Here is a 116,550-nt window from a genome sequence, read left to right as displayed (position 1 = left end):
CTTTTTATTCAATTCTCTGTCTGTGTTATGTATTTCTTATTATTTTTAAGCTACTTAATAGGCTTCTTTCTTCACATAAGTGAATCAAATGCTGAGATATAGGCCTACTGTGTGTGTGTATATATCTGGACACAGACAAATTAGTTTTATTTGATTATAGGGATTGAAAGTGTAGCCATTAAACCAGGATATTTCCTAGGAGCTGTTCCAAATATGGGTTTTCCTTTAATACTCTGTATTTCTGTGCTTGTAATATAGTAACACTGAATCACCTTTCAGCTTTCTTTCTTATTCATATCAGGTAGACTGCAGATTGAACAGCATCGTACTCAGGCCCCTGAGGATATGTACATTTCCATTTTTGTATTATTGCTATTTCCACAAAGGCTATATTTTATGCAGACTGAATGTCCTTTCAGATAAATGTAATTTGATCTCATCTTTTTTAGGCTTCTTTCACAAAAGACATTTTAACATGTCACACTAGGAAAAACACAGGTGTAAAGTTAATGATGGTCAAATTCTAATTAGCTTCTTTAGTTTCAGGGTGCTGGTATTGTGCATGCAGGATCACTGTCGCACTGTCACTGGTTTACTGGGACACATCTATAATACTATTTTTTTTATCTTTTACACACCAAAATATAGGGTTAACCATCTGAGCAGTTTGGGTTTCACTACCTGACTGCCACCTTGCAGGAGCACAGCGAGGGACAGAGGAACCGACTTATTCAATACACCATCAGCCAAAGTGGGTGCAGTCAGTGCCAAAACTAGATTTTTATATCAATGACCCCTGAAAATGATTTTGTGTCGGACTGCATTACAGAGCTCTTAATTTGTTATACAATATGTTACTGACTCCTTGTGGACTCCTCTTTGGTACAGAGCAACGCTGGCCTAACTACAACGTGGTGTAATGTAACAATAATACTTTGTTGTAGTATTTTTTGGGGGAATATCTGAGATTTCATGTTTTTGTCAACTTTCACTTTCACTCTGCATTTCCTAAATGAAATGTACTTTTCCTGTAAGCGTCTTTGTTACTATAAAACAAAATAGGAAGGACATTTTTTAGCTTAAGCAGATTTGGTGAATCAGAGTGGTTCTGATCATAGACAGGCAGGTCGGCTTATTACAAGCCTGTGACTGCTAGAGATACCACTCTTCCTCCCCCAGAGCATTTGATTTAATGATTTCTGTCGGGATATAAAAAGAATTTCAGCAGATATAACAAAAAATGCTTCTGAAATACATTAACTACCCTAGCTTTAAGGACAGTAAATGTGAGATGCTTTAAGTCTTTTACTTAAAAATAATATTCTAATAGGTGACTTTAGTCCCATTCTGGTTAGATATCTCTGTACTGTACTTCATCCACCACCGAGAGCAACTAAATATTCCCAAAACATAAATAACAACTGTCAGTGTCGTCCTCAAGGGCCACATTAGAGTACACTGCAGTTGTTGTAGATTATTACTTTAGACAGAATTATGCATTGTCTGTATTATTATAAGCTGTGTCAGGGAACATAAAGATGGAGGGTGAAACATACAGTGATATTATGCATCCTTATGCTCACTGTCATTGTACATTACAGGAAATAACTCCTGTTAAATACGGCCTGTTGGTAAGGATGCAGTGGGCATTGAATCAGTGCGTGTAAGCAGAGCTAAGGTGGCAAGTTTTGACCGAATTATGTGGAAATGGTGGGATCAACCTACAACTGAACCCTAAAAACTGAGAAAAAAAACTGTTTAACTAAGAATGTGTTGCAGTGATGAACTGTATTACTCTTTGCTTGGTACCAGAAACTCAGATTTTGAAATAGACAAACAATAAGTAGTGAGGAAAACCAATATACATACATACAAAATACATGAATTGTCTCTCTCTATCTCACCACACACACACACACACACATATATATATATATATATATATATATAGTATAAATGGTATAGCTGGTATGAGGCACGCCATCCTCCCAGCATCCTCTGGTATAAATAGAAAGATCAGTTGAGATGGCGAAAATGGGCTTTATTAATACACTCAACAAGCCACAGGATATATCTGGAGTTGATAGAAATCAGGCAGGAGTCTTGCAGTGAAAGTACAGAGCCTGCAATGAGAGACGACTGTGGAGGCCTCCTCTGCTTTCCCCCACACATCCACAACTCAATTAAATCTTCTCACATTGAGTCATACAGTGATCAGTTATTATACATACATGGCTGACTCAAAGTGCAGAAAAATGGGAAAAGTAACTAAGTACATTTACCCAAGTTCTGTACTTATAATTATGTATAACTTTGAGGTATGTATACTTGTACATGTGTATCATTCAGTGCTACTTTGTACTTCTACTCCACTACAAAGGGAAATATTGTACATTTTACTCCAAAACATACAACTCTAGTTACTAGTTACTTTGCAGATTCATATTTTATATATAAACAAAACATGACCAATTTATATAAAACATGTTGTTGAAGATTACAATTAGTTCCTCCAAAGAGACATGTCCAACCTTTTCACATAGTTTAATTTATATAGAACTGATCATGGCTCAAAGATGTAAAATGATCTAATATTTCAGAAAAAAAGCAAAGCTCAGAAACAATATATAATTTTAATAGCAGAACTTTTTATCCTTGTTTGGGAGTCATTGAGTGAATCTACAAACTGTAGTAGTTCAAACCAGCTCCACCTTGAACAGCTGTGCATGAGTTTCAGTATCAACAATCCAGTCATATCATATGTTATATTAGTACCATTGTTCTGAAGAACGACTTTATTTAGCTCATAAAACTTCCGTACTTTAACTTTAAGTCGGCTTTGGAATGCAGGACTTTTAACATATTTTAACAATTCATATATCAGTAGTTTTATTTGGTAAAGGATCTGAATGCTTCATTTTAATGCCCACTTTGTGAGGGTTGCACCCATGGCTGGGTCCTATAGGTGACCCCTATCCCTACTTCACCACTAGGAGAGCAGCCAGGTCCAACTGTACAAGAAGTTCCCTTAAACTGCCTGACCACCAGGTGGTGCATGTGACAGGGGTTGAGTGAATAAATTACTGTATGACATTTGCCCTGATGACAGCCAAGAAAACAAAAATCTCATTATATTATTACAGCAAATATGTTTAATCTTCTGCCTCAGCATTATCTGCTTCTTAAACTTGTTTTGCACTTGAAGTTATAAGCACACAGGTACATCAGCAGTCTCAGGACCCTTGCCCCTTTCCATTCATTTACTTTGACATTAACTTTCTCACAGCCTGAGATGTTTAAAGAGAGTTTGAAGGAGTTGCAAAATGAATAGGAAAACTTGCCACCATTGTGATAATTAGCACAAAATGTACGAATGTACAAACATATGATGCTGAACAGTCTTATCTCCCGCCACCAATATTTTATCGGAGTAAAACCGATGTTCTTTTGGGACCTCGGTTTTAACATTTAAAAATGTTAACCAATCTTTAAGTTCTCACATTTTTAAAAATAGACTAACTGCAGCTCTGACAGGCAGACTTAGCAAAGTGAGATGTGAAGATAACAAAAAACATGATTAATATCTGCACTGAGTCATCCTTGTCTGACTTGAGCAATACATAAAGAAAGAGGAACTTAGTTGTTTGGTGGGATAGGGCCCGAAGCCTTATATGGGTGTATATGGGTAAATGTGCGTGTTTGTGTGTGCGCAGTTTGGGAATGAACATATTCACAAAAGTTAAACTTTTGTAAATTATTACAGAGACTGAGACAGCACGCCTTCTCCTGCAGAGTTGTACTCTAATGTGTCATGTATAAAAGAGGAGAAAAAAGTTCCTTACCACTGCAAATGGTTTCGTGTGTGTGTGTGAGTTTGTGAGTTTGAGTGTATGCGCGTGTCCATGTGCCTTGTGATTCACCCTTGTCTAATAATACCCACACAGCCTTGTCTGATAGTTGAATCTTGTGGAGTCCAGAGAAAATGAGGAATCAGGAATAAGAAGTGAGAGGGCTGGATGTCCCCTTGCATGCATGTCAAGCGACCGTTCCATGTCATTGTGAAACACATGATGGCCACTGAAACCTCTGCTGACTATCAGCCAGGAAACATAGGCCTTCTCTGCGGACTGTCCACCCACAGAACTGAAATTTTCGATGTAATATCCTCCTGTTCTTTCAGAAGACTTCAGAAGAAACAGAATGTATTTTGTTAAAAACCCACACTTGCGGATCCAACACATAAACTGGGCCCCACGTTTGGAGGCGAATACCACCCTGTATATGCTTCCTGGCTTGCCCTTCGACCCCACTGATGATGTTCCAACTGTTGAAAGCTCAGATCAGGCTGTACAAAACTGTGACAATTTTGTCAGTCCGCTCGGCATTTGCGGCTCACAGTGTCATGAGGCCTGTAAAGGTGTCAACACAATAAATCATCTAACACATGTACTTCTGTTTTAAAAAAAACAACTAAAAACTAAATTTGCTGTCATTTGTGTGCTTGGACTTTGCTTATTTTCTAGCTGGCCAACATTTATATGCATATGCAGTAGAGCTTTTTTCAAATAAACAAATAAGATATAATTGCAAGATGCAGTATCTTCTAAAAACGCAATTTAACATAAAACTGACTTAAAAACTGTATTTGCAGGTTGTAACTCTGTACCTCCTGCAGCTGGGAGGTGGCTTTCCTATAATGTAAGGTCTGGATACTCTTCACCATGGTAGCAGCTGCTCTGTTTTTTAAATGAGCTCCTCTCATTCATTCATTGAGAACAAATGAAAACAAATGAGCTGAGTTGAATGCTTGTTATTTATTCCAGCTCTGCATGTCCCAGGGCTGCCAGCACTAACACTCACTGCTCACAAATTATTAAAAAATAAAATAAAATTTGCATCCAAATGCATTCCTTGTTTCACAGCAATAGTTCTATAAAAACATACAGATCTTTTTAAATATTCTAACACTCTGCTTTTCGAAATATAGTTGGTCTTAGTGTTTTTCATTGAAATGAGTTAAATAAAGGGGAAGCATTTATTTTTACAGATAAAAAAGCGCATGTTGAATTCTAATTATTTCAAACTTCTCTAAAACCTCTAATATGTTAACACGCAACTCGGATCACTTCAAACTGTAAATATATTTTAAGCATTGATGGAAGTACAACAGCTTATCCTCTTTACCAAAACCGTGAAAACTAAAGACAAAGATGGCACTAAAAATAGATTCTTAGTGCAGTGTTAACAAAACGGGGTCTCTTTCATTGTGTCATTGTGTGCTGGTAATTAATCTAAATTGCAAAATAACAATAAAGTTTAGTCACTAATGGAGGCTTCAAACTCGAGATGTCAAGATTTGATTGAATGAACTGAATGTATCGGTAGGAGTTCACATTGGATTCACAGCTGTAAAAACTTGTTTAGTAGGAAGAGTTTGTCACCTTCTTGTTTTAATAAGGAAGAAGAAGAAGGAGAAGAAGAAGAAGAAGAAGAAGCCTTATGGCACAAACCTAAATTGGTAGAATTAAGGAAGTTTTTAGTTCCCCTGCTAATTCACAGATATATAGAAAGCCTGCATTTTTCAACCACCTTTGGCAATTTGCTTCCAGTAGTTCAACAACTCCCCTGTGGACACCTTTACAGCTCATCGCTGGATGTTGTACAGAGGGCGACGGTAAGATGTCTGTGGGCGTATCCTGACTTTTCCTTATACGAGCATTCTGATATGAGATGGGGTTTTAGTAGTACTTTGTGTATTGTTGGTATAGCATAATGTGTCGAGTTTATGAGCTGATAAATCTGTTAAACTGTATCTTACCTCCAGTATTTACTCATATTTTATTATTTCCAGAATTTTTGTGTTGTGTTTTTTGTTTTAATTTTTGAAAGAATTCATGCAAGTTTTGAATTACTTTAGTTTATTACTTATGTACTGCTCAAACAATGTTTGACCTTACAGATGGGAATTTAAATGCTTTACATTTGTGGATGGCTGAAACATAAAATTAACAAATCAACAAGAGATATAGTTAAGTTTGTTTCAGTTAATTACTGGTGATTTTTAATGTATTAAATTATTATATATTATTTTTTGTGTTTTTATAAAAATGTACTAAATACTAACAAAATGCTGTCTTGGATGATTCACTGTTTTTTGCCATACACAATTTACAAAAGTACATATTTTCATGCATCCAATATAAAGAATAGTACAGCCTGCCTGGGTTTTTTCTTTCTTTCTTTCTTTCTTTCTTTTTTTGGACAAAACCCTTTTTTTTTATTAAACTGAATTACTCAACTAGCTCAGAAGAAATGGTGAGCGAAGACGATTACGAAATCTGAATACTGCCACAGGAGTTACAGAGTGTGGACATCAACCTGCAGTCATTCTGGTCAAACTGATGTTCGGCAGAGGAGGAGTGCAACACTTCCTGTTGCGACGTACTCTGTATCCTGTTTTCCACAGTCAGTGGTCATGCGTGTCATTCCCCTTCTGCAAGGCTGTGAGGGCACAATCTCATGACCTTAGGCTACGAATCTTCTGAGACTGAATAGAGGGAGACTCCAAAAAAACTCTGAATGTCAGCAAAACAATATGTAAAATAGCAAAATAAATGCATCAAGGTCTGTTGGGAAATGTCTATGACTTCAGTTGAGCTTGCTAAAAGTTAATTGGACCAAACTACAGTGAAGAATGAATGTATTTCACTGTGTAATCCCTGTGTTTTGAAGTGTTGAGTAAGCTGTCACAGTACCAGTAACAGTACAATTTGATAACTATCAGGCTGCTTCCTTCAAAATATATCTGGCCTCTTAAAATAAGTAAATACAAAGATAGTGATGAGAACATTGACACCTCCACACGACAAGGCCAAAAACTCCAGGGGCCAAACTATGTGACTGAGAATTAAGAGGTGCCAATGTAACTGTTTGTGTGCTTGTGTGAGCTTTAACCATCAGAGATATGTATCTTGTGACTGCATTCAGACGGAAAACTGTGAAGTACTCAGTTACACCCTACAAACCAGAAAGCAGCATTCGGTCAGAGCTACTGCAGGTCACAAGTATGTAACTTCACAGTCACTTACACTAGAAAATAAATATGACAATGTTCTCAACTTTAGTTTATACAGTACCTATATCTCACTGGACAGGTTTATATAGAGTGAAAGTAGCCCATTCACTTACAACTGGTGGACACAATAACATAACAGAACACGTGTGCAGTGTAAGGAAATCCAATGCATTTGCCCTTTAATAGTTTGTCAGGCCATAGTTTGTGTTTTTTTGTATTGGCTTATTATTATTTTGCATTGGTTAGCTTAGCTTAGCACAAAGACTTGAAATAGGGGAAACAGCTTGCCTGTTCAAAGGTGACAAAATTTGTCCACCAGCACCTCCAAACCTCACTATATCTTGTTTTGTGCCTGGCCAAGAAATAGTCTTGCACATAACCCCCTGTAAAACCACAATGGGCTGTTTTTACACTTCAAATTGAACAAATGAGATATAACATGTTGATTAGTGAGCTTCAGAGGTGTTGGTAGGTGGATTTTTTCTACCTTTAGACAGAGCCAGGCTCGCTATTTCCTCCCTGTGTCCAGTCTTTGTGCTAATCTAAGCTAACCATCTGCTAACTGTAGCTTCTGTACTGAAATGAGATTGGTATCAGTCTTCCCATCTCAACTCTTGGCAAGAAAGTGGAGTATATTTTCAGAAATGTCAAACTATTCCTTTAAAGGTCCAAATCCTACACGCTGGTCCTTAAGGAAATGTACCGTATGTATTATTAGCAAAATGTAGTTAAATTATCAAAACTAAAAGTACTCAAAGCAGAAAAATGGCCATTACTGATTACTAATGCTTTAATGTGTACAGTGACTAGCATTGTAGTTGATCAAAGCAGAGCCAGTAATAATCAGTATTCTATATATTCTTGTTATCTATATTGCAATGCATCATATTTTACAAGCTCATTTTGTTTCTAAAATGTTAATTTGTAAAGAACCCTGTAAAACTGAAGACTAAATGTAGAGTACAGTATTACCCTCTGAATTGTTGTGAAGTACAAAGACATCTAATGGAAAATATGCAAGTAGCTAAGTAAGTAAAGTACCTCAGACTTGTATCTAAGTGCAGTGCTAGAGTAAATGTACCTAGACTTAATGTTAAAACTGCACAGCTTATTTTATATTGTGAGCTGTGAACCACTGAGGGTGAACAAATAACAGAGTTGATATGAATCAGCACATTTCTGACAAAGACTTAGCTAAAACTGGACAATGAGTAAGTGTCACATGCTCTGAATGGCTTTTGTATGGGCATTCAATACATTTGACATGTTTTTATTATGTCCACCACTGTATTATGAATGCAAAAGTGTAGTCCTTCTTCCATGGCTGAAGGAGTCTGAAAATCTGCCAGTGGTGCTTACATTACACTCCCAGGCCAATTCCTTGGGTCCACCTATAAACTCTAATACGAGCCAACCTATCAGCCAGAATTTCTTCCTTTATGATGTTATAATGCTGTTTTATTTCTCAGAAAGGTGTTAACTCAATCATATGTTTATGACTGAGATCCCAGTTTGCAGTGGCATCGGATTGGACTGTATTATGTTAAAATGTGTCTTTAGAAACACCTCTCATGGGGCGCCCTATAGCTCCCCTAAAGCTGGCGCCCCTCATTGAATACCAGTATGTTGGTACTGAATGGCAGATCTGCTGAACTCAGATCAGTTTGAGATTTTTATCTAAAAAAGGCAAAAAGCTCAAAGAAATATTTTTAAAAAAGACCACTGCCAGCTACAATCTCAATAATAAACATAAAGTTGAACATTATCTTTGTCAAAATAGATTGCATTAGGTTTTAGAGAAATAACAGTAATATAGTCACTGTAAAATTATACACATGACTAATGGAAAACTTTGGGAAAAACAATGAAGGGCATGTGATCATGGTAATGGTGTTTATGGTCTTTTTACAATGTTGCAATCTGCCTGCAGAATGTGAAAAAAGTCAAAGGCTTAACTAAACATACTTCTGGGTTAAAGTGAACCAGTTGCATTTATTTAATTATTTGTCAATAAGAAATAAAAAAACAAGATGGTTAATGAGTTTGTAGTACTTGTAGTTGATTTGTATTCTAGAACTGTTTGAGGAAATGATTTTGGTGTAAGTTTTATTACGTCAAGTGAATACACAACTATGTTTTATATTGTACAGTTAAACTAACAATATCTCTTTATCTTCTTCTTGTATGATCTAGTTGGTTGTTCTTTCCCTAAGACGATGACACACTACAGCATCTGGAGGTGGTACAGAGTCAACGTCTGGCTAAAGGCCATTTCAGTAGGCTATATATATAGATAGTAGGAGAAAGGCTTGGCATGGAGATTGAAGAGCAGTGGATTAAACCACTAGGTCATTATGTCACACACAAATGAAAAGAAAATGCGCTAACAAGGTAACCAACACTTACAGAGTTCTGGATCATCCTTACCATATAACACGTAAATGGATTCATTTAAAGGCAGCATTCAAGGAACTGAATCTGAAAGACAAGTTCCCATTTCCTCATTTGATAATATGTCACTTTTGGTGAGCATGTATGCTGCATGTTTAACTCCCAGGCCACAAGGAAGACAAAGAGACCAGTACAATTCTGTGTATAAAAACAGACTTCATGGCATCTTAAAAGTCCATCACAGAAACAAGGTAGAGGACAAAACCAGACATCATTGTTATTTTGGATTAAAATAGTCAGTGTCAATGGTGGGGAGAGAGAGCGAGAAAGAGAGGGAGAGAGGGTGATGCACAAAGGGCCACAGGTCAGATTCAAACCCAATGCCCCTGCAGCAAGGACTCAGTCTTGGTACATGAGGCAGCGGCCCTACCAGGTGAGCAATAGGGTGCCCCAAAAACATTCTGATTAGTGAACAACCTGCTCTACCTCCTGAGCTACAGCCGCCCCACAGTAACTACTACAACACAACTGGACATCACTTGAATTAAATACACTTTTAACTTACACTTATAAATAAAATCAATATTTTAAATCCATTTTATTTTGGCAATCTCTGGAGTCAATACTTCTACTGACACACATCAGGTAAACTAATGCATTTTATCAAACAAATCATTATTTTAAGCTCTTGTGAAAGATTTATTGCTTTTCTCAAATAAAGTATGACACACAATGATGTTATGGTTCTTCTAGACAGATTCTGATTAAAATGAATAAACCAACACCAGTTTTATTGATATTCCTACAGTGCACACAGTAACCCCGAATGAACCTAGTACTGCTGTTACTGACACTGATTTTAAGAGTGAAAACAGGTCCATTCTTGTGATATGATAGTATTGTTTGATTAATTAATTTGTTTGTTTTATTTTAGTTTAGTTAGTTCTTGCACTCCTTAAGGACTGGTGAGTTGGATCATAAACTCTGACTGTGAAAGAACCCAAAAGTCCTGCACACTTGTGCCAGTGCTGTTTGTCTGTATGAAGTTTACCTGCAAAAATGTTAAACATAATTAATAAAATGAATACAAATGATCAGGACTGTGCAGGGTTGCAGAACGGGAAGTGACAGAACATAAACAACAAAACACCGGAGAAAAATATTAACTAACCACAACATTTGTCTTAACTCTTGACTCATCAGACGGCTTTACGTAATTACTTTTCTTTAATATAAAGGGTTTCATATAAAAAATGATGAGTGGAAAGACTAGTAGAAAACTAAAGTACTATACTAAAGTACAGTATTGAGGTATATGTATTTAACTTGAGTATTTCGATTGTATGTAACTTAATATGTCTATTCCACTTTTTTCTCCATTTATTTTAAAGATTCAGTCACTGGTTACATTGCACATTTGAATTATTAACACAAAACATAATCAACAAATAAACTGTATGTGTCTGGCAGTATATAGAATAATTCAACTTAACTAACTGCAACATTAACGTGATGCTTATACCCAAATAAATGTGTTTTAAACAGTCACTTTTCACTCATTTTCCTGCTCAAATGAACAAAAAGTCACCATAAAAAAGGTAAAAAAACCATTATCTTTTGGTTTCACTGAAAATAGTTGCGATAGAAATAGTGCCTGGCTTGCTGCAGCTCACTCTGTGTATTAATACTCTCGGAAAATGCTACTGTATATGTCATCAGTTCACCCAGCTGTGATTAAGATGGGGCCAGTCGGGGCTGGCCACAGTCTGTGTGGTTTTAACAGCTTCTGAAACAGACACTGTTATGGTCCTCCATCAGTTAACAAGGAAAACATTGATCGAAAAAGCCCTTGAAATGACAACAGACATGAAGAAAGAATGATCTCAATTATCCGTTTTACAGTTTAACCCAACGTGTAAAAGTAGATAAATGTTATAGCTAAATCTGCAATCACAGTACAACTATTTTATTTATATGAATATTTCTAGTGACAATCACAATCTGCTACAGCTTCATCTTCCTGTAGATTAATGTGCCTGACCATGTTGCTTAAGCATGAAAGCAGTATTTTGATGTTTTTCATGTGTAGCTGAGATCCCAGCACCCATAGAAATTGACCGCTGTTAGAAGTTAAACATAACCTCAGTATTTTGATCGTACAGAAAGTAATATTTTCAGCACATTGCCTTATCACAAGGCTGCAGTCTTCCTCTTAAACAGGCAGTGCTAACAATATACACTCAGATTTGTGCTACACAGTTACTGTACTATTCAACTGTTATCTCGGCATCTGAGAAATATCTTCAATTGTTACAGTTGCCATGATATGTTCTGGTAACCAACACATTTAACATATTCATTAGCATACAGTAGACCAAATTATTAGCCACAGTATATTGCATAACAGTGCATTACTGAATTGAACAAACTTTTGTAGTTATTTTGCAGCTTAAGGACTCAAACCCCCCCCAGGAACTGGTCTAACAGTATCTCCTCTTTGTGATAATCATAATCTCCATTTACCTCCAGTGACAATAGATGCTGTACCTTCATCTTATCTTCCAGCTGTGTGTGTGTGTGTGTGTGTGTGTGTGTGTGTGTGTGTGTGTGTGTGTGTGTGTGTGTGTGTGTGTGTGTGTGTGTGTGCGCGTGTGTGTGCGTGTGTGCGTGCGTGCTTGTGTGGGTGGGTGTGGGCATGCTCGTGTGTCGACATTTTTTCCTCAACAAACTTCTGTTTACATCACCAAACAACATGTTTTAGTCATTTAGCTACAAGCGTAAACTTTCAGTCCATCAGTTTCAGGTCTTCAGAACCAGACACATGGTTGTTTACAATGTGACACTTTGACTTCACACAAAGAGGACTGACAACTAAAAATAATATACATTATCATCACAGCAAATGCCGTCTTTGTTTTGCATGTGAACTGTAAACAGTAGCGTACCTTTCGAATGAACATGTTTAAAAAATAAGAACTTATAGGGTCATCTTAATGCTTCATAATGCGTTTTATTTATGTGGATGTACATTAAAAGTTACTGGAAATAAGAGTCAATATTATATATTATATATATATATATATTATATGATTAAACATACACAGTCAATTAAGCTTACTTTGATTCTGATTCCTATTATTACTGGTTTTAAAGCACAGTGAGTTATACATTTACAACATCAGTTTTTTAATTAACACACTTGAAACTTGTCAATTTGTAACTTATAAACCTTATACAACCATAACATAAATGATTGATTACACAATGTAATGTAGTTGTATGCATACATAAAGTGCTTATTAATATGCAATATTTTTCAACAATTATAACTTCCTCCAATGAAAACATATTTATATAATATATATCATGTTTTACTGTAATGTCATGCTTTATATTTATGCACCAGCTCTGCAGAAATACATTCATAAACACTTCAATATTTCCTTATTCCTGTGCACAGCTAGTATGTAATAAACCATTCATATGCTGGTTATAAATGCTACCCATTATGGCCACAATATGAATCCACTGCTGTTGAGACCAACGCATGCCATAATTCAAATGAAAAATATCTTAAAAGCCCAGGCAAAGAATAAAATCCTCCAAACTTTAAATATTAAATATTAAACACTCCACTGGACCCTGTGTTTATCACATTTTTGAGGGGGGGAAACAGAGAGTGAGGAAAAACCTTCATGGTGATTGGCTGATAAGAGGAGGGGACAGTATATAGACCCTGATAAATGTGGAGTTTCATGGTCTCCCCTGACAAATCATCAATGGCCAGGAACCTTTAGCAGACACACTCTATTGCTCCCACCCACAGACATTTTACAGAAGCCAAAAGTTCCTTTTTCATTTTACAGTCAAACAGCGGGCCTTGTTTATTTCATTTTATTTGACACAGTGGAAGGCCTTCGAGAGTAGCTAAGTTCATTTGACTGTGCTATACAATAAGAGAGAGAGAGAGAGACATTTTTTGGGCTTCGTTGAGTGAGAGGAAATTTTGAAACATTGTGCAATGGTGCCGCAAAAGTTTTGAAAGGTTGTGAGAGTGTTTTGCCAGCAAAGTGTCTGAGAGCCGGTCCGTTGGAGAAGAGGTCTCCATGTTGCATCCATACAGAATGGAGAGCTACCTCATCCCGCCTGTAAGTATCATTTATTTTATTATTATCTAAACTCTCAGGAGACTCTCCAGCATCTGAGACCTAAAAAGAGCTCTGTTTGCTTTCATCGTAGCATGAAAGAGAAACACATTTCATTGGATGGACATTTATTATTTTAAATTAGATTACTTAATGTGAGTCTACTTCAATTTGAATACAGTACAAAAACTCTAAGAGTCTTTTATACTACAGGCGACATGAAAATGAAACTCAAAAGTTCTTGAGAGTTTCAGAACAGCAGTGGTAAGAAGAAAGAAAAAAAAAAAGCATTATTATAACACAAACATTACTAATGCCTCTTCTGATTTACAAAGTTAATCATACTCAGAGATAATGTGAACATTTTATAAAAGGTAGATGGTGATTATTATTATATCCTTTTAAGAATTAGATGAGTAATGATATAATGTATGTTTGTCTGCATCATATCCATCATCCAAAAGATTTTCCTCTCACAGTATTTTGTGGCTGAAACTGTTTCTATTTGCTCTTGCAGCACTCAGAAGAAATGTACGATCCTGAGATCTACAGACATCAAATTGCAGAATATTATAATAATCCGTATGTCCTAGATTCAGATATCCAGGCAGGTGAGTTTTACATCAACATCCTTTTTTAATCTCATGTGAACAGTGTTTGAATTTAAATTGCCACCTGTTCTATATTATTCTACATTACAGTGACTGATATTTAATTAAAAAAACTTTTTTGAAAAAAGCTAAATCAATGATGAGGTTCTTAGGGCTGAATGTTAATGACCTGAACTAAAACCACTGACATGAATCTTGTTGTCCTCTCAGTTTTCATTGAAAAAAATAAATCAAATAAATACTTCCATTTTAGTACTTTATCATTTTATTCTTTAAATTAATCACCATGACCTGATGTGGTGACACTGACATTTCTGGTCTAGCTATTGTACATAAAAAGCCTGCAGCTTGTGCAGCTGGAGCGCACCACATTAGGGTGTATGGAACACAGGAAACAGATGCCTTTTCTTTCGGCTGCTTCAACTACAGACATAGAACAACTTTCGCCCCATGGGGTTTTGTTGATACAAGAAAGGTGCTTTACTTTCTCTTGTAATCAACTGTTTTGAATATTGCACCAACATAATCTAAATCGGGGAGGTGGGGGGATGCTTTTCCTGACCTTATAGCCCACTGAGAAAGCTTCAGTTTGTCGTTGTGATAAAAATATCTAATGCCCAATATTTAAATATCTATATCTACAATCCTTTAAAAATAAAAATTAAGACACTGTAGAAATAATGATGTTCCAGTGTTAAAGTGTTTTTTTATCCTGTTGCATTTATGCTTTTTTAAGAATATACACTGTTCTTTGCAATAGTTTGCATGTGAAATACTTCTATTTGGCTCTCCTCTATTTCCATGGTTACACTTAAAAGATGTCAAACTTGCACTTAAGAGCTGGATTGTTTAACTTTCCTGCTTGAGTCTTAAATACATTCTGAAAGAAACAGTCAAGGACAACATGAGAAAGAATGAAAATTCAAAGCCAACGGCTGTGGCGACACTGCAAATGTGGCAACAAACAGGAAAGAGCTTCATGCTGAACTCTCTATTATTCTCCTCATTTCACCAGCTTCATGCAAACTCAAGCAATATGAGTAAGCGGCCCGCTTCAGTTGCATGTGACTTTGTAGTTTTAGATGATTTTTCATTGACAGTTTGGCTTTTTCCATGAGTCATCTCTAACCATTTAAATGTGCATTTTCTGCTATATGAAATCATTTTAAAGACACGTTCGTTACTTTTGCATCAAACTGTGTGTTCGAGTTAACCTTACAGGGGTTCATTGTCTTAGTAACAACAAAACGCTGTGGCCATTATGCTGTTTCTCACCTTCTCTATTTAGATCACTGGGACTATCACCCTCACGCTCACGTACACCCTGTAGAGTTTGAAAACCTCCAAGAGACCAACTTCACAGAGTTGCAGAGTGTGCAGGCTCTCCACCCGCCCGGCCTCATACGACACGAGCCCATACGATACGATGCAGAAAATCTGCTTGATCCAAATCTCGGGGCACATCAACATGTGTTACAGCAACCAGTAAGTCCTTCTGTCACCCAACAAAAAAATACATTTATTAGCCAACTAAATGCAGTACATCAACACACACACACACACACACACACACACACACACACACACACACACACACACACACAGCTTAATGTATTCAAATATACTGAAAATATAAATCTAATTAAAATGCAAACAATTTATAACAAAAACTAGCTGTTGTGTTATAATAATATCTAGTATTAAGTTTTTACTACCTTAGAGTTACTGGTGAGTTATGTAATACAGTGATGGCTGTGATGATGACCGAAAGCTTTCCTGAACGTAGTATTAATTCCTACTAACAGTACAGCTAGCTAGCTCACTGCAGTTGCCTTCAAACTAAACATAATTCACAGTTTTGTTTCAAATCAGAGAGGACATTCAGGGAGCTGGAGGCCTTTTGTGTTCCAGTGACAAAAATCAGGAAGTGAATCTTTGAGCTACAAGAAAAACTTTAATTTTAGGGTTATTCTTTTTTTCCCCTGTTTTTTTTTTTTAATTTTCAGTGTTAAAAGAACATTTTCTTTGAATAGGATCTGAAGACTCAGCTAAGCTCTCTCAGTGTCACAACTGCATGCTTCACCCCTTCAGTTGTTAACCAGTGAACTAGAACAGAGATCTCATTAAAGTACAGCATGTTTAACCAAGTTCCACGTACCATTTGTTGTCATTACAAGCTTGTGTGGCCAAGCAGAGACGGAAATATATTTATATAGCACAATCTATATATTTAATATTTAAGTGTGTAGGATTCAGTGGCATCTAGCAATGAAGTTGCAGATACATATATATTGGGCTGCTGTAGAAGAAGAACTTGAATCAGCAACCCCCCGGCTCCCAAGCAAAGAAATATGGCGGTTCAACATGGCGGACTCCATGGAAGGTGACCTGCTCCCTTGTAGATAAAAACAACAAATTTTTAGGTAATGAAAACACAACAGTTCTTATATTCAGATGATTAAACACAGGACACTGAACACAATATCAAACAACTTAACATGTATTTGAAATAAAAAACAAATGGACTTCAAAAGGGTGAATCTAAAAGAAAATGTATATACATATTTTATTGATTGTTCTATTATTTATTATGTGAGACTGTAGTCTAGATCACAGGCTGAATGTCCATACACTTCCTCTATTTGAGGTAATTGTGAGGCCAAAGGTGTGATGGATTTACATTTTTAACTGTGTGTGATGTGGTGTCAGTAAAGTGGTCAAATATTACACATAAAGTATATTCCATATGGTAAAAAAAATAATATTTTAAAAGATTTTAAACATTGGCAATACTGGGGAACCTTTGTGTTTGTACCAAAATAAACCCGTTGCTGTTTCCGGGAATAGATGACTTTTAAATAATAATGTCAAACAAAACTGAATTTGTCATTTTCTTATGTGCATCTAGCACTGCTCATATCCATTTTCAATATATAGTTATTATCCTTTCTCAAAGCATGGGACACTGATATATACATTAGCATAAACAACAACCCACTAAAACACAAGAAATGTTTCATTTCAGCTACACAGCTTGTGTTTTTGCTGTTGCATCCTTTACAAAGAAGCCACAAGGCACGCATGCTTTTAGGTCACATGAAGGTTTTCACTTGTGAGCCATTGAAATTTCTCTTTTAGAAAATAGAACTGCAATTTTTTTACAATTGGAGAATGTGTTTGTATGTGAAAAAAGGTGTTAATGCGTCAATTCAAATGTGGTACCAGAATACAATGTGAAAAACCACTGTTCGACACAGAATTCACATGTAGGTTTCCACCAGAGACTGTTTTTTGTAAAAAGGATGCTATGAATACGTTGACAAGTGTTGCCCACCCAGGCATACAGCTTAAACAGCATCCACACATCACAGCTCATGCAGAGAGAGATGTTGTCTTACTCTTTCACTTGCAGTGAAAAGATTTCACTGCAAAGCTACACGTCAGAATATGTGTCTGATGTTAGGTACAGTATAAGTAAGCAACATTATCTCTCTAACTATGGTTTAAAAGTGTAGTTTTAAAAATGCCTAAAAAGATATTTGTTTGAAAATGCAAGTTGGTGGATGACATATAAATAGCATCACTGTTATAAGTAGTATTCAGTGGATTCACCTAAAGGATCAATTGGCAGAGATGGAATATAATATGTGTAACTATGGTTTCAGTAGTGAATAATCACCTGAAAATAAGAATATTTATTTTGTTATCTTAGAATCAGCCTTTTACATTTACAGATACTGTGGGTCACCTTCCGTGGAGGTTGCCATGTTGAATTGACATGTTTCTCCCATTACACAGTTTATTTAAGGTTTCTACAGTAATCCCACCCAGTGGCAGGCATTAGGAATTACTCTATAGAAATAACCAGTCTTCTTGCTGATGGTCTTGTTTGTTTATATATGTCATATAGAGGCAGTATCATTGCCTCTGAAGCTCAAGGGAAGTTTTTGAAAACAACAACTGCACTCTTTATCCATTCAGTCCTACAAGAAATACATGTCCATCCATCATGACAAGTGCATGTTTTACAGCCAAACACTGTTTGCTTTATATTCCAAATCATATCCCAAAATTTCCAAACATTTTATTTTTTTTTGCTTTTTGTGTAATTGTGTAACGAAAAAGAATAAAGGCATATTGACTTCACAAAACAAATATATTCTCATGTGGAAAAGTAAATTTTTTGTTAAAAACATGGAGCGACGTCAGCAAGCTCCAAGCCAAATCAATCGCAAATGTTTAGAATTTTAATTAATTTTGACTTCTGTGTTGTAGGTAGCGTTCTTCTCTCGCCCTGTGTATCCAACGCACATGTCCCAACGCAGCTCTGATGATGAGGAACACGGAGGGCGAAGTCCCCCGCTGGAGGTGTCTGATGAGGAATGTCTGAGAGATCGAGTCCCTTATGTTACACCAGGAGATCTGGGTAAGGAACCAGATTTACAAGCCCTTTTATACTGTACTATACATGCAGTGAGCACTGTAGTGCTCAGCTGAGCAGTTAACACAGATACTTTAAGACACACCAACTATGCTGATAATGTAAAGACTCTTAGTAATCCAGGTCATGATATATCTGGAAATGCTAAGTCACTGGACTTGCTTTAGATTCTTGAATGTCAAGATGTGTGCAGTTGCTGTGAAATTATCTGCTAAGTGGTGTAATGTGTAAGTTTCCATTCCTTAGAATGAGAAATATGGGCTGGTGTTTTCCTTGCAGTGGGATCGGGTAGATGGAGTCATGTCAGCTTTGTGTTCTGCTGACAATTTAAGATGCACTTGTAGGGTGAGTTACAAGTTGCACAATTAGGTTTTATATTGCTGGTCATGCGTCTTCAAGGGAAGTGAGCTGACTAAAAGAGTGATTGTTTGTTATAAACTATAATGTCCTTGGTCTCAAAGGCTGGACATTTACATTGGATTGTTGAAATAAGCCAGTGGGTGTATGAGGAGAATGGCAGACTATCCCCCAGTTGGCTACCATTTGGGTCTTCTGATGAAGATCTGTTGTGTGATCTTTTGGTCCTCTCCGTCTACTTTAACCAAGTTCAGCTGCATAAATCAGCATGTCAATCATGTGTCAGTGGCTTTGTAGGTAACTGTAGTTTGCTGGCTTACTAAAGACCCTCTACACAAAGGGTGAACTCTTTAGTCAGACATTGTAGGATGGAGATTGGTGGAGATAAGCGCTAATGGCTAATGGTTAATGGTTAATGCTCTTTAGTATTAACTCATTAACTCAGCAGCTACATGTTGAATGTTTAGTAAGACACAGAACACACACATCGCATCAGTGGTAAGGCCTGTGCACCACGGACAATGCACACCCTGTGTGCAACGAAATACATGCGCCTGCTCTACTTCCTCTTTTGCGCAGCTTAGGATCTGACAGGACCAGCGGAGCCTAAGAAGTGTCTAGTATACAGTGCATGTATAACAGACTGTATCGAGGCGAGCACTTTTCAGTGGCGGGGAAGTTACATGTGCAAGAACTGGCTAAGCACCAATATTAAAAAAAAATAATAAAATTGTTGTTATTAGGTATATTTACAGTACATTTTGTTTTTGCTATTTATATTACGTAACAGGTTTCTTTCTGAAGTTCAGCACTCAACCATTGAGCTTGATCTATTCTGCTGTATTGGTACAGGCAATGTGTGAAGTGCGTGAAAACACGTAGATAGCCTACCATTAAACCAATTGATATTACTATTTCAACAGTTTAACAGTTAATATGTCACCATCTACGTTTATCACATAGCACCATGACAATGTGGAAAACACTAAAAAGATGACTCACGGAGGATTACTATACATGTACTTCTTTTGGTTACTACTCTGATGTCTAATCTAACGTCTAGATTAGACCATTTATAGTGATCCAAGACTAATAAACTGGTTAGAGTGAGATATAATTACAATTACATGTTAGTTAAAAAATTTTAATTGTGCAACTCTCTGATGTTTCCAAAAGGCAATAAAAAGAAGATCCGCTTGTACCAGTTCCTGTTGGACCTTTTAAGAAACGGCGATATGAAGGACAGTATCTGGTGGGTGGACAGAGACAAAGGGACATTTCAGTTTTCTTCCAAACACAAGGAGGCTCTTGCACATCGCTGGGGAATCCAGAAGGGAAACCGTAAAAAAATGACCTATCAGAAGATGGCTCGTGCGTTGCGCAACTATGGCAAAACTGGAGAGGTGAAAAAGATAAAGAAGAAGCTGACCTACCAGTTCAGTGACGAGGTGCTGGGGAAGACTCATCTGGAGAGAAAATCATATGCATAGGCAGGAAGGATACTGAAATGTCAAGTGTTGGCAGTGGAGGTGCAGTTTCTACTGTTAGATGCTTTATCAACCTTGCTGATCTGGTAAATAGCATTTTTTGTGAATAGCCATGTAACTGTAGAGTGGGATCAATCCTTTGAAGATACTAGCTAATGCAGCATAGAAGAAACGAGAGACACAATCCCTGAAAACAGATGTCTGAATGTCGAAATGATAATTTGCAAATGTGTACAGAGAATTGTGAATGGATGCTCAGATTTAAAAAAAGGTTATACGTCTCCTCTGTTTGTCCCTTTTGGCTGTCTCAGATTTGCCCTGAGAAATGTAAAATCTGCCCCGAAAACCTGCCCACTATGAGGTTGGTGGTGGTGAGCTGCTTTTTAATGCAGCAATTTTGCCGTGGTGACCGAAGTTGTTTACTGCGAGTCATGTGATGGTAAAGAGAATGCAGAAAATAAAATAAGAACAGCATTAAAGCTATAAAGAATACTCACACACATATAAACACATCAAATCCTTAGGTCAAACACACTTCAATTGCCAGTTTTTTTAGTACACTGAGTTTAAAGAAGAACAGTCTAATAAATTCAGTCTAATTTATATCAATGAGCACCGATCACGTGAGTGCTCCCACCGTAAAGGCTGACCACCCATATGTGTAGGTGTTTTTTGCTTAGTTATGTATTGCAATTGTTTGTACAATGTTATGTTTTGGTGTAGCCTGTCTGTCGTCTGTCTACGTCCGACAGACGACAGTATCCTACATCACAGTAATTACAAAAGCGAGCGCAGTAAAAGTGATTTTGTGACGATCATCACCTCGGTGGTATTCACTTAATTTGGACACCCATGGGCAAAACATGAATCAGCGCCTTTGTCAATGAGGGTAAACATTGTACAATGCAATTGAGTTCAACAGCAAAAACTACATCATCCAAAATGAACATTATTATTTTTTTATTCCTTTTAATTCTGTTTATGTTAGTACATGAATGTATAATAATGTATGTATATATGGATAGTTATAGATATACACACTTTGTTTAGCTGCAACTGTATTGGTACTTACCTTATTGTTTATGTATGTGCTGTATAAAGGAAAAAGCAAAAAGGTTAATAATTGTGTCAAGATGTTTAAAAAACTGGAAATGTATCATTATCATGTATTGACACAATAAAATATATAAAAATAACATAAAGCTTAATCAACACCTCTCAAAAACAGTTTCAACATGGAGGTATGTTTTATTGCTGTATGACTGCTGTATTAGACTGCATTAGTTTTAGGTGGGTGTACCTAATAAATTGGCCACTAAAAGCAGCTGGCCTCAGCAAGAGAAAAACACTTTCATTGAAATGAATTAGCCATATCCTTTAGAATACCTCATCTGAAGTTTGATGTATACAAGGTGCTAATCTATTAATGCATACAGTGCAGCTTTAAAACAGCAATGCTTGTGTAAACTAAATAAGATCATATTATTGTATTGGAATCAAATACAGTTAATAATTAGATCAACATTTTACAAATCAGGAAAATTAGACTCCAGTTTTCAAATCTATTTGATGTTAAATGTTAATCACATAACATTTTGGGGAAGTACATAAACTGGCTTTATCAAGATGAGAAGATTGATACCAGTCGGTACAGTAAATATGCAGCTATTGCCAGCAGGGGTTTTATCTTAGCTTAGCATTAAGACTGGAAGTCAGCCAGGCTCCAAATTTAAACCTAAATGTAAAGACAAGGGTTGGTGGTTTATCTGTTGGACTGCTAAATGTCTGGGAGCATTGGGTTCCCGCACTCTTGCTGTCACTGTGAGGTTCCCAGTACACCATCTTCTCATTTAACTCCTGGCATGAATGTGAATAACTGTACTTCCCAAAGAGTGTCGAACTATTCCTTTAATAATTGACTATAAGTGATACAGTCAAAAGGCAAAAGGGGAAAGAGAGGGGTGATGCAGTTACATGGCATTTATCTTAGACCCTGGGTCACTGAGACGGCTAGTACGCTATGCATTTTTTAAATGTGGGCGCACACACACATATGAGTGCATATTTTATTTGGAAATGTCTTTTTACACATTTTCAATGTTAAAGTCCAAACATGTAACAACAATATGCCCTGCATTGAAATGTCTTTCTTCCTACTGTGTTTGAAGCTCTATGGACGTGCTTAAGTTCTCTTTAATTGTGTATATATATATATCAAGATTATTTACATGACAAGAAATTATTTTTTTTTACAAATACATGAAAATGAATATGTTATGATCAACAATTGCTTGTAAAGGAAAATAAATTATCGTGTACTTGTATCGTGTACTTGTAAGTGTTAGTAAAGATCTTTGGTAAGTGATAACATCTCACATCAGAGGTGAAACACAACACAAGAAGAAGAAAAAATGAGGAATAAGAGTTAAATATTGTATAAAGTTGTATAGTGTGTTAGGTTTTCAGATGAGGTCTCTCACCTTTCATCACGGCTATAAAGATAACTAGTAAGTTTGAGGAACTATGAGGTTAATACAAGGCGGAGGGGTGAAGTGGCTTGTCACCCACTTCTTACATATATCTGCCTGTGTATCCTGACATACTGCAGGCACCAGCTCTCTACTTATAGAGTCTGCAACCAAGCCAAAAGAGACACATCTGGGATTTTCAGGTCTATACAAGTATGCAATGCTGTTGTGTATCCAGATGTTCTTCTCTGCATTGAATACTGCAGATTTTCTTGAATGCCTTTATCGTGTAATAACAGCGTATCTCTGTGTTTTTGTGCAGTGATCATAGTTTGTTTCCTGCTGATGAAGTATTTAATTCATCCTTTTTAGCTGTGTAATATACAGAGATGCTTTGGTCAACTTCAGTACCATCACACCTCCCTTTTAGAAGACTAGAAAGTACAGTACCAATGACCATTTACCATTTTAATAGAATAAGAATTAAACAAGGAAGTAAGTCATTTATTTTCTACATTAACCCTTAGATGCATGAGTGACTGGACCCTACACTCTTCCATAAGTGGGTCAAAAATTACCCGTATTAGAATCAATGGGTTTTTATGCCATTTTTGTCATTTTAGTTAAGAATAATCATTTGTATTATACTTTGTATTATATTTTGGTCCACACAAAAATGATTACACGTGTGAAATATTTTCATTTTTCACTTTTTCAAAATTTTTTACATTTTGAAAACATTTTGAAAATTGGAAAAGAATCAACATTACAAAATTACACAACAGCAATAGACCAATGTCAATATCCATTTTGTGTGTGTGTGTGTGCACGCGTGTGCGGGCATGTGTGTGTGTGTGTGTGTGTGTGTGTGTATTTCAGGTTCACGCACAGACACGTAACATAGAGTAATGTTAGTTAGCTTGGTTAGATAGCTAGTTTCGCAAACAATAAAAGAGACATATTTGATGATAGATGATAAGAAACACATACTCTTTCACACAGTAGTCATGAATGACACGCACACACATTTCTGAGGTAAAAAAAGAAGACAATACTTACCTGTATCAGATCTTGCTGTGTAAAATAATCTTCTTAAGGGGTGACACTTATGATATAGTCTGTGTGGTCCACAAAATACATATTCCTGACAGTCACAGTTGATAAGAATCAAAGATTCCCATGAAATCCCATAAGAAATGAATGCGGGTCATTTTTGACCCACTTATGGAGGCTTGGGGTAGTAATACAAAAACTACAATTTCGAAAAATGTATAAAAGGTAAGTTAAAAATTTAAAGGGCATTTTATCAATAACATGTTTTTTGAGCTATACCTGGAATATGAAACGATAACAACTTTTCATTGGTAAATGGTAAATGGACCTGTACTTGTATAGCGCCTTTCTAGTCTTCCGACCACTCAAAGCGCTTTTACACTATGTGCCCTTTCACACACATTCACTCAGTGATGGCAAAGTCCATCAAACAGAAACTAACATTCATACACATTCACACACTAATGCCCCGCATCAGGAGCAATTTGGGGTTCAGTATCTTGCTCAAGGATACTTCGACATGTGGCACCAGGAGCTGGGGATCGATCCCACAACATTCCGATTAAGGAACAACCTGCTCTGCCTCTGAGCCACAGCCACCATTACAAAGATATTGCAAGAAAACGACCTCACCGGTTCATTTTAGACCCACTTATGCATTTGAGGGTTAAAAAAACCTTATCAGATGAAATTCGGTTCAATAAAATATAGAAAAAACACTAAAAACCTCAAATGCAATGAAATAACAAATATAATTAAGAAAAAACTGTAATGCAAAGGAGTAATAACTTGTATGTAATGCAGTGCTGTGTGTAAATATACAAACTGCACCTGGTGTCCCAAGAGCCAACAGCTCCCCTCAATGGTCAAGCTGTAATTGATATCCATAACTAACAGGTGAGAAGATGAAATAAAGTGGCCTTGAACAGAATGGAACAGAATAAAATACAATACAATCTGTGATGTGAAAAATAATTTTGAATTTGTTTTATTGTTATTACTTTTATTACATTTTCTGCTGTATTTATGTGTACAAACAGTGAATTTTTTTTTTTTAACCTTGAGCTGAGGTAATATTCTGAGTGATTATCACTGATTATTTGTTTTGTACATTTGTTTAAGCAACCCTGTCATTTGACTTGTATTTGAAGTTCCTGGCAGCTTTTATACATTGTTAGAAGTACAATATGTGGTTGTGGCTATAGGGGCGTCTCTCACATCAGAGAAACAACAAAAGAAAAAGACTAATGTTGTGAAATAGCGTGGGATCAGTTGAGTGGTTGTCTTCATCTTCATTGTTGTCATTACAGTCAGTTAGGATTCCTGCATTGTTAATTGATCATGGGGTTTTTACTGGAAGCCAAATTATCCACAAAAGTCTCCGACCGATGACTAAAATCCTTCATCTATTTGCATCTAAAAAGTGTATCGTAAATATGTGAACTTCTGACAGACACCCACAACACTTACAAAAGGAACATGACAGTCAGTCCATTGACAGTCAACTAGTGTAATCCACCTTTACCTGAATAAAATTATAGATTTCTCTGGGTTTGAACACTGTTGGAAACATTTAATCACAGATCAGCAAAAATATAAAATAGGTCTCGTGTTTATAGACATTTTAATGTGAAAATGTTACATATTATATCTTTAAATTGAAACAATTATAAGTCAGTCTTAGTGAGTGATGTAAAAAAAAAGGATACGATGTGACAGACGGACAGTTTTTAAAGGTGCTGTACGAAAACAAGCAAAAACGTATTAAAATTAACCTGGACTCCAGAGGGTTAGTAAGTCTGCAAAGGAGGTTTCCTTTAAGACCCTGTCCATCAAGACACATTCATCCCTGACAACAGACAGAACAAAGCCGTGTGGCTCTCTTATCCTCAACCATGCTCTCATATTAACTCTTAAATTTACAGGGTGACTGGGTGCAGCACAGATGTGAAGAGAGCAAACTTTTTTTTGGATTCAAAGTTCTAAATTTAGCCCTACATCCTTTCCCCTCCCTCCCAAAGCCTATCAGTCAGCCGAGGTGTTGGAGGAAAGGATGGTTGAAATAGACTTAACTGGGGGTGGGCTGGGGGCAGAGTTGCTGCTGGAATGGAATGAACTTTGATGAGGAGTACAAGGGGGTGGTTGTTGTTTTTTGGGCATTGCATTGGACCTGGAAAAAAAAAAGTGGCAGGAGTGGTGGGATGGTTCATGAAAGGAGGGGGCGCACCACTATTAAAGGCATTGGGGGTTGAGATAGACAGCAGACTGTTTAGGAACAGTGATTCACGCTGTGGAGGATAGAGGAGACCATTCAGGATGCCAGAGCCAGTCAAAAAAGCAGGTAAGTGCGCTCATTCAGCTGCTTTTGACAATTGACGTTGTAACATTTCCTTAAAACATGGAACTGTACATTGTCATTACAGTAGATTGTCTAAAAACCTAAACTTTTTGATGTTAGCATAAGTCATTTGTTAAACCATGTATGTGAAAAAGCTGACTGTACATATGCCCTATGCACACTCATTATTGTGTAGGCATGCAATGTAAGATCTTGTGGTATATTTTACTTCCTTTGTGCAATATTCTCCTTGAACAGAAACTTTAACATTTAACCAAATGTGTGAGAACATACTCTTAAGCAACTATAAACCACAACCATACTGCTTACTAGAAACCCGTACTTGCATTCAGTGATACACTGTTTGACATCATAATTGCTTAAAAAAAATGTAAGTTTGTATCATGTTTTTGGTTTAATTATGCAACGTCAGCAGTTCTTTGCCATTTTGTCACAATTAAAAGCAAATATTTTATATAAAATGTATGCAACAATGGTATAAAACTGTCGTAAATGTACAGGTTAATTATTTCCAGAAAATAACATCTGTAAAAAAAAAAGATAAATTATCATTTTTATAACAAAATAAAATAATAAGTAAGAATGCTATATACATGTATAACATTTACAATGTTATACATGTATATAACAAATGTAATATAAAAGGTGAAAAATGTTATAAATACCAATGTATTGTAAATATTAACTATGAATGAAGTGAATTGAGACAAAAATAAAACTGGGTGGTGGGTCTGCAGATAGTAGTAGCTTAAAATAAAGTCAGTGCAGTCCGGTAAAGTAACTACCTCTGCTCCCAACATATATAAATAAAATATATTCCATGGCTTAATAAGGCGGCACAAGTTGATGGGTAATGTGACGTGCCGATACTCAAGTAGCCAGTAGCCAAAAATCACAACATACTACGTGCTATTATCCATCCTTAGTTCAAAGTGTTTCCAGTGGTGTGACAGTTAGTCTAATCCCTTTTGGCTATGTCAGGATGTCAGTTAGGCGTCACACGGTCCAGGTGGAAAACATCGTCTGACGTGAAATCGACACTGTCGCATTTCCAGCATCACTGCATTCACAAAGTACACCACTGATCCAAAAATGCCCTGTGGGATTTCATCTGGACAAATTACTTTCCACTGTTTTATTTTGTCCTCCATTCGGTGGGAATGGATTGTTGTTTGCGGAGTGAGAAGCCTGACACAGCGCGTATCAGATGTCCCAGTGCAACCCAAATGGCCAGCCTGTGTGCGCCAAGACAGTTAGTGTCATTTGTTGAGGATAATAACAGTTATGATCATCTTAAGCTTGTAGCATTACTATTAATTAATATCAGTACGCTGCAATTAACAGGATGTTTTTTAGAGTTTTTGAGTGTTTCAATAAACACGGTCGCTTTGTCAACTTGCTAGTTAATAAAAATATGTATATTAAAGGGTCTTTAATCGATATTTTTATGTTAACAATGTATCAAATGACAATATGAAAACTATGTGACAATGTGAAAGGGTCCCTTGATGAAACCACAGAGAATTATCACTTGAATCTGCAGTTCCCCCTCGGCTCTACAGAGCTTCAGGGTGATTTTCAGCTCATCGTTTGTCCGGCCCTCAACTTAACTGCTGGATGTGTGAATAAACAGCTGCTCGCTAAGAAGTTCATAAAGAGGATGATATGTCCATGTTGTGTTCAGACCCTGTTTCCGCTGCCAGATGGCCAAAAAAAAAAATCAGTTGGGGTTTAAGCAGATAAAAGATAAATTGTAATAAAAGGTGCTTTCAGGTGTGCATTATACAAACAATAGGGACCTACTAAGGAAAGTACCCTATAGTGCTAATAATGGTCACAGGGCATCTTTAAAACAAGCAACTAACTAAAATTCTCCAATAAGAAATGATTATATTCAAATGAAAAATGTGTGCATAAATCAAATTAAATAGTAGAAAAAAAAACCATTACATATGAGAAAGTCTAAAACTCCACCTAACAAACAAAAAAAATAATATGAACAGTAATTTTTTAATACAAATTGATGAAGAATTTATGTTTTCATCAATTAGAGAACATCTGTTCTGTCTGCCATGTTTATTTTATGGCTATAATAAACTTTACCAAAACAAACCTTTACAAATGCTAATTTCTATGTTCTTAAATTAACCTTACATTACCATGTAGATTATTTGTATTGTTTACCACCATGTCGTTACTACCAACAATTCATGCATTTTATATAATAACTCATATCAGGAGAGTCATTTTACTTTAAGAGTGATCAAGGTGTATAGATAAAGCAGCATGAATGACTGACAACTTGACATGAGATTGTCGTAACAGAACGCCGGCTGCAGACAGACAGAGGACACATCAATCTTTCTGTGCCTCCAGAGTCACAAAAATAGAGTCAACTTAATCCCCCAACTATGATACCTGGGTCCCTGTTGCAGCTGAAGCCTGCCAGTCTCATTTATTCGGCCAGTACATATGTATCCTATATTTAAACCCATAAGGTCATCTTGTAACACATGTAAGTTTTTGGTTCTGTGTGTTTTTTTAATGCTACGCTGAACCTGGAAACCTGGAAACCTGGAAATAATGTGAATTACGCCTACATACATTTCATGATTGCAAACACCTGGTGTTACTGTGAAACACATGTCTACTCTCAGGGCTATCAGTTGCAATCCCTATTTTTAGGTTCCTTTTTTAAAGATGACAAGTGTTTGAGAATCACATTGCTGTACACATTTTATAACTTTTCCAACAAATAAAAAAAAAGACCCCACACAGCAACAAAGACAACAGCTGGCGTTTTTCACAATGAGTGTAAAACTTACTATAAATAGTTTTTGGACAGATGGCAGACATCATGTATTGATTTCCCCCCACATTTAGGATTACTACCCATGCCTGTTACTGAGCTATGGTGTGCTGATGTTCAGTTTGTTATAGATGTTCCAGATGTATCTTTTACCATATTTGGTTTGGCTTTAGGCTGATGCATTCATTTTTATCAGACACTACAATCAAAAATGATATGTTTTTATTGAATTAATGAGATTAAATGGACTTTAATTTGACACCAGATTAACAGGACAGGAGTGACGGATATAATGTGTACTGCAGATTTTCTTATCTTTTTTGTACTTCACTCCATTTATCTGACAGCTGTAGTTAATAGTTAGTTCACAGAATAATATTTAACATACATATTCAACATATGATCAGGTTGTGAGGTATAAACTGTTAATGATTACAACTGCCCTGTAATATATAAATTACTTTAGTTCCACACCAGTTCATATTTGCATGTACAATAATAATATAATATTAAAATAGAAAGACAGTGTTTTTGTACTCTTTTGATACTTAAAGTTCATTTAGCTGCTACTTCTCTACTTACTGAAGTAAAAGTAAAGTAAGTGTTTTACTTTATTTTTACATTGTGGTATTACTAAATTTAGTTATGTGAATACATAATCCACGGCTGTTCTCAAGTATCTCAATAGCCTTTTAACACAATTACAATTTGAATGGGTTCCAGAGGCCACATTATCATCACAAGGACAGTATTGTTGAGTTGCCATTCAAATTTAGTTTTTCATGACTCTAATAAATTGGTGTTTATGTTGAATAACCCTCTGTGTTTCCAGTGCTTTTAACTTCTGTTCTTTTGAACGAGGCCATCTATTAACTCATGTAATGTTTATATTTACTCATCTGTCATCACTCCCAGTATTCTTTTGTAAACACAAAAACAATGCAAAGACAATACCAAGACAACACAAATATGACTCGTTACAAAGCCAGATGTTCATGCTTTCACATTCTGCGTTGAGTGAAAAAAAAAAAAGGCAAATTCACTGGTTTTCAGTTAGCCCCACCCAGTGTGCTGGAGACTGTACAACACTGTATTTTTTCAACATGAGTAGCTCCACTCAGGGCATGAGCTTTCTACCTCTTCTTCTTTTGCTGAAATATGAATTGCCCCACCCCACTTCCTCTCTCTCTCTCTCTCTCTCTCTCTCTCTCTCTCTCTCTCTCCTTTTTTATCTTTCTATTTTTCTGCAAGTTGTGACAGTATATGTGTTGTTCTTTCTTCCAAGATTAGGTTTCAATAAAACAAAGACAACACAAACAGTATTTTGGGTCTGTTTATTTCATTCAACAAAACCTGTTATTAGTTTTTGTCACAATGTAACATCAGTGGCCACTCATCCAGACCATTATAGTACCTGTGTTTCCTCCTCTTGGCAATTTTATTATACCCGACACCCTCGAATTTACACTCCAAAAAACTTACTTTTTATTATGAACTCACCCTCCCTCTTCAGTTTCAGCATTTTCCAAGAAACCAAAGACTCAGGAGGCTGAAGAGGGGTCCTCTGTGGTATTTGAAGCAGAGACAGAGAAGCCTGATGCTAAAGTAAAATGGCAGTGCAACTCAAAGGACATTGCCAGTGGCAACAAATACGCGATCACAGCTGACGGAAACAAGCACTCCCTCGCTATAAAAGCTATTACCAAGGAAGATGCCAATGTCTATGCAGTGATTGCTGGGGGGTCAAAGGTCAAGTTTGAGCTGAAGGTCACATCAAAGCCAGGTGGGAGACTTTGATGCTGCAGCTGTACATTTGAGGTCTCTGCTTGCTCACCTGAAGGCTGTGTAGTCGACACAGAGCACAAAGCATAATGGAGCACTCAATGCAAAAAAAACACTGAGGCTGTAAATACTTGATGCACTTGCATGCACTTGATGTTTCTGCACATGGACTCACATTCTGCACCGTCTGACAGCTGCTCACAAACACGTCTCTGAAACAGGTTTGTGTGGCCTGTCTTTAAAAATGGAATAGTTTGACTTTATGGGAAATACGCCTATTAGCTTTCTTGCAGAGAGTTAGATGAGAAGATCAATACCACTCTTATTGTCGCCCCTTAAATGTAAAGGTGAGCCACCCTTTAAAGGTCACTAATTAACACCTTATATCTCGAATCAAGCTCGTCACTTTGACCAGAAGAGACTCTAGAAAGCCACTGTCAGGAAATAGTCCAATACATAATCTGTGGATGTATTAAAGCTCCAGTTTGACATATTTAGGAAGATCTATTGGCATAAATTGGATATAACATTCATAGGTGTGTTCTCATAAGTGTATAATCACCTGAATATAAGAATAAGAGAAGAATAAGATTACCTTTTTTTTTATCTACAGAGGGAGCGGCTCCTCTTCTATGGAAACGACCATGTTAAACTGCCATGTTTCTACAGTAGCCCAAACCAAACACTGGCTCTAGATAGGACCTTCTGTGCTTTTCAAGATTTTTGCGGCATCCATAGTTTCTCCTTCGCACTTGGTTGAGTGAAGGGGTTTCAGTTGGTTGCACTCTGTCATCTCACCACTAGATGCCACTAAATCCTACACACAGGTCACAACTGGATACAGGTGCTTATGGCTTTTTTCATTCAAAGGAATGGGTGCCACAATCGAGTCTTGTATACAGTTTTTAATAATATATCCATGACAACCAGGACTTGACATTTTACACTAAACAAACAAGATATAACAAGTTAATTTAATACTCAGTTTCCTCATGCTTCCAGTCTTTATGCTTCATATTTACTGTACAGACATGAAAGTGGTATCAATCTTTTCTTTTGACTGTCAGAAAAAGAGTGAATTAGCCTATTCTCCAAAATGTCAAACTATTCCTTTAAGGATCTGGATATATGCAATCATTGGCTCAATCAAAGTCATTTTGATCAAATCTCTACGGCACTGCACTGTATGCTGGAATGACTAAGTGTGCTAAGCGTGTCACAGAGCAACATTTGTGCCATTAGTCTGTCAGCTTGATCCCCTGAGGTCGTTTGTTTGGATTTGATAAGGTGGAAACAAATCTCAAAGAAAAGCAGCAGACTAATGGGCCCAGTGTGCTACAAGAGAGTCTGTGGCTCGTATCATAGCCAGCCTTACTCCGTCTGTATGCCGACCTTGACCCTCACACCAACACATTATTTCCTCATGAGTAACCACCACTTGTCTGGCGCTTAGGATAGGCATGAGAGGCAGCTGATAACACATGGAAAACCAGTTGGCCATTTGAAGATGATAAGACATAAGAAATATTTGGGTGATAAATGTTCGCCGGAGAATATTTTCACTCTGTCAGAACAGAGTTTAAAAGAATATTAACTTTTTACTGATTATGTGTCTTGGTACACAAAATATAGGCTCTGTTTTTCACAATATGTGTTAAGTCTTTCTTAAAATGTCACTTAAACAAACAAAAAAATCTGCCTTTTACACATATTTTACTAGACAAATACTGACACAGACACTGGCTGTTTGGAGCAGATTACTTGTTAATAGCAGTACAGTGTATGGACCCAGTGTTTTTCTATTGTACGTCTTACTTGTGACTTTCATTATCTCTGTGGGGACGGTAACACAGAAGTTCCAGTTGAGGCCCCTGCTGATGGACCCAAGGAGTCCATTGTGGAACCAGAAGCCCCCCCTCTGCCTGTAGCAGCACCCACAGAGGCTCAGACTGCTGCCCCAGCACCTGATGCTCCTCCAGCTGAGGGTGAGTTACTCAGTTCCCACATTCATTCATTCAGTGAGTCACTCATTCACTCATTAACGTACATAATACTGTCCAGTCTATCAAGATCTTTGAGCGTTTCCTGAAAATGTCTGAAATGCTACATGCACAGTACATGCTTACATACAATGTGTTGGGACTAGCGGCCATTAATCTGCCAAAGCATTGCATTTTTACACCAACTAAAATAAACAAATCACCTAACAGTTCAGTAAATATTATATATGCAATATTCTGCTTTTAATACTTTGATTGAGCTCCACATATTTTGGAATGTCCTGCTGATGATCTGCTTGAAAAAATTATTGGCAGTAAATGCAATTTTTTAATCCATGTTCAGAAGATCAAATGATTTTTATACTGTACCCAAAGTGTCTTGAAATATCTTAAAATGTCACTGGTGTAGCTGAAACCTTTATACGCGATATGCTTCAACAACAGAATGAAGATGATTTCATTTCCTGCTCTGACTTTTTTTACTTTTGAAATAAACATTGTTTCATTTTGATCCCTCAACTTCATGTTGTGGCATTCGGCTCTGATCCTGTTGGATTTTCAGACGGTCAGCCTCCTGACACTAGACAGGACCTTACTGGACTATTCACAGAGAAACCGCAGAGTGGAGAGGTCACTGTCGGTGAGTGGTTCAAATACAGGAATTCTTCTAATATATGGGAAATTATCTAAAATATGAGTCAGTTGCCCCCTTAGAGGAAGTCGCACTGAGTTGGGCAAGGTATTGGGAAATCTATGGAAATAATAATAAGCTGGTGCTTTTAATTGAAAACTGTCATTTTTAACAAATTATACATTTTAGTCTTATTTTTAACTTTGCCAAACAGATAATGTACATCCTAGATCTATGTGATGAAATAATGTATACTGATGTTTATATGCACAGAGATATAACATGACATCGTAGTATGCTGATCATTTGAGTAAGACACAACCAAAAAGCTGCACTGGATGTCAGAACCTGGAGCATAATGTGTTGTGATCACATGACAAACTATTCCTTTGCATAGGTGAAAACATCACGTTTGTGGCTAAAGTGAATGCTGAGTCATTGCTGAAGAAACCCACCGTCAAATGGTTCAAAGGGAAGTGGATGGACCTCGCCAGCAAGTCTGGGAAACACCTGCAGCTGAAGGAATCGTATGACCGCAACAATAAGGTAGCCTAATACTGCAGACATGAAGACTAAAATGTAGACATTAGCAGACAAAAACCGTCACACTTTGATTTCATACACATCCCAACACGTATCTGTAGGATTGTGAGCTCTTAAAAACGGCTCATCATATGTCATTTTATTATTATTAGTTAAAAACTGCAATATGTATCATTTTACTTTGAGGTAACAGAGGTGTTTCGCAAGTCTTAAACTTCTCACCCTCAGTTTTGCAAGCTCTTGCCTCAGTCACTCATCCTGATAACGTGATGAACCGCATGCACGCTATCTTAAAGGTAATGTTATTGGGAGACTGGAGGACATGTTGGCCCCAACAGATTTCATTTCAGATGGTGAGGGAAACATTTACAAGGAAAAGAAAGTATAGCAGTATAATCAGTGGCACGAAGATCCCAAATCTGAAACTAACTAATAATAAAATGCTATAGAATCAAAATCAGAATCACTTTCATTAGCGGTATTTACACGTACAAGGAATTTGACTGGTTTTATGTTCAATTCAATTCAATTCAATTTTATTTGTATAGCGCCAATTCATAACAGAAGTTATCTCAGGACACTTTTCAAATAGAGCAGGTCTAGACCGAACTCTTTAAAACATTAATTACAGAGACCCAACAGTATCACCATGAGCAAGCACTTGGCGACAAGGGCAAGGAAAAACTGCCTGTTAAAAGGCAGAAACCTAGGACAGATCCTCCGGCTCTAGGTGGGTGGTCGTCTGTCTCGACCAGTTGGGGTGAGAGAGAGAGAGAGAGAGAGAGAGAGAGAGAGCGAGAGACAGACAGACAGACAGGTGCACTGCAACAACAGTATTGGCAATGGCAATCTAGCAGGACCATGGCAGGAGGCTCCACCAGGATCGACAAGAACCTGCGAGACGAGACAGCACAAGAACTCCAGGGAAGAAGTGAAGTTAGTAACATGCATTAATGGAACATGAATGAGTGCAGAAAGAGAGAGGAAGGGAGGAGCTCAGTGCACCATGGGAAATCCCCTGATAGTCTAGGCCTATAGCAGCATAACTAAGGGATGGTTCAGGACTCACCTGATCCAGCCCTAACTATAAGCTTTATCAAAGAGGAATGTCTTAAGCCTACTCTCGATGTTGCTCTCAATGTTCATACACAGAATAGGCAGAAATAAACAGGACAAGAAGCTCAACAAAATAGACATAAGCTTTTCACATCTCTCCTCATGTATGTGGTTGCAGATCTATACGTTTGAGATGCAAATCATCTCAGCCAAGCCTAACTTTGCCGGAGGTTACAGATGTGAGGTTTCATCTAGGGACAAGTTTGACAGCTGTAACTTTGAATTGGCTGTACATGGTGAGTGGGCTTATTGTTGGAATATTGTTTTACTTTTGTATGTGCTAGTTTGTTTGTTGCACTCATTAATGTTTGTAATACCATCATTTCAGTCACTAATTGGATTCTCTTGTATCACAACGACTTTGGTGCTTGCTCTATGTTTCAGAGGCTCGTGCTGTTGAAGGTTTTGACATAAGAGCCGCTTTTCGGCGCACGTAAGTTTCATGAGACTTTTTTACTTTGTACAAAACACAAAAATGCCATTGGTCACATCATATTTGTTTACATGCTGATCAATTAGTTTCCTTTTTTCCATGTCAGTTTCTCATTGAAGGTTTGACTGGTGGTCCCCTGACACATTTCATTAATAGAGTTACACGACTATAAAAGTCAGTCTGTATTTATTTTCTTTGCAGGGCTTCAGAAAAGTTACATTAGATACTGAAATCAGTTACAAAGATAACTCACTTTTAACTAATACAATAATATAAATGTTGATTCACATTCATACATATACATTCATTCAGTCAGTTAAATGCTCATTTCATATATTGTTAAAAACTCTAAGTAAAAAAAAAACCTATTATCTTTTTTAAACAAAGAATAATATTGCAAAGGACGATTCCAGCTTGAATTGTTTCTGAAAGCAATATAGTTTATACTGGACATTTTTAACATCATGTTTTCTTATGATAGAAAAACCACAAAGCTTTAAGTAACATTAAATAAATTACACAAATCACTCAATCGAGAATAAAACTAAACTGATACAATTATGCATTAAATTAATGTCAATGTTTCCATTTCAGTGTTTTTTATTTTATTTTAAATTCTGCCAAATCTAAAGTTAATTTAAAAAATAAGTTTATTTTTCCATGAGACAGTTATCATGTGATAAAGTTACAGTAAAACATATTCACTGCAGTGATCTATTTATGGTTTGTTCCAGGTCAGGTGTATTTAATATTTAACATATAAATACATATATTTATAAATATGAATATGAATATTTTATGCACCCTCCAGTGCACTTTACTCTGAAAAGGCATTCTGACAGTAATTAGTGTCCAAAAGAGCTTGAGTACTGAAAACTCATTAGTTTCAATAGTCTAACTAGAAACCAAAAATGTATACCATCAGTTGATCAGGAGCAAAACTGTAGCCATTTATATGTTGCCAGAATTAATTAACCCAGATTTTATATGAATCATTATATTGACTAAATGAGGAGGTTAAAAGGAGTTTAGAGACACAGTTGCCAAACTTCAGTGGAGTATTTTCTGTGTAACAATAACTGTGGAAATGCTAACCTATTAGGAGTGAAGCCGGTAAGAAGAGAAGTGGACCACAAACAAGGTAGTAAAGGGGTTTGTTGCAACAACGGAGGCTCGTATTCAAACTCTGAGGACTTGTTTAAAGAACAGAGAAATCAGGACCAGGATCAGAGACTCTTTCTCTCTCCTGTGGCCTGTTTCTTCTCTGCCTTCAAGTCAAACAGAACCAGTGTTGTGGATGGTGCACCCTCCAATCTGCTGAATTTTAAGTGAACGACCACAGAACGAAGACCACGAGAGAGCTGACAGGATTCAAATTCTAAATCCTGGATGTTGTCGCCAGTAGCCAGGTCTTGATTTGGTGAGATTTGGTTATTAAACTATTAGGTAACAGGCGCTGGTTGCAGTCATGAGCTCTCTCTGATCTACTCCTGGGTCTCACTCAAAACAGCAGAGCCAGCTGCACAAACAGCTACCCGGCAGAGTGAGCTTTGACGGTGGTTTGATCATGCTGAAAGTGCAGGATGTGCTAAGACACACAGGCTTTTCAGTTGTTCGTGCTCTTCCACAGGGTTGCCACATAGAGGAAGCGCAGCTATGGTGTGTTGTAACTCACCGCATAAACCAGATACTCAGCTTCTAATCCTACTGTTGGATCAGACGCAGGAGACAAGCACACAGTCAAACCTATGCCCTTGTCTTTATCTTTCATCCCACTGATTAGAGACAAGCGGACCCTGTGGTGACCATTGTTTTCCTTTAACCTTGAGTGTTTTGTATTGTCCTTGCTTGGATGACTGTCGCTGCTCATGGCTTTAAAGGAATAGTTCGACATTTTGGGAAATGTGCTGGGTTTTTTTGAGAGTTACATAAGAATATTGCGGCCACTCTTATTTCTGTATGTTTGAAGCTATAAAGCCAGGAGGTAATTAGCTTAGCTTGGCAGGAGTGGAAGCAGGGAAGCAGCTACCTCCTGGGCTGAAGTGGCAAAAACTGCAGTTTCTTGCTGCTAAATCTAATTAGCTTTTCTAATTGTAGTTAGCAGTGCACTTTTGCACTTATTGTGGACAAGACGTGTTCATATTTGTAAGAAAGATAAGACGTATACTATAGCATGAAAGCTAATGTAGGCTGTTGTCTGGCTGTTAGTTCATGTAAAGTTTCTGGTTTTATTTTACGTTTTTAATCAGAAGGAAACACAGGTCATGAGATTTGCACAGCAGCATGATGTAGAAAAAAATTTGATTCGACTTGGAGTTAAACAAAAGTTCAGACACCTCTGAAGTAGTATAAGTACTGTAAATAGGTGAATTTCCCAAAATGTCAAACTGTTCCTTTAAACATGGCAACACCTTTCTCTCCAACAAACCATCTGCTTGTACATTCACTTCTTTAAAGGTCTTGTGTGTAATATTTAGGAGACTCTATTGGCAGACATTTAATATTATAATAGTATGTTTTCATTAGTGGATAATCACCTAAAAATAAGACATTTTTATTGCGTTCGTTTCATTAGAATGAGCTGAAGCAGCGGGTCCTCTTCTAGAGAGGCCGCCATGTCGAACCACCATGTTTCAACAGAAGCACAGTATGGACAAACCCAACACTGGATGTAGATAGGCCCTTTTCACAAGATTTCACATGGACTTTAGTTTCTCCTACTCCGCTTCCCGTTCCGGGAGGTTGAGGCAAGGGTGGTGCAATCACCAACTACACAGCTAGATGCCACTAAATCCTACGCACTTAGACCTTTAAATGCACTTATTTCCTTTCAGTCTTAAAGAGTGATACTGTGCAATCCAATTTCTCTTCTTTGTGTTGAGCAGTATCATACTATTATATATATATATATATAGTATTATATTATATATAGTATAGTACTCTAGCATATTGGAGCAAGGGTAAACAGGATTGTGTCAAGGCCTAGAAATGTGCATTGTTTTATTTAAAACAAACCATGTCTTTGAAGCATTTATCTTTGCTTTTGGAGAAATCAAGTAGCGTACTGTGCTGTTAATGTTGATGTTTTGTTGCTGGTGACTGATATTTTTGCAGTAGCACAGATGGAAAAGATGACTCAGGAGAGCTGGACTTCAGTACCTTATTAAAAAAGAGGTGGGCAATTACAAATAATTTAGACAATAATTTAGTTTCTTTACTTTCAGGATAATACTTTTTTTTTTGTCACTTTGTATAATCTAACTGTGTCTCATTTTCACTTTTTCTGGACCGCCCTGCATCTTCAGAGAGTAAGCTACTTCTAAGTTTGCACACTAAAAGCTGGAATAACCTTATAACACTTACCTGCATGAAAACAGGCCTAAACATTAACTCACGAGACACAATTATAAATTAGCACAACATGATGTGTCCAATGTCTCAGGATTTTAACTTTTGAGTTTGCAAAATCTTCTTCAAATCATTAAATTTGTATGCCAGTAGAAATACCATGTACAATCATATTGAAACAGAACAAAGTCCTGGTTTCCACCCATATGTGATCCTGATAATATAGTTTCCCTACCTTATCTCACTTTTATCATCACACTCATCATATTCTACATTAATCCTGTGATCACTAATATTGTATTTTCTGTCTTGAAGGCCTTCTCACTCATACTAGAAGAATAACACATATTGTTTATGGTCAATGAGATTCTCTATGCGAGCCCTCTTTGAGTAAAGAAAGACTTTTACTCAAAAACAAAAGTCCCTTTCCCAACACATGGAAAATCTCTTCTGTGTATCATAAACTGTTACCAGATATTTATTGTCCCCTGTGCTCAAGAAGATTGGACACCATGTCAAATTCCAAACAAATAATTATGTTAACATGTGATTTTAACTGACTGGTGTTGTTGATATTGTGCAGGCTTGCTTCACTGATTAACTACTGGTATAATATTTAAGGTGTGATTCGTTTTAAAGGCATATTTCTAATATGCTGATTGCGTTGCTTTTGAAATGCTGTGTTTTAACTTGTCTGGTTTGTTTTGCCATATTTGCCTCTTGGGTTCAACCTCTGAATGAGCAGCAGTTTCTTAAAATCCTCCAATCGGTAAGAAACTGCTGACGTGCTGTCTGGGTATTGCTGGAAAACATTGTTGTGCATGCTTTGTCGTCTGTCAGCATTCAGTTTTTTAAAGACTTGCATTTATTTATTAGATAACAATTAACATTTTACTGTATTATCACATTATAATGATAATAGGTATGGTAATTATTGTTTAATAATGAATCTATATAATGAGAATACAAAGAAATACAATGTTAACTAATCTATATCATAAATTATATAGTGTAAATTATTTAATCATACGTGCACAATCAACCCTGAGTGTTAATCACAGTAGTTTCAACAGTGGTGGAAAGTATTTAAGTACATTTACTCTTTACTTTCTAATTCTGAGGGACTCGTACTTTACCTAGGTTTATGCTACTTCGTACTATAATTCCAGCTCATACACAGGTTGTACTTTTTACTTGTTACTTTGCATTAAAAGATTCTCCATCCAAAATATCATCTTATAAAATATGATACATTGTTGTAGATTAAACTATCCAAAATTATTTAAAGTAGTTAAATTTAGCTCCAACTTGATCAGCTGGCAACAGCAAAAAGTTACTCACACATTAATAATAATTATCACAATTAAATCCGTGACACTAAGCAGGCCATTTCCTGGATAATGAGTACTTTTACTTTTTATACTTTAAGTTTTTTATGTACTTTACTTATTTAAGATTTTAATATGAAAAGTATTTTTGTACTGAGGTATTGCTGTAGTACATTGAATACTTCCACTACTGATAAACAGTTAAGAAATACTTACACATGCAGTGATACACAGATAATAGACTCAGAAGACTGAACAAGGCAGGTGATGTGGAAAAGCCTTTTACCCACTTGGTCAATCAAGCTTAGAGCGAGCAACAACAACAACAAAGAGACACAGACAGCTTGAACACGAGGCAGCTTAGGCAGGATGATCTGAACACTGCTGCCTGTGTACACTGCACTGGTGAAGTGATGAGTTGATGGAAGGAAGCTGCACACAAAGCCTGTCAGGTGATTGGCGGAGGTAGATAAGTTGCTGGGGGCACCTAGTGGACAGGTGTGGTAAAAACAGACAGAGGGAGGGAGATGTAGAGAGAGAGAGGAGAGAGGAGGAGGGGGAAGACAGTGCAGCTATCACTAGCTATCACAAAGCATTTAAGACTAAATGGGGATGATACTGACTAGTAAAATCTAAGTCATTTACCTTAAACCTTAAATTTATCTCATTGTTTTATCAGAGAAGTTATTCACATCAGATGTGGTGAGGGAGGTGGGCTGTTTACAGCTGGGCAGTACAAAAATCTTTAATATAATATTTGTTTAAATTAATTAACACAAGGCCTTAAACATACATAAACATTATCTTGTGTATATTTGGGCACACAAAACAACAAATGGTTGTGAAAGGGAAGTGGTATAATAATTAGCAATATCAAATCAAACAAACACTTTGTGATCATGGAGGAAATTATCATTTTTGTATAGAAACCACTGTAATACAATGTAATATATACCATTATCAAACCACTGATCATTTTATATGTTATCAGTTAGTAAACAATGTATGACTAATCATCTGCTGCTTGTTAGTTTTCATTAATAGTGAATTTTGAATAGTAATAGTAATCTGTGAGGTATTACAGTAGCTCTGTTACATCCCTGTAATCTCTGTGCTTAGTGACTGGTTTTAACATCTTCCTTCCTCTGGTTGGCTTACGTGTATTAGAAACGTGCAGATGAGCTCAGAGCCGGATGTGGACGTGTGGGAGATTCTCAGAGATGCTCCTTCCTCAGAATATCAGAAGATTGCTTTTCAGTATGGCATTACTGACCTGAGAGGCATGCTTAAGAGACTCAAGAAGATGAAGAAAGAAGAGAAGAAAAGTGCAGGTTTGTGCAGAGTTTTATAATAGGACGATTCTGACGAGATGTTATATATAGACCTAATTGTAAATGATTATTTATGTCTAACTTCTCCAAAACTTAGCTTTCCTCAAAAAGTTGGATCCTGCTTACCAAGTGACAAAGGGACATAAAATAAAACTGGCCATTGAGGTCGCCAATCCAGATGTTGACGTGAAATGGCTGAAGAACGGACAGGAAATCCATCCAACTGGAAGGTTAGAATTTAGAGGGGAGAAGGAAACTATTCACCTCAGCTCTATAAAACATGCGGTGCCTGTACATCGTTAAAGCATTCAACAAATATCCATGATTTTACATTTCTCTATTTCTCTATTTTTCCTCTGCTTTCATCAACATGTGGATGAATTCCATACCTTGTTCTTTCATTACGTCCCTAGCAAGTAAGTGTCCAAGAGTATATAAAAAGCTCTTTCCACAACACATTTACGTTTCATCATCAATTTTATGTCTTCAACTTAATTTGCTTTGTAAAATGTTGTCAGCAAATACTGCATTAAAAAGTTTTATCCCTTAAAAAAGTATTTACAGTGTATAAAAACTCTTCCCCTCTTTTGTCAAGGTACATCTTTGAGAGCGTTGGCAACATGCGCTACCTCACCATCAACCACTGCTCCTTGTCAGATGATGCAGCGTATTGCTGTGTGGTGGGAGATGAGAAATGCACCACTGAGCTCTTTGTAAAAGGTATTTAAGTTTTAGAGTAAAAACTACAACATAACAAATCCAGAAAAAATACACATTTGCAAGAGCTTTAAGTTCTCATTCTTGTCTGTTACCTTTCAGAGCCTCCTGTCATGATTGTGAAGAATCTGGAGGATCAGATGGTCATGAAGGGTGAGCGGGTGGAGTTAGAGTGTGAAGTCTCAGAGGAAGGAGCCAATGTTAAATGGTGAGATATTCTTCTTTACACTCACAAATCTACTCACTGTTAGGAGTTACATTTTTATGATGTTGGATCATAATTCCCAAATGTCGGATTGCCAGGTCACTAAATCAAATCAAAACAGGTGCAATTAATCCTTTCTTTGAATTAAAAGCTAATTTTCAGTCCCTCTTACACATTGTTCATTGCTGAGACACCCAGCAGATGGCATTTGAGTTTGTCATGTCCACAGACAGAGCAATGTCTCTGTGACAGACTGAAGTATCGCTGCAAGCCATAAATTATCACCTCAGCGGAAAGGTCACGTCAGCATTTTAGTATGCCCCATGTGACCTTTATCTGAAGGAGAAAGTTACTGCAAATGCATAAAGGGCTTTTATTTTAGTCCAAAATAATTATCTTGGAAAAGAGGCCAAAGATCAATATCTGGGGGGGAAAGTCACGTGATTAATGGTAAAGACAAATTTAACATTACAAAAGGTAAGACGTATCATGATCTAAAGTCGACAAACATCAGTGATAAATAATAATGTACTAACCTTCAAATTATGTTTCTAGTCTGGTTTCCCGAACTTTCAATTAAATCTCACTATCTTCATTCAATAAATGGAGCTAGCTTAGTTGTCATCACAAGACCTAGACGCCTTACGTCTTATAAAAACCAGTCATATACTGTAGGAGCAGGAGAGATTATAACGTGTGGTTAAGAGCTCCAAATACAGCAAGAAGTCCTTTGAGCACATATTCACTTCATCATATGATATGTTTGATATTTACTGAATTATTAATCAAGTGTTCACTCTTAAAGACCTGCCCATAAGTTTTAATTATGACATGTTTTAATCATGAATTTTGGTTGCTGCAGGGAGAAAGACGGTGTGGAATTGACAAGAGACGAGTCTTTCAAGTATCGCTTCAAGAAAGATGGCTGCAAACATGTCCTGATCATTAATGAGGCCACGAAGGAAGACTGCGGCCACTACACGGTTAAAACGAATGGCGGCGAGTCTATGGCTGAACTCCTGGTGCAGGGTGAGTGCCTGTCATGCTCAGTACAGTATGAACCACTTTTGTCGCTCCAAGTGCACATTCTCATACCCTCGCAAGAGTTGTGCGGCCTTGCCACTCCCGGCATGCTGTCTATCTTTGGGATATAGTGCCATTGCCTGCATCATTCTGCCAAGGTTACCGCGGCGACGTAAGTCCACATACCAGCTAAAGTTAGAAGACGTGGACCATATTTCACCTGAAGGGCACAGGTGTGCACAAGTGACCTGGTTTGTCTCTCTACTCTTTGTTTCCCTTGTCTCAGTCGCCTGTGTTGTTGTTGTTTTGTTGTATCTTTTACATTCAATAGTTGGCATCATATGTAACTAAAAGCAGAATAAAGCCTGACATTTTAATAGTTTATAACAAAAGCAATACTATAAACTCACTCTTGACACTCACACTTGAGAGTAAAAAAATCAAGTCTTTACAAAAAATAAGTTGTTTGAAAGTATTTTTTTTTATTATAGATGATTCCTCTACTGAGGTGAGATTTTTAGATATAAGATCATTCAGTTATCTTTGCTTTAATATGGTGTTTTGAGTATATTTAAACCTACTACAAGGAGTTTTTAACTGGTTATGAAACAGTCTCAATTAAATACTAATGCCTCTATATGACCTACATAAGCACACCAGACGATCTACAAGGAGACTGGTTATTTCTATATAGTTATTCTTAATGCCTGCCTGTCATATTCTCCTTGAAATCAATTAAATGAGGCGGTGGAAACACTACCACTTTTGTCCACAGGGGCCGCCAGAATCAACAACATGAAAGTTCCTTGGTGCTGCTTTAAGACATGCCATGTTTTGCAGTTTAAGGTGGTTAAATATGCTTAGAAGTCTTAATTTCAATCCACAGGTGATCTAAAAGCGATGGATGGGGACGATTCAAACTCATCCGCACATGGACGTAGGCACAATAAAAACCCCAGCTAGTTTGACCCTCTTTATCACCCAGTAACCATTTCATCTCAGTACCATTAGTATCAAGTATTCATTAAGATCCCAAAAAAACTTGAAACCATCACATGACAGCCATCAATGTTTATAATTTGACCTTTCCTTCCTGTGTTTTCCTGTAGAGGCTATACTTTAGTCCTGGCTAAATACTGAATATATACCTTCACTTTTGCATGTATGTGGGATATGGAAATAGGTGTGTGTGTGTGTGTGTGTGTGTGTGTGTGTGTGTGTGTGTGTGTGTGTGTGTCTCTGTGTGTGTTCTAGGGGTTGTTGTGTCTAGATTTATACCCAATGTTTGTTCCTGCTCTTAGTCCAGTTAAGTTTATCTGGCCTGTTAATCGAACACCGAGCCTGCCAAGAATTACCAGCTGCCATCGTGCAGCAGGGATCAACACCTCGGTCCACAGCAGAACTCCCATTATAATGCCATTCCCACCTTATTTGCCCTCCCTGGCAATGAGCTGAAACTCCTGTAACCTTTACAGGGAGCGTAGTGTGAGTTATCTCATCCAGACAACAATTTCTTTGGGATAACTTTAATAACTCCCAAGTACATTATTTTCTTGTGATATACAGTAATAGCCTTAAGCTCCTGCATCTGGTCTTAATATCCTCCCACTTTATTTTCTACCATAAATCCAATTAACTATTCCCCTTGTGTCTGTTGCTAAGATACAACACACAAAGGCCGCACAAAGATAATGAACACCTCATGCTCAAACAGATTATTACCATATTATCCTCACATACAATAGCTGCATCTAATTTTTTATCATATTATCCTCACACATCATCATCTTATTGCATCTTATTCCACCGTCTCCCGCAGTAGCACCTCCTCTTAAGTCTGAAGGCCTCGAGAGTTTCTATTATCTGCACTCTGAGCCTATGTTTTTCTGACTGTGTAGAGAAAGAACTGGAGGTCTACCAGAGCATCGCAGACCTCACAGTGAAGGCAAAGGATCAGGCGGTTTTTAAGTGTGAGGTGTCGGATGAGACCGTGAGGGGAACCTGGTACAAGAATGGCGTAGAAGTCAAGTCTGACGCCAGAGTAAACATCACACACATTGGCCGGTGAGGACACTTTTACACTAAATATGCTGCATATATCCACCATGACACTATGAACTTCACCTAAAATTTTGACCGTTTTAGGATCCACAAACTGACCATTGATGAAGTCAAACCTGAGGATGAAGGAGACTACACTTTTGTTCCAGATGGACACGCTTTTAACCTTTCTGCCAAACTCAATTTCTTGGGTAATATTGATGCTTTTAGTTTTAACACATCAAAATTAACCTCACTCATAGCCTCACAAGCCACATTTTACTATTACTATTTCTCACTCTTTTCTTTATTTGTTTTCCTAGAGGTGAAGATTGATTATGTGCCGCGTCAAGGTACCACAAACTTACTCTCTTGTAGCATAGAGCAGTATAAATGAAACTGTTTGTTCATTTTAACTGTTTCTCTCACTTCCTAAGATCCTCCAAAGATCCACCTGGACTGTATGGGTCGCACTCCTGAGTCAACCATCGTGGTGGTGGCCGGCAACAAACTGCGTCTGGATGTCCCTATCACTGGAGACCCTGCTCCCACAGTGGTCTGGACCAAAGGAGAGAAGGTAAAACAGACAAACAGACTTCTGTTAATAATCAGCCTCTCACCCATCGACTGACATCCACCATCTGTCCAGAGCACCGTCGGTAAGGTCTGAAATCTGAAACTTGCTTCGTTCACTATCAAACATATACTTAAAAGCCTTACTAATGTTGTTAAATCCCCCAAAATGTTGGCACATTTAAACAATATTTAGTAAATTTCTAATATAACACAAGCTGAGGAGATTACACTCTTACCAACTAACTATTTTGAGCCTGAAAATAACTGAATTAAGTAGAAAAGATTTGCTCTGTAGACACACTGATGTTCTCTCTCTGGTAATAAACTTGGCTGGGATACTGAGGTCTTTTAACCAAGCTGAATAAGTACAATGCTACTTACAGCTTAATTCAATGATGCTTACTAGCGTGCTGATCCTTGAGTTGATGAGAAAGAGAGGTTACATGCCCTCTCTGTTCTCTTCAGCTTTTACCGCTTTGCTCTGCTCAAATGTAGGCTAGTTCTGTAAAACCCGATGGAGAGGAGAAAGGAGGGCCGGCGTCCTCTTGGACCCTGAAGGATGGGGAAGTAAGTGTGCATGGCCCGTACGAATATATATGCCTGTTTGTAGTTAATTGACTCTGAAAGCCAAGTCAGTATGTTGACAACATTGCCATCATGTTTTTCAATGAAGACTGAAAACACTAAGCTCACCTGTAGTGCATTGGATGTACAAATACAGCCAGTGGAGAAGCTGCAATTTACATGCATTTGACCCATTGTAAACTTGGAATTGTGTTACTGCTTGAGTTGTGAAAAGATAATTCATGCAGCCATCAAAACACAAAAAGAATTGATCTTGTAAATACTTGACTGAAAAGGTAGTGTGTGTTTGTATTGATTTACTGCTTCACAACCCCAGAGAAAGAACAGGCTGCAGCAGTAACAAGAGATACAGACAAATACATGAATATCAGCTTCTCCAGTGGCTGTCACTCTAACCGTGTGTTTTGCTTATATGTCTCAGTTTTTACAAAGAGCAAGGTGAAAAAAATAAAATACTGCATGTGGTGTTCGTCAATGTCGATAAGGTAAGAGCATGTTCCATGTTTCTTCCTGCAGACAACAGACACAGTTCAGAGGAAACTGGGCAGTAAGTATGTTTTTGTACGGTAACTCTATAAAGTGGGGAATCTTGGAATCAATGCTTAAATACAATAAAGTAATGTGAATGTATATTCTGAAGTTGTGCTGAAATGCTTCACATTTTCAGATGGTAAAGTCGGACTAAACTCAAACTAAGGCCCTTGGAACTATCTGCCTTTTTACTACACTGAAACAAAAGTCCACCATTTCTTTATTGTCATATTCAATAGAAGACACCTCTTTAAGTAAGTAGTAAGAGGACCTTGAGTTAAGTTTTTTTTTTTGTCAAACTTCTAGGTATTTTATGTTCCCCTTACATACTTTTCTCTTGAGGTTATTTTAGTTATTGTCAACCAGATCAATATATGTCAAAATAACCATACTTGCATAACTACAAGAAATCAATACATGGACTCAACTGCCTTGGTGTCTTTTCAGAAGCTGTCCAGCACCAGTCCTGCATTTTGCATGCTGACATCTTGGGTTGTGTGTTCAATTCAAACATGTAAAAATGCATGAGTTGCTCAAATACTTCAAGAAACTTTATGTTGGTGTTAACCTTTGTCATCTCTCCAAAAGTTGCATGATATTAATATGCCTCGATTAAATCTACTGTACCGCTGTCTTTGTCTAAGGTTTGTGCAACAGAACCATCGATCAGACTTCACTCAGGCACAGTCCAGTAACTCATTTTCTAATTGTATAGGTCATCACCGAGGGAGACGGTAGGGTCCACGTCGAAACCAGCAAAGGACACTGTGTCTTCACCATCGAGGGCGCAGATAGACAGGACGAGGGAATCTACTCTGTTGTGGTTCGAAACCCTGCTGGGGAGGACACTGCAGACATCAATGTGAAAGTTGTCGGTGAGACAGAGCTCCCCTGTTAATTTTATTTGTTTATTTTTGGGGGGAGGCTTTTTATGTCTTTGTTGGATAGTGAAAGACGAAGTTAGACAGGAAAGGAAGGAGAGAGAGAGGAGTGATGACATGCAGCGAAAGGCCACAGGCTGGACTCTAAGTTCACTACCTGTAAATGTAAATTTACATGTTTTTTTATTTTCCCCCAGATGTTCCAGATCCTCCCCAGGCAATCAAAATCCTCAGCGTGGGAGAGGACTCCTGTGTTGTCCAGTGGGATCCCCCTCAGTTTGATGGTGGACAGCCAATTATTGGTAAAAAAAACAAACATATTAATCTTATTGTTTATATTATTTTGAAACTACTCAGGCATCCTGCTTTATTCTGCTGATGAGCCCAAGTTTGTAACAACAACATAATTTGCTCCCATTTTATTTCTCAGGTTATGTGCTGGAGAGAAAGAAGACAAAGAGCTACAGGTGGATGAGACTGAACTTTGACCCTTACCCTGACACAACTTATGAAGCCAAGCGGATGATCGAAGGAATGGCGTACGAGATGAGAGTCTATGCAGTCAACAGCATTGGCATGTCTCGTCACAGTCCGGCCTCACAGCCTTTCGTGCCAGTCGGTGAGTCTTTACCAACAGGTTTAAATCACCTCCTCTCCCACTTGTTGTGTTCAATTAATCATTTTCAGAAATGTGCTCTACGGCATATTCATGTGACAGTTGATGGTGAGGAAGTTGACGTGTCCGTCTTTGGATGACTCTGAGGTTGTGTAATGTTTACATTGGTTGGTCTAAGGTTTCACTTGGGTCATGTGGTCTGGTTGAGAAATGTGGGACAGGGTCATGTTTGCGGTATGTTTGTTGTAATCCAAAGTGTTTGTGGATTGTGTGTAACAAAAATACAGGTTGCACATACATGATCCACAGGTCATTTGTGAGTAATGTCAGTGAGGGTGTGTGTGTGTGCCTGTTACACCACTACATGGACCAGATAGATTAGCACTGTACAGTACAATGCTAAATTATGTTTTGTTTTGTTATGTTACTTGTTAAAGAAGGGCCACACTGGCTCAGGTAGAGCATGGTTGGGGATTCCTCTTGTCTATATATCAAAGTGTCCTTGAGCAAGACACTGAACCCTAATAGGCCCTGATGGTTAAAATAGAACTCCACCAATTTAGTATTGCTCCCAACATTGTTGGACTCTCAATGACATTTTTTTTTTAAAGCAGCACAACCAGAGATATAGTTTTTTTTCATCTTAGTACAGGCTAATGTAATCTTGAGCCTCCAGCCTCAAGCAGAGGTGAGAAGTGGGCTACAGAGCTCATATATACTGTCAATGCTACAGAGCTCACTTTTTCCAACTTCAGACCCAAAGATTTTTCTCTTTTTTGAACTTGTAGTCTTCAGACCCAGCTGATGCTGACATCACTTGTGACAGAATTGTTTTTCACAAATGCAGTAGGACTCCCAAAGACCAAACCACACCCACACAGTCCTAAAGAAGTAATTTTCGAAGAGGAGTTTACGTATTTGTCCTGTCTTGATTACTTACTTAAGCCCTACTGCACTTCCCTAAGGAGTTTACTTTCTTGTTTAGGATGCTCTTTTGTAAATTCCTTGTGTAAATCTTTACTTTAGATACAGTACGTCAAGGAAATGCAGCAGGCCCTGATAAATATACAACAACACCTGGACATTCTGGTGTTTGGCAGTCAGTTTATAATATAGAAACATGAGGGGAAAAAGTTAGCTTGATAATCAGACTGAACTTTCTTCTGTGTGAACTGATCAAATCAGAGATGTGTGAGGTAGTCCAAAGGTCCAGAACAATATCCAATAAGGCAGGGGCTCAAGTTTGGATTGTCTCTTAGTCTATCACTCTTTTTTTTTTACTACCATCTCATGCTCCACTTGTTGATTTAAGAGGGAACATCATTGTATCCAGATGGCCAATGGCTTGTAAGACAGCTGATTAGGAAACTATCCATGGCATCCCTCTCTATAAATAATTGCATGGAAGCGCTCGGCCCTACTGGGACCAGCTGCTTAACACAGAGGGTTTCACGCTACTGTGGAGGCTGCTCCAGAGGAAGCATTGTTGTCACCACAGCAAAGACAAGAGTAAAGACAACGAGAGACTGTATGTGTGTGCAAGAGACAATGAGAGCATAGGTTAGAGCAAGGCATTTGTCAAAAGAGGCGGACACGTGCAACCACCAGCTTTAATCAGCAGCAGCAGGACTGCTATTCACTGAGAAAGGATGACAAAGCCTAAACTTCCAAAGACAGCCGAGAAGAAGCCAGTGGAAGAGGATAAACCTGTGGAAACAGCAGAAGAGACACCAGTTGATACTCCAGTGGAGGCACCAGCAGAGGTGCAAGACAACAAGCCTGATACTGAGACAGCTCCACCTCCTGAGGCAGAACAGGAACCAGAAGCCAGTAGTGAACCGCCAGCAGATGCCCCTGCAGAGGCAGGCCCCAGCGGGGAAGTGGGAGCTGCTCCAGCTGAGAATGAGACACCACCAGCAGAGGGTGTCCCCTCAACTGAAAGCAGTCCCCCTGCAGAGGAAACCTCTGTGGAGCCTGTTCCTGCTGCTGAACCAGAACCAGAGCCGCAACCTGTTTGTAGTAGGCATTATTCATTTTGAGATGTTGGATTGCCATGTCGGTTTTAGAGATAGAGATTAAACTTAATTTTGTTTATATGCAAATTACTTTAATGGGAAAATTGGCTGCATATTCCAGCCCCTCATTTTTCACTGGTGTACATGTTTGAAAGTGTTAAGCATGGTAAGGTAATCGTACTGTTGATGTTGCAAGTGAAAGCACATTTCTAGTTTTAACCTTAAAAACACATCTGAATGAGATTTTTTTTGTCCTGACTACCCTGAGCTACTTTTTATACAATCTAAGCAGCGATGACACAAGGAAACCCTTGACCTCTGGCAGGCATTCCTATCATTTGCCTGCACTGTATACATAGCCTGTGTCCTATGACACAGAGTCTTGGCCTTAGTGACAAAGCCAGACTAAAACTCAACACCTCTTAGTCTATTCTCATGTTGTCAGCAAGTCGTTGCAGCAACATGATAATATATGGTTGACTTAATATTACCTCAGAACAATGATGAGATGTTCTTTTCTCAGAAAGCAGTAGTATTTCACTGAATGATTTAGTGTGTGTAAATCCATCACCACGCTGGCTGCAGTTTCCACCATACTTCACTTGTTTTAAGCCAAGCTAAGCTGATTGCTCAACTATTAAGACATACAAATGTTTGAATGTACCTGCTTAAACTTTTCAAAATGAAAAATGAATCATTAGTGCTCTATTAAGTAATCCATGACCATTATTACTATTAGCAGTCATTTAAACCTCTCTTCTCCCCTCCATAATTCCTCCTGACCCCTTCAGTTTTACAGTAGACACAAGTAAGCTTGTAAATGAGAGTAGAGGTCTTAAATCATAACACTAAATGCTGTAATAATAAAAAATGCTCCATCATTTTTTTTTACTTGAAAACCTTTTAGTGTATGCAGTTAAAATGTGTTTGTTCTGACATTGCTTGTTTGCTTTTGGCCCTTCTGTGGTGAAAGCAATGCGTGGGAAGAAGCTGACGAACCAAACTCTTTTAATGCAAACTTAAATCGTGTCATTTCATCCCTGCGGGGCAGAAAGTACAGCAGGCACTTAGACTTCAGTCCAGCTGTGAACTCCAGGTCAGTCAGACAGCTCATCTTTCCTGGGATGACATAAGCAGGTTTACAACAGGCTAATAGATTGTTTTGATAACTGATAACACAACCACAAATATTTGATATCGCTAGGATCAGCTGTTGTTATTACATTCACAATCACATCTGCATCACTCTTAGTAAATTAAATGTTAACTTTGACTGGTTTCTTGGATGGTTAACATTGTTATATGTTAAACATTGAGCATAGCGTTAGTTCAGGCAGGGCACGAAGTCAGGCTTAGCTTTCAGTTACAGCTATATCGTACGAGCACAGCTAGTCATAAACATACATCAGCTGATTTCTCTAAGCTTCCCATTGGATACCATACACAGTCAGCTGACAGCTCACCTGATTTTCTCAAGCATCCAATTGGCAAACATCATGCAGGGCGCCTTATTTAAGCTGCTTTAGCCTGCCTGCCTATCTCTGCTGCTCCCTCTACAAGCCTTTTGCACCCACCTCCACCCCAGCTCCTCCTTTTTATGTTGTTTCTAATTAATCAATGTCATTTTCTGATTGCCATTGATGCTTGCTCTGTTCTGTACCCTGGGGTCTCTGCTGCCGCTCTCCTTGTCTTAAACTTTTCCATGTATGCACATGGAAGGGCAGGGAGGTGTGCTCTCCCTGCCTTAAGGTTTTCCACGTAGGCACGCGGAAGGACAAGGAGGTCCCAGAACAGAGCCATACCGCCAAATGTAATTCTGCTTGGAATATAAGATATTTTGACGAAAGTGGTCCTGACTGAAATACAGTTACACCAGCTGTGGTTGATGTTTTTCCTTAACATTAAATATGATACTTCACAACATACATACATACATACATATATATATATATATATATTTGGACAAGACAACAGGCCAATATGGCCACATCAACAAGCTTTTGTGCAGCACTGACATTTCACTTTGACTGGCTAAAAGAACAGACAAATTAACAAACTCACTGCCTTGGTAGCCTGGTTAATTTGTCTTGATAGCGTTTCTGTTGTCTGTAGGTCAGAAAAAATGTAAAAAAAAATGCACGTTTATACTGCTCATTTTACCTTAAAACATCGTTCTAATCGTTGTGTATTATATGAAAGAGTAGCCTGGTCCTCACTATCGACAAAAAGAGAACCACACAGTCAGTTTATAAAGGTCCATGTCTGCCTCAGTTTATCACTTCTTTTAAAACTAACTCATCAGAACAGATCCCAGGACTGACTAACTAACTCTTAATGCACCACCAGTAAATACTGAATTTGAGCAGTACTTTGCACCATATGACTTTAAAAACTCACAATAACTTGACTTTTAGTCCAAATGTCTGTGATTGTTTCTGATGCTGTTTGTATGTGCATGTTATTTTGTTTTATTTCTGTTTTATGTCTTCTGCTGTACACGCTCATTCGTCATTTGATGGTGGTTTATGAAGATACTGTACGTATGAAATGAAACGTTGTGAATAGATAATACTGCTGCTATGGAACAGGGGATAACAAAAGTAATAGCACTGAAGCACTGTTTGCTGTTACAAAGCTCTGGGAGGCTTTTTGTTACATTACATAATTTGTTAATTCCCGATCAGGTTCATCCACTAGTCCATTAATTAATTCTGAATTTATTTCGGTAATGCTTTAACTGACTAACAGAGCCCATTTATCTGCCCTCTGCCTCACTCTCAGCTCCCACAAGTGCGCCCATCGGACTGTGCGTCGACGACATCAGTGACACTTCGATCTCACTGAAGTGGCGGCGGCCTGAGAGGATCGGCGCAGCTGAACTCGAGGGTTATGGGGTTGAGTACTGCAAGGAGGGCAGTAAGTGTTGGAGCCACATGCCTGCATGCTTTTGATAAGGAAGGTTTTTTATAGCATATACCATCAAAGACATCAGTTAATCGCAGTGAAGCACAGCAACTCATTTAGGCACACGGGGGCAGTCAGATTACTAAAAGTTATTGTTAGTTGGGAAGAGAATGAAAACATTTCTACCCAGGTAGCTGAATGGTTAAAATACCATGTAAACACAACATCCCTGGCTGCATATGTCACACACGTCTTTCCCACTCTATCCAATAAAGTCAAATCAAAATACAGTATATGCCCCAAATATGTGTGCCACACTCACTATGTGGTCACTCTGTGTTTTATTAATACAAAATGAACATGAACAATAGGACATACATCGATTTCACAATGAATCTTTAACCCCAGAGGCTATCAGCTATGCAGGTCAGGGCAAAATAAATACAAGAAGCATAAAAGTTTAGTGTTTTCATGGTTCTTTCAACATGTCAGTTTAGATAAATACCTGAGCCATCTTTCCTGTATTCTTTTGCTCTAGGGGTGCGTCTGGGCCATCAGTATGATCACATTAACCTTTGTAATTATCTACTTCAGATATCTTAACTTGCTGATCTGCTAACAAAATAGAGGCTCAGATGAACTTCTATCTCTATATTTAACTTTTGTTCCAATTGCAGTCAAGTGAATTATGTTATTGTAATTTGTTGCTGTGTGTTTTCTGGTCGCAGCAGATGAATGGATACCAGCCATTGAGGGTCTGACTGACAGGACATCGTTGATCATCAGAGATCTCACCACCGGAGACAAGCTGCAGTTCCGTGTCCGAGCTTACAACATGGCAGGACCCAGTGCTCCCACCACTCTGGCTCAACATGTCACCATCAGAGAGATAATGCGTTAGTATTTATTCATCTGCTCCTGCTCCCTAAGTTTCAACATCTGCAACTGGGCCTTATTGTCTCATTTAAACTCCCTTCTCTTTTTCATAACCTGTCATGCCTTTTATTTTGTGCTTTTTCTTTCACAGAACGACCTAAAATTTGGGTCCCAAGAAATCTCCGCCAGACTCTGATGAAGAAAGTTGGAGACACTGTCAACCTTGTGATCCCATTCCAGGTGCAGTAACCATTAGGATAAATCAATCAGACACCTTCTTGAAATCATCATAAAACACCATGGTGCTTTATTCTGAATACAGTATAAACACCAGAGACTGAGTTACTATTCCCACACAAAACATTAAAATCAACCAGTAACTTGGGTAAAGCTGAGAAATGCAGAAAGGTACGAGGTAATTTGTTTTGTCATTATACAACACAAGGTTCCACAATGAAGAGAAGGTTGTAGACCCTTCATGGTACACAAACATAGAAGACAACAGACAATTAAGTTCGAATAACATCAATTAGAATTTGCGTCTGTTGTAATGTAAAGAGCAGCAACCACATACCGAAGAAATTGTGTCCATCCACTTTGACTGCGTTTGAGCACCAACCATCATCAATGTAAACATAGTCTGCCTCCCCTTGTCCTGCTGAAGATTGACTTCAAAGTCATCAAAAATGGACAGTAAGATTGTCTTTTTAAAGTTATGAAACAGTGACAGAGAGAGGCTCTGACAGCAAACCATAAAACAAAATGTGGGTGCTTAATCCAGCTCGATACCGAAAATGTGAAGTTTGTTGAAGGTGGTGGCAGAGGAAAGACCATGTTTTTACCTAGAATGCTAACATAATCATACATACCTTTATTTTGACATAACATAACTTTCAATAATTAAGTCAAATGTTCAGGGGAAATCTTGACCTGTTGGTGGCATCAGGTCATGCGGGTTCATCCTTTGAGGACCATGAATGTTTGTTGTTTTACACTCTGGAGCAAAGTGGTGTAGTGACAGACTGACCAACATACTACAGCCAGATTTGGCAAGGTTTCCTTAAAAAAAGAATAATGTTTTTGAAGATAGATTATCAGTGGATTTTGTTTAAAGCTCACTTTTGTTCATGTATTATTTGTAAATGGAAACATAGCATTTTTAATGAATATCTTTGTCGTCTTGTCTTTACTTGTCACACAGGGTAAGCCCAGGCCAAAGGTTACATGGAGCAAAGATGGGGAGCCCCTACTCCCCACATTCGCATGTGTCCGGAACAGCGATGTGGATACGATCCTCTTCATCCGCAAGACAGACAGAAAACACTCGGGGAAATATGATCTTCAGGTGCAGATTGAGAATGTGGAAGACACAGCAAGTGTCACACTGCAGGTTGTTGGTAAGCAGGAGCGAACACACATAGCATATTAGCTGTGGGTATTAACAACAACGAAAACAATCTCTAGCATTCATCGACCATGCAGTGGTTTTGCCAGTGGAAAGTTCAAATCATATTTCTCCACTGTAGATCTCCCAGGGCCCCCTGAGGCTCTAAAGATCATTGATGTCTGGGGTTTCAATGTGGCACTCGAGTGGAAGCCGCCAAAGGACAACGGTAACTGTGAAATAACTGGTTACACCATTCAGAAAGCTGACAAGAAGACCATGGTGAGACTCTACACCCTTGAGGGCCTTGCAACAAAGCTTACATCTGTTTTAATATTACATTCAATTGAAGCTTAAAACAAGATTCTTATGTTGATGGTGGGCAATTATCTTCAAATTAAATCACTTTTACCGCAATTAGCCAGATGTAAACCTTCTTGAACCAAATGTAGATAAACTAATTTTCCAAGAAAAGAGACCAAATCTGAATGGGCCCAGAAGACTGTCAGACAGATTCAAACACTGGCTGCCACTGTTGGTGGTAACATCTGGTCTTGATTATTTGGTACCACTATGATCCATCTTGGGTCCGAATCTGAATACATTTCAGCATCTTCTTTCCAAGTTAATTTGTTGACTTTGTCTCCATCCTTCTGGTGGTCACATACTAAATCTTTTTAGTTTACTTTTTGACCACCTGCTCTCGCCCGCAACAAAGTTAAAACCACTCTGCTCCCGCGAGATTTGCCCTGGGTCTTGTGGGAACTGATCCCAGTGCAGTCCTCTACTACCCATACCAATGAAATTGAAAGTCATTTGGGCCAGGCCGAACTCCGGTCTCGAGTCCAGAGGTCTTCTTAGAGGACAGCGATGGTCGCCATGTCATTATAGCTCATAGCTTCTTGTTCACTGAAACTGATCCATTGCAGGCATTTAGTCTCTATTAGCATGAATGAGTGTCTGGGTACATGTGGTAGGATGAATGCTGCATGGACACAGAGGGATATTTTAGCGTCCCTTGTGACACATATATGCTGTAATCAGCCAATGCTGAGCACGCAGTCTCTTCTGTGGGCCAGGAGTGATGCATTATGGGCCTGTTGGCAAGAACTCCAACTGGCACCATCCTCCACCTCGAGCTGCCAGGAACAATGTCGGCCAGGAATGTCCTAATCTGATCCTCGTAGCCTTGACCTGGTCCGGATTGTCTGCACAGTGACGCAGGGCCATTGTTCTCCTGCCCAGCTCGGCTGATGGTTCATGTTTCACTGTAGTCATTATTAGATCAAATTAATTTCACATGCATCTCTTTATAGCAAGCACGGGGATGTTGATTATCATGTTACCAATAACAATATACTGTGTACCTGATAGATGTCAGACATAAAAGTGGATAAATATAAAAGTGCTGAGGGCACATGTAGTTTAAATCTACCCATATCCTATTTCATTCTTGTACCTTGATAAATACATTTAACCTAAGAGCAATCACACACACAGCTCCTTTAGTTTCACGTGGATTACGATGGTATTTTGAAATCAAATCAGTTATATCTCATTATTGTAGGAATTTATTTGCCATATTTGAATGAATAAATATAATTTTTCTGAGTACAAACAATATCAATTTATCAGGGTGTCCACAGTTCAATAAACTGAATTTCAGGCCTTTAATTGTTTTAAATATGAAGTTAAACATGTATTGGATTAATTAGGTTAAAAATACATGTATAAAGTAGCATTTTCCAGTCTCGCTTTAAATGTGTTTTTGGAATTTTTTTAAAAATGTTGTATTGATCATTTCTGAAACTCTACCGGAGGGATGAACACGAAAATATTCCCTCATTTGGTGTTTTGATGACACAGAGTGCTGCTAAACACATCAATATAAAATCTATTACTTACAGACAGACCCTTTGACAACATCTGGAAGCCTATCTGGATAAGGCTACCATCCATTTAGAGGACATGGGAATGTGGGTGGGAGGGGTTAATGGATGTGGGATTGGCTAGGAGTTAAGAGAAGCGAAGGTGGGTTTGTGTTCTTGTTCTAGTTCAGGTGTCAGGTTTCTTCAGGTCTGTCAAATCAGAGACCAGTCCAATCCGATATCCTAGATATTGCCACTGTTTACTGCTCACAATACTGGTGTAAAACCAATAAAACGATTTATAAAGAAAGACAAAAATAAGTTGGGTTGAGATCAACTTTGAAGACCACAGCACAGGATTCACATCAAGTCATTGAGTGACCCCCTCATGTCCTGTATGGAAGCATTCATTATGTATTTTGTTTTAATTTAACTGTCTACTTGTACAACATAAATTATATATTGAATTGGAAAAACTAAATCTGAAACATTTTTGTGTGATTCATGTGAAGGAGTGGTATACAGTCTACGAACAGTACAGGCGAACCCACAGCGTCGTGTCTGACCTCATCATGGGGAATGAGTACATCTTCAGAGTCTTTGCCATCAATCTGGTGGGCCTCAGCCCCGAGCCCTGCACCACGAAAGACAGCGCTTACATCCAGAAAACAGGTGGGTCCCGACTGCACATACACATTTAGTACCACACAGTTATGATGTCCTGCAAGTATAGATGTTGGATGTGAAATTGGAGTAGTCGTCATAAATGCAGAAGAAAATTGTGCCTGTCTCCTCAGGTATTGCGTACAAGCCGCCCTCCCACAAGGAACATGACTTCTCAGAGGCTCCGAAGTTCACGCATCCTTTGGTGAACCGGTCGGTCATAGCGGGATACAACGCCACCTTGAGCTGCTCAGTCAGAGGAATACCGAAGGTCAGTTTAGGTCATTACATGAAAATGTGCATGAGAAGGTATTTGTGATCAAATTCAATCACAGAAACAAAAAAAATGGATGTGATCAATTGTCAATTTATTATTTTTTTTAATCATTTTTATTGTAAAAAAATTTATTTAGGGGGAGATATTTTGACCAAGCTACTCAAGGTCCATCTTATAGTTTTTTTCCAGAGCTTTCAACCATAAATAAACTTCACTCTTGACATTTGGAATAGCAGAACAATCCAAACTAAAGATCCACTCACTGAGTTTTCAACCATACAGTTTCATGCAGACATTTGGGAGATTAGTAGCAAGTAATAAACTCTCCATCCTCAGTGAAACAGCATCCACTGCATAAATCTAGGGATTATTATTATTGCAGATTGTGTAAAATATCACCTGACATACTGTAACACTCTGTCCCGCCTTGTTAGCCCAAAGTGACCTGGTACAAAAACAAGATGGACATCTCAAATGAAGCAAAGTACCGTATGCTCAGTAAGCAAGGTGTTCTGACGCTGGAGATCCGTAAGCCTTGTCTGTTCGATGGGGGAGTGTATACGTGCAAAGCAGTCAACGACAGCGGAGAAGACGTAGTAGAGTGTAAACTGGAGGTTCGCCGTAAGTATCCGAGAGGGTGTCTTTTAGGTCATTGTTTTGTTTTTTGAGTGTTTTGATTCACTGTCACTGCTCTCATAGCTCAGCACCAAACGGCAGACACAGTTAACAACTAGCTGATGAACATAATGGAGCATTTAGCAGCTAAAGAGCCAGATATTCCCCTCAGGAGTTGGAGGAGACCCAAAACAGAGCTGAAAGAGAGTGAATATTGCTCTATGGCAGCTGGATGTGTAAATAGGTTTGCTAACGTGTTTTAGAAAAGCAGATGATAATATGTCACACCTTGTTTCTGCTGCCCCCAAGTGGAAAAAAAATCAGTTCTATCTGTTGCAGGTTTAAGTCAAAATACAAAATAGTGACACTATGTAGTTTGTATTTGCTTTTGAAAAATGTTAAACTAATTTAATTCTTATCTTCCTGGCTTACAGCTCAGATTTTTAAAGAAGAAAAGAAAGAGGAAAAGAAAGAAAAGAAGTGAGAAGTTCGAGCTGCTGACCGAAGAGAAGATCGATTTCTCTCCAGTGGCTCCTGCATGTTGACTGTTTGTGTCATGATAAACTCTTCACCTGCATCACAAACTGTGTTTAGCTTTTTTTCTCTTTTGTTTTTGCACCTCTCTCCTCTCCTGCAACCATCTTACATCTGTTCATCCTCACTGCTACGTTTAGTATCATGTAACACCGATTACTGAACCGACTGGGTCTCATGCTTGCATTTGCTGTTATGTGTTATTTAATATGTAATAATTCATGGTTTGTCTCTCTATTCTACAGTCAAAAGAAAGTAGCAATATTTATGAAAATGACTTACCTCTCCTAATCAGCCGATAGACAGGAAATGGGTTAAAGTGTTTGGATTTGTTTGAGTGCTTACAAAGTTCAATATAAATGCTTCAACAACACAAGAGTGAGTGATTTCATTCATTTATATTATCAAGTAATGCCATTATGCCAAAGTAAAAGTAATGGCGCGCAGGTGGAGGCCAGTTTCCCAAATTGCCATCATGGTAGCTATAACTGTCGTGGTATTCAGAAAACGCAAAAAGCATGCCACTGATACTGAGAAGTCCAGTGGAATGGACAAGAGTTGTCGGGGGCTTAGTTTTATTGTAACAAAGCCTCGCTAAAGCCAGAGGTGTAAGGCATGTGCCTAATGTGCACGCCACAGAGGGATGTGTATGAAGGGCTGGAATAGCTGAGATGTCCTTTTACACTGAGGACAAGTGTCAGTGAAGTGGAACACATGGCGGGGTTCGTCAAGTGGGAGCTGCTGTAACATCACTCGACAGTTATTCCTTTGATGCCTCGAATGTAAATTCCGTGTTTGCCAGGTGTTTTGACGTGGGGTTTTCACCAAAATCCACAAATTACAAGTGAAAAGGCTACACGGTTCAAAGCCAAACAGGACGCATCAAATTTCACGTCTGTTTCTTTATACAGTCCCAGAGGTTATTTTTCGCTCATCACCAAGTAACAGCTCACTACTCGAGTGACGGGAGCCAGCAGTGGTGGACAACGTGACTTGTAGCTGGAGGCGAAGGGAAAGTCCACTGAATGGCAGAAATTGCCTCATACATGTTGACTGACTCGGAAATGTCTACATTTAGACAATTTCACCCCTAAATTGTGTTTGCATGGGCAACTTCAACTGGTAAACAAGACCAAGTCTATAGCTAGCTCTGTGAGCAATGGTGGGGGAAGTACTCGGATCTTTTACTTAAGTAACAATGTAGAAATACTCTGTTACGAGTTAAAGTCATGTAGTCGTAATGTTACTTATACATTACACTTTATTATTTTCAATAGTGTTCAATTAGCACTGAACACAAAGTGCAGCTGAGGCTGTTGGGAATGTCATTAGTTTTGTAGCTATTTTATCATCCACCCAAGTGTTTTGTCCTTATGATGGCGCTAGATGCAAAGTTAAGGAATCACCAACGTTATTAGAATTTCTCCTGGAGGTGGCATGAAGGTGTGTACCAAATTTCATGGCAACCAACCCAATTGTTGAGATAGTTAATTCAAAACCACGAATGTCAACTTCCTGATGGTGCAAAAGGAAAAGTTATGGGTTCACCAAAGTCATTAGGATACATCGTCTGGGAACCATGAATGTCTGTGCCAATTTTCCGCCCAATCTCTCTGGTGTATGTTGAGATATTTCATGGGATAATGTTAAACTTTGACTTCATGGTGGCGCTAGAGGGAAAGCCAGGATTATTGGTTCATCCTCTGGGGACCATAATGTCTGTGCAAAGGTTTATAGCAATTCATCCAATAGTTGTTGAGATATTCAGTTTGGACCAAAGTAATGGGCCGACCGACATTGATATCTGTTATGCCTAAAAATTACTTCTTGGGACATTTTTCTGAGCAGAAATGAGACATTTTGTTGTCTTTACTGCCAACTGAGTTCGCACAATCTCTCTTTAGTGGCTGGACTACTTGATGGTACTTAGTTTGGAGTATGAATCACACATTTGGCAAGAAGACTGTTAGTCGTGACGGAGTTCAAACGAGGATTCAAACAGTGCTGGAAGACACTTCCAGCACTGTGCAAACATGATCACATAGGGTCTGTCAGACTGATCCGTCAGAGTTCAATGAGGAACCCGTCTGGGAGAAAAAAATGTAGGATTAGAGTCGATATTTCCATTTTCAGGGGATCTTACCTTTCTATGACACATTGCACTGAACATCATTTTCTTTAGTCTCAAAAATCAATCTACGCAGCAACTTAAAACAAAGCAAAGCTGCATTTGAAAGACAGGTGTGGTATACAATGGTCACTGCAGTGTTTTAATTTTTAACACAAAGGTAAATAAAAAGGCTTGTGTTCTTCCAATTTTATTCATTCACAATTTATAGAATTATTTTTCTACTTGAACAGAATAAAACAACTTGGGGAGATCTCACATAAGAAAAACAAAAAGCAAACTACAAATAAGATTTAATCTGAACTGAAATTAAGTGAGATTCTTTTATTATCTGTATTATTTTGCAAGTTTGTATCTATAAAAGATAGAACAAAAATTTCATAGTTTATAGTTTGGTTAAAAATAAAAAATAAAAATCACAGTATACAGTACATAGATTCCTCCCACAAATTTGCACGTATCTAAAATGATATACAACCACGTGTGTCAACATGAAGCCAAGAAGGCAAAGAATAACAAACGAAAACAGACTTTTCTTTTACAAAGCACTGCTGGCAGCCACTACAGTCGAGGAGGTAGCTTCCTTAGTTAGCATTCCATTCTTGATTACTTGTTTACTTTTCAAATAATTTACATACAAATACAAAAAACCAATAACCAAACTACTAAAAGATTTGTACATTTTCACCAGATGGGACATTAGACACCTCAAACAATCAACGGACATTTTGGTTAGTGTAAAAATGTTCACACCCGGTCAAGACGACGTCTACATGAAAACAGAAAATATAGTCCAGAAGATTAAAATTAAATGGCGCATTATTATAAAGGACACGAGTGTTTTGTTGGTGGAAGAAAACATTTCCCTACATTGCCTAAATTCCTGAGCACTCACATGACGTGCACTTGTGGATACATGCTCCGAGGGTGTATCCACCTTAATGTGTACAGTCATGCTCCAGCACACCAAACATCAGTCAATCCCTCGTCACACTCAGTCTCACTCGGGTCAGCTCTCAGGGTGAAACGAGATCTACGTTAATATACTTTACAATATAATAATGCTCTGATTACCTTTTACAACAGGACTGGGTTGTACAGACTGAAGTGAGTGTTTGAGTCACTGGCTGATAATGTAACTGGATTGAAAAGACACTGGAGGCAGTGAATTAGTTTAAAGATAATTCCTCTTATTTTCAACACAGGACTTATTTTCCGACTTTTTGTACCATCACGTCCATTTATATTCTGGTCAAAACTTTGCCAATGACTTCGCTGTAGAGCTCCAAGTACCTCAACAGGTACACAGACTGCTCATGTGCATGCACACGTACACACACAGAGAAAAAGAAAATCCTTTAATTTCAAAAACACACTGCAGATACTTGTCTTTAAGTATCTGTTGTTGAATAATGATCACCCACATTTCAATTACAATGGTCCATTTCATACATTTTGGCACCGCTTATACAAGTTCTTGTTGACTCAGCTGGCTGCCAGTCTTGTGCTGCGTTTACATCATGTTGGAATAAGTGGAAGAGTGGGATTACGTTCACGTGTTTAACTTGGACGGTATTCATGTGTTTAACCTGTTGCTCACAAGCCAAATTATGTTTAATGGCGATTAAATCAACCGGAAACGTACGTCGGCCATCACTCTAGTCCTCAAGTCCAAATAGTGTGAATATAATTGATTTACAGTTTTTGTATTTCCAGTTATTAAAACTACAGTTATTTACATTTGTGGGGCAAAATAGAACCAAAGTTTACCGCTGTCATATCTGTACGCAGATTATGGTGCTACAGCCAGCAGCCACTTAACGTAGCTTAGCATGAGGTCTGGAAACATGAAACAGCCTTACTTTGTCCGAGGGTCCGAACATAATCCATACATATATATATACACATATATACATATATATATACATACAACTAGCTGCTGACTGTAACTTCATAGTAAGTGTACTGAAATGTGATAAGTGGTATTGCAAATAAGCATATTCCATATTCCCAAAATGTTGAATTATGCTTTTGATCGAAACTTTTACAGGATGCACTCATTTTAAACAGTTTATGCTAAAAACACAATATATTCAACAAAGACATTAGTCAACAAATGTTCTGTCAGCCAAAAATAATCTAAACTTCAGATAAAAGCGGTTCTCATTTAAGTGTTGTTGTACTGAAAAGGAAATGTCTGTAATTTTGTTAAGTTTGATGTGTCTTTTGGCCCACTGACAAACAGAATATGTAGCTCTGCAGTTCAGAAAAGACGTTTGATCCAAATAAAACAGCATGATGGCAAAAACTCAGAAAAAGGGGCCCAGATTTAAAAATAACTGGAATTATCTTTCAGACTAATGAAAATAATGACCTAGACCTAAAGTACGTGTGTACTAGTATTGTGAAGAATTAAAAGAGGTGCTGTTGTTGTAGTGAATGCTTGGGCTGTATTGTATATTCATCATTCAAAGGCCACCGTTCATACAGCTGAAATAGTCTCCACCCCGACACTCCTGCTGCTCAAACAATAAATAACATCTTTACCACCACCAAGCATAGTTGTTGCTAAAACAGTGACATCTGCTACTTTTATCACATTCTTAGTCTTAGTAACTTAAATCGAAGTGTTTTTTTCATTATAGACTGGCATTTACTTATACCGTTCTCACACTGATAGATTATGATCACAGGCGGGTAGGGCAGAAGTTATTGCTGACGATATATTATTCCCCTCTGGTGTGTGAAGACCACCTGAAAGTTACATTCACACAGAAAAGTCTAGGATGATTATTACATTTGCTACATTTATGTAAAAAAAAAAAAAAAAAAAAAAATCAACAGTATAAAATCAACAGTTTCTGTGGCGAAGCTTTAAACATTGACAAGATAATTAAAAATTAAAAAGCTTATAAGTACAGGTGAAACAGAGAAATCACAACATTTCTGACATGTACACCAATCAAAAGCAAGAGGCAGGCACTGGTGGCAAGACTTATTTTTGCAAGCTCCTTTGTCAACCAGTTTCTAACAGGATGTGCTCAGTTCAGCTCACTTGGAAATGGTCTCTAAGTTCAAAAAGCATACCAAGTTCCCTTTAAATGATTGGTTGCATCTCTGTTTACACAGTAATTACAAACATAAGTGCTTGCTGAATAGTCATTTACCAGGGTAGTTGGCACATTTTGTTTTATATAAAAATGTTTACATATTCTCGTAGCATCTAAATTCACATGACAGAGAGATCTGTGCACACAGACGTACTGGCGCTCTGAAGCGTCCTTAGTCCTTGACTCGAGGTATGTTGTATGAGTAGTGTACCAGAGGAAGGCCTCTGCTCTGACAGAAGCAGGCTCTGCCACAGGCCTGAACCTGGTCTGAGCTGTCCGACACAAACGAGTCCCCCTCGTCTGCGTACTCAGACTGAGCCGACGGTGTGCCGCTGTCTGCCCAAAACCCCTCGGCGCGCTGGCAAACTGCAGCGCCCGCCAGGAGGGTGGGACAGCTGTGAGACTTCACCAAGTGTCTACAGACTGTGGAGGACGAGGGAGAAGAGCAGGTCCTGGCATGCAGCGCTGCCTCGCACTGCTCGCATACAACTGTCTCTCCACAAAGCTGTGAGTACACCCCACAGTCAAAGCCCAGGTGAGTGGAAGAACCTCCGTCCGTGAGCTCCGACCCTCCGCCACCATCGTCCCTGTGACTTTCGGCGCCGGCCTTCACCTCCCTGGTCAAACCTCCGCGGCCGCGCAGTCTGAGCCAGTCCTCCCTGAAGGCCGGGCTGAAGAACACATACAGCACTGGGTTCAGGCACGCAGGCAGCGGGAAGAAAATGAGGGTGACAGATTTGGCAATCTCTGGGCCACCGGCCGTAGAGCCAGTCAACAGAGGGGCGAAGGAGAAAGCTGCCACAGGGCAGAAGAAGATGCAGTTGGTGAAGATGAGCCAGGCTACGTGTCGCAGGGCACCCGTCTGCTCTGGATCTGCCAGTTCCACCCGGCCCAGGTGGCAGTACAGCTGGGTGTACACGGCTGCAGTGAACAAGTAAGCCAGAGCGTTGAGCAGCACCAGAACAACCGTAACACTCAAAGCTGGACTCTCACCACCGGCAAAGGGCAGGCAGAGAGGGGAGGTGGACTGGTCGCTGGAGGTCAGGAGAGGCAGGCAGGCTCCAGCAGCAGCCAGCAGCCCCAGCAGTCCTGCGGCCAGGGTGAAACGCCGATCTCCTCTCCAGCATCCACGATGGCTGCCGCCGTTCCTCCTGGGTGACATCATGACCTTCCCGAGAATCGCCCGCACGGCCACGCTGCGCTCCACCGCCGCCAGTGAGAGTAACAAGACGGCCCACTCTGACGAGAAGACGGCTAGAGCTCCTGTGATCTGACAGCCAGGTCCCATCTCCCACCACACACCAAACTCGGCGAAAGAGCCCCAGGTAGCGATGTCGAGCACGGTCAGCACGCCAACATACAGGCCTGTGAGCAGGTTGGCCAGGGCCAGTAGCCCCATGAGCAGCCTGGCTGGAGACAGAGACGGGGTGAGGGAGTGGAAATGGCCTGCTGCTCGGTGTGTGGGGGAGAAGGTGGCCACCAGCACCAGGCTGTTAAAGACCAGCGACACCAGGCAGATGAACCAGACTGTCAGACGAATCATCCAGTTACCCAGCAGGTGCTCACAAGGCTTGAAGGCTCCTGAAGACAGAAACAATGGTGATTAAGTTAACACTCAATTTAGCAGTTTAGTTTTTAGATGATCTGAAAGCTCTTCAACATCGATTGGGAAAAGTAAACACAGACACATTATGAAAATGTAACTGTTTGACGCTCACCTGGTGAAGGAGAGCAATGCATAATCATTGAGATTCTTTCCACATCCTCTCCGCCTAAAATTCAACATATAATGTAAGAAACACAAATGTTAAAAAGGCAGTCTTAATCCAATATAGTAGCCTTGCTAAAGAAAGTAGTCAGATGTATACAGTTGGAAATATGTTAACAACTGCTTCTGTTTTACTTTCCAAATTGTTGTTTCTGCTGTATAATAATCACCAATGGTTAAAGTAAATTACTACAAACTTAACTGTCTAAGAAAATAAATATCATCGCCCAGAACCTGAAATTCATTTTCTGTTACTATGCCATGGTGTTAAACTAAAATGTTATTTAAATATCATACAGTAAAAACACATATAGTAAAGTAGTTTTATTTAAGTACCGACTGAAGCATCTGAATCACATAAATGTGCACAGACGTGCACACAAAATACACACCTTTTCTAAATGTAGGTCAGTATTTAATAATAGTCATTTTGTCAAAGTTATTTTAATGTTGATGTCTGATGCACAAAGAGATACATCTGCGCCACACAATGTGCAAACTGTTTAAAAAACTTCTAATCTAATGCCAGAGTGAGTTAAATTTAAAAAAGCAAAACCTTTATATCTTACATCTACATCTGGTGGTCTGGAAATAAAGAACGCTGTTAGTATGCACACGTAGCTGGAGGCTTATGTATAACAATCTCTGTCAATATTTTTAGTTACTTGTATGTAAATAAAACAAAAAAGTTTAGCCAACATGTCAACTGTTCCAAGGAAAGGGTTCTGACTGCGGGATTCCCACCTGTAGATTTCTTTACGTCGTTTTCCTCAGAAGAACTCGTCATTGAGTCACATCCAACAAATGCACAGCACTGGTAGGCATAAGGGACAGAGATGGACCTACAAACAAACAATAATCATTGAGAAAGGTTGTCAACATCCTGCTTGTGTTAATGATAATAATAATAATAATAATAATACAGATGGTCCAGAATCATAATACCATATTAGGAAAAGTATAAATAATGTGTTTGTCCGCAAATATTTGGCCCTTCTGATTTTTTTCAATAATATTTGGATGTTTCCATAGTGTGTCGACAATTGTGGAGAAAACAGATTCAGCTGGCTTTCTCATTCAACGCACGAGAGGAGGTGCAGTTTGTTTCAGTTTTTCCGTCAGTCTGTCACAGACGCGTAATCATAACAGATGGAGAAAGACGTAATAAGAGAGTATATATTATAAATTGTGTTATAACACTTTCTGTTCTCCACAGGATGATTCCAATTTAACACTGCACTCTTAGCCATTGTTAACATCCTAAGAAACTTCCCAGGAAAGTATTTTCTGACTGACTGTATCCCTGCCTTTACAATTTAGGTGGTAAAATTATAAGACGCAATAAGTAAGTAAGTAATACATTTAAAATCAGTATATTTATAAAATGCAGACATGTTTTTCCCCTTTTTCACAAACAAAAGGTGCGGAAAATAATAATACACCAGTACCAGAGAGGACCCTTTTCCAGAAAATGTATCTTTAGATATTGGCAGTATCTGTGTCTACTTTAATAAGGCATGTAACATGTTACAAAGGTTCCTGGCTAGAATCGAACATGGGACGTTGCACTTACATAGTCGGCACCAGCAGCCACAAAACCGCCTGTTGTTAAATGTTTCTACCTTGTCGTCTCAACTTCAAAAAACATAACTTGACAGGAGACCACAGAAGTTTTTTCTCACCTGAGTTTAGGCAGGTTTTTCGCAGTCAGCACATTTTTCATCTGCGGGTTCCCTGAGAGCTTCAACTGACTGAGCACGCTCAGCCCCGTTGTTGGAATCACAGTCAGGGAGTTCATACTGAGATCTCTGCAAACAATGATCACACGTAGTTTAATCCTGTACATTGCAGACAGTCAAACCAAAGGCTGATGTGTAGCTTGAGGTCTGTGCTCACTACGATGTAAGCTGGTAAAATAATACACAGGTCATACTCACAGGTTGGTGAGTGCGGTGAGGGTGAGGAAAGCGTCTCTGTGGATAACTCGGATTTCATTTCTACTCAGGTCTCTGTGTCAAATCACAACACAATCAACTCACAATCGGGCATAAAACATTTATTTTGATAGCGTCCAGTGTGTGTTACTGTGGGTGTTTCTGAGCGAACTTACAGTAAACGGAGAGAAGAGAGACCTTGGAAAGTGTCCCTGTCGATTTGTTGAATATGGTTGTGCTGAAAGCTTCTGCAGATTTAAAAGGATAATTTAACAGATTAAGAAGCAAATAATTACCTTTATTGTCTTAATTATTTATTATTACATAAATCTTAAGACAGAATCTATTGTTTGGGCTTTGCTATACTTAAATTATTTGAGAACTGATTTCTCAATGTTCAACACTCACATCTCCTGCAGTTGGACGCAGCCCTGGAAGGATGGTAGCTCCTTGATCTCATTGTAAGACAGGTCTCTGATGGAGGAAAACAAACAGCAACAATTAGACAACTGGGATCATTTAAAATCAAAGAATTAAGAGTGAATGAAAGTTGGATTTTTAGTCATATACCATTCAAGAATTGGTCTATAAACAATTTCTCTATACCTCAGTGTGTAGACTTTTCTAAAATGCCACAGTTTTAGCATGAATGGGAATCCAAATTCTGTCTGTAACTGTTAAAAACCATCAAACTATACTGGGACAATTTCTGATTATTTGTAGAAGACATGTTTTAAGTGCTACTGCAGGTAACAGGAAAGGAAAGGTCTCTCACAGCGTCCGAAGCAACTTCAGATCCTCACAAAGATCAGCGGGGATAGATGATATCTTGGTTCCCGACAGGGTCCTGGAAATGGAAAAACCTCATCTGTCACTTCTGAGACACACAAAAGCTCAAGCAAGAACAGATGCTTCATCCAAGTTCACTCACAGACTCTCAAGGTTGTTAGTCCATGTAAGGATGGGAAAGTCCTGCATCATGCTGGCCCCGCGCAACATCCTGAAACACACATGGTGAGGAATAGTGAAATAATACACATCAAAGCATGTTGGTATGGATGAAACAAGGACTCTTCAAAACACACTTAAATTGCTTTTTTGTCAGGAGTCATGCCTGACAGCGGGACTTACAGGGAGTGCAGGTCAGACAGATTCTGGAAAGCTGAAGCACCCACGAAGGACAGGGGGTTGTCATAAAGATGTCTGGGAGGGCAGCGAGAGCAGAGGGGGAGAGTTCAAAGCGAAATTATTTACTATGCGAGAATGGCACCATCTTCTGGACATTCATCTACTGAAGACTCACTCGTATCACGTATCAGCTAATGCTGTATGCATGCTTCTCAGAAAGCATACTGTACATTGTGCATTGTGCAAATTTGAATTATTAGTGTACTATGTCTGCTTCTTAGTAGTGTCAGTGAATCAGAGTTTGACTTTACATGGTTCGCAGCAGAGGGTTGTTATGGAAGGCCCCTTCAGGTATGGAAGCAATATCGTTGCTGTGAAACCCCCTGCAGGAAGAATGTCAGGGAGACAGCGTAAAGACACTTTGCTATGTGAAATCCAACATATGTTAAGTTGAAATAAAAATGACAAATGAAATAACATACAAAAAGGCATTGACAGTTCCAGTTCAGTTCCTTTAAATGATTAATCATCAGGAAATAAGACTATTCAATAAAGCACGTCGCAACATGTTGCAAAAGATTTAAACTAATTTGTTTCACTTTAATCAATCATCACATCTACTAGATAAGAGCCCAGACAGATAATTATGTAATAATAATACTATAATAAATAGGATATGTGTCCTTTTTTTACCTGAGGTGTCTGTATGAAAATAGGAATTTTAAAACCACTCAAGATTTGTATTCAAACAATTCACTGAGACTTATGAAAAATTAGGGCAGGTTACTAATGTTTTTCTACTTTGCATGTGTGCTCTAGTTTTCCTCTTATTTAGTTCATAGTGACGTTGTTGGGTCCTTGAATTTAGTGCCGGTACAAAATGTTTCCCTCATGGAGCAGACACAGGACGATGTACTCACAGTTCCTTGAGTTTGGGCAGGGCTTCTATTGCTTTGGGAAAAACCATCAGGTTGTTGAAGTTAAGATCTCTAGGATGAGACAGAGAGAGACACACAGGAAGTCAGCACTGTATTATCCTTCCACTTTGCAGTAACAAATCCATCTCTCTAAAACACATTCATTTACATTAAAAGTACAGTCAAACAAAAATGTTTACAGTTAAACATTCTCTCTGTGACTGCTGTCAGTACCAAGTCACACACTAATTATTAATACCTAGGATTACTAGTATTTTTATAGTCTATGTAGTATGATTAACTACATACAAAACAGAGTAAAACAGCAAATCCTCACATTTGAGAAACCAGAATAGGCAAATGTTTGGCATTTTTGCTTGATAAATGACATAAATGATAATCCATCATAGTGATATTAAGATTTCTGGCAGTTTACCAGTATTTTTTCCTTTTGCATGACTCGGCCTTATAGTTTTATAGTGGCTTATTCTACTGTCAGGAGGGTTACACAGAATATAAAAACATTTTAATGCCATTGTGGGTGTGCAGAAAGTAAAACATTTATATTGTGGAAACTGCAAAAAATAAAAAAGGATTCCCAACAACATTGCTTTCTTTTCAAGACAAAATATTTAAAAATAGTTGCATAAACTGACATAAAATGCTGACATATACAGTATAAGAGATATTTCTCAAATGTTCTATTGCACAAGTAAGAAACAAATCAAATATCACTTAGCACCAATCCATCACTAATCAAAAAGGGGTTGTCGTTGTAGCAAAACATGAAGCAACACAAGCAGGCCGGCAAATTTAATTATACAGTACCCACACTGACAGCAAAATAGGTTTTTAACCTGTTTTGTGTTAAATGCCTCTGGAGTGCTGCTGTAAAACTGCATTTGACCGCCAGTATTTTGTTCATGTTAGCAACGTTTGGAGCCTAAATCTTTACCAAACCTTCCTGTCACAGCAACTCAACCTCCTCTCTCCACAGATTTGATACAAAACACAACAGAACGCCATAGGCTATAAAACACCATTGTAAACCATTGCAGAAAAGCCATAATACAGGACTGTATCCCTGCCTTTACTAATTTGTGGCTACATGTGCAGTGTGCTTTGTTATTACATTAGAAAATGTAAATACTGGCTCAACCTGAGTACCTGCAGATATTTTAAATGTTTCAGATTGAGATTCAGAACAAAAAAGTACCAGGACATCCCTAGTACCCTGTAAAGGTCTGTGTGTTGCATAGTAGCGGTTTGCCATTAGGTAAGGCTTGTCACTAAAATATTTTTCATAGCTGTGTGGCAGGAGGAAGTGAACAGTGGGAGGGCAGATTTGATAACCATCATGTACTTTGCTCTATTTATCCTAGAGCAATTAAAGGAGGAAGTGGACACAATGATGTCTGGAGGACTGGAGCAGAGGTGGGTGGGGGAGCTGTTAGCACACACAAACACGAGCACAAACACACTCAAACTGACACACACACACACACACACACACACACACACACACACACACACGTCAACTACTGTATGACTATGCACTTACAGTGTCTCCAGGTTCACAAGTCCAGCAAAACAGTTATCTCCTATCTCCTTAATTCTGTTGTTATGGAGATGCCTGGAAAATCAAAAGCCGTTTTAAACAGACATATATATTCATATATTTTAAACCATGACTACAGAAAATAATCTTTCACATTCATCCAGTGTCGTTGTGCAGCTTTTGTTAAAATTACCATAAATAATTTAAAGACAGAGTGCGTTTTCAGAATCAGGTGTCGGTACTGTATGTGTATATGCAGAAGGCTTTCCTTGCCTAATAGATTCAAGGTCTTTTCTTCCTGTTTATCCTGACGTGTTTATACTAACCCTGCAGCAATACCACTCAGTGTGTGTGTCTGTGTGTGTGTGCGCGCTTGTGTGAATGTATAACAGCAACATGTTTGCAACAATCCCTCAGATTCGTAATGCACAGCATATTGGTAAGTTCCTCTTGTTGAAGGTTTTAGCATTTTCCACAATGCATAAAACAACAGGATAATCTTGATTTTAGCAGTGCCATTAACATTCAAATTCAAACCCCAAAGGCACAGTTCACTGCAAAAGTGCTTGCATGCAAAAAAAAAAAAAGCAGAGCATGAGCAGCAACCCATTTTGTTGACTTATTAACTGTAAGCAGTGGAAATAAATACTACAGTATGTTTGTGTTTGGAATCTGATTTGCAGTCGCTCGGAGGAAACATTCAGAGCTCAAGCAGAACATAAGGAGAGGTACTTTGCATTGATTTGTTGTGACAGAATAATGTAGATGATGTATGAAAAACTAAACAGGAATTACAGCTTTTTTAATTTAGAGGGGAGCACTAGCAGTACAGTGATATTTTACCAGCTGGATGGTAATTACACAGTCAGGTAGTTAGGAGATTTTCAAGTTAGTTAATTTGAGAAATTACCCCAAAAATTCCTAAACATGAATTTGAAAAACTCATTATACACCATGGCTCAGGAAGAGACATGAAAACTATTACTGTATAGTCACACTGCACAGAATTTGCATGTGTTGGCTTTCAACTTGAGAAATATCCTCATCTACTTCACACCCAGTGACTGTCACTCTTCAGCTACTCCCTCAGGTCATTTTAGTAAACATCATGTTCTCAGTCAGTGTGCCCTGGTTAATTATGGCTTTTAAAAAAGTAGACCAGCAGGTTGTTCCTGCTGACCTATTTAGTGTATAGGTCTATAAAGACTACATGCAAAGTTACCCTGGCTGTTGGTGACGTTTAAGGACTCTGAAACAGTTTATTTCTAAGATGTTGTAGCTTTTAAGAGACGTCTCACTAAAGCATTGATTGATAAAATGCCATGGTGTTTAATTGTCTAAATATGTTTCTAATGAATCCAGTCCCTGATGGTTTCTCAACATGGCAACCTATCCTTTTATAAATTTTGTCCTTCTGGGTATTTCTCAGTTTTGTTTAGTGGTGGGGTAAACCACCATACTGTATTTGATTCAGGTTTATATTGACTATGAATATATTATTTTTAGTGCACCTGAATTCAGCTCAGCATACACAGCTGAATACACTGGAGAGTTTGGTGCCTATGGTTTTTTTCATCCACCTTGCACATTGCGGCAAAACCTGATTGGTGAAGTATTGTGAAACAAATACAAACATTTTTACACTACTGCGTTGATTATTATCCTTAACCACAATATGAACAGTAGCTTAATATAACTTACAGCACAACTAGACTGGTGAGGTTTGCAAAGGCGTTGTCTGGTATGTATGAGATACGGTTGAGCGCCAACGTCAGAGCCTGAAGGTTCGCCTGGTGTCTCAGGGAACCGATGGGGACCTCCGTCAGGTTGTTATCGTCCAACCAGAGGTGGCGCAGCTGCTGAAGGCCTTCAAAACTGTCGTCTGGAACTGTAGTAATGTGGTTCGCATCCAGGCGACTGCACAACAGACACAAGGAAAATTATGTGTTAAATCAATGTAAGACAAAAACTAAGAAAAATCATACTAAATGTATTTTACAGATACCATATGAAGAACTTTTTAACTCAACTCCATCAATTTTATTGTCACTGTTCCAGGTCATGGTGGATTTGGGGTGAGCAAAGAAGCAAACAGCCTGTACCAGAAAGTTCTTCTTGGAGCCCCAAATCTATTGGTTGGATATGTGGAAGTTATTTACTTTTGGTCTCTACCTAAAAAGCAGGTAACCGCACACTAAGCTCCAATTATTTTATTTTATCAGCAATGTTTCAACCACCACTTGGTCTTTTTCATGGCATTGAAAGGAAGTTTTCTTCCTTCTTTCTTCTTTCTATGCACAGACCAGCACCTAATTTTGATGCACTCACCGGACAACTTGTGCTAACTCTTCCCAAATCAGCCACACACAGTGTACCACCAAAAACAGGAAGAAGCAGGAGTGCATTGAATTGCATTGAATCAGTCTTTTCATTGCAGAAGGGCAGAAGCTTGACTTCTAGATTCTGCTGGACTGCAAACTCTCCAGGACTCATCTGATTCTTTGGTCATTACCAACATCTTGTGACTTTAAGGTTTGAAAAAAGGCAGATTGGTAAAAATTAAAAAGGGCTTTACTCTGTGGCTCCACTCCCTGTTTGCAAGCACTGTCCAGTACAATGGCTGCATTATTGAAACCACTGCAATGGTCTAACTCACGGTCTTCTTTTACCCTCACTTCTGAGAAATACGGAAATACCTGAAAGGTCAACTCTCCATTCTTCAAATGAACGACACACATCATACTTCTAATTACCCCTAGGAGGATGACACAAAATGTTTATTTGGTTGCTGTGGTAAATCTGATATATATATAGTACTAGAGATCAGCGATCCTGCAAACTGATGTAATTCTAATCAGAAGCCAATAATTTTGTGGTAAAAACTGTAATATTATTTATTTAAGCAGTATTATGAATGCACAAGTGTTCTTTTCACCATCACCACACTGTTTTCTCCAGCTATCCTCCCTCACTGAGTGTCTCGCCCTCCCTCAAAATTCCTCAAGTGTCTGGGCTGGAAGGAAAACAGTCTTGATTGACATTTAGCTCTCTAAGGCTTTAAACAAACCAAGTCCTGGCTCTGCCAAAGCATATTACTTCAGCTACAGACCTTAAAATCCTCACAGAGAAAAGACATCTGTTAAATAGAAAGAAGAGAGGAAGGAAAAAAGAAGAGGGGAAGGAAGGGACAAGGGGAGGGATATAGAGGGGTGATAATAGCTGAAAGCTGGATTTTCAGCACGTTTCTCCAGCTGGATCCATTCCTCCATTAGTCCCTGTCAAACTCAAAGGCACAGTGCTGGAGGGGGGTGGCACAAATAGAGCTGTGTACATATTATGGTCTCAATGAAACTGACATTCAGTAGTTGCAAAAAACAATGCTAAGACTGAGGGCGAGAGAAGCAGGAAATTGCGAGAGGGCTGATAGTTACGAGTAAACACGTAGAAACACATAAGCTCCTGGAAAACCCAACAATCCAACATAAAAACAGAAATGTTAGCTACAGATCTGCTGAATAAGATTGACCTACATTTGCACAGGGCTATTGCTGGGCTTAGTGCACAACAAACACTGCAGCAGGAATAAAGTATGTGATATGAGTGGAACCGCCCCTAAATGACATCAACAAGGTCTCAACTGTTATGCAGTCACATATTAAACAGGAACATTTAAACAATCTTGGTGAACGACAGCTATCTGCCTGAATTTGGTACAGTTGAAGAGATTTGATGCTCAATGTGACTGGGTCTTTACCAGGAACTGTGGTGTAAGATGATGAGTACCAGTTTGACAAATTGTAACACAAAATATTTTTGCATTTCTAGTGTGATCTTTTGTTTTAAAAGTTCCAGTGTGTAACATTTAGGATGACAGAAATAGGACATACTGGTCCTTTAAATATAGCACAAATGAAATGTTTGCGTCAAGTGTATTTGTCATAAAGTCAGGATTTTTTTTAACAAGACAAAGAGTCAACAGACATTTTAGCAGCTCAGTGCACAGCGGTGTTTGAGCTAAATGCTTCTAGCATACATGCTGAAGTTTAGCATGTTAGTATGCTATCGTTTACTAATTTGCACGAAACACAAAGTACATTTTAAGTACTGAAACAATTAAAGGGCAGTCCATCCAATAGTTGTTCAGATGTTTCACTCAAAACCACAAATGTGAACCGCATGGTGGTGGCACTGGAGCCATCCTCTGGGCACGAATAAAAAATTCTATGGCAAACCAAAGTACTGATCTCAATTCTACACAAACCTTTAGTGCATCTAGTCCGTCGTTTCATTTTTGCATAAATTTGTTTGACAAATTTTCAGCACCAAACGTTTAGATCTTTACATACATTAATAGATAAACTTCTGCCGTACTCTTTATACTATCTTTTTGATGAACCGTCTAGAATGTGGTTGTTAGTTTGGCACAAACACTATGAATTCCACTTTGGATAGTCGGCTGTGTAAATACACTGCAGTGCTTTCTCTGACAACCGCACTGATGACTGCAGCGTATCTTCCTGTCCAGGAATTCAGGACAAAATAGGTTTCCCATCAACTGCAACTTCTTGAGAAAACAGCAGCTATTCATAAAACTCACTAATAGGGCTGGTGTGACATTTTGGTTTGAGACTAGCAGAGAGATTTCTTACATGTACCAGCACCACCTCTTCATCCAACAGCAGAAGAGACAACTCAAAAGAGACTGCTGCTGTACGTCCTCTCTCCCATGTTTGGCAGTTTAAAACTAATTGAAACTACATTAATCCAACAAAATATCTGACCAGTGCGGGGACACTGACAAAGTATCATTATAGTCTCTGCTGAGTGTTTCCCTAATACAATGAATAAAAGGAATACAGAAAGGCACACTTGAAATTCAAAGGCTCTCTGAGTAGACAATACCGCACACATGCGTATGCATGCATATAAGCGTATGCATATAAGTGTGTGTGTGTGTGTGTGTGTGTGTGTGTGTGAGAGAGACTTACAGAGACTGTAGAGAATGAAGGTTCTTCAGGGCTGCACTGGGCACAGTCTTGAGTTGATTATTCTGGAGCATGCTGAAGGTAAAATGGTAAAATTATGATTTCAACTTAACTCACAACACTTCTACATTCAGTGCTAACTATGTGACTGAGCTTTCTGAAGGTCTTCTCTGTGTTGTTGTTAATGTGGATCCATGCTGGTTACGGTCATTCCCTTTGGAAGAGAAACATGCTTCATGGAGTTTAATTCTTCCTGTCTTAATGTTTGCAAACGGAAACAAATACAGACAGACTCACAAACAACACATCACTTTATTTAGACTTAATTCTGTGAGTCTTTGGTTCATTAGAAGCATGTAAATGTGTGTATGCTTGTATAGTTACAGTATTTGTAAAAACGGACCCAAATCTGATGTGAATAGGGGTTTGTTAGAGCTACATGTAGTAAAAAAGTGTTTTCACTGGAGTAGTTTTAAGTACTGGAACAATGTGAATGAATCACTTGATATAATAAGTGTATTTAATGCCGCCATCTGTTTGTGTTTTCAGTCCTGTAACCAAGACCTCACCTGTAGATCAACAGAACTTTGAACTTTTGGCCTGGTGCAGGATTGACAGTGCAGCGCTTTGTGTGTCGCTTAATGTGTTCGAGTTTGTGCAAGCGCACTAGGGTGTGCTGCCCAATGTAAATTAAGCAGAACTAATTTTTACTCAGGGCTTGAATGCAATGCTCTGTTAGGGGTTTTCACAGCCACTGATACTGTTGAGGCAGGGTTGGAAAAGAGCATTTTGTCTATTCGAAGGAAATGTAAATTCTACAACTATGCTTAGAGTGGCAATAACTGACAGCACAAAAATGTTAGCAAAAACAATAATGCAATATTCACTCTGTCCCCCAGTGTGTGGAAAACTTCACACTGTCACAGGCATGTGTGTGTGTGTTTGTGTGTGTTGACAGTGGTGGTGGGGACAGGGTGGGTGTATGCTTACAGGACTTTGAGCTGATGGAGTCCAGACAGGGCTTCGGGGTGGATGAATGACAGGTCATTCCCCGCAAGTCGTCTGTGGTGAGAGAAAGAGCCAAACATTTATTTTTGAAATTTTTTATAAATGTTAAAAAGCTGCAGGAGCTATTTCTGCATATAAAGAACACACCATAACAATACCACTGAGTATATTTTATTTCTGAATAAAGCAATGCATGTCGAGAACGTCTTCACACCCAGCACCACAGTAGATTAGGTTCCAGCTCTGATACTGAACATGGGGCCTCGGGTGTCAAAGACATGAGTCTGTGCCATGGCCTGTTGTCACTTCGTCAGTCACCCACAAGAGATTAGAACTGTTCCTGGATATCCCCTCCTCAGATCCTTTTCTGAGCCCCCCAACCATCACTCCTCTTTGCTCCCTTTAGAAAGAGTGAAAAATTAATTCACCCCTCTGGGGTTGATACAAGCTATATTGCCTTGTAACATTTATCACTGGACATCTATTTTAGTCCCTACATTAATTACTTGAGGCTGAGGGGACACCTCCCTTTCCTGTTAGGAACAGGAAGTGTATAGGAAATAGGGGTGTAAATAAGCATGGGACAGGCGGACTGGGACACACAGCCCTAGTATACTATCTGGCCAGAGAGATTAGCAACACATTTATCACTCTGCAACGTGAGTCAGGCCAAGCTGAATTCCCTGCAACGAGAGCAGCTGGGTGTGAGCATGAGAATCAAGGCTGTGTTAGAAGACCACGTACCTTTCATGTAGACTCAAAACTGGTCTTTTGTTTGTATGCCATAAATTTCAAGGAATTTTCATCAGAACTTTGAGTTGACAGACATGGATAGCTGTGAGTTCCTGATGAGACTGATAGAGCTTAAGCTGAAGTGAATAACCTGTTCCATGAGTTACTGTATGCCAGTTGTAGGCAAACTAGGGGTGCAAAGATACCACATTTTTTCAGACCGAATACAGTATTTATATTTGGGTACTTGCAGATACTGTGTGCCGAAATGAGTCCTTAATAATACCATTACAGTTATTACAATGACTTTAAAAACATGTTTTATTTTCATCAGATGTTTCTCACTTTCTTTAACAAATGAAATGTTGCTAATGTAAAAATTGCTTAAAATATCTCCAAACTGCTGACATTGATTCTCTTCCGTCTACCTTCAAAACTAAGGAAAGGTTACGTAACATCATGCTGCTGTAAATTGGTATTGGGTGGGGTTTTATGATTCCATATGCTCAGTATCAGACCTGATACTAGTATCGGTATTAGTGAATCACTAAGGCAAACAGGAGTTATGAGGAGGCTTTAACCTTCCTCAAATTAATGCAAGAAAAAGCAAATGCTGTGATCCACGTTTTCTACATTTTTGTTTTACCATTTTCTGGTTTGACTGGTACTTTTTTAATTATCTAATTCTGTTGTGCCCTCTTCTTCTGCAATGGTTTAATGGCATAATGATGAGCCAAACAATGAATCAACTCAAGATATTCCTATAACAGAAGTGGTGACGCTACATTTAGATGGAAACCAGGTTACAGTCTCAACAAACTGCTAATAAATTTCTATGGTCTCCATCTACCACAGAAATGGAAGTGACAGAGTCAACTGTCAAGCAGCCAAGAAACCTGGTGTCACAGAAGATAGTTAGCCCAAATAGACTGCTTTAAATGCTTGAATTTGAATACAAATCTTTCTATGCTTCTAAATAATTGAAAGCTTCCAAGAGCTTGACAGGAGAACATGTAAGTAAAGATTACTGTGCTGTATTTCTATTCAAATTTGAACATAAATTTAGAAGATGCTGAATGTGAAATGTGAAAAAAATATGTCTTAATTACGGGCCTCTACCAACAGTAGACCAACTACTCCACATTAAATGAAAATGTCGGCCCAACACAGGCCATTTACTGTTTGATTGATTGTGGCTGACCAAAGCTGTCATATTTAAATGTGAATGCTCACCAGCTTTATAGAAAGGCTGTCAATTCAGGTTGACTTGGCTTTGAGACAAACCCAATGAACAACCTCCAAAGCTGAAGTCCACAATTCACAATACCACCACATCAACCAATCCATGTGAACATTCATATCTATACTGAGCCACAATTTGTCAAGAGGACGTTTTAATTCCAAGACATAATGTACAGTTATAGCCATGACTGCAGTACAAGTTGTCACACGCATATGTACGCCTACAAATTAAAAATGACACGAATCTTGTCTGTGGCTGTTGAGTCATTCTTTTTCTTTTTCAACAGATCGTGACCAATGTGGCTAATTCAATATGACTCCTTGAGAACTCGCACAACCCTGACCCTGCAGTCACTGACACAAGCCTTTAACCACCACATGCATGCGTGGTTTGACAAATCATTCAGATATCCTTCACATTTCACAACATAAAGAGCTTCTCCTCCTCTTGCATCTTTCAGCAAATTCACTACATGTCCCCCCAGGCTTCAACGAGGACAGAAGTATGTGCTAAATCTCGCTGAGGAAAGGCTAAATCCTCTTCTTGTGCAACACCACTCCCACAGGTCTACCTTTGTCAATAGCAAAATCACAAAGAGCACTGCAGTGCACTCTGATAGCAGTAAAGGTCTAGTTTACCTCTGGAAAAGAAAAAAAAAAAAAGCATTTGGGCCTCAATTTTGCTGTAACAACACAGGCAACCCCAAACAAGCTCCCCTCCCCCACGGCATGCTCTCACATGTACCATACACACCTTTTTGCACTGTTGGTATAGGTAGTTGTGATGATAAGGCTGTTACTTCATTTCCTATGTTCACGTTGGCAATGAAAATGCCGAGATAAAAAAATTCAACAATCATGTAACTATAATAGACTTGTGAAGTGGGAGGAGCTATTTCAGGCGCCTCTGGTTCAAGAAGTAAAAGTCGCATTTTCCCACATACAGCGTTGCATAGCTTACTGTTGGAGCTCTTTTAAAGCTTGGATCAGTATGAAACTTAACAATTAACTAATTAACTGTGTTGCAAAAATAATTCTTTGATAAACAGTAGACTTAAATATAACTACTGTTACAATTACTGTTATCAAATAAATTATATCTATATGGATTTCATGGAATGTCATTCTAAATAGCAAGAAATAGAATAATCTTTATTGTGTACATTTCCTACAAATGGAAATACCATGTGCTTCACAAAACATTGAAAATAGACAAGAAAATACTAAAACTTAAAAAATGATCTAAAAAAGATAAAAAATAACACTTAATAAATTACAATAAATGTTTTTAATCATTCGGTCAACAAAATACAACATATGGACAACAGAAGACTGACCCAGGTGTCATTACCATACTTCACTGTAGATATATAAAGAGCCTATCAATCACAGGTATTTTCACGAATAAAAACACACTGCAAAGAAGACAGAATACCTGTCATCACGTCTGCTGAGCTTTGTAGTGCCTTTGGCAAGAGAGAAAGAGAGTGGAGGTGATTGCGTGACTACGGAGGAGGTAATATTCCCCTCTCGTCTCCACTCCTGTCCTGTATGAGGATGGTCGGCTCTCTTTTCTCTCCCTGATCTTTTTCTCTCAACTCTTTCTTCCCCTGTCTTTGCCCTCAGGGCTCATGCTCTGGTTCACTGACACTGCTACAGCCCTAGAGCGAAAAAGTCATCCACCAAAGTTCACTGAGACAAGCTTGCAGATTTGTTCCCAGAAAAAAGGTTAAACAAACACACGTATGAACTATGGGTACATGTCAATCAAAATACCTTTCTTCAAAAACAAGAAACCAATCAAGTCCATCCGCTATGATAATCTAAGACAAGAAATAAGTAGAAGCAAGACTGGGTGGGTTTTTTAGCCTTGTTGCCATGGAAACCATTGTTTTGCCCTCTTCCTTCCTGCCTTGCATTCCTCCACACAATGCGATGAAAAGTAAATTGCCTTTCGACAAAGCAGACTGGAGTGGTGTATGGAAAAGAAGAGGGTGAAGACTTGGCCGGCTGAAAGATGCGCGAGAGCTGAAAAAACAGGCCTGTGACGGGCCAAGTGGAGCTGGAACCGCTGGAGCATGTTCACTCACTGGTCATTTTGTTTTCTCAGGGCTGCATGTTACCTGATATCAGGTAGACAGATTTTATCGCTGCCTCCCAACAGCACCGAGCCAGACAGCGGACTATTTAAAGAGCGAAAGAAATAACAAACACCCACTAAGATTAGATGTACGCCACTCAACAAAGCCCCAGAGCAAAGATGTGTTGTTGCCACCCTGATAATCCCTTAAAAGCAAAAATCCACACAGGATGTCACATGACTGTAGCTTCTATACATGTTGTCTCACCTCACCTTTTATAATTGAGCTTTACTGCACCTATTACAACTGCCCTTGCTCAACTCTTGAATGGTGAGTGATTCGTAACCTCACCTCACGTAATGCTGTGCTTATCTTCTTCAGCTGAGAAGAAGGGCATGTTGTGCACCTATACTGTGTGTTTTGCAGTACAAACTCAAATATCCAGGTGCATATCATAAAGCCCAGCCCTCATGTCAACATTGTACAGAGTAAATACATGAGATCCACGAGACTGTTAACTATTAACCTGTTAAGCACTCTTATTGCACAATACCTTAAAACATTAAACATGTACAGTTATACATGCAGTTTTACATCTGGATCATATTCTACTTCATTGTATATAGTGTATATATTTTTTATTATATATTCACTCTTTCTTTATATTATATTTTATTGTATTTTATATTTGTATCTGCTGTTGCACTACATTTCCCCTGTGCTGCTGTGCCAAATTTGAATTTTCCCTACAGGGGATCAATAAAGGAACATCTTATCTTATCTTATCTTATCTTACATCATTAACAAGGGAAAAAGGGGGTATGTACTCACAGTTCTTCCAGATAGGGGAAGTTCTTGAATACATATGCTGGAAGCTCAGTGATGTTGTTCATGCTCAGGTCACTGTGAAAACATAAAAAAACTGTTATTAACACAGTAAAATCATTCATTGAATTCATGAGGAGCTTTAAATCAGAGTTTGTTAACCTTGCGTTTAGTATTTCGATAAGCAGACTGGGTCACAGGAGACAGATTTAAGACTGCTATAATATCTGTATCTGATATTGGGTTCGTAGATTTTAATTAAAAAACATTTAAAAACGATTCCAACCGACATTTTATTGTTGCTTCCTTGCCCCGATTTTGTTCTTATTCTTTAATCACTTTGCTTGTCTTTGATTTAAATATTTTTAAATGCTTTATTTTGCCTTGTCTTTTGTTACTGTGAACTCTGATTTGGAAAATTAAGTTTTACTTATTTACATAAGATTTTCAGATTTTAAGAAGAGACTCAATTCACAAACAAATGTCTGAAAATGAAATCCTCTGTGTATGAGGCCTTATTTTATTAACTAAACAACAGAAAACATGCAATTAAGATATTAAAATGTTTCACTATAATTGTAAACTACAAACAATAGGGTAGTTGTGTCACACATCCCTTATGGCAGTTTAATGTCTTTTGACTGTGCCTGCATGAGTGCAACCTCAACAAAAAGAGCCTTGAAAAAGCCCTTCTCTTTAGCCCCAGGGATCTTCATTTTTTAAACCAACTTCAAGTAAAGATAGGCATGTAGCAGCATGAAAAATATGCACACAGGACTTGATTTGCTTCCCCACCTAAGTTAATATGAGTATATGTGTTTACATCTTCATAATGATGATTGAAAAGAAAAACACACTGAAAGGTATATGCCTGCTACTGAAAATGTGTTAACTCTAGGGTGCCAACATTGATTTTAATTGGCGGTGAAAAGTAGCGGTTTGTCAGAGTAAAAGAGGGGACAAAAGGCTGTCTTAGGTCTACTAAGGAGACGTATACAATGAGAGCAAACTCAGCTCTAGATGCCTCATCTTGATTAGGAATCCAGTAACCTGCTTCAAAGGAAAACCTCCCTCAACGCCATATGTAAAGAGACGGCACATAACAAGACTGAAAAAACATCCGGGATTCACAAATGAAGCAACCCCCTGCCCCCCTCCGTCCTCTTTCACTCTCCAACTGGCCATCTTGAATTTCACTGCCAGATCTCTCTAGGACCTTGTGTGTGGGCCCCTGAATCCTACAAGGATCATATTGCCCTTCCTCTGCAGTCCCAACTACACACATACACACACAAACACACAGACGCACAGAAGCCTTAAAAGGCGGGTCCTGACAGAACCCTCATCATCCCTGCGACCTATGTCCCATCTCCGCTTACCTGGTTATCCAATTACCATATAGACTGTGCAGCTACAACAACACTTCCATCAACATCCACCAGCTCCTTATCTTTTTTTCCGACCCTGACAACATCTCTGGTGGTGTTCTGCAACCACTGCTGCAGATTTGCCACCACCGGTGGTCAGATAGACACATCCCTAACCACATTTTAGACCATTTGACTGAATCTTCCGCAGACTGTTGACTGGCCTGAACCACATGCAGGGTTGGGAGTACAGGAGGCCTGCTTGACTCTATCACACTTCCTCCCTCCCTCTGTGTCTGGCTGCTTTACTCATCAAGGTCCTGGCCCGTCAGTGCTAAGATAGATTGAAGGGGACACTAAAAATGCAGCTGTGATAAATGGTGACAGGCCTAAACGCTTCTACAAACAGGTATCAGTAAATTTCTATCCCATGTGTCATTTGGCTTCATTTTAGCAGAGAGAAAGCAGATAATCTGAGAAAAGTTGCAGACGTTGCTTTGAGAAAAGGAAAATAATGGCTGCTATAAGTATGAACATATTCTAAAAGGTCAAATTATAATCCCATTAAAATACAATACGAATTTGTTAGTTCATATAGAATTACTACATGAAATGATTTTTTAAGCACTAACAAGCACACAAACATTAAAAGAATGAACAATGTATAGTGTGATGAACTGAAATGTTTGCTTTTAAATGCACATGCAAATTAGGTTTTCATTATAAAGCATACTCTTTTCGATCTATCACATTCTAAATAGTTCCCTGTTTCCTTTAATGTAAATGTAGGTTAGGTATAATTAAGGTGTAGTAGCTAAATCATCTTTATTCATGAAACAAATAATGAAACCTAATTAACTTAATTTAATTCAATTCATTCATTATAGTGTTTACCACTAGGTAGACAGTGTAAAGTCAGAGATTGCAATTGTATAAGAGACAGAATTTTACTAGTTCACTAATGGAGATATATGTTAGGGAACAATGTTTTAATCAACGATTCCTAGGGCCAATGATATCCGATGATTTTTAAACAGTGTGTAAAGATCATGGAGTGTAATTATGCTTTTTAATCACTTTGAGTTTATAGTGAATATGCTCAGAATGAATTATAAATCTTTTTTTAAGACTAAACTAAACATGCAGTAGTCATAAATGTACACAAGTAATGCATCTGAACTGTGTGTTTCTGTCTTGCTGTAACACATGTAGTCTCATATTTGACATCTCCAAAACTTCCTTGAACCTGACATAAAACTTTTCTGAGAAGGGATTTCTTTTATAACTGATCTGTGGACAATAAACTCCAAATTTTGGCTGGACACATTCTCAAGAAGCATGCACAACTCGATAGTCCTGACCTGTAACTCTTTCAGGTTATTGGACATTTTAATATAAAACATGACCATGTTACCTTCCCACAAAAGACAGTTCATATAACAACCGTCCAAAGACATTAAATACAGAAATGAAGCACAGATCTGCAGCCAGTTGCACCTGCTCTTTCTAAGTTATAATTTGCCCTGGTTATAGCATGTTTACCAAGTACAGATTTCTGAGTTACTAAATAACCATACGACCTAGGTCGTAAAAAGAGCTTAGCTTTTTCTAAACATTTACAACTAATTACTACTGGGTGTAACTGTTGCCCAGTCGCTTTAACCATCTGACTAAAAAGTGCTTGTCGGGAAACTGAGTACAACAATTTTTAAGAGCACAACCGCCTTCATAATTTGGGTAAAAAAAAGTTAGACTGACCAAACCAAACAGCAACAAAAGGAGTAGATTAAGGTTGAAGCCAAGATGCCAGAAACTGCAGTGACATAGCTAAAGAGTTCATTGGCTCCTATGGGAGGTTTCACCAGAGGGACAACAATCAGTGCAGCACTTGCAGACACAGACAGACACATGCTTTGAACAAAGATCCTGTGGTCTGATAAAAGTAAAACATTTCAGCCAAAATACAACATATAATGCCTATCATGTTTCATTTTAGATCTGTGCTTCATTTAGATCAATTGGTAGAGATTTGTTTTTACTTTGACATTAAAGAAACATTTTCTGCCGACCTGTGTAAAAATGTCTGGTACATCCATTATTATGCGATTCAATGCTGTACAACAATAAGAAAGCGTTGAATGGGTGTTATAAAAACAAAAACAGTAATTGAGGGAACTGTAGTTTTTGTTTACATTTCTGAATATTCTGCTGACTAGTTTACCAGTTGTTCCTGTGTTTTGTATTCCTCCAAACAAAATCTCAGCACATGCTGTCATCGTCTGTGGAAGTGACAGACCTGTGGCGTTTTACCATACACATGTCCTAGCTGGTTTTTTGTTTTGTTTTTTGTTTTGTTTTTTAAAAAAGATCCTAACTAAGTTCCACTCCAGTGATGCACATTTTACTTCCTATAAATTCTTCGCAATAAAAGTCGCCGGTTATTTTGTTATTTAACCGCTTTTATTATGAAGCAGCAAAACCAGGAAGTGTTCAGTTTTCATCAGCAGTACTTTAACACAATTCCTATACAGCTGAAAGCCGACATGAAACGGTAAAATAAAGCAGATTCCTGAGAGTACAAACAATGACGCAGGAGAGAAACTAAACTTCAAATCAGAGATTCAGTTAGAATTTACAAAAGTACTGAGAGCTGAACACTGAGACTTTTAAAATGTCTGTCTGTCTGGTTGAGTCACACATGTATTTTGAGGGGGAGAAGGGGGATCGTCATGGGTTGGCAAGACTTCACTGCAGTCTGTTTGGCGGGTCTGGCGGGCTTCGGCCCTACTCTGGGGAGGTCCATCTCGGGTACAGCTCGGCATAACTCGGTGCGGCCAAAAGTGCTAAGGGAAAAGCCCTACTGTATCGTACCCCTGCTTATCTTTAGTGTGTTCAGAGGTGTGTACAACACCTTTAATTTACATGAGGAAAAATATGTAAAGCCATGGCATGCCATACAGCAACAGCTTTCATAAACCTTCCACACTGATGACCGTTAAACTGCTGACCAGAAAAAGATGTACGTGTCGTATTATATGATTTGAATGGACCCCTGGAAGCCAATCAGAAATATTCTGGCTACAGGAAAAAATATAGATATAGAGACCTGGAAAGGCCTAGAGATCTGGCAAAAGTTCTCATTCATGTTTCTGTCACAGTTTGTTGGGGCAGTCAGACTATTATTCTTTTTTTTATGTGATAATTTGCTGCTGTCCTCTGTTTTATATCACTGCAAATTTTGGTTTTGGACAGCTGGTCAAACAAAACATCTGAAGATGCCACTTCACACTCTGGTAAACAGGAGGGGACTTTTTTTTTTTTTTTTTACCATTTTTTAATGCTGTAAAGATTAAATGATTAATCTGGAAAATGGACAGATTAACCTCAAATTTTCGTCTCACAGGTTGGCTACACTGAACACAATTACCAATGAAACCAACCAAGATCCACTCTGTGACTGTAAAAATAGGACAGTCTTCTATGTATGTTACTTTAGGTGTGGGGTGCGCAGACCTTTTACCCAGAAATGGGTCATAAAGTGTCAAAGTATATTTTCTAACAAGGGAGACTGAAACAGCAGACTAAATAAAAGGGAAATGATAGGTTGCTTTTAACTTCATCCCTTACAGCCTACAGGAGTCTGTAGATATTAATTTACCCATATTACACAAAAAGTTGAAAAGTTGAAGTTGCACATCGCTGTGCTGGGTCCAAAAACTGAAGAAACAATCCCACATAATCCCGAAACGAAAGCTGATCTTGTTTTGTCCCTCACATAATTAAGATGGAAGACAGTCACAGTTGGGGGTACGCCTGGTCGCGGGGGAGGGATGACCAGTTCATCATAGTTTATAAAACCGCAGCGCAGCAAGATGAGCATATATAACGCAGATCTGTCTGTCACTGTTAACAGAGATTCTAGTCTGCAGAGCAGTCCATATATTTCACCGATAACCACAGAATACTAGAGTAACATCAGGTTTCATGATCAAAGAAAGTTTTAACAACTCCACACTTCCACGTCCATATTCGCACGCTCCCTCTCTCTCGCTCATTCTTGTGAGCTGTCTGTGTGTCTCTCTCGCTCTCTCTCTCTCTCTCTGCTGTGAGTCTTTTTTCAAATCAATTAGTTTTGATATTGCCGGCTTTTAGAAGGTCCTGAAGCCTCAGTACCCCTACACACAACCCTGTGCCGTAGATGTAGCCAGTAAAATTATTAATTCCACGGCACCTCCGCTCCACGAGTGCTCCACATATGTTACATGTTCAATGTAGCCAAAGCGTTACAGTCACGAGTGAAGAGAACACGAAGCTCTGTCAGATGCACTGCAATACTGGAGACAAAGTGCTAAGGGACAGTTCAAAATTATTTTTATATTTTATTATATGTTATAGTGGTCAAATATTTTAATATTAAATCTGTACTAATAAGTAAACACAGCTTCAGATAACAATTTTCAATTACATAGTTATTATCTTTGATCAAGAAATCCAGCCTCCAATTATTTCCCTGCAATGTATCAAAAAAAGCTACATCATCATTTAGTGTTCACAGTAACATGGAGAAAAGACGCTGCATAAAGAAGTTCTTCCCACTTCAATTACAATTAAAAGTAAAAGTTACATTTCCATAACTATTTTAATGGTACGAGCAATGATTTTGCATAGTCATAGCAGGATTTACATATCTTGGAATGCAAATTAAGAGTTCACTTCCTTTATGTTTTTCTTTAACTTTATTTTTTTAATAAGTGAAACCTGATTTCCACAGGTGAAGACCTTCCCTTTTTTTCTAAACAATTTTTGCAAAGTAAAATGCATTGCAAAGATCAAGCCCTTTTCCAAACTCCCCTTCATTTGAAACCAAGTTTTCTATCACTCTTGAGAAACTGTATGTCTACCTACACAGTCTTTTCCCCCCCTTTTATTTTGTAATCAGGCACTAATTCACAACTTTGCTCATTTTTACTACACACAAGACAAGAATAACTGTCAACCTTATTATCAGTCCATTAGGCCAAAGGAGCGATGCATCATAGTTTCCTTAAATCGTACAATCAAGGACATATAAGATACTGTATGTAACCTACAATTAAACTAATGTTGCAGCACACTCCGAGACCCTTCAGTGTAAAACTGAAAATACAAGAACAATGCAATGACAAGCATAACTCTGCACAGTTTTGTCAAAATCTAACCAGCATTGTCAAACACTGTGAGTGTTGCATAGACACCTAATATAAATGCATATCAGTAAACACATACACAATACATTTTAAAGCTTACCTACTGTATATGTATTACACCACATTAATAACAGAAACAAACGGGAGGTACAGCACAGGTATTTCATAGATGACTGGTGGGATGCAAAATTAGCAGCTCCTCCTTCTGCCCCAGTCTAGGGCTACTATACTTACTATAAGTTATTCATAGTCCACCTGGATAAATGTCAACTACCAAGGATTACTACATAATTGTGGTCACAAGTCCTTGATGTGCTCTCCATATGACAAACACTGTGTATAAAAATACTTCCCATGTTTCAAATTAACTTCCAAGCATCTGGCAATCATTCTGAAAACTCTTACATCCTTTTAAGTTACCTTGAACCCTCTCCCACTTGTCTGTCTTTGGAGTCCCAAAGGAAATCACAGTCTTACCATCTAAGCAATCAGTCATTGATAAAAGTAAAACTTCCATTTCCAAAGATTTTGTCTGATAATATTTAAAACGTGAAAAGTATACAACACATTTTAAGCCAAAAACCTAAAACCTTACATTTATACCTACCTAAGCTTGAAATAATATTTAATTTGTGAATACTGGGCACAACATTCAGAAACCCTGCAATCAATAGCAGTTAGAAACTGTGTGTTGGGGGGTGGGAATAGGTGTATTAGTGGAGGACAGGGTTCTGGAGAGAAGGGGGGAGACAGCGTTAATATTCTCCCATCTACAAGTCATCCTGTTTGGGAGTGGGAACCACTGACTGGCTCCTTTCACCTCTACTGACCAAGAACAAAAGTATCATTCAGTTAAAAATGGATTGAGGGCACCAATGGTGAGGCCGGCAAGCTCCACCAGCAGAGTGCAAGACCCCTGACGCCACCCCTCCTTTTTCCCTAAGTCACAACCTTGTTCATGCTATGAAAGGACGTAACACAACCAAGATGTAAGCTGCAATAACCCCCCTGCCCTCCCCTTTTGCTACCTTAAAACACATAAGAGTTCATGCAGATACTATACCAAAAACGAAACCTGTGCATAGACTAGTGGCAGGTAAACTACATACCTTCAAAAGGAGTGTTTGCTTTGTTACTGTCTGAGGGGCCTCCTTATTTCTCTCATCTGCTTTTCTGAGAGAGAGCTGTTTCCATTACAGATGCCAAAACTCAAGCCCCTGTGGGCTGTAGGTAAGAGTCCACTCTCATGTTGTCACATGATTTATTGTAAAATGTGTGGTCCTCCATGAGACTGTACTTTTTAGGTGTTTTTTTTTTTTTTCAGTGTCACTATTCAATTATACAGATTCTAAAGACATGATAACTACAAATTGGCACAAGTTCAGTTCAAATATTGCAATGAAGACTTGTATATGAGATTTCCCCTTTACACATCAGCAGACCATTGTGGGTGCATTAGCCCTGAGAGAAGGAGCCCTTGCAGCTGCAATATGTCTCACTAATCCATCATGATCCCTAACCCCAGTGCTCCACATACAAAAGACGGAGGGAGTGGGAGAGGACAACTTAAGTTCAAGAGACCAGGAGAACAAATGAGAGGAGGACAGAGAGAGGGACACACAACCTTTCACATACTTTTAAGAGTTTGGAGTGAATATATTAGGCAGTTTAGTGTTTAAAACCTGTCACTGACTGAGCATTTAGATAACCGACTGTGGGACGAAGAAGATAGCACAATCTTGAAAACAACATATTGTTTTCCATTTTGGCATATAATGGGCCAGCAGAGTGGCGGTAACAGCTATCATATCGTTTTGTGAAAACATTGTTTCATGCTGTGATTGAGAAGCCAGACTGCCCATAATAAATTGGGAGTATTTTTTTCCCCAGAGTAGTACGCTGAGAGCTCCGGCTGTAAGCAGTGGGCCTAGTTTGACATGTCTTGACAGCCTGGTATATAAATCCACTTCCTCTGTTTACCTAACACTGTCTTAATAATGGTGATTTCAAATGGCACAATATTGGTTCTGGTGTAGCGGGGCTTGGGACACCATTATTAAAAAGGTGACAAAACACTACAGAGGGTTCCCACAAACAAGAACAAACCTCTGCACTTTTTCTTTCCCAAATAACACAATTTAAATGGACAAGTGCCTATGTAAACGCATGGTCATACTGTCTTCTATTCCCTTTTTTCAAGGAGCACAGTACTTACAAAGAGCCACAACAAATTTGCAAAGGTGGTTACTTCAGTTTATGATTAACCCAGAGGTTGTGAAACAAACAGTGGAGTTTCTTCATGGGGCAATCATCAACTGTATCTGCACCACTCCATAAAAGATCTACCCTACCTGGTGCTCCACGTTTTACTTTAAAAAATCCATGCCCTTACTTGAAGCAGTAGTTTGGCTCTCAGTTAGACTTGTGGTGACAATGTGATAACAGCACAAGCTTGACTCCTAATTATTCTGTACTACACATACAGCACTGGGAACAAGGCACTGTTGGCTACAAGCCATGCAGCATTACTCACCCAAATCTGACCCTATTTGTAACCTTCGTACATTACTTTGTGATTCGGTCACATAGCATTTCCAACTCAAACCTTAGTGGGAAAACGTTACGTTTTTACCGGTTATCCAGCAGCAGGTTGTGTCTTCTGAAGGTATTTTTGTGATCCCAGAAATGTCTTCTGTTTGCCCATGAAAATAAAATGTTTGTCAGGAGCCAAACCAATGTTTAAATCCAATATTTCCACAGACTGCACCAGCCACAGCTCATACAGAAGACTTAATGTATATTTTAGTGAAGAAGACGTGCAGAGCAGAGAGGCTCAATCTGTGTAGATCTTGGATTTAAACGCTGGTTTGGCCTCAGACAAATATTTTAACATTTAGGGCAATTTCTAACATCTTTAAATTCACAAAATACCTCAGAAGACGCAACCTGATGCTGGACACAGGTAAATAATATCGCTTTAGCATTTAGTCTTTAATCAAGCAAAAATGCCCAACGTTGACTGATTCCAAACTCTCCAATGTGAGGTGTTTTGCAACTTTTTAAAGTTTTTATATAATGGTAAAGTGAATATCTTGCCTGTTGGTTGGAGATAGCAAGCACTCACCTTAGCTCTGGAAACTTGTAATGGGCATTTTTCACTATTTTGACAATTCATACACTAAATGTAACAACTAACACTTATTCTCATTATCTCATTCATAGCTGTAAAGGTAAATAAAAGTAGTGAGACAGGTCCAAGATGACTTTTTGCCTATTTATCCAAGCAACATAGCCAAAACTCCACAATATTCAATCTACTATCATAAATGACAAAGAAAGGAATCAAATGTGCACACGTGAGATACTGAAACCAGACATTGTTAAGCATTTTTGTTTGAAAAATTACTTCACATGATCAATCGATTAGTTGCCAGTAGGTTTTCTGTACTTAGACTCTAAAAATTGTTGATCAATTTAATACTCCCAAAAACTATTAACTAATAATGCATGTGATCAGTAGTTGCAGCCCTATATTACAACATAAGTAGAGGCTGATTTAACATTGTTTCAGTGAAGGATTTAACTTTTTTAAAGATTTTTTTCAATCTTGAACTGTGTGTAGTTACACTGAACTTGAGTTAGGACTCTTCCTTAACGTCTTCATTAGGAGTTTTTTTTTCTATGGCGAGCCATTTGACGAAAGTTCACCCTGTGGTGATGTCCAATGCCCATTATTCATTTGCGATGTAAACACAACAATCATCCCCTACTCAGGCCTTTCACGTTAGGGGCATTTATAAGTGCACAGACATGTTTTTTTCTTTTAGGTTGTAATTCACAGTTAGGACTTACAGGTAGTAGGTGAAAGCTCTGAGCCCGGTTGGGACGGTGGTGAGTCCTCTCCCGGAGCAGTCTGCACCCCCATCTTCATCGCAGCTGCATGAGGGCGAACAAACGGCCGTCGACTGCCCTTGACCGGCGGCACCGGGACGAAGGAAACACCACAAACATATCCAAAACAAATCCACACGCATTTTTCTCCTCGTCGGTTTTCAGGTGAAAGCGATTAAAAAAAATAGCACGGGGGGGGAGAGGAGAGGAGAGGAGGAGGAGGTGGAGGGGGGTGTAGGGAGAGAGAGGAGAGGAAAGGGGGGCTTTTGTTTTGTGGTTAAATCTATTCCGGACGTCGACTTCTCATGTGGTTGGTCGGCGGAGGGCATGAAGAGATGAAGCCTAACCGACGCTTTTCAAAACAAGATATAACGTCCGAGCACCTCATACATTCACGAGCCCGAACTCCCCCCCAACTGACAAAAAAAGAACATCCACGCTAACGGTTAGCTCGTGTTAAGAACCAAACACTGGCTTCGAAGACGAGAGGTTTACCTTGCCGTGAAACATTTCTCAACCCCCCCCACACCTCTGCGTGTCGTATTAGTCCATGAAAATAAAGTAGCAGGGCTGGCGACAGGAGCGGTAGCCTACCTTGCGTTTTTTTGCGTTTTCGTTGTCCCATTAAATAACCACAAACAAAAAAAAAAAAAAAAACGAAAACGAGCGGTGCCCTTGTTAATGCGTGGCCAAAACGGCTGGTCTGAGAACGGTGGAATCTGTTCTCGGTTACCAGGGCAATTCGCTTGCCGTTGTTGGTTGTGTTTCCTAACAGGAGAGCACCGTCAGTTTTTCAGCCATTCCTCACGTTCCCCTCCTCGGCTCCTGACATCAACAGCATGCTTGTAGCTCGGCAGGCACCCTACCGGACAACCTGCAGCACTGGGCCCGGCCTGTGCAACACTGAGAGAAAAGAGAAAAAAAAAAACCTGCACCATAACGTCAGAGTGTGCTGCCAACCGCTGCACGCTCCAACCGGCTAACCACGAGTTACACTAACATTACAAAGTCAGGTAAAACTGTGCACACACGTATCCAGGGCAACCCAAAGTTTCAAAAGTCACATTTGCTCTCTTTTACGTTTTTTTTTTTGTTTATATATGTGCATAAATATTTCACATAAGTAAAAGCACAGTGTAGAAATACTAGTGATAGAATGTAAATGTACTATATACTGAATTTAACTATAATTTTTACGTATTTGAGGTAAATTTTATGCTTCTTTATACTTACACTCCAGACGATATTATACTTTTCACTCCCTTACATTTCTGTTGTTAGTTACTAGTTACTTGCCGATTCAGAATAATTCAAAATATGAATAAATTAATACATTATGATGTATTGCTATGGAATAATAGTAGTAGTAGTTGAAATTTGCTCGTGATGCTTAAACATTAATGCACCAATAATTATAATCCAGTGATATAATATGATTCTGAAATGGTCCATTCTGCATAATGAGCCCTTTTATTTTTGTTGCTTTAAGTGTATTTTAAAGCTAAAACTTTTTGTACTTTTAAAGATTTGAAATGCAAGAGTGTGACAGACTGGTGTTACTAATTTGAGTACTTATTTTATCACTGCTCTGTTACAAGTAAAAGCCATGCATTCAAACCTTTAATTAAGTGAAAGAATAAGTAGCCTGTGATATTGGATTATAGTTATTGATGCAGTCATGTAATCTTCACTTTACTGTTGCAGCTGGTAAAGTTGAGGCTACTTTATATATTGGTAGCTTATTAATTTATCCATGTGGCTCAATAAAGTTGTATCATCTAATAGTAAATCATAATGTATTTGTTCATTATATTTTATATTGTTAATCTCAATCTGCAAAAGTATACTTAAGTAAATATACTTAAATAAAACTGTGCATTAACTACTGTGCAGTTCTTCTCCTGTGGTTAACGAATAGTAACATGGCCCATTGCAGGTTTTCAGTGTTAGTTGAGACAATTTGGATAAAAACAACTTTATTTAGGAATATGCACCAAGTTTGTGCACAATATAAACTAAAATAAAGTATTAAAACTACACTTTTAGACAGCACCTTAAAGACAGTGACTTAATTATGTAATCATGTATGTACCCAACCGTATTCATATTTCACTTTAATTGTGCTAATTCATAAACAAATGACCAATTAAATAAATTACTATGACACAGCATGAACCTTAGGCTTTTTGGACACCTGGTGTTCTGGGGTCTTGGGGCATCTGCCTGTTTTCAGTTGGTAATCCAGCTCATACAGGTTTTCATACTATATAAGTAACTTTTACTTTAATATACATCAGAGTGAGATATTCAGATTCTTTAGGTAAAATCAGAATGTAAAAAGTAGGCAGTGACAACTTAACGGACCACTGTGGCATCCAGTAGTGTAGTTACAGATTGCTTAGCCTGGTTTGAGTCAGAGTTTTGCCTGGTTTGAAGAATATTAGCAGCAAAATGTACCTTAGTTAAAAAAAATAATAGAGACTGTTAGATTATTGAATTGTTAAAAACATGTAATAAGCAGCATTTAAGTATTAGCATTTATAGCATGCATTCAAAACTCTATACAGTTAGGCAAAACTGAACTGAACTATCAAAGTTAAATTGCTGATAACATAAGCACAATAAAAAGTATTACGCTGGTTCATACTGCTATGTCTGACTCATTTATGGTGGATTAAATCACAGCCAAGTATCAGTTTCTGTTGTTATCATATGTTTATAATGTACAACCTTTATCTGGGAACACGTAATACAATACAATAGTGGAATAAACAACAGTATGTTACTATCCCCTATTTGTTCTGTGTAATGGAAAAAGTACAAAAACAAGTAGTACATGTAAAGTGCAACTGCATTTACTTACAGTAATTTACACTCTTAATGCTACGGTTGAATACCAGTAGTTTTCCTCACTAATCTGATGTTGTGGATAATTGACTGGGTGGATATTGACAAAGGAGATTCACACATTGCACGGATAATCCAGGTATCCGTACAGGCCGTGTCAGTGGGAGATGTCAAAAAATAACTAAATACATATTTAAATAAATAGATGTAATAACACATTACTAGTGCCTAATATCCACAAGTTTAAGAAGTCCACATGCTTTTAAAACCTCAGATGTGGCAATAAAGAGTGAAGTAGTTGAAAGAATGCAGAGACAAACAGTGCACTTCCTGCCTCGAGGAGATTGTTGTTTTTAGGGTTACCTATTACCTCCCTGTCTGTTTAACCCAAAATACACAGGAAAGCACATTAATGAAGAGCTGAATGAATCAACAGCTACCACGAAAGACCTTTGAGCAAGAAGACACTGAACCACCAGCAGCTCCTGCTAAACTCTTCAGCTGACTGTTTAAAGTCTAAATTGCTGCTAGTTGTGTTTTGTGTTGTGTGCATGAAACTCACCATAGCATGTTGTAAAGAACTAACCAGCTAGATTTGACCTGTTGAATGTGGAGAACCAGATTGTGTTAGAATCCATTCAATAATCCGATCCAATTTTATTGCATTTTAATGTATGTATATCTGGGTATACAGCATTTAAAATAAAGTAGTTATACACACATTTACATACACACAAATATGTGGGGAAACACCTACAACTGCACTTTCTGACATACAAAATGACTTAGTGGAAAACAGGAATATTAAATTAGCATGAGATGACAAAACGTTTAAGTGAATGTGAGGGTCTTTTGCATCTGTGACACTCTTGCAAATGATTTGTCCTGACAACTGAAAGCTTCATATGTAGAATTTCAGCGATCCAGTGAATGGTTGGCAGGCCATAAGGTCTGACATGATGTCTGACAATCAGCTTTATGTCTATGGAAGCTTGATAACTATAACATAGACCAACAGATTCCTATTAAGAATCACATCATATCTGAGTATTTTCCATTGGCAGCTACATGTTGGTGGATCAAATTCAACATTTATATTGTGCATATCTTCATGAAAAGATACTTAAGCATGGCTGAGGCATGGTCTTGAATTTGATATAGTATAGCAGTGCCTCTCCACTGCTCCTTTTCATAAACACAGTACTTACAAATTCACTCTTACAGCACCTGACAGTCAGAGCATCTCCGCCCTTCACATTATGGGATAACCAATGGTGCGTGGGGTAAAGGGCAGTCAACCAGACAAGGCACAAGGTGCACAGGGTGTGGTGACTATGTTTGGTATTCATGTAGCCAGAGGCATTGGACGCACCTGCAGCATATATTGAAACTGGGGTTGGATTACGAGCAGTACATTATCAGTGGGGTGGTTTACAGCATGGCATCAATCATGGTCAGTCAAATCAGCCCTGTTCATTCACTTTAAAGGAGAAGTTTGCACAATGGCTTCACTTCTCTAATGTGGAAAAAAGTTGCTCAGAGTGGCCTCTCCCAAGACTGAACTAATGTATTATCCAGAATGTGTAGAGTTCAATTCACATCTCTGAAAATATTACAAGATAATTAAATAAAATCAACACACCGACATGCAGAGAAATAATGCTGTTACAATACTATTTCTTACAGCAAAATGCACCCTGATTTCATTGTAACCCTTCAAAGAAGTCCTGGTACCAGGTTTGCCCACTGTTGTGCTGTGCTCCAGGTGACTTGTATGTTTTGCTGACTAACTTGCTTTGCTGACAAGAAGTCAAGTGTTTGGAACGAGAAATGTAATCTGATGAAACAAAAGGTTGAGCTTTTGTATTCAACAACGTGAGAAAAATAACATCCATCTTGACACTATGTCAAGCATAAACGCAGCTTTACAGCGAAGCGTGGGCAGTCCTCAGTTACATCGTCATGAGCACATTGACCGTACAACCATACACTAGGTTTTGACCTAGTCGTGTTCACTGTTAATTAAAGTCCACTGCCTCCTCCTTAAGCTAAGCAAGACTGAAGTCAACCTGGACATCTTTACTGGACCCACAGAGATAAAGTTAATTTCATCAGTCTCATTTTATGGTGATTAAGCATTTTTATATATGATATTTGAAAGGTCCAGTGTGTACGATTCAGTGGCATCTAGTGGTGTAATTGCAGATTGCAGATTGCAGATTGTTGCTTCACCCTCCTCTTCCAAGCGCAGAGGAGACGTGACCGTAAAACCTGCGAAAAACTCAAACAACCCTAAAGCAAGTGTTTTGTTTGTGCGTTCTGGGCTTCAACATGGCAGTTCCTCCATGAAAGGTGACCCACAGTGTCTGTAGATATAAACGGCTCATTCTAAGGTAACAAAAACATAATTATTCCTATATTCAGGTGTTTATATACTAATGAAAACACACCTATGGATATTATATTTCTGCATATAGAGCCTCCTAAATGTTACACACTGGACCTTTAAACAAGTGGTGAAAATGGCAAATAATAACTATAAGTAACCGTAAGGACTTTTGGCCTTATTAAAATCAAGTCAGGTCTCTACTCTAAAACCTGTCCTTGTTTTGTAAATGACCAGCCATCTGTTTGTTAGAGCAATGCTAAAAGGGGCAGGCTATTTTTCTTTCACGTTGAAAAAAAATATATATATATACCTAAGCTTTGTACTGGAGTAGATTGTGTCACAATTGATAAAATTAACCTACACAGAAGTTATCAATGTTCTGTTATATTTAGTGCAGTAGAGTCTTTCCACTGAGCCAACATGCACAACAGAAGCACCCAGACTCAGTTTGACCTGAATGAAATGAAACCTTAATTAGAATCATTGGTAACACCTGTGTTTACCCTACTATTTCATGGCAAAATGGCTGCTGTGAAAAAGGTCCAAACATCCAAAAGGATCAGCAGGAAATTCTGGCGTCATTATTGCATTATTACTAAGACTGAAATCATGTCTATGTCTATCTATTGGCATGAATGAAAACTCACACTGAGGGGCAGTGTTTCATTAAATAATCTCAATGAATGCCTTTACTAACCCCTTGTATTTATTTATCTATTAATTTATTTGGGTTTTGTGAAAGAGAGGCAGTTGTTTAGTGGTGAAAGTAGATTGCCATCCCAACTTATTATGGTCAAGAATTATAGTATTACTAAATTCTTCCGCTGTTTTCAAGTATTTAAACACACTCATATGCCTCCTTTCAACAAAATTATATTAGATATATATGTGAAAGGTATATGTGTCTTTGAAGACGGTATGCCCACAATCAAGGACCACTATTATTTAATATGTACACCCTGTAGAATTTCATTTGATATTGTTGCAATATTTCAGCACACAGATATTAAGCCAGAAGTGTACATTCATTTTTATAATAGTTTCTTTCTTAACACAGTTGTGGGTGTAGCCGAATTCTTATGAAGAGAAACACTACCCCACAGTGGTTAGATTTTCTCAGTGCTCCAAACTATTTTCCGCAAACTCAATGGTCATGGATTTTGTCCCCCAGGAGCACTACACTGTACACTCTGTCTTCATAAAGAAACAGAGGAGGGAAAGGAAAGAATTATTTGAAAAGCACACATCCAAAATGAATTCAAAAGATTAAACATTACAGAAGACCACAAAACAACATTAAATAGATAAAAATAGTTATAAAGTTAAAATATAATAGTTAAAAATAACTAAATAAATAAAGTAATGGTGGAAAGTAACTAAGTACTTTTACTTAAGTACAATTTTGAGCTACTTGTACATGATTTCATTATATCAATTTTCTCGTACTTTATGCTTTTACTCCTCTACATTTCAAAGGTAAATATTGTGCTTTTACTTCACTCCACGTATTTGACATATTAAGAAATTAGTTTGCAGAAATTGTTATTGATTAAACCATCCAGCAGTTTATTAGCTCCACCTTTATATTAGCTTTAACCAAGTGGCAAAATGTTGACATTAAAGCTGCTAATCAATATTTTTATATTAATAATAAATCAGATGACCACAGAGAGTGAGCACCCAATGTGGCTCTAGCGTTTTAGATTCTTACAACACATTGTTTAGCTGTCCGGCCCCCAACTTTACTGTTTTAGTTCCCTCACCCACCACTCTCATAAACATTGTTTGTAACCACAACAAAAAAGCTCTCCATCCCACTGTACGCTACCTGCTCAGAACCAAACAGCAAGCAGACAAAGTTAGCAATTACCTGAACACAGTGCAACATTTAACAGCTAAAATGTCAAAATATTTTGCTCGAGAGTCAGCTAAAAAGGGAGTGAATATTGGATTCACATTCAAAAGTCCAAGTGAATAATAATGTTGCTCCATGTCTGCTGGATATGTACTAACCCGTTCACCACCCTCCAAATAGCCAAAAAATAACAATTATTGCAGATTTGAGGCATGTTCCAGGTTTCAGAAACACATGCAATGCAGTTAATGTGGTCAGGGTGAGATAATTTAGTTAATTACTAAAAAAAATGGATGCGTAGGCTTTCTGTTCCATGAGTTTCAAGGACGAGTGACTAAATGCACTATAGAATCCGATTCTAGATACAGGTAATACACCTTTTTAGTTTAGATGATCTTTGTACCTTTCACCCCACTACAAATTTGATAACATACATTTTCCAATGATAATAGTAATGGCCACAGTTACAAAAAATAAAATACACATCATGCAGCATACATACATAATTTCCTATAATTGCTTTCATATGACTAACACAGAGTCCAGTGTCACAGAATTATTTCATACAGCACTGATTTCCTGTTCATGTAGAACATAACCTTGGCTTTCACAAAGGCCTATCTTCCTCTACCAAGGTTGAGTTGGACTTCTTTGTCATGTCATCACACAAGATATGTAGCTTCCGCTATATACTGTGAAAAATGTCAGTGATTGTACTTTTTGTCTCTCTCTCTGCTAGGCTGTTCCTTTTCAGCTCTGATGCTCAATAAGAAAAAGCCAAGCCCTAAGGGAAAATTTGATGCTAAGGCTAGAAACGTTATTAGCAAGTAAGAGATAGAGTGACCATAACACCAGATGACGCTATCTGTCTGTCCTCAGAGGAGTGTCAGTGGTCACAATGATCACCTTCTTCTAGCTTTGGATGTCTGATGTTCGTCATTCCCAGACTATAATAAAGCTTCTTTTGTCTGATGACCATAGCTGACACAAATAAGGAGCATCTCAGGCAAAAGGATCATAGAAACAAAGCGGGCTGTGAAGTGAACTAATGAAAATAAAGTCTTCATCAGCGTTTCAAGGTAATGAAGCACTTGTCATTTTGTTCAGACAGTATTATATAAATAACCTTGGGACATTGCTGTGTTTTTGAGCCTGTGAAAGGGGGCTTTGAAAGCATACACAGTTGCAGCCATTCAAGTCTCAATGTGCAGTTGTTGCTCATGAGTGTCATTTACACCAATTTCATATCGCCCAACTAAGAGCTACTATTTACTATAAACCTGTGGTGACGGAGCTAAATAGCAACTGGATCGTGTTGTACAGACTCAGATAAATGAGGCTTGTGGGGATATGGTGACCTAGAAATGTTAACTAGTAAGGCCTACAGCTAACATTCTCATATTAAAGGTTACTCATGGATATAATTCCTCGGCAGCAATAGAGGACAAATTGCTCTAAAGAAGCGACTAAGTCTTAAGGCCTAAAGCTACCACTCTCATTAAAAGTTACTCATGGATATAATGCCTTACCACGAAAGAGGGCAAATTGTTCCAGGTTTTTAATCAAATAATGGTTGTTATAAGTTAATGAAGATACTCTCATATATCTCATATATTTGCATGTGTTTCAGTTGTCATTTTTGTTGAAAGGCTCTTGGCAAAGGAACACTGTGGCACAAATGTTCTGTAAGTTAAGACGTTTTATCCCCAAATTACCCTTTTAAATCCGTCAGAATGCATGTCCAGTAATTGCATTCTTGCATGATCAGCCTATGTGGTCCTGTCATTCATCCTTTCGGTCTGTATAAATGCTCATTGTGATACTGTCCCCTCAAGCTATATTCTAGTATACGACCATGCTAGCATCAGTACAGTGCTCACTGTTGTCTCTCATCAGTTGGTGACATATGACTGACATAGAGTATCCTCTCAGATGAACAAGATGTGCCTTCATCAGACTGACTTCCATCAATGTTCAGAACTGACAATACCATCCATGATGGAGCTCACTGTCCGTATCGTGACCCTGAATGTATTGTAATCTTCCTAATGGGAGTGAGGTGAAAATGTATTAATAAGGCAATAGTTCGTCTGATAATAATTAGTCTTATGACAGTTTATTAATAATAGGGCAGCAACTAAATATTGCTTCCATTTTCGATTAATCAAATCAATGAATTGTTTGGTCTGTTAAATATCAGAGAATGAAAATGCTGTCTAAGTCTAAACTTATTATAAAATATTTTTATATACTAGAGGACTAACAAAACCAGCAAAAGTCCATTTAAGCTGTCTGAACAAGGCACCATTCTTTAAAAGGGAATTAAACAATTAATTGATTGCGAACGTACTTGCCAATTATCTGTCAGTCAACTAATTGACTGATCGACTAATTGTTTCTGCTCTAATTAATGAGTCTTGATTAACGTTAAATAGTATCTTGCTTGTTGTTTGAGATGGGTTTTTATTTTTACAGTTGTGCTTTAAAATAAATCCATTTTGGCACATGCCCAAGCAATGAAACATTTACAAGCTGTTATCAGTAGAAAATATTAATAGTATTCAACAAGAAAAGCACCCAGTTGATGATGAATTAAATGTGGACCTTTTTAGCCACAAAGAGCAACCCAGTGTGAAACTCTCCCCAAACACTCCCAAAACATAATAACTGAAAACCACAGCGACAAGAGAAACATAGAAACACATATTAGCCTATGTGTGTCCTGTAGCTCCAGGCTGTCTTTTGAAAGCATGCTGTCAGATTAATTTTCAACCTCTCAATCTGAAAGTCCTGCTGATGGCAAGGTTTGGCTTATCGTGCCTGTTCATTGTGGGACTACATTTGCAATTGATGGAGCACCAGAAAACCATGCTACTTTCCTTTTGTATGCCCACAAAGTCTACTGGGTGTAGACAATGAAAAGAAACAGTGGTGTAATTTGAACAGTGCAGTGCGTAGGGGTTGGGGAATGAAAATCAGTTAAAAGGTTGCAAGTTTGTTACATGTTTGGGCTGAAATTATTGACAAAGCAAAGGCCATCTTAGTCAGTTGTTTACTATTGATAGATGGAATTAATTGAAGCAAAAGCTGTCTAAAAAACTTTTCATGGGAAGACGTGAAAACCTCATTGAGAGGCATCTGAAAAAGTGTGAAGCAAATACAAACAAACTCATCATTTGATTAGATTTGATGTCCAAAACTTAAAGGTAGCATCTGGAGTTTTCTTGTTGTCAATTGAGTAATTTTCTTTCTTCAGATTGAGTGACTGAGTGATTTTTAGTGGCCTAAAAAAGTAAAACAATGCAATGTTACTCGAGATAAAGAGATCAAATGCAATGGAAATGTAACATAGCAAGACTGAGAGTCTGCAGCCATTCTAGCGTCTCTGTGATACTGTACTTAGGCAGCTTTGGTGTTTTGAGCTAAATGGTAACGTCAGCATGATAACCTTGACACAGGACAAAGGTAACATGCTGATGCTAAGCATATAATATGTTTAACATGTTCACGATCTTAGCTTAGCATGTTAGCATGTTAACATTTCCTAATTAGCACTGAACACTAAGTTCAGCTGAGGCTGATGGGAATGTCATTTGTTTTGCATATATTTGGTCATAAACCCGACTACTGGACAACTTAACATTCTGACCTGATGATGGTGCTAAATAAAAAGTGAGAGGATCACCAGAGTTATTACATTTCACCCGGAGGAGGGCATTCATTAATTATTCATTTCACGGCAATCCATTTAATAGTTGTTGAGACATTTTACTGAAAAACCACAAATATCAGCCTCATGGTGGCGCTATAAGAAAAGTCAGGGGATCACCAAAGTCATAGGAGTCATCATCTGGGGACCACGACTGTCTGTATAAAATTGGAGATCTCAGAACTTACCAAATGTCAGGGCATTTCCTAAATGCAAAATAGCTGCTTGAATAGTGTCAAGAACTACTGCAAACAAATGTACACTCCTTACTTCAAGGACATGGCTTACCTGAAACAATGCTTTCCCTCCATTCTTCTCTGTAGTGCAACAGACTGGAAATATAGAAAATCACTTTGTAACACAGAGAGAGCTTTTTAAAATATGGTACGGCAGTGTTTACAAGCACACAACTTTGTCACCGCCCTAAAACCTTTGAATTGGTTCTGCAATGCAGGTTATTAAACTCTCCAATTGTCTCCACCCAATGTCAGCAATGAAAGCCTCTACTGAATGAAGCGTTCAGAGAGTGGGTTGTGAGTCTAGCACCAAAGTGGTGGAACAATTGCCTGACTGACAGACTGACATTGCCATTCATAGAGCAGTACAGCTAGCATGCATGGTTAAAAAGGTTTTATGACCTGTAAATGGCACAATTAGTGTTCATCCTGGTGGTAAAATATGTTGCGATGTTGACCCATTGCTGTGTTTTAGCACATTTTAGCTGTGAAATTCCTACCTTTGGTACACTCCTACCTCGATGCATTAAATGCACCTGCATGGTGTCACTCTGCAATGACCCTGACATGCATTGCATAAGACAACTCCTTCTTGTTTCTCAAATCACCCTATTTCCTTTTTCGTCCTCGCAGAGTTAACCCACTCCCTAGTGAGAGAAAACAAACGATTTTCTATTAGTTCTCAAGATTCAAACGGTGAGTGTGACTCACTGTTGGCTTATACAACACAAATCTTCATAGTTCTCTGAGCTCTCCTCTCCTATCCTCTCTCCCTCTTTCACTCCTCTCATTCTATCTTTCCCTCCCCATTTTCTTCACCATCGTGCAAAGTCTCAAGGGTAGACTGAATGTCCTCTTCCATTTGGCTGCTATTTTGGTCTCCATGTCAACAAGATATGAGTCACCACACCCTCCAAAAAACGTGGACACAATCACTAAAACATGTTACTATTAATATAGCAATCAACCAATTCATGTCCTGCTCACACATAACTGTGCGTCAGTCATGCTCAATTTCAACAGCTGGCTTAATGATGTGAAGATGAATAAAAGTGCATGAACATCTGAACAAAGCATCAAACTATAAGTAAAATGAGCTGTTTAGAGATTCTGACTCCTCTGAGCCTTTTTTACATGCTGCTGTTAAAGCACTTTCAGGAAACAAAATATAGGATCACAGACTCCATAAGTGCGTGTGTTTCTGTGTGAATTCCTAGCATGTAGATATATAGATTGCGTATGCATTACATTCAGTGTTTGTGTGGAAAAGATGATGTTTTCCTATCTATCTATCTATCTATCTATCTATCTATCTATCTATCTATCTATCTATCTATCTATCTATCTATCTATCTATCTATCTATCTATCTATCTATCTATCTTTGATGTCACATTTCTACTGACAAGCGAAAGGCAATACAGTTCAGTTCAGCCAAATTCAATTTAGTATAATTAAGAGCATTAAAATTTGTTTGAAGTGGCTCATTTGATATTATTCCTCTGCTAACAAGTGGCCCGTCGTTGCATGAAAATATTTCTGAAATTGAGCTTGGAATCTCACTTAATTTGCAATTTGTTGCTACTGTGCATACTATGCACAATGTGTCAGCTTGGCTTGGCCACATAATACAATTTAATCATGATGATAAATACATTATGTTGATGATGACATGATGATGGCTCAGCAGATATCCCCGTCGCCATGCAGAAAGGAGGCGCTGGGTTGGGACCTTTCTGTATGAATTTGTCATCTGTTGGCTCGGTTGTCCTCCAGGTGAATTGGACATCTAAATCGTGTGTTGGTGTCTTATGTATCTTAATGCCTTGTGAAATCACACACTGGTGACTAGTCTAAGGCGTGGACCTCCTCTGGTTCAATGTATGCTTGGACAGGCTCCATAACAGAATAAGTGTTTAGAAAACAGATTGATGGACATAATTTAAAAGTATAATAATAATAAATAAAATATTAAAGATCCTTGTGATGTAAAATGTACTTACAGTATATCACAATTTTAAACCCGCAATAACTGATTTTTTTTTTGGCCACTTGGCAGCAACGGAAGCAAGGTGTTAACACAACATCTGACATATCAACAGCCGTCAAGTTGACATGTCGAACTTGTCAGCACACAGTTGCTTACTTCCAGCAGTTACGGAGCAACAATATCATCATTTACAACTGTGTTTCTGGCATGTCCATGCAGGACAGAATGGAAAATTTAATAAAAGAGAACAGAGGAAGAATCCAAGACAATTTTACAATGCCACCAAAAAGAAAGGAGGAAGTCCATCTATATACCACCAGATCAAGAAAGACAGTGAAAGATGCCTGTCTGACACCTACTCAGCACTAGTTCCAGATATTGGTTGACTATCACAAAGCAAAGGATCACTTCCCACCTCTGAATACATTGACACTAGAGCAGAAGAGAAGATTTAATGTCATGAACATTGGAAAAATAATTCAGAACTCATTTTCACGAATCACACACCAAAAAATTTGGGTAGGCAGGAAAACGAAATGAAGCAGATGCCAACGCTGAATCTTCTGACTCTTGGCCATGTGACAGTTACATCTTTGTTGTTTTTCAAGATGAAACTGAGCTGAGTACTGAAGTTGAAGCTTCAGAACGTTGCATGCTAGTAGTTATTTACTTAAAGAAATGTGATGTTCATCATTTTGAACTTGAGATGCGTCATTTATGAGAATCAGATACTGCAGAAGGGTCAAAAAGTAAAGCATTGTTTGCTGCACTTCTGCCATCAGTTCAGTTGAGGCAGAGTTTTAGACACCAAGTGAGACTTTTTTTGCTAACACCAATCATATACCAAGCGCTCTCCTCTCTGACTATCCTCCCTCAACTCCTGTCTATCTCTACAGTTAAAAAAAAATAGACAGATGACAATTCCGAAGCAGGAATGGCGCTCCTCACGTGGTAAAATACCAATATGCTTTCACAATCAGCGGCATGTTCTTCACGCTTTAAATGAAACCAAATGCAAAAATATTAAATAATTCATTATGTGTTGGCACAGAAAACAAGTACTAAAGATTGGAAACACTGGCATGTCCACTGTGAAACTGAGATGGCTTTACCTTTTTCCTAGTTAGGTCTATTCTACCAAACTGTCTTCTAGTCATATACAATTACATTACTGCAAACCACGACAGTAATACAATAGGAACAGGAATATACAGTTTAAAATAAACACTATAAACAAGACCTCCTTTCCACTGAGAGAAACCATACCAGTCTATAGGAGCCTAAGTTTATAGTCTCAATTATAGCTGATAGTATTTCCAGCCTACCACTCCTGTGCAAAACTAATTAATAATTTCTCAACCGATGTCCTCCATGAGAGACATCAGAGGGTTGAATCACGTCACTGGTGCTCTCTTGCGCATATACTTCTGCCAGCATAGTTAAGCAAGGCTTTCCCAAAGACCTCTAGGCATTTGTGTGTTTGATGAGATGCTGTTAATAAAGGAATCATGAAGCGAAGAAAGGCAGAAGGACTGAAAGAGAATAACAGTGTATGAGCCTTGTAAAATAAGGCGTGATGAGGCAAACAGTTTGTTGTTTTTGCAACACTGTGGCATATATTCTACATAGTAGCTTAATCAACTGCACATTTACAGTAAGAGTGAGCTTTACATGCTTTAGCAGTTGTATTTTATAACTGCAGATGTTAACCACAAGAAGGACTGCTCTGCTGTTTTCTCTCTCCACAGGATTACTGGAAGTTGTCTCTCACAATTGATGATCTGCGTCATGCAACATAAATGCATACACCCACAACTACACAAACATTTCTGCAGTGCTTTTTACTGTACACAAGATTATTTATATATATGAAGCTAGTTTTTTACATTGGTTTGTTATTTCTCTGCACAAGGTTTGGATCTTAAAATCTCTCAAAGGCAGTTACTTACTTTAAAGATCCCCTCCACATGTATTAAGACATACAAACAATCTGCTTGGAACAATAACGTGTATGTATGTTTTTTCTGCAAAATAAGTATGATTTCCACATTAAAATCTTTAAAATGGCATCTACTTTCTACCTCATTAAAAATTCCCTAATATAAGAATGTGCAAATTTTGTCCAGTTCTGAAATGTTCCTGCTGGACACAAGATGTCTCCTATTTCATTCCATTATCAGTGTATGTGCACTGGTGGCTTCAAGTTTCTACATCAGTCTTGTATAAGTTGCATATTGGACCAGGATTCACTTCTAAACGATTTGGGATGTCAGAAATTGTGCTTGTAGGCCCTGCCCCTTTAAATCAGATTTTCAATGAGCACAGAGAAACTTTCCACTTTTCTCTAAGGGTATTTCGCTATGGGTATCCCCTCTGATTCAGGTAGTATTGTGATCCACTGTTAATATGTAAATATTGATTATTGCCTCTTTAAATTGACTGTAGACAAGCTACTGTGTCAAACAGTAATCAATCAGACCTGTGAGCAGCTAGTAAGTGATAACACAAGCTATTTTGATGTGGATTTATGAGAGAATAAAATGTTCTTTCTTTGCTGTAAAATTGAAACACTGAAACTTATAGCAGATTGCTATACCAAAGAATGATCACCATATGAGCCATTGAGGAAGAGTTGAAAGTGAACATGTCTGCATCTATGCCAGAAACAAACCCTAAGACATCATCTGCAGCACTATTGCTCCTTGTGTCTGGTATCCTGTGCAGGTACAACCACTAATGTTTTTACAGATACCAAAAGTTTGTATTTACTTTATCCAAATTAAATTAATTAAATGAATTAGAATGAGAGTATAGAAATATGAAAAGCTTCACCTGGCTGATGAAGGTAAAGAAATGATGCCCTCCCTTATTTTCACTTGCTTTGGTGTCTCAACCTATGACGGGTGATGAACTTCAGGTGTGACGACAGAAAAGACAACTGTATCAACAAGTAAGAAATACAGTAGCAAACAATTGGCTGCACCCTCTTGCTGCACCTCAACACTTGATGGTCGAAAATAAAGGACTTGCTTTCGAAAGAGATCAAGGATTTCTGCAATGAGTTTAAAGAATTTAGGGCTGAGACTAAAAAAGACATTTAAACAGAACTAGGTTTTAACTACACTGGCGCGCGCACACACACACACACACACACACACACAATCTCACAAAAGTGAGTACACCCCTCACATTTCTGCAAATATTTCATTATATTTTTTCATGGGACAACAATGAAGAAATTACACTTTGATACAATGTAAAGTAGTCAGTGTACAGCTTGTGTAACAGTGTAAATTTACTGCCATTAATGTCTAAACCGCTGGCAACAAAAGTGAGTACCCCCCTAAGTGATGTTGTCCAAATTGGGCCCAAATTTTGGCCACCATTTTTTTCCAGCACTGCGTTAACCCTCTTGGGCATGGAGTTCACCAGAGCCTCACAGTTTGCCACTGGAATCCTCTTCCACTCCTCCATGACGACATCACGGAGCTGGTGGACCTTGCGCTTCTCCACCTTCCGTTTGAGGATGCCCCACAGATGCTCAATAGGGTTTAGGTCTGGAGACATGCTTGGCCAGTCCATCACCTTTACCCTCAGCTTCTTTAGCAAGGCAGTGGTCGTCTTGGAGGTGTGTTTGGGGTCGTTATCATGTTGGAATACTGCCCTGCAGCCCAGTTTCCGAAGGGAGGGGATCATGCTCTGCTTCAGTATGTCACAGTACATGTTGGCATTCGTGGTTCCCTCAATGAACTGTATGTCCCCAGTGCCGGCAGCACTCATGCAGCCCCAGACCATGACACTCCCACCACCATGCTTGACTGTAGGCAAGACACACTTGTCTTTGTACTCCTCGCGTGGTTGCCGCCACACACGCTTGACATCATCTGAATCCAATAAGTTTATCTTGGTCTCATCAGACCACAGGACATGGTTCCAGTAATCCATGTCCTTAGTCTGCTTGTCTTCAGCAAACTGTTTGCGGGCTTTCTTGTGCATCATCTTCAGAAGAGGCTTCGTTCTGGGACGACAGCCATGCAGACCAACCTGATGCAGTGTGTGGTGTATGGTCTGAGCACTGACAAGCTTCCCCCCCACCCCTTCAACCTCTGCAGCAATGCTGGCAGCACTCATACATCTATTTTCCAAAGCCAACCTCTGGATATGACGCTGAGCACAAGCACTCAACTTCTTTGATCGACCATGGCGTGGGATGTTCTGAGTGGAACCTGTCCTGTTAAACTGCTGTATGGTCGTGGCCACCGTGCTGCAGCTCAGTTTCAGGGTGTTGGCAATCTTCTTATAGCCTAGGCCATGTTTATGTAATAGAGCAACAATTCTTTTTTTCAGATCCTCAGAGAGTTCTTTGCCATGACGTGCCATGTTGAACTTTCAGTGACCAGTATGAGAGACTGTGAGAGCGATAACACGAAATTTAACAAACCTGCTCCCCATTCACACCTGAGACCTTGTAACAATAACGAGTCACGTGACACCGGGGAGGGAAAATGGCTAATTTTCACTTAGGGGTGTATTCACTTTTGTTGCCAGCGGTTTAGACATTAATGGCTGTGTTATTTTGAGGGGACAGTAAATTTACACTGTTACACAAGCTGTCTACTGACTACATTGAATCAAAGTGTCATTTCTTAAGTGTTGTCCCATGAAAAGATAAAATGAAAAATTTGCAGAAATGTGAGGGGTGTACTCACTTTTGTGATATATATATATATATATATATATATATATATATATATATATATATATATATATATATATAATAAACAGGGTAGGAAATGAACTTCTTTATTAAATATTTAAACATTGCACTTTTATTCGATACAAATGACTGATAAATTGTTGCCATTCAATTAAAGGACCAGTTTGTAGGTTTTTAGTGGCATCTAGCAGTTGTTACAGATTGCAATTCCCTTGATTTACCCTCGCCTCCTAAGCACAAAAGAGAAACGATGAGGGCTGCCAAAAACTCAAAAGGCCCTATCTAGAGCCAGTGTTTGGATTGTCCTTTCTGGGCTACTGTAGAAACATGGCCATTCAACAACATGCGCCATGCATCTGTAGAAATCTGTAAAACGCTCCTTCTAAGGTAACAAAAACATAATGATTCTTATTTTCCAGTGATTATTATACACTAATAAAAAACACAGTTGCGTAAATTATATTAGTTTCAATCAAGTGTTTATGGTTTTTTATGGCATTGATCACAAATTGTGCTTTTAAAAATAAAATCAAAAACTTGTAAAACTTAGAAAATGCATGCAGAACGGCGAGAATAGATGTAAAATGCTATCGTCACTTGGAATCAGGAAAAAACTCAGCAGCCGTGTTTCAGATTAACTGAGGCGAGAGATTGCCTTCTGGCTGAGCCTTGAATAAAGTCCATTACAAAAGTCCAAACAGACCAAAAGAAAGGACAAGACAGACCCGTCTGTGATTCTATTTCTATATGAGGACATGCATCATATTCTGGGAGATGTAGGATTTATTTACCTATACAGGCCATGAAAAGGCTCCAATTTTGAGAACTTTTACAAGAACTTTTCAGCTTATGGCTGATAACACGAGATATTCAGAGACGTGGCTTTCTGCTTCTTTTACATGAACAGGCCAGTTTATGTGGGGTTTTATAATAAAGCACAGTGTCTGCATGGGTTTTGTGTTTCACTGTGGGAGTTCAATCAATACTTCAAAATGTTACACACTGGACATTTATGTACATTAATGGTTGTTAATGTTTTATCCAAGATATTTCAAAAATGTTATAATGTTAATATTCTACATAGTGCCACGGACCAGTGTACCACCAGTGCAACACTGGTTACTCTAAGTTTTAACTGTAAACTCAATAATTACTGTATTAAAAGTACTTTCTGGATGTGGGTAAAGCGCAAGCTTGGAGATAGCCTCTTCTTCGTCTACTTTAATGTCTGCTTCAACAGACAACAGAACGCTGACAAATCATTTAATTGCTTAATTCATTGGAAATTAGCAATATAAAAGGTAATGCTAAATAGATCCATGTACTTCCATTTTGTACTTCAGTGATTTACTCTGGTTAAAAGATTTGGTTTACAGGCACCCCAGTAACTCACCTGGTATAGAGTGTAGCACATATATAGGCTCAGTCCTTACCACAGCGGCCCTTTGCTGCACGTCGTCCACTCTCTCTCCCCTGTCTTACTTGTCTTTCTCTCTTCACTCTTCAAAGTCAAGCAATATATATATATATATATTGGAAAAAGTTTTAGTCTTAAAACAGCACTCAAATGCCCATATGTACATTGAAAGTGTTTTCTAAATCTCTATAATTATTGCTCTTGTCCAGAGATACTGTGCAGTAGTGCTGTGCAAAATCCACATCACCAGTTGTTTAAAAATGTGTTTGAACACTCAGCTGAAGATAATATTAGGCTTTAGCAGTTTGAGTTAGACAAATAAAGTGGGTATCTTCCAAAGTTACAGTCTTTTTTGTATCAAATTCCCTTTTTGTGTTTCCCCTGGACAGTGTTTACTCACTCACACCAATCTGGAGTGGAGGGATAGTAAGAAAAAGAGCAGAACATTTTTATCACTTATTTTTTCAGAATGAGTGTGGATTTTGTCCCTTATCACTTACACTATGATTGTACTAAAATTAATCTCTATACACCCACAGGAGGAACAGAAACTGTAAAATACAAATGTGCGTGTGAATATTGTTTTTTGAAAAAAATAATAAAAAAATAAAAGACCCTCAAACTGGAGTTTTCTTAAGTTTATGCAGGTTGTGGTAGCTGCAGGCTGAGCCCAGACATTCACAGCAAAGTCTTCTTTCTGGGGAAACATGAGGCATTCCCAGGCCAGATGGACATGTAATCCCTCCTGGAGGCTTCCTGATCAGATGCCAGAACTACCTGAAGTGACTGTTGTCAGCGTGAAGAAGCAACGGGTTGACTCCAAGGTCCTTGATGAAGCCTGAGTGCCTCAACCTCTCTGCAAGAGTGATACCACTAAAATTATACTGATGAAAAGCTGGATAGTTTTCTATGCAAATAGATATATTTTATAGAAGTAGTCAAAACTAAATTAATTCAATATATTTTAACTTCTGCATCAAGTACAATAAACAAAGACATCTTCCAAATGCCCATAACAGCCTTTATAGAACATGTTTTATTGAAACAGAGGCTAAAAATACTGCATTAAACTCCAACTCCATAGGTACTGGCACAACATAATAATTAAGATATTAAATGTAGGCTACTGCAAGCAAACAATATAAGAACTCACCAGCCTAGCAGATAATGAGCTATACATACAGTTTGTGTTTTATAAACTATAACTATAAAGAAGTTACATCCTTTGCAGGAAAAAAAGTTTTAAAAGTTTTATGATACAGAGAGCTGTCTAAGAGTTGGCCGATTATTGCTTTCAAGCTCTCGTCAAACAAACATTGTTTCCTCTTATTAATTAGTGTTTACCACAGAAAGTGGGGAATTATTAGCCTCTATATTCGTCATAGATATTCGTGCCATTTCTTTTGTTTTTCTGTTTATTTTTGAAGAGAGCAGCTAAACTCAACACACGGAAGCATATTGAAAGTATTCAGGTTGTGTGGGACATGTACACCTGTGTGCATCTTATTCTGCAGCATGATCAAGATAACCAAAAGTGAGAGAGGGATTCAGATCTGACACCAAAGTTTGGATCGCATAATAACAGTACAATATAGTCATATTTATGTCTTTGCATATGCTAACAAATATCACCTGACCATGAGAGATAGAACTGAAGCAATATGTCCCCGAGGTCAGGAGGTAGGGGTACTGATGAGGCAAGGCCAGGCGCTCGTACCATCAGAGCTGCCCAAACACATCTGTTCAGCCTCGCCTGCTGCTCCTCTGAAGGACACATATTTGTGAATAGCCACCTTCAGCATATCAAGCTTTTGAAAAGAGATGCACCTGTGTCAGAACACTACACAGAAACTATTGTAATGAAAAACCATCTGCTCAGGGGTGAGATTTGTCTTTCTAGAATCAAGGCCTACTCTGCCCACAAAATATTCACACTCACTTTTGTTATATTCCTGGAACAAGGAAATAGCTTCCGTCTATACTGGGAAATGAGTGGTGTTGCCTAACGTGTTTAGCTAAATATTTTCTTGTTTTATAAAAGTCTTGAAAGCTGAACCTGAGTCCAAATGACTTCTTAATGTGAGTGTTTTTGCAATGATATGAGTATGTTTTAAAAACAGCTACAGTTTAATATGAAAGTTACAGAATAATCAACGTCACTCTATCTCCTAATAGTCAATTATTTTCCAGCTCCTTCTCTCACACACACTGAACCTTTTCTCTCACCCTCATTTCTTGGTACCACCATTCAACAACAAAAGCTCATGCGTCATCCTCTTTTTCTTTGAAAGTCAGCTCACAAGCAGTCCATGTCATGATGACATTCCATCTTGAATACATAATCAATTAGAATTCAAATATTTTCACACTGTTTTTACATCTTCATATGTCAGTGACTTTTATCAATGAAAAATCTTCATGTGTTTGCCATTCGGCTTGAAGTTTCTTACAGACACCAGATTTCATGTGATTCATATCAATTTACAAACATCTGCTACACTGAGGTGTTTGTGCACACTGTTGCCACATGGATAGAAATACAGAATAATCCATTCTCGTTACTTTAAAATGAGCGAGAGCTACCTTTGAGCTCTTGCTCATAATAAGTGCAAAAAATTCGGCTACCTTACCACCACCCCAATAGGTGATGGTAAGGTGGCCACTGAGAAGTACTAAGAAAGAGATTCCAAGAACATTATATGACATTTTGCCTTGAAATGTGTAGGCTGAGTAGAAACAGGATCTCACCGAGGGTGACCAGGTGTTTCACTTTATGTGGGACTGCACTGATTTTTTATCCCTTTTCCGACGTCCCACATATTGAGTAAATGTCCCACATTTTGATTGGTTCTAGTTTTCAAAAGTCAAATCACTTCAGGACAGACGCTTTTCTAAAATCGGGTTTTTATCCTGTGGCTGTGAAGTAAGCAGGGAAGGTGGCTGTCAATTAAATTGTTTATGCGGGGTCAAGTGCTGGGAACCTGATGGAAACTACCACAAAGAAAAGAAAATGCAGCTCCAACAAAGACTGGGAAACTATATGGGTGAAACTATCGCATAAGACCATAAGAAACTTTAGATTCCTTTTATGTTCACATGTATTTTCAGTTTTACTTAGCGTGGGAGTTGGAGAAGTTGCATTCAAATAAGATGTAGTTGTTGAGTCCTTCACATGCTAAAGGCCAAACCTGTAACCTGAATAGTCTATTGTGTGCAACTGAATCAACCACATTCAAGTGTCACAGTAAGCCATGACAGTGTGACAGTGAGCCAACTAGAAGACTACCTGGACCCTGAAACTAACAGCATCTGAATAGAATTAAAAAAGCTGATTATTTTCATAATTTATTGACCTATAACCCCATTAAGTGACATCTAGTGGTGGAATTGCAGATTGCAACCAAATCAATACCCGAAACCTGCGAAAGGTCCTATCTAGAGCCAGTGTTCCTTTGTCTGTTCTGGGCTACTGGAGAAACATGCCGGTTCAACATGGCTGACTCAGTGAAAGAG

General features: G+C 38.4%; 3 protein-coding genes and 1 long non-coding RNA gene across 5 annotated transcripts; 3 read left to right on the top strand and 1 right to left on the bottom strand.

The window, feature by feature from the left end:
* The first annotated feature begins 5,419 nt into the window (after nucleotides 1-5,419).
* Nucleotides 5,420-9,116, top strand: LOC127351610 (uncharacterized). Its single transcript, XR_007880919.1, has 2 exons — nucleotides 5,420-5,674; nucleotides 6,303-9,116. It is a non-coding gene; the product is annotated as an uncharacterized LOC127351610 (long non-coding RNA).
* A 4,106-nt stretch (nucleotides 9,117-13,222) lies between these two features.
* spi1b (Spi-1 proto-oncogene b) lies at nucleotides 13,223-22,829 on the top strand. The gene is made up of 5 exons (XM_051379307.1): nucleotides 13,223-13,614; nucleotides 14,129-14,222; nucleotides 15,511-15,707; nucleotides 18,498-18,648; nucleotides 20,197-22,829. The coding sequence occupies exons 1-5, from the start codon at nucleotides 13,573-13,575 to the stop codon at nucleotides 20,508-20,510; spliced, it is 798 nt and encodes a 265-aa protein (XP_051235267.1). The 5' UTR covers nucleotides 13,223-13,572; the 3' UTR covers nucleotides 20,511-22,829.
* A 3,495-nt stretch (nucleotides 22,830-26,324) lies between these two features.
* On the top strand, nucleotides 26,325-60,394 carry mybpc3 (myosin binding protein C3). Its single transcript, XM_051379836.1, has 33 exons — nucleotides 26,325-26,369; nucleotides 30,710-30,979; nucleotides 32,832-32,963; nucleotides 33,541-33,618; nucleotides 34,007-34,155; nucleotides 35,387-35,504; nucleotides 35,653-35,701; nucleotides 36,804-36,842; nucleotides 38,816-38,875; nucleotides 39,795-39,818; nucleotides 41,545-41,708; nucleotides 41,806-41,938; nucleotides 42,122-42,124; nucleotides 42,304-42,428; nucleotides 42,528-42,633; nucleotides 43,493-43,659; nucleotides 45,552-45,717; nucleotides 45,799-45,905; nucleotides 46,017-46,046; nucleotides 46,131-46,270; nucleotides 46,765-46,836; nucleotides 48,101-48,260; nucleotides 48,464-48,568; nucleotides 48,697-48,885; nucleotides 53,679-53,813; nucleotides 54,530-54,697; nucleotides 54,829-54,917; nucleotides 55,879-56,074; nucleotides 56,204-56,343; nucleotides 58,442-58,601; nucleotides 58,727-58,863; nucleotides 59,304-59,490; nucleotides 59,919-60,394. The coding sequence occupies exons 1-33, from the start codon at nucleotides 26,345-26,347 to the stop codon at nucleotides 59,966-59,968; spliced, it is 3,873 nt and encodes a 1,290-aa protein (XP_051235796.1). The 5' UTR covers nucleotides 26,325-26,344; the 3' UTR covers nucleotides 59,969-60,394.
* A 1,926-nt stretch (nucleotides 60,395-62,320) lies between these two features.
* On the bottom strand, nucleotides 62,321-94,290 carry lgr4 (leucine-rich repeat containing G protein-coupled receptor 4). Of its 2 annotated transcripts, XM_051379815.1 has the most exons (18): nucleotides 93,840-94,290; nucleotides 83,441-83,512; nucleotides 78,537-78,608; nucleotides 77,550-77,621; nucleotides 74,263-74,478; nucleotides 72,565-72,636; nucleotides 71,007-71,075; nucleotides 70,398-70,469; nucleotides 70,090-70,161; nucleotides 69,890-69,958; nucleotides 69,734-69,805; nucleotides 69,367-69,432; nucleotides 69,135-69,206; nucleotides 68,962-69,033; nucleotides 68,707-68,832; nucleotides 67,769-67,866; nucleotides 66,975-67,028; nucleotides 62,321-66,837 (listed from the first exon to the last, which is right to left on the bottom strand). In XM_051379815.1, the coding sequence occupies exons 1-18, from the start codon at nucleotides 94,019-94,021 to the stop codon at nucleotides 65,429-65,431; spliced, it is 2,937 nt and encodes a 978-aa protein (XP_051235775.1). In that variant the 5' UTR covers nucleotides 94,022-94,290; the 3' UTR covers nucleotides 62,321-65,428. The 2 variants fall into 2 exon arrangements, with proteins under 2 accessions (XP_051235775.1, XP_051235776.1); XM_051379816.1 differs by lacking the exon at nucleotides 72,565-72,636.
* Nucleotides 94,291-116,550: the final 22,260 nt, after the last annotated feature.

This window comes from Dicentrarchus labrax, unplaced genomic scaffold, assembly GCF_905237075.1.
Source record: "Dicentrarchus labrax unplaced genomic scaffold, dlabrax2021, whole genome shotgun sequence".
Classification (NCBI taxonomy): Eukaryota; Metazoa; Chordata; class Actinopteri; family Moronidae; genus Dicentrarchus; species Dicentrarchus labrax.
The sequence above is the reverse complement of the archived record's forward strand: the minus strand, read 5'-3'. Positions and strand labels throughout refer to the sequence as shown.

Bases quoted from the DNA above. Each gene is read 5' to 3' on its own strand.
- spi1b (XM_051379307.1), top strand. From the start codon at position 13,573: ATGTTGCATCCATACAGAATGGAGAGCTACCTCATCCCGCCT. The intron at 14,223-15,510 runs GTGAGTTTTACA...TTCTCTATTTAG, and splicing joins AGATTCAGATATCCAGGCAG to ATCACTGGGACTATCACCCT. The intron at 18,649-20,196 runs GTAAGGAACCAG...TGTTTCCAAAAG, and splicing joins TGTTACACCAGGAGATCTGG to GCAATAAAAAGAAGATCCGC.
- lgr4 (XM_051379815.1), bottom strand. From the start codon at position 94,021: ATGCGTGTGGATTTGTTTTGGATATGTTTGTGGTGTTTCCTTCGTCCC. The intron at 70,470-71,006 runs GTGAGTACATCG...TTCTTCCTGCAG, and splicing joins CTGCCCAAACTCAAGGAACT to GGGGTTTCACAGCAACGATA. The intron at 67,029-67,768 runs GTGGGAATCCCG...GTTGAATTTTAG, and splicing joins CGACGTAAAGAAATCTACAG to GCGGAGAGGATGTGGAAAGA.
- mybpc3 (XM_051379836.1), top strand. From the start codon at position 26,345: ATGCCAGAGCCAGTCAAAAAAGCAG. The intron at 32,964-33,540 runs GTGAGTTACTCA...TTGGATTTTCAG, and splicing joins TGATGCTCCTCCAGCTGAGG to ACGGTCAGCCTCCTGACACT. The intron at 58,602-58,726 runs GTGGGTCCCGAC...CTGTCTCCTCAG, and splicing joins CGCTTACATCCAGAAAACAG to GTATTGCGTACAAGCCGCCC.